General features: G+C 42.7%; 1 protein-coding gene across 1 annotated transcript; it reads right to left on the reverse strand.

Annotated features, from left to right (window-relative positions):
- Window positions 1-3266: 3266 nt before the first annotated feature.
- Window positions 3267-76092, reverse strand: LOC134501209 (receptor-type tyrosine-protein phosphatase O-like). The gene is made up of 5 exons (XM_063308824.1): window positions 76018-76092; window positions 15557-15830; window positions 9561-9719; window positions 5938-6090; window positions 3267-3760 (listed from the first exon to the last, which is right to left on the reverse strand). The coding sequence occupies exons 1-5, from the start codon at window positions 76090-76092 to the stop codon at window positions 3267-3269; spliced, it is 1155 nt and encodes a 384-aa protein (XP_063164894.1).
- Between the last annotated feature and the right edge of the window lie 27981 nt (window positions 76093-104073).

Raw genomic sequence — 104073 nt, forward strand, 5'->3', positions numbered from 1 at the left:
TATTTAGATTTTGCAGCTTCGCAAATCTTATATACGGTTTCAGATTCTCACTACATCCACTATGATGTACTCCTAGTGATGAAATGATGAAACATTTATGAAATACTGGGGTAAGCAGCTCACTGGGAGGCTTACTGGATTTCTTTACCAGTTTTAATTCTTCTTCTTTTAAAAATGAATCTGCCATTCCACCTAGATCAGGAGTGTGCAACCATATGGATCAGAAAAAGACAGAGAAACATGGTCTTTGAGTAAAGGATGTTGGGACCTGCATTCTAGAAGGCAAACAGGACCAGGAAGAAGAAGATGGGAGTAAATGCGAGAAAATAATTTAATTTAAATACATTTAGAATGAAATGATATTAGAGTTAATAGCTGCCCAGAGTCACTTGTTGAGATGGGCAGCTATAGAAATTAACTAACTAACTAACTAACTAACTAACTGACTGACTATTTCCTATACATTTCATATTTTTCTCCTTTTGTTACGTACTTATTTATTTATTAAATTCATATGGAACCCATCTATCAGCAGGAACTCTGGTAACATTTACAATTAATCTTCCATTTCGGAAGCAGCTCTGGGGATACACTCGAGTCTTTCGAGGGGGCAGACAGAGGTCTGTTTTCAGATTATTCCCCTTCAGTCAAATGGATCCCAGGGCTGTGTACAGTAATAAGAGGATAGTACAGTAGGTTGGATCCTGACAAGGTTATCTTTAGAGTAGAGACACTGAAATCCATGAAACAAGTTAACTGCAATTGATTTAAGCTGCTTTAAGTACAAAGAGCCCCTTCTGAGGCTGATGAAATCTGCATCCAGATCAACATCAGCAAGGTGGCAGAATGAATTGTCTGCCTCTTACCTCTGTGCAATAATGTTTCTCAAGCCTTTGGCTCTCCTTCTGCTTCTGGCATGTCAAGGAAACAATAGACACAATGGTATTGTTGCTCCCAGAGGTCTCCTGAGAAGTTGTCCAAGACAGAGAGGCTTTGGTGGAGCTCAGTATGGTCACCACAACATTCTGAGGCTTTTCTGTCAGCTCTTCTATCAATTCTCCTGTAGGACCTAAAGTATCAACAGAAGCAGGGGGTGGTGGTCACCATTAACAGGTGTCCTTCTATCTAATTGAAATGACATTAGTTGCTGCCAGACTTAGCATGCCAAGAATGGTTCCACAGAGGTGACCCAAGAAGATCTGGAGTGAGAGGAAGTGTTATGGCTTCTGTCCTGCACAACATTTGCCACTCACCCTTGGGTCAGCCAGCTAGCTACTCAATAAGACTTGCTCTGTGGAGTCCTCAAAGTAGAAACATTAGCTGTTATTTTCCCAGCACACTTAATCAATCAATTAAAATCTCCCTGCATTCAAAGAAGTTAAGCTTTGTTAGCTTTAACCTTGGTTTTGTTTGTTTGAAGATTTTGGCTTAAGGTGTTACATGAACCAAGCCCATTCGATTAACTTTTGGTTCAGTGTAAACCTAGAAAAGGGATAAATTCGGTAAAATTCAGTTTGTATTTTGCAGACATGCCCACAGGCAGATGCTGCAGCTCTTCCCAATGTGTTACCTTCTGTTCAGAGCAAGTTGTAGAGTAGTGTTTCTCAACCTTGGCACCTTGAAGATGTGTGGACTTCAACTCCCAGAATTCCCTGGCCAGCTTGAGAAACACTGTGGTAGACGGTGGCCAGCTAGTATGAGAAGCCACTCCAGAGAGTGGTGGTTGATTTGGGAGATGAACTGGGAGGGCAGCAGATGGCAGACAAGCTCCAGTTTGCCACCTCTCCTGCCTTGCCAGCTAAAGGAACTGCTTCATTCTGACGGGAGTTAGAAGATAGTCTCTCAGTTGCTTCTCTGTGGTTCCCTAATGAGATAACCATCAGAGTGAGAATCCTTTGGCTGAGCAGAGAGGACAAGTGTGTGTGTGTGTGTGTGTATGCATGTGTGGTAGGCAGAAAGAGCAGAGAGTTCTTTCAGAGGTGGATCTCAATGAAATAGTGCCTTCTGAGGGTTGCTCCGATGCTGCCTTGTATGAGTATTTTTTTTTTTTTTGCTTCTGCTGCTGCTTATTCTTTACAAGCAAAGAAAGCCAATATTATAAAGATGCAATACATCACCAGTGTTCTCTCATGCAAAGGAAGTTATATCAGCTAGTCCCCAGGACTATTCATAGCTCAGGTATATAGCAGGCGGAATGGAAATTAATGAGTACCCAACACAAGCAGATAAAATAGAAAGAAAGAATATTTATCACTGATGAACCAGAACATTAACTATTTATAGGTCATTTTTTATCAGTGATTTATAGTGTGTTACAGCATCATCCAACCATTGCTGTACCAATAAATCATACTGAAGAGAGACTTTATCTTGCCCCAAAGATGGCTGGATGAAGCTATAAGATGCTGTAAATCACTAGTGAGGAAATGGCTATAATTTTTTACAGCTATCCCTATATATCATACGAATATCTAAACTTACTAATATAAAAACGAAGGGTTTGGGCAGACTGGCTTTCCCGCACTTCACATGATCCAGAGGAGCTAAAAGTTGTAACAGATAATGTATATTTTCCTGGTTCTTTCAGATCGGTGACAAATTCATGGACGTCTTCTCCAACTGTCAGGAATTGCGTGAAGTTCTCTAAATCAAGATAGGAGATGATATATTCTGAATATATATAATTGAAATTGAAAAGTTTCTGGCTAAAAATCTGCTGTTCTAAATACTTAAGGGTGCTAACATGCTGTTCTTTACTTTCAGGAAATCTCTCCAACAGTTAGGAATGGCTGTAGCCAATAGAGAGGAGCAAATTCCCTTGAATTAGCCCTCAAGACATCCATTCAAACTAGTATAAAACTGAAAGCAAGAGAACATCTGGAGAAGGTATTTTCCAATTGTTTTCAAGGCAAAAGAAAAAAAAAGAGTGATTAGACTCCACTATATAAACAAATATATAATTTAAAAAATTGATATATTTATGTCTACAGAATCATCCAGTTTAAAATATATTTTAAAATGTTTATTTTTAATTATACTTTTGAGGAAAGCAATGAGTCTCTTGGGTAAGAACAAGAAATCAAACTAAGACAGCAGTCAAGTAACTTAGTTATGTATGAAAAGAAGCCAAACAAATTTCAGACCTGACTTAAGCTATCGTTACTGTAAAATCTAGTTATGTAGAAAGAAAGTCTCCACCTATGTATCTTTAACAAACATAGTTTGAAATGTGCAAACTAGAACTGTACTGTATATGGTGTTAACCTTCAAGGGCCAACATTCTGGACTATGTTGCTTGTAATGTTACCTTCTCTCTTAATACGAATATGGAAGCCATCAAATGCTGTGGGTGGCTTTGGAGGTAACCAGCTCAACACCATTTTCACTGGAAGGAATGATGGAGGTCTGGAAGTAGGCTTTTCAACCTCTACAGTTGGGATGAGGTTCTCATAATCCCTTGGAACTGCATTAACAAATTCATCCTCATTCTCTGGAGCATCAGATTCATTAGTCCACCAATCCGGCTGAGACGTGCTTTCATAATCACTGCTGTTAGAGTAATAATCAGGCCAAATATAGGAAGTGTTGACTGTTGGAAACTCAGACATCTCATCCAACACAGGAGTAACTTTTTCCTGCCCAATAGCATTCTGTGTCTCTAAGAAGGATTCTTCTAGGGAATTCCCACTGTGCTCTTCCCAGTTCTCATTGCTATTCGTGTGTACAATTTGTACAGACATGTTTCGGGGTGGATAGGGAACTGAAAAAGATGAGAAAGCATATTTAAAATATTCACTTACTGTCATAATAACCAGTTTGTGGAATCATGAGGGAGCACTGCAAAGTGGATGTGTAGTTTTAATCAGCTGATCAACTACCATCCAATTGAGCCCTTATGAATTGACTTGAATTTCTCCTCCACTGATTTTTTTCTACAGCACTATGTCAGTACAACCTCCCCTTTTCTGCACATGGAACGGAACCAAATGCAGCAATTTTCCCAGATATTTCCCAGAACTCTTAAAACCAGGGAGGTTTATTAGATTGTATAATCCAACTGCGTTGAAATAATAATAATAATAATAATAATGGAAATGCATCACCTATAAAAAAACAAAAAAGGACACAGCTTTGCATAAGAGTTGCATATGATTATATCTATGAACAGGTACAACTTCAGAAAGATTTCCTGTGATCCTTCCAAAAGTCTCCTGTAAAATTAGAATCTCAGGTTCCTTTCTAAGTGCCATTTTGTCAGCCCATTCCACAGTATAATTTACAGCAAGGATGGACAAAGTTTGGGTAACTCAAGGCTGTCCTTCACTTTTTGAGCTGAGTTGAGGGCTTCAGTAGGGAGCAAATTATGCAGAGGATGAGGACATGCCAAGTACAAGAGCAGGGCAGGGATTTCTCATTTTTCCTGGTTTTGGGTAGCTGAGACTGCGTTATACCTATCTCAGAAAAATTACATTACAATTTTTGTATGTTCCCTGCCTCATAATGGCAAGCAATCCGTTTTTGGTAACTTCCATCAGAAAAGGTTTCAGGGCCCACCCAAAAAAAGAGGGGGGGGGCATTCAGGAGTTGGATTTGGCCGCAAGGCCACCAGTTGCTGACCGCATCTAAAGGGAATGCCCATGCTGCTGCTGCATTCTGCCTAGACAGAATTTCAGAGAAATCAGAGTCTGCTCAGATGATACATACAAAGCAGCCTTTCCTCATTTCCTACTTTCTAGATTATAATCCCCAGAATTTCTAGAATGCTGGCTAAGAATTCTGGGAATTATACTGTAGGTGCCAGTCTGGGAAGGCTGTCCTAAAGCATTCAGAGACCTAAAGAATTCAGAGAAAAGCAAACAAATGCTTTACTGGCAGTATTAAGATGACCCAAGGAATGAATTGGTGGGAATTGTCCTACTTTTACCACAGCTGGATTTTTGTCACAGAAAGAACGTTGAGATGACGAGAAATTTCTAAAGAACATTCTTACCTAGCTTGAAATAAAAATTTTAATTTTGGAGTTTTATTTCATTTATGTCCTGAATAACCTTAAGACAAGGTTCCAGATTCTACTCAAATTCATTTTCATTCTCTGTAACATAGCTCTAGGGTTCAGCAACTTCTTGACTGTCACAGATTGTCCCCCCTGTGCTAAGGAGATGTCATCCAGGGATACATTTTGTTTGTAATGAAGAATGGAAAGAACTTAGAATGGTCAAGGGACTGAGTTGACAGAAGATGGGTCCCTAATACAGGTAGTCCTTGGGTTATGACAGCAACTGGAACCAGAATTCCATCACTAAGCAATGAAGTCATAAAGCATGACGTCACGTGACTGCATTGCTTAGCAACAGCAATCCGGCAGTCCCGGTTGCTGTCGTAACCCTGGGACTGTGTGGGTCATTAAGTGGGAAGAGGCGGGAGTCCTAGGCAAGTAGGCTGGTGGGTGAGAGCTGCAGGAGAGAGCTATGCGAGAGCAGGGGGTGCCACGGAGGGTTGGTGTGCTACAGAGCACAGGTGGGTGTGAAGGTCCTGTGGGCAGGTGTTACAGACCACAGGCGAGCAAAAAAGTGGCAGAAGTGACTTCCAACTTCCTGCTGGCTTCCCCATTGACTTTGCTTGTGGGAAGCTGGCAGGGAATGTCAGAAATCACAATCACATGACCGTGGCTCGTTGCAACATTGTAATCACGAGCTGCAATGGCCGCAACTTCACGGACTGGACGTAAGTCCCCCTCATTCAGTGCCACTGTAACTTTGAACGGTCACTGAACATGTGGTCGTAACCCAAGGACTGCAAAGGATCCATCCTGAGTTTGTTTTAAAGAGAAGAGAAAGCACAGGATTTTCTTGAAGTTCCTGATTAGCAGCTAATACCTGGTCTGCTCTAGGCTGGGGGAAATCATCTGGTAAGCATAGATACACAAACTCATGTTACCTGTCCGATGCTGCTTAGGTTCATGCTTAACCCCACTGTCTTCCACCAGCGTGGTTTTATTGAACGTTGCCTCAGACACCAGCTGAAATGTGATGTTGCTGTAACATATTCCAGGCAGCCAGTGATTGAAAACAGTTTTGCCTTTAAAGAAATCTGTGGAGCGGTAAATAAATGCTACATATTAAATTAGCTCACTCAAATTCACAGTCCTGAGGAGAACTGCTTGACACTGTTGTGAAGATTTAAATAAGAATGTAAACCATCAGTAACATTTGCGTTTCTTATGCTCTTATTCTCTCTGTCTCTCTCTTCCTGATTGTCATAAGTCCTTAGACGCTAAAGCCAAAGAAATAAACTTGAAACCTGGCACGGTTATTACAACTGGCAGCATGAACTAAGTGATAACAAATATTTCAAAGAAGAGATGATATAATCTTCCGATCCTTGACATGAGCTGCACAAAAGGGCTCCTTAAAACCATCTAGCCAAGGAACGTATTTCCCAGAATATAAATAAGCCAAACATGTAAAACTGATTGTTAAATTACTTCTGTCAGGAACAGATAAACCCCATGCTTCTGGAATCTACTTTCTTTTTTGTTTAAAACCCTGAAAACAAGCCAAATGCAAAACGTTTCAAATTATAGAACAGAAAATTCTAACAACTTGCCCAACCCGGAAATTCCGTTTTTCCACATAAACATTCATCCCTAGTTCGGTCCCCCAGGCCTCTGAACTGTTGTTACTGGGGATTAGGAAAGATTGGCTGACTTATTGCAGATCCCCCAGAAGCAGTATGGTGTAGTGGTGAAGATGCTGAACTTGGACTAAAAGACCCAGGTTCAAATCCACCCTTAGTAGGGTAATTTTGGGCCAGTAACTCTATCTTGATCCCACATAACTCACAGGGTTTAGCTGCAGCGAAGGAAACAGACGAGGATACTATGGATCTATGAAACTAATATATAAACAAATAGCAAATAGATGCTCCCTTCCCAGGCAGCCCCTTAGCAGAAGGGCAAAAGAAAAAAGGAATCATTTTTGCAAGCCATCCTGTCAGATATGGGGCAGAAAGAAGGAAAAAGGTGGTCCCATGAGCACAGCAGTCAGCAACAGGCACTGTCACAAGGTGCTGCACAATGTCAACACGTTGAGTGCCAAAAATTATATTAAAATGTTAAATGTTCAAATGTTCAAAATCAACATTTTAAAATGGCTGAAAGTCCATCAGAGTTCATGCAAGGAAAATAAGAACTTGCAAGATTAGTTTTTTAAATCTACCTAATGTACATATTAAGGAATTATTTTTAAACAAGCAATGCGCGGAAGTGGAAGAAGACAATAGAACAGGAAGGACAAGAGACCTCTTCCAGAAAATTAGAAACATCGGAGGTAAATTCCAGGCAAGAATGGGTATGATCAAAAACAAAGATGGCAAGGACCTAACAGAAGAAGAAGAGATCAAGAAAAGGTGGCAAGAATTTACAGAAGACCTGTATAGGAAGGATAACAATATCGGGGATAGCTTTGACGGTGTGGTCAGTGAGCTAGAGCCAGACATCCTGAAGAGTGAGGTTGAGTGGGCCTTAAGAAGCATTGCTAATAACAAGGCAGCAGGAGACGACGGCATCCCAGCTGAACTGTTCAAAATCTTGCAAGATGATGCTGTCAAGGTAATGTATGCTATATGCCAGCAAATTTGGAAAACACAAGAATGGCCATCCGATTGGAAAAAATCAACTTATATCCCCATACCAAAAAAGGGAAACACTAAAGAATGTTCAAACTATCGAACAGTGGCACTCATTTCACATGCCAGTAAGGTAATGCTCAAGTTCCTGCAAGGTAGACTTCAGCAGTTCATGGAGCGAGAATTGCCAGATGTACAAGCTGGGTTTAGAAAAGGCAGAGGAACTAGAGACCAAATTGCCAATATCTGCTGGATAATGGAAAAAGCCAGGGAGTTTCAGAAAAACATCTATTTCTGTTTTATTGACTATTCTAAAGCCTTTGACTGTGTGGACCATAACAAATTGTGGCAAGTTCTTAGTGGTATGGGGATACCAAGTCATCTTGTCTGCCTCCTGAGGAATCTGTATAACGACCAAGTAGCAACGGTAAGAACAGACCACGGAACAACAGACTGGTTTAAGATTGGGAAAGGGGTATGGCAGGGCTGTATACTCTCACCCTACCTATTCAACTTGTATGCAGAACACATCATGCAACATGCTGGGCTTGAGGAATCCAAGGCTGGAGTTAAAATTGCTGGAAGAAACATTAACAATCTCAGATATGCAGATGATACCACTTTGATGGCTGAAAGCGAAGAGGAACTGAGGAGCCTTATGATGAAGGTGAAAGAAGAAAGTGCAAAAGCTGGCTTGCAGCTAAACCTCAAAAAAACCAAGATTATGGCAGCCAGCTTGATTGATAACTGGCAAATAGAGGGAGAAAATGTAGAAGCAGTGAAAGACTTTGTATTCCTAGGTGCAAAGATTACTGCAGATGCTGACTGCAGTCAGGAAATCAGAAGACGCTTAATCCTTGGGAGAAGAGCAATGACCAATCTCGATAAAATAGTTAAGAGCAGAGACATCACACAGACAACAAAGGCCCGCATAGTTAAAGCAATGGTGTTCCCCGTAGTAACATATGGCTGCGAGAGCTGGACCATAAGGAAGGCTGAGCGAAGGAAGATCGATGCTTTTGAACTGTGGTGTTGGAGGAAAATTCTGAGAGTGCCTTGGACTGCCAGAAGATCCAACCAGTCCATCCTCCAGGAAATAAAGCCAGACTGCTCACTTGAGGGAATGATATTAAAGGCAAAAGTGAAATACTTTGGCCACATAATGGGAAGACAGGACACCCTGGAGAAGATGCTGATGCTAGGGAGAGTGGAGGGCAAAAGGAAGAGGGGCCGACCAAGGGCAAGGTGGATGGATGATATTCTAGAGGTGACGGACTCGTCCCTGGGGGAGCTGGGGGTGTTGACGACCAACAGGAAGCTGTGGCTGGGCTGGTCCATGAAGTCACGAAGAGTCGGAAGCGACTAAACGAATAAACAACAACAATGTACATATGTGTATACATACATGCATACACACAAATACATTGTCCTCTTTAAGTCCATTTTGAACCCTGATAGACACATCCACGAAGTTTTCTTGGGAAAGTACATAAGTGGTCTGCTGTTAACTTCTTCCAGATTTTTTCTTAAAACTCTCCAGTCTAGTCTGCAGCCTTGTGGAGGAAGCATTTCATTGCATTATTTCGTTTGCAGGGACAAAAATTGATGGTCTTAACATCATTGCTTTTGAAAGATAACATTCAAGAATGTTTTTATTTCAGTCCACCTTCTAGTAAATTGCTGTTACTGCAAAATTGTTATGGCTTATTTCTAAAAGTTTGATATGGGGTTTGAAGGTTTTATACCTTGTCAAAGAATTCCTTTTGGGTGGCTTTGTCAGGATATCATGCTCTCAAAGATGGTTTTAAAAGCCCCAGTAAATAAATATAAATGAAAGGTTACTTAAACATATACACACCAACACACAGTCAAGCCTTATGCTATGGCACAAAATTTGTTCTTGCATCTGATTTTAAGATTTACTTTCCACCCACCTTTATATAACATTGTTCGATACTCTTTTCCTTCCCAGTAACTTATATTCACCCGCGTGAAAACATTATACTTCTCTGGATATTGGATTTCAAACAATACTTCCGTTTCAGGTGATGGTTTATAATCGTAGATGGAAACGCTGGTTACAGGTAAAGGCTCTTTGAAAGAGAGATAGGACAAAAAGAAAAACAGTGCATTGAGACACCCAGAAAATTGTATTAAAAATGTTGAAATCTAGTGCCATTATTACAATATTTTGGGACTTACAGTATTCATGCAATGAATAACTAACAATGATTGGTTCCATTAATTAAGGAATGTCATCTTACATCTTTGGAACACCTTCCTCCCCCCCCCCCCACCCCAATCCTATTAGCCCTGAAGTTGCTGGCCTTTCAAAAGGCTTTGAAGACATGGATATGTTCCTAGGCTTACAAGTCAGGGAGTTAATAGAAGTTTATGTCATTATGGTTGAATTTATCGTAAAGTGAGTTTTATCTCAGCTGCCTTCATAAGTTTCTCTAACACTATTTTAATATGTATTTGGACTGTGTTTTTACATGGTATTAGCCACCTAGACTTGCTATGGAAAGATAAATCCAATGAATAAACTCTTTTTTATGTCCTTTTCTCCTCTTTAAAAATATTCTATGCACATAAAATAATGACACAACCAGAAGGATGGTGTTCATAAACGAACATGACAGCTTGATTTTCCTTTAAAATAAGAGCAACAACAAAAAGGGTGGCAAATTGAAACTTTCTCATTTCTCCATAAATTCTACTTCACAGTTATTTCTTCCAGATTTTCAGAGTGCTACCACCTTTTGCAGGCCTGGCAGGGAAGTTAGAGTGATGTATCGGAGAGGAAATCTCGCATTGGAGACTTGCTCCCTAGACAATAAAATCAGCTACAGAATCCTGGATAGATTTCTGTTTAGGGTACCTTTTAATGGATTAGGATTAGGATTAGGCCTAAGGATTAGGATACAACTAGACCCTATTCAACTCTTCAATTTGGTGCAGATTTGCATGTTTAAAGCAAACATGACTGAGTATGGTTCTCCAGCAGCTGTTTAATGACAGTCATATTATCCACATACAGTACTGTGTTTTTTTTCCAAAACACATCCATATAGTTTTGATGTACCTGCAGTGTTCAGGGAAGATGTATGTAGACTGTACTTAGCCATAATGTGATTTGAATTGTTTTGAACTAATCATTCCCTCTCAGCCCAGTATACCCCATAGGATGTCTTTCTTTATGTCTTTCCTATTTTTTCCCTTTGCACTTTTTACTCCTTCTTTCTATTTTTCTATCTTTCTTCTAGTTTGTGTTAGTTTTTACTATTGTAATTATAATATTTTAAAAAATCACTTGGAAAAAAAAAGAATAATCAAGGCAGGATATAAAAGTAATGTAATACAAAAGCAAAGTAAGATATAAGTCGTGATTTTTGGACAGGTTCTCCAGGTTTAGGTGGAAAAGAGACCCAATTTGGACTAGTGGTTAAGGCCCCAGGCTAGAAACCAGGAGATTGTGAGTTCTAGTCCTGCCTAAGGCATGAAAGCTGACTGGGTGACCTTGGGCCAGTCCCTCTCTCTCAGCCCAACTTAGCTCACAGGGTTGTTGTTATGGGGAAAATAGGAGGAGGAGGGAGTATTAGGTATGTTCCCTGCCTTTAGTTATTTATAAAAATAAAGGTGGGAGAAAAAATCTTTAAAAAAAAAGAGTTTCGGATAGGGTCTTTGCAAGGCAACTGTCTTGAGACTCCAAAGAGATCCAGCTTGCCGCATACTGCTAGCTGAGCAATCTTTCACTACTTTCTGCCTTGCACAGGTTTCCCAAGCTATAATAATCCTATCACAATTTTCTAATTATGGCAACTTTATAGACTAAGTGATTGCATTAGCCTGTTACTTCTTCCTAGAAGAAATTGAATAAGGAAGGGATGCTGTATTCATTTTTATTACAAATTTATTTCAGTCCTGATCTCTTGATCTGATTACCTGATAATTAGATTCAGTGAAAGGCCTTGTAAATTGTTTCCTTTCTGCCAGTTTCCTTCTAAGAGTCAGCAAATCAAGAGGAGCCAAAGGAAGAACAAGTAGACCAGGGTGGAAAACTTCTTCTCTGCTAAAGGCCACTTCCCCTTAGGAGCCACATGGGGATTGAGGCTGAAGCAAGGAGCCTGAAGCAAGCAGAGCCCCAACTGGTTAAGGGGACCATTTCCTCTCTGCCATTTTTCTCTTCCTACCATACTCTTGTCTTTCTCCAGGGAACAAATCTTATTATAGTCCTGAAGCCACTTCTCATATAGGAACTTGAAATTAAGCTGAAAGCCTGAAATCAAGGCAAGGACTGCCTGGGGCCCTGCCCCCATAAATTGCCTATTTTGGTTAGTCCATGGGTAGGTAATGGTTTATCCTTCAAGCTTACACACACACATTCACACAAAGAGATTCTGTGTAGCTAGGTGGGCAGAGGTTGTGATGGGGGAAGACCTGTCCTAAGTGAGTCTTCTGCAGGAAAGTCAGCTCATTTCCTTTCCAAACATACTCTGTAACAGTGTTTCTCAACCTTGGTGGCTTGAAGATGTGTGGACTTCAACTCTCAGAATTCTCCAGCCAGCATGCTGGCTGGGGAATTCTGGGAGTTGAAGTCCACACATCTTCAAGCCACCAAGGTTGAGAAACACTGCTCTATGCAAACCAAGTCTCCAGAAATAACTACCCTAGTCTACAGATGCTTCTGCCAAAGAGAGAGTTCAGTGTTTAAGTATAATAATTATAATGATGATAATAGTTTAATCTGAATAAACCAAATTGTTCAGCAACAAGTACATTAAATAAGTTGATTGTTCCAATGTGTTTATTACTGCTAATGGTTATTTTACAGGCTACAAAAGAAAGAGTGAGAAAATCATCCTTCCTTGTGTATTTGATGTTCTAGGGACAGCATTTGGAGGGGGCAAAACCTTGCAGGCACCCCTTCTTTAAGATGGAAGATAACCCTCAAATAATTAGTTGGAGGTCTATATTATCTCTTTTTAAAGTTTGCTTTTATTATTCTTTTTCAAATTATATAGCAAAATTCTCTAATCAAAGGCTGTTATGTGTAAGACTGGCTTGGATAAATGTTTGGAATCTCTTGTATTTAGAAATTGGAGGAAAATGTAGGTCTCATTTTCATTAAATTTTAGAGAAGGAAGAAAAGAGAAAATAGGAGAGAGAAATTGGCAGCTCCTTTATTTAAGCTGTCCACCCCAAACACTCCAAAACGAATTACGTTTTCCAGAATATGAAAAGTACTTTCTTAGTATATAAAATACTGTAACAATTTAATTTTTTTAATGAGCATCTCTGCCATCTTTCTAAACAGCTTTCTTGTAGAAATCATGAATAATAGCATTCAGGTTAAGAAAGTCCTAACTAAGTCCCATTGAAATTAATGGGATTTGAGCTGGACATAATGGCTAATTACCATACTGTTTTCAATGGTGCTTCTCTTGAGTAACTTAGTCTAAATTCTACCCCATCAAGAACAGCAGTTTTGAAATAAAAATGAAATCTCAGTAAAACCTCAAATGATTTAAACATATCTTAGATGAACTTAAGATGGTTTTTTGCTCTTTATATTTCCCAACACCAAAAAAGGAACAATCGGTCTTCTTTACTAATCTGAAAAAAAAAGTATGTTTTTATACCAAATAAAAAACAGAGACCAGAGAAATGGCTCTCACCAGTCTTTTCAAAGGCTTGTTCTTAGAATGGTCTTTTCTTTTCTTCTTCCCAGTCCTCAAGATAGTTTGCTCCTTGATATTAACCTTGGGTAATACTTAAATGCTGAGATCACAGCCTGCAGCATACAAGGAGGCCAGATGAGGTTGGCTAATGGGGGCATATGCAAGATAGAGGCCATAGTGAAGCTACACAGAACATGTTTTAAATGCTGTATGGGGGTAGTGGTGTCTATTATTTGGAAGTAAATAAGTACAATGTTGTGGTAGAAAAGAGTTACAAACATTTAAAACTTGCACCTGAAGTTGTGTACATGTCCAACCAGGTACTCCTTTGTCTAGCAATACTTGTTTTTAGAAAATGAGAAGATTGCTTAATGAGCAACATTGGGTTTGATTTAAACTGGGCCCAAATGGCCTTTCAAAATTCCTCACAACTTCTCCACCTTTTTTGAAGGGAGGGAGGGAGACTTTCTGCAAAAATTTCTCAAGGATACTTTTAAAAAGCCCCATGAGAGGAACAATTTCCAGATGTCTTCTCTGGGCTGAATATAAATGTGGGCAACCAGGGAGGCTATAGACTACTATGGAAAGGGTTGTACAATGAAAAACAGGACATTCACACACAATCCTTGCCCACATCATCACCAAGCATAAAAAGAACCCCACACTCCACCCATGAGAATTAAATAATCTGGAATGAAAATTTTCCTTCAGACTGAACCAGTTGATAAAAATGCAGAGATGGTATCAGATGGATTATATCAGACTAAAAGACAGATCACTAATCTGATTCAGAATTAGGCAGCTTCCTATGGAGGGAGAGATCTACCTACCTACCTGCCACTGATATTTAATACTTGGAGAAACAAAATGAGATCTATAAAACCAACAACTGAGGTTGGCAGAGATGATATCTGTTGGATGCTGTGAATGAGATCCCTAGCAGAAGACTTAGGTTTCAAGCCACCATTCTCTTATATAATTCTCAGCACACTTCCCACACACCCAAAAAAGTTAACACCGATATGTAGTCCTCTTGCAAACATCAATAGGCACTGGGGAACTGCTGTTAAATGGCAAAGGACTGCTTAGGGACCAATTGCTTTATGTCACTGCACATTGTCAAGCTTCATTGGTGGCTTTATTTGCTGCCTCCCATAGCAGCATCTAATGTTGGCTGGTGGATGGGGCTGGAAAGCAATGTCTGCCTGGAATGAAGTGATGTGCCAAGCATAAGGGTCCAGTTGCACCCCGGTTAGGCATGGACCTCATCAATATGTTCTCGTATGGACTCAATACAGTACACCTATGATCTTTAACAGACAGGGAGGCATATCGCACAGAGCAGGGAAAACAGCAGTTATTTTTCCCCAAATTGCTGTGCTGGTTGTCATGACAACAAAGTTAACTAAAAATTGCAATAGTTATGAAAACACAGCATTTAAGTGTTGAATGCTGGTGAACACTGGCAAGGGTATATCCTCCCCATTGATGCTTGTCCTCTATCTTTTCTTGCTTCCTTCTGCCTAGTCTCAGCTTTTGAGCCAAGCTGCATGACTAGGCCAATCTCAACATGCTGTTAGCAGAATAACTGGCTCTTGAATGCACGTTTTTATTTAACAAATAGCAGTTATTGGGTGACTCTGCATTTTGCAAATGTGGATGAAGCACTTGAGTCCTTATAGCATCACCATCCCAACAGCTGTTTGCACCATGGGCGAGATACTTAGGTCCATGGTGGGAGGGAATGTTTAAATGCTCTTGTTCTCTCTGTGACATGATTCTAATCTGGATTGGCACATAACAACATCCATCCTCTTTGAGCAAGGGACAGCTTGGAAGTCTCTCAGTTATATTCAACCAGATCTTTGCTCTCCAGGAAGAAACTTTGGGGAAAAAATTATAAAGCACTAAAGCTGAAGTTAGCCCCTTCCCATTCCCCCATACCCAGTTTGAAATTTAATATTTTTTTAAAGATTATCCCAGTGATGATTAAAAAGAAGTCAGAGTAACTAAGATGTATGTAAGGCAAGGCTGACAATTTAGAAAATGTTTGATTTGCTGGCATATATGTTTATTATTTAAGAACTATCACTAGCCACAGTGGGGAGGTCTGGTGGACTTACTAACTTCTTTCTCATCTGATGAATAGTTTAACCACTAGTCTACCACCATCACGAGTAAGCAGCAGAAAGAGATGGCGTCCAAGTTTCAAACAGATCAAATCAATAATGTTTTTAAAACATACTTACTAGTTAACACAGTGAGTGATCTAGATGGCTTGGAAATCATATTTGCATTCACCACCATCAGAGTCACTATGTAATAAAGACCATGGTAGGTGGCATTAAAAACCACAGGAGCAGGTAAAGTGCTGTTGAATTCATCAAACTGGAAAAAATAGTTCTTGGATTCACCAGTGATCTTCACAACATACACTGAGGATGAGCTCACCACGTCAGCGGCTTCCAGGGAAATGACTATGCAGTTGTCATCTCGCACAACCACTTGGAAAGGTGCGACATTCTGGGGGTCAAGAAGCAAAAGGAAATGGTGTTAATGTGGATCCTCAGCAGGCTGTCATGATGTCTACTACTAAGCATTTAGAGGCCTGGGTTGTGTTTCTGAAGGCTTTGAACTGATGAAGAACAGGGACGATTTTTTGAAAAAGCAAATAAGAATGTAAAAGAATATCACCATGAAATCTGCTGGGGGAGGATCTGAATTTGTCACAACAGGATAAACACTACAAGGAATGAAATCCAGCTAGTGTCATGAGTGCCGTTGAGCTAAAGTCATCAGCGCAATGGCACTCATGACAATGACAAGGAAATAGGTGAAGGGGTACAAGTTAAGTAGCCATCAACCCACAACGACTAACGGCTAACAAACAATAGCTAAACGGATCACGGAGCCACCCAAGCCATCAGCGGCAATACAACGGGGATCGCCCAGCTGAAAGCAATCAGCAGAAGAATGAAAACCTGAGGATGGGCGATCCTGGAAACCCTCAACCAATGGCAGGGCAACGCATGGGACAAAGGGGGGTGACGTGACCGAGAGCGAGGGGGCGCTGACCGGCGCGGGGTATTTAAACCCCGCACCGGCGCGCTCCTGTCACTCTCAGCTTTTTTTCTACCAACGTTGTACCTAACCTGAAATAAACCAGAACCTGCTTTGCAAACCAGCGTCTGAACGTTATTCAGAGGTAGGCAGCGCATGACATAAAGCTGAGAGTCATAAACTCAGCCTCGCCGAGCCCCACCGGACGACAACGAGCCGCGGGAGGAGTAGACGGCGAGAAGACCAGCAAGATGAGGCCGGAACGACGCGGGCAAGGAGGGCGAGCCGCGCGGCAAGAGACAGGGGAGGACCGACCGAGGCCAGAGGCACCGCGGACTCCCGGAGCCATGGACGCCCACCCCACCCGACCCGAGCCTCAGCTCCAACCCCAAGGGGAGATGGCGACGGAGGCAACCCGACCGCGGGAGGGAGCAGCACGACTTCCGAAACCAGCGGAGGACCCCGCGCCCCACATCGCACCCCAGCAACGGGCGTGGAGCGACAGCCCCACGATGCTCGACACGGAGGAGGACGACGGAGACACCCATCAGACGGAGGAGGAAGCGGACCCGCGGCGGAGGGACGATGAACCCCACCGGCAACCCACCCCCGAGGACGCGCCAACGGAACCGGCCCCAGCGGCGGCGCGGGCTGTGGACGAGGAGGCACGAGCTGAACTCGCGGCCATGCGGGCTCAGCTGACGGAACTCCGGACCATGCTCCAGGCGCTCATGCCCCCCGCGCCACCCAACGACGTCCCCGCACAAGCCCACACCCCGAGCGAAGCACCGAACCCACACGGGCCAGCGGAGAGCCAGCAGACGGCACAGGCGGCCGACACCACACCCCGGGAAGCGAGAGGCGGGGCCGCACAAAACGCCCGGGCCCCAAAGGACTTCCCCATCTTCTTCGATGGGACCCCCTCAAAACTCTCGTTTTTCATTACCAACGCTAGGGAGTTCATGGGGAGGCACGGACACTCCTATGACTCCGAGGCCGACAAGATCGCCGCCGTGGCGATCAAACTCCAAGACAGGGCGGCGGACTGGTACGTCCAACTGTACGAGTCCAGCTCCCCCGCCCTTGCCACCTTCCCTGCTTTCATCAAAGAGATGAAAGACTACTTCGAAGACCCCCTAGCTAAAGTACGGGCGAAAAGCGCACTCCAGAGACTTAAACAGGGCACACGCACGGTCCCTGACTACGCCCTGGAGTTCAAAGCCCTCGCGGGAAAGGTCTGCGACTGGTCGGAGACCACCCTGCTGGAAATCTTCAAAAGGGGGCTCAACCGCGACGTTCTCCAATGGGCCCTCTACCGCGACGACCCAGAAACGTTACACGGGTGGATCCACCTCGCAGGGAGAGCCGAACACGCGCACCGCACCTTCCTTATGACAACCACGGAAGACACAAACTATGTCGGGAAAAAGGTACCCGCACCACACGGGGGGATGGCCGGCCCCATATACCCAAAAAAGAGGTTCAACCGGGAGCCCTGCGGGAAGTGTGGCAAATTAGGGCACAAGACGGCGGATTGCTTCGCCAACCGACCGCCAACCAGCGCGCCCAAGCCCGCCCCGAAAATTAGCCCCAAACCACCCAACCCGGGGCCGCCCCCTCACCGCCGAATGACCGTGGCCACAGCGACACCGGAAGAGGGCTGGGACGCGTACTGGGGGGAAGAGGACAATACCGACCCCGACCAGCCGGCGGGAAATGCTCCCCGCCTGCTCTGAGACGCGTGGCGAGGCAGGCGGTGGGACAACAACGCGGACCACCTCAACGAAACGACAAAAGCTCCGTAATATTGGCAGCAATTCAACTCTCTGCCGGCAACGGAGCCACCACGGCCGCGGCACTAGTGGACTCGGGGTGCTCAAAAAACCTCATCCACCCCGACCTAGTCGCCAAACTCGACCTCCGCTGCTTCCCCCTCCCCACGCCGCTGGCATTCCACCAGCTGGACGGCTCTACAGCGGGAGGGAAACCAGCCACGCTACAAACCGAGCCGGTCACCCTGCAAATGGGCACTCACACCGAGCGCACAGCGTTCGTAGTCACGCCCATCGGACGGCCCATTGCAGTCCTGGGGATGCCATGGCTCGCGAAAAACAACCCGCGGATCAACTGGGCGACCCGCACCTTCACATTCGGCGACGGCGAGTATCGAGCACCAGTACCAGCTGGCAAAAGCAACCCCACGGTAGGACGAGCGGAGGCGACCACACAAGACAATGCCGCTACCACAGCAGACCTACCAGAACAATACGCCGACTTCTCCGAAGTCTTCGGAGAGGCAGAAGCTGACCAACTACCCCCCCACCGCAAGACGGATTGCCGGATTGACCTACTGCCCGACGTCCCCTTACCTAGACCAAAGATTTATTCGATGACCCCGAAGGAGATGGCAACCCTCCGGGAGTTCATCGATAAAAACTTAGACAGGGGATTCATAGAGCCAGCATGCTCACCGGTCGGAGCCCCCGTCTTATTCCGGGAGAAGAAAGACGGGACCCTACGGCTCTGCACCGACTACCGGGGCCTAAACGCGGCTTCCCTGTCCAACAAATACCCCTTACCCCTGGTGAAGGACATGCTCGCCCACCTGTCCACGGGCAAAGTCTTTTCCAAATTGGACCTTCGCGAGGCGTACTATCGCATCCGAATCAGGGAGGGGGACGAATGGAAGACGGCGTTTAACTGCCCCCTAGGCGCGTTCCAGTACAAGGTACTGCCCTTCGGACTCGCGGGGGCCCCTGGGGTGTTCATGCAGCTCATCAATGAGGTACTGCATGAACATCTGTTTAAAGGGGTCCTGGTCTACATCGACGACGTCCTCATTTACACAAAAACGCACGAGGAACACGTAACCTTAGTCAGGCAAGTCCTCGACAAGCTCAGAAGGGCGCAGCTCTATGCAAAGCCTACAAAGTGCGAGTTTCACAAAGAGCGCCTAGACTATTTGGGGTATCGAATCTCCGGGGACGGCATCGAAATGGACCCCGCAAAAGTCGAAGCGGTGCTAAACTGGGAGCGGCCCCGCAACAGACGGCAACTACAGAGCTTCCTGGGATTCGCGAATTTCTACAGGTCATTCGCCCGGGGGCTCGCTGAGATAGCCCTCCCCTTAACGGACCTCCTCAAAACCAAAGGGGTGGGGGACACCCGACGCGCCAAGAACCCAGGCACAGTGCTGAATTGGACTCCCGCGTGCCAGACCGCATTCGACAAGCTGAAAGCGCTGTTCACGACGGAGCCAATCCTCGCGCACCCGGACCCAGAACGGCCGTTCGTGGTCCAAGCCGACGCCTCAGACTTCTCCCTGGGAGCCATCCTGCTACAAAAAGACTCCACGGGGCTCCTGAAACCATGCGCCTACCTGTCAAGGAAGTTCTCCGAGACAGAGAGGCGATGGCACGTCTGGGAGAAAGAAGCCTTCGCGGTGAAATCGGCACTAGAGACGTGGCGACACCTACTCGAGGGAGCCACCCAACCATTCGAGGTCTGGACGGACCACCGGAACCTCGAGGCCCTACGAACGCCTAGACGCCTTAGCCCAAAACAGGTCCGATGGGCCCAATTCTTCAGCCGCTTTGATTTCCAACTGAAGTTCATGCCGGGCAAGAAGAACTTCCTGGCCGACGCCCTCTCCCGGCTGCCCCAAGACGAAGAGCCCGCCCCAGACACCATTGGGACGGTCCTATCCGCCTCGCAACTGGGGATGGCCGTGACCACCCGAAGCGGCGCACGGAGGCAGCTCGACGCTACGGCGCAGCCGACGGCGGGACAACCGGCGACGGAAAGAAGCCAACCGCAACTACCAGGGGGAATGCGCAAGGACCTCGCCGCCGCCCTCAAAACCGACCCCTGGTTCCTGGCAAACCCCGACAAGGTAACGATGGCGCAAGACCTAGCATGGGGGGAAGGCAGAATCTACGTCCCGGACTCGCAACGCCAGGCGATCTTGCATAGGTCACACGACGCCAAGCAAGCGGGACACTTTGGGTTCCTCAAGACCCTACACCTCACACGGCGCCAATTCTGGTGGCCCGCGCTCAGGCGGGACGTAAAAACCTACGTGGCGTCCTGCCCAACGTGCGCTAGGGCCAAACGGGCACCAGGCAAACCCGCGGGGCTACTGCAACGGGTGGCAGAACCCTCCCGCCCATGGGAGGAAATCTCTATGGATTTTATAGTGGACCTCCCACCCAGCCAGAAGAAAACGGCTATTTGGGTGGTGAAGGACTACTTCTCAAAGCAGGCCCACTTCATCCCCTGCACGTCGGTCCCATCCTCACAACAACTAGCCAAACTCTTCCTCATCCACGTGTACAGGCTACACGGATGTCCCGCACGTGTGGTGACCGACAGGGGCACACAGTTCACCTCCAAATTCTGGCGGGCCTTCCTGAAGCTGACGGGGACCCAACAGGCCCTATCTACGGCTTGGCATCCGCAGACGGACGGAGCCACTGAGGTTCTTAATGCCACCTTAGAGCAATTTATACGATCATATACGAACTACCACCAAGACGACTGGGTTGAACTGCTCCCGTTCGCCGAAGTCGCATACAATAACGCCGTCCACACGAGCACGGGGAAAACCCCGTTCGAAGTAGTCTCGGGGCGCGACTTCGTCCCCATCCCGGAGCTACCTCAACCCCCGGAACCCCAGGTGGACGCCAGCGACTGGGGACGGAAGATCGCGGAAGCATGGCCAGTAATCACGGCGGCGCTAAAGGAGGCACAGGCTGCTTACAAAGAGCAGGCCGACAAGCACCGGCGCCTACAACCGACGTTCCAGGCGGGGGATATGGCCTATCTCTCCACCAAGTTCCTAAAGTCAACCCAACCCTCGAAAAAACTGGGGCCTAAGTACATCGGGCCGTTCCGAGTCACGCAAATAGTGAACCCGGTAGCAATACGCCTGGACCTGCCACACAACCTCCGGAGGCTCCACCCGGTGTTCCACACCAGCCTCCTAAAACCGGCAACCACCTCCCGATGGCACCCAAGCACGCCACAGCCCGCACCGCTCATGATCGACGGGCAACACCACTTCGAGATAAGGGACATCCTCGACTCCCGCAAGCAACGAGGAACCCTACACTATCTGGTCAGGTGGAAACACTTCCCCCACCCGGAATGGGTGGCGGCGCACAACGTTAACGCGCCTGACCTGACCAGAGCATTTCACCGGGCATACCCCGACAAACCGCAACCAAGGTCAGCAAAACCAAACCCCCCCCCGCAGGCCTCACCCCGCCTCCCGTGCCCCAAGGGAAAGGGCCCCCCCCAAGCCCGCGACTTGGGTGGACCTTCCCCCCCCCGGGACTCACTCCCCCCGCCCCGGGCCCACGGGGTGGTGACAAACGATCGCCAGCACCCTTCCCCCGCCCCCCGGCCGCGGGGGAGTGGCAAGCAAGTCAACAGGGCAACCTGGGGGCAACGCCCAAGAGACACAACAAAGGCGACGCACTCTAAATAAGAAAAGAAGGGCCCTACCTGGAGCTGAGAAGCACCCGACCAGCCACGCCTCTCGCCTCGCCGAACTGAGCCAAACAAACAGGGTGTGGCTGGAGCATGCGCACGCCAGGTCAGAACCCGAGCGTGCGCACCATGGACACACCCTGGGAAGGCACGTGGTAGAGGGAGGAGCAAAGGGAGGGGCGACAACTACTCCGGCGGGAACTTTGAAAAAAAAAAAAAAAAAGGGGCCTTTTGACAGCTCTATGGGGAAAACCCAGAAACCCGGGGGAGAACACTATTCGGAAAGGGGGCAGTATGTCATGAGTGCCGTTGAGCTAAAGTCATCAGCGCAATGGCACTCATGACAATGACAAGGAAATAGGTGAAGGGGTACAAGTTAAGTAGCCATCAACCCACAACGACTAACGGCTAACAAACAATAGCTAAACGGATCACGGAGCCACCCAAGCCATCAGCGGCAATACAACGGGGATCGCCCAGCTGAAAGCAATCAGCAGAAGAATGAAAACCTGAGGATGGGCGATCCTGGAAACCCTCAACCAATGGCAGGGCAACGCATGGGACAAAGGGGGGTGACGTGACCGAGAGCGAGGGGGCGCTGACCGGCGCGGGGTATTTAAACCCCGCACCGGCGCGCTCCTGTCACTCTCAGCTTTTTTTCTACCAACGTTGTACCTAACCTGAAATAAACCAGAACCTGCTTTGCAAACCAGCGTCTGAACGTTATTCAGAGGTAGGCAGCGCATGACAGCTAGCATTTGTCTTTTCCTAGAAGAAAAATACCCAGCTCTCAAACTGTATGAAGTGGGCTGAACTCTTGAGTCTTTTTTCTTTATTTCTTTTCAACAACAACAGCAACAGCAACAATAATAATGCCACCCAACTCCCAGTGACTTGGAATATGATGCTTACACACCCAGTAGTGTAATTTTGGGGCATCCGTTGCTTGTCCTTTGCACCACTTCCTGTTATGAGCACATGGGCATTTTTCTTGTGAAAAGAAAAAATCTAATATCCCAGCTATCCAATACACTTCCAAAAGCAAGCACTATCTACCCCAAATGGATCAAAGAATTTATGATCCAATAGTACACAACAAAACTGGACAAAAGTCTGCTGGAGCAGAAATTTACCATGTAAAATGGACAGCAAATCACATTAGAATTATGCCACTCTGCAAAGCCCTCACATTTAATCTATGACTGAACAGATAGGCGGATTTCTGCTAGGTTGTTATTTCCCGGGTACTTCCAGATCTACCTGAAAAATGACAAAATGCACCCCAGAACTGACCTCTGCTTCCCACACCTTATACAATCATAAAATGTAGGTATATTACTAGGCATTTTGCTGCCTGAATTAAAGGGCATGATGGAATTCTCCCATTTATTCCAGTGGGAGATGACTTGGTTTTCAGCATAGGCTCTATTACACCTGAAGCAACATGAAGATGACATAGCACACACATAGTTTTGCCCCCAGCATTCTACCAGTGCAATCCATTCCATTAGTTCTGTTGCCTGTGGCAGGGTGCCTTCCTTATCTAATGGTAGCACTGGCCCTGCAAGTAGAAGGACTTGCTCTTGAACTGCAATAAGTAAAACATTACACATTCCTTGCTTATCAAATGCAGGTACACTGGCACCTTCTATCTTTAGTGCAGAGACTGAGGGTAACTAGTGGTTAAGGCAACAGACTAGAAACCAGGAGACTGAGAGTTCTAGTCCCGCCTTGGGCATGAAAGCCGGCTGGGTGACCTTGGGCCAGTCCCTCTCGCTCAACCCAACCCACCTCACAGGGTTGTTGTTGTGGGGAAAATAGGAGGAGGAAGGAGTATTAGGTAGGTTCGCCACCTTGAGTTATTTATAAAAAATAATAAAGGCAGGATAGAAAATGAATAAATAGAATAGAATAGAAATAGAACGGTAACATGAATCACAGAGCTATAGAGGTAAGCACTAAAGTCAGTCTCACACTGGTCTGGAATATCACCCCACTTCTTTTCAGGTGGAGAGAGTTCTCAGATTGTCCTAACTATTCCACTAACTATTCCTGCATGGAATTAAGTCCCGATTTACCCGCGTCTTCCAGGAAGAAAAAAGCAAATAATATCTAAGATTCAAAGTGCTCATTTAGTATATCTTTGAAACCTAATTTTCTGATTAGGGCTGTTATGCCATTTATAAAACCTCAGTAAAGTAATATGAGTTTTACTTGAATGATGAATTCTTTGATTTGATCTCCTTATATTTGCATTAGAAAAAAATATATTGTTTCAAAGGAAAATGTTTCAGATGACATGCTCTTACTGGAATAATCTTACCTTCTTATAATTTAAAAAAACACATATATAAAATTGCCATTTTTCACTCATTGAGTGACACTTCATGTCATCAAAAGGAAAATAATTAAGAATGAACTGTTTGTTATGATGGAAAAGAGCTGAGACCATTAGTACCTGGTGACAGTAGTAGATGCTCACTCTCTTCCCTCTAGCTATGTAAATCCAAGGGAGACAATTCAAGCCATGCTTGACACATGACTGTATGGATCTAAGCATGCAGTTTTCTTAGCAATAGCAAGGAAGTGGTTTGCTTTCTTCTGGGATTTTTTTTGACTTCCTAGCCCTGGGCTTCTCAAATGACCTGTCCAATGCCAACTCTGCTTGAGATTATACATTGACGGATTGATTGATTATTTGCCATCAACTCAGTATATATGACCAAACTAATGACAACGGGTACAATAACCAGCCTTAGAACTGACAGTGAAAATATTGAAGTGGTAGGTAGCTTCTGTGTTTTAGGATCAACCACCAACAGTAAAATAACAAGCAGTCAAGAAATACTCCGCAGACTAGCACTTGGTAGAGCAGCCATGAAGGCCCTGGAAAAAATATTCAGATGTTGTGAAGTATCTATACCTAGTACTCCCCGTGACACTCTATGGAAGTGAAACTTGAAAGAAGCAGGAGAGAAAGAGTATTGATACTTTTGAATTTTGGTGTTGGAGAAAACTCCTGAGAATACATGAACAGCCAAGAAAACAAACAAATGGATCATTGAACAAATCAACCCAGGATTCTCGCTCAAGGCACAAATGACCAAGCTCAAATTATGATACATTATGTGAAGACCTAGCCTTCTGAAGAAGGCTATAATGCTGGGAAAGGTGGAAGGAAAGAGAAGAAGAGGGTGACCAGCACCAGGGTGGATGGACTCAGTTACAGCAGCAATGGGTGCACTGTTGGAAGACCTGAAGGACCAGGTTAGGGACAGAACATCATGGAGAAAATCTATGTGGTTAGTAAGAGGTGGCACCGACTTGATCACCTGATAGATAAATAGATAGATAGATAGATAGACAGACAGACAGACAGACAGATCTAAATCCAAACAGGGCTGGCCAGACCATCTGCTAAGACTCTATACTTTATTTATTTATTATTCAAATGTAATTACCGCCCATCTCCCCCAAGAGAGGGACTCTGGGCAGTTTACAATAAAATCAAACTACAGTCGTAAATGTTAAAATCTCATAAAACGTATTTCCACTTTTTAAATGGCCACCCAATCCTTGACCCCATTTATAGGAAGTGGTGTTGTTTTTCTCCGTACCGCTGCTATAACTACACTGGAATTCAAGAGGCACAGAAAACGGGACAGAGGAACAGATGCAAGGAAGATCCACTACTCATTCCTGGATCCATGGAAACACAGATCCTTCCTGCACTTCTGTTTTATTTCACATGACCCTTCAGTTCTTTTCATTTTAGTTAACTCCATTGCTCAGGTGTCAGAAGAAAATATAAAAAGGTTAACCTTTCTTCACCACCACCACGCAGATCTGTCACATTTTACCTGAACTTACTTGGTTGCAACAGCAGGAAAATAGAATTACCTTTCTTCTAGTGAAACTGAAGTTTTGTCAGTAAAGACAACTACCATCTCTGCAGGAATTCCAGAATGTAGCTCTAATTAGATGAAAAATGGGACTACATTTAAGGTTGCAGCTTCTTCTTCTCCTCTTCCATTTAATTGGCTGTGTAGATGCTTAGATCTCCCTGTCTTGCTGCTCCGGAAGTCAGCACTAGCTGATATTTTCATCTCCATTGAACCTTGCCCTTTGATGGTCCATAGGAGGGAAACTTCAGACACCTCATTTCTTCACCTTCTGTAACAGAAGTAGTTTTTCTCTCTCAGTAGAGATAAAAAAGAGGTTCCTCCAGCCAACCAGCATTTTCTGAATCTCAGTGAGATGACTGTCCCCAATTTATAATTTATAATTCAGGGAAATAATTCAAGAAGTATTGTGAACTGACAACATTTGTCCATAATTTAATGCCCTATTATTTACATAGTATTTAAGAAACTTCACATGTGTGTGTATTAACAAATGACAGGCTAATACACACGCATATGCAGAGTTTCTTAAACATAACAAGTATCACGAATATAGATCTTTAATTGTTATCATGACATATTTCAGGAATGGGATTCATTTTTATCGCAGTTTATTTATGTAATATATGGAGAGAAAAGTGTTAGATGCCTTTTGCTCTCCACCCTGGAGACTAAACTGTGTTTCAACTAGTTCTAACTATAGCCAAATGTAAGACTTTCCTGCCTGATCAGCTAATTGGTTAAAGTTCTTCCTGAGCAGCTAGCCATTTAAAAACCAGGTTACTGATAGAAGAGAATATATGTAGCTCAGGGCTGAACTCTGGAGTCCTACTCCACAAAAACCAGATTATACAACACCTCTCACCACTGAATTTCTCTTTCAGATTCTATTGTACAGTACTCAGAATAGTAAGAACAAAACTGAGGCAGGTCAAATGCGAACTACCTAGTGTTCTCCCACAAAAAATTGTCCAGATTGCCCATTTGATTGTCCAGACTTTTCTGGAGATGACCTCTTTGGCAAATGAAAACCTGAATGTAGCTGGACAAAAATAATGATATGTGTATTTATCCTATTGATGCTCTCATGTCAAATAAATTATAACATCAAGAAGTGGGGCACATTTATCACTTTCAGGGGTGCTTAGATGCAGCTTCTCCCCTTATCACCTTCTTAAAAATGGAGAACACTAAAAGAAAATTCTCAGGCACTCAACAACACGTCATAGCAGCACAATGGGCCTGTTAGGATGATGATGGTGCCAAATTTCAATAAAGAGGGTGGGGTAAAGAACAGGGAGATAAAAAACAGAACTAGTAAGGCTGGATGTAGGATTCTTTCTCCTAAAATGACTTTTCCCAGCCATTTTTCTCCTAGTTGGGTTGCAAGACTGAAAATAACCAACTAACAGAAGAAAATAGCTGGGGGTGTTTTTCCCCCCCTCTTGAGTGGGTGCATACATAGCATCAGGGGACAGTTCTGCCTCCCACTCCCCCTAATATTAAATCATAAATTTGCTTTAGAGAAGGAGTATTCCCCTTCTCTTTCAGAGGTCTTTATTAGCCTCTTTCAACCTACTTTCTTGTAGAATACTTTAATCTTCAGTGCTATTCCATGATAAAATAAATACATATGAATATGGTTAGATTTCTATTGTTTATATGCTCAATCTCATAGGCCACTCTACTGTGAATTGACTCCAGTGGGGCTTATGTTCCCAATTATAGGAAAACGATTAAAACAGTAAACAAACATAAAATCATAACAATTCATATTAAATTATGTTTGTTACTGTAACATCTCAATTTGGAGTTAAGTTTTTAGAGGCTCTGAAGACAACCCAGGGCCCTAGGTTGTGTATCACTGATCTAATCCAATATTGTCATCTCAACCTTGGTTAGAAGAAGACCCCAGGCAGAGAAAGAAGTAATTCAATTCAACTGCTACCTGCTTTTGTCAACTACATATACCAGGAATTTAACCAGGAATGTTATGTGTCAGCCCTGTATGGTCTTCCACTCTAAAATCTCATCTTCACCAATTGACTTGGTGGCCTCACGCATACAGTTATTACTTCTCTCCCCCTCCCAACATACTCACACATATATTCACACTTATAATGGGAGAGATAATAATGTTTCCTGTTCACAAGGCCATTACCAAGATTACTTTGACAATACATCAGAAGGAAACTGGTAGCTCACAAAGCTTATGTTTTTTTAAAATAAAATGTATTGATCTAAAAAGGTGCTACCAGTCTCCTTCTGATTTTTGGCTACCATAGATTAGCTCTCCTTCTACAATGAGACAACGCAGGCAAGTATTTTGAATGGCTTATAAAAATGTGTTACACAAATGTGAAGCATTAATTCAAGCAATTAAGGAAAAAATATTAAACTGTAATGCCAGATCAGCCAAGGAATCTGTCTTGAATGGAAATAATCCATTTGGGCAGGATATCAGCTCCATAGGCATCCACCTACTCAGCTACTTATGAAGCACTGGCAATTAAAATGAAGCTGTTCTTCAGCACATATAAATACACAACTAAGTACAAGATGAATTTTACAATTCAGCTGAAATGCTCCTGCCCACACGGGTCTTATTGAAAGCCCAGGACGATACTAACAGATTACATCATCTAATGGATTGCCTTACTAGAACAAGAATAGTCCCCGTAGTACTGTTCTTGAGGGCTGTCATGAGTACGGATGGAGAGCAGGGGGCTCCCATCCAGGCTGTAAAGCGCATGCGTAGCACTGAGGAATTAGGTAGCCATTCCAAGAGGCACAGATCGGGCGCGCCTTAACCTTTGGGGTTTATATGGCTGGGTTTTCCCCACGCTTCTTCAGTTTGTTAGGATTTTCCTGTATGTAGCAGCAATAAAACACTAGAGACCTGTTCCTTGTCTCAGCGTGGTTCCTGGCTGTTAGGACAAGGGCTATCTGCTATCAGAACTGTATGTCAGGTTTATTCTTTGCCATAGAGTATCCAAGCAATACATGTTTGCACATATACTGGAGTATGTGTATCTATACCTATACTAATCCCACAAACATATGTAACTAGACTTGTAGATAAACCTAGGAAACCTACTCTTTCCCTGGTAATAACGAATACAAGTGATTCAGCAATATGGTAGTTTAATTCATGCACAAACAATGTTTTTGAGGCTTCAGAGAAATGGCTATAATACTGCTGCTTTCTTCCCTGGCCATCCCCAATAAATCCCAGGTGGGGGGTTATGGGAATGCATCAGCCCACAATGTCTCTGACTCTTTCAGCACCATGGACAGAGAGCAAGGGGTTTGCATTGGTTGAGAAATGTAGAAGAGTTTCAGCTGTAGTCACTTCCTAAGCTAAGCTCAGGTGGCCAGTGATTGTCCTTTTGGTGCCCCATCCATCTTTGCTTCATGGTGCATTTCTGCACCAGATTTTTTTTAAAAACAAAGCTATAAGGAATTATTTTTAAACAAACAATGCGTGGAAGTGGAAGAAGACAATAGAATAGGAAGGACAAGAGACCTCTTCCAGAAAATTAGAAACATTGGAGGTAAATTCCAGGCCAAAATGGGTATGATCAAAAACAAAGATGGCAAGGACCTAACAGAAGAAGAAGAGATCAAGAAAAGGTGGCAAGAATATACATAAGACCTGTATAGAAAGGATAACAATATCGGGGATAGCTTTGACGGTGTTGTCAGTGAGCTAGAGCCAGACATCCTGAAGAGTGAGGTTGAATGGGCCTTAAGAAGCATTGCTAATAACAAGGCAGCAGGAGATGACGGCATCCCAGCTGAACTGTTCAAAATCTTGCAAGATGATGCTGTCAAGGTAATGCATGCTATATGCCAGCAAATTTGGAAAACACAAGAATGGCCATCCGATTGGAAAAAATCAACTTATATCCCCATACAAAAAAGGGAAACACTAAAGAATGTTCAAACTATCGAACAGTGGCACTCATTTCACATGCCAGTAAGGTAATGCTCAAGATCCTGCAAGGTAGACTTCAGCAATTCATGGAGCGAGAATTGCCAGATGTACAAGCTGGGTTTAGAAAAGGCAGAGGAACTAGGGACCAAATTGCCAATATCTGATGGATAATGGAAAAGGCCAGGGAGTTTCAGAAAAACATCTATTTCTGTTTTATTGACTATTCTAAAGCCTTTGACTGTGTGGACCATAACAAATTGTGGCAAGTTCTTAGTGGTATGGGGATACCAAGTCATCTTGTCTGCCTCCTGAAGAATCTGTATAATGACCAAGCAGCAACAGTAAGAACAGACCACGGAACAACAGACTGGTTTAAGATTGGGAAAGGAGTACGGCAGGGCTGTATACTCTCACCCTACCTATTCAACTTGTATGCAGAACACATCATGCGACATGCTGGGCTTGAGGAATCCAAGGCTGGAGTTAAAATTGCTGGAAGAAACATTAACAATCTCAGATATGCAGATGATACCACTTTGATGGCTGAAAGCGAAGAGGAACTGAGGAGCCTTATGATGAAGGTGAAAGAAGAAAGTGCAAAAGCTGGCTTGCAGCTAAACCTCAAAAAAACCAAGATTATGGCAGCCAGCTTGATTGATAACTGGCAAATAGAGGGAGAAAATGTAGAAGCAGTGAAAGACTTTGTATTTCTAGGTGCGAAGATTACTGCAGATGCTGACTGCAGTCAGGAAATCAGAAGACACTTAATCCTTGGGAGAAGAGCAATGACCAATCTCGATAAAATAGTTAAGAGCAGAGACATCACACTGACAACAAAGGTCCGCATAGTTAAAGCAATGGTGTTCCCCGTAGTAACATATGGCTGCGAGAGCTGGACCATAAGGAAGGCTGAGCGAAGGAAGATCGATGCTTTTGAACTGTGGTGTTGGAGGAAAATTCTGAGAGTGCCTTGGACTGCCAGAAGATCAAACCAGTCCATCCTCCAGGAAATAAAGCCAGACTGCTCACTTGAGGGAATGATATTAAAGGCAAAACTGAAATACTTTGGCCACATAATGAGAAGACAGGACAGCCTGGAGAAGATGCTGATGCTAGGGAGAGTGGAAGGCAAAAGGAAGAGGGGCCGACCAAGGGCAAGGTGGATGGATGATATTCTAGAGGTGATGGATTCATCCCTGGGGGAGCTGGGGGTGTTGATGACCGACAGGAAGCTCTGGCGTGGGCTGGTCCATGAAGTCACGAAGAGTCGGAAGCGACTAAACGAATAAACAACAACAACAATTAGCTGCAAATCTGCTCTGAAGCCCAGTGCATGGACACTAGAGGGCTATGAGGCCCTAACAGTAGTAGGGAGATGGAAGAGCCAAGGACATGGGAAGTGAAGATTGACAGGAACTGTTGCCAATAACACCATAAGCTACCTCCAAATCTATGCAAGTCCAGTATTGCACATTGGAAAACAGAGGCTTTGCCACTGAGCTGCACCCCAGTTCAGCTAGAAGAAAATCCAACCCCCCCCCCACCCAATGTCGATGATGACATGGGATCAAAGATGGGTAGTATTGATCCAGGAGTGTTATTGAAGCCCCATGTGGATGTTCCCATTGTCTTATATCAGGGTGAAAGGAAATAGTTTTACACATGGAATTACAATTTGTTATAGAAATGCATTACCTTCCCAAGCTGTGCAAGAGCAACTGAATATTGAACTGAAGTGTAATTATTACATCATCTCTTGGATTCTTTGCCAGGATATAATTGGTCCCTATAGTGGGATTCTCCAGAGTTTCCTTTAGCTGAAATCTGCCCCCTTTCCAACCTGCTGTTCTGTTTTGTAAAACAATTCCTGACCAAATATTGCTGAGTGGTATTTTTGGTGGAAAAGATAAATTTAGTAAGTACATATATAATGCTCTGAACTTCAGATGAAGCCCTTGTTCTCAGTATGGCCAGCTCCATTTGCTCCAACATATACTTTTTGTTTTTATTTGTACAGCAATACACTAATGTGTGTAAGTCATCTTCCTGACTCTAGGAGATATTACCAAATGTAAGTCAGGTCATCTAAGCAATTTTGCTCAGTTTTTCAAGAAAAGAAACATTATTTAGAGTTTCATTGACTGAGGTGATTTATATATTCATTTAAAAAAAAAAAACAAACACAATGGGTATTTGTATTTATAACCACCATGGATACCTACTCAGTACTGGGCAACATCAGCCCAAAATAGTTCACTCTTCACTGCTTTATGCAAAAGTACAAGGACTGATACTGCTCTAAATTCTGAGGGAGAAACTATTCCTTAAGATATGGCCCACCACTCAGAAACGCTACCCCATGCTCCCACTGTTCTCATATGTCAGGGAGACTCAGCATCCCCAGTCATGGCTGAATCAGTGGATAGTGATTGGACCATGAAATGTATTAATAATCTCCAGATAGCTTCTTGGCCAGAGGATCTATGTGTTGCAGTCCAAATACTTTCTAGTGGCACCAGATGGGGATGCTTAGTGTAGGCTCACATTAAGGCTAGGAGTCACGACAAGAACATCAGTAATGGAAGAGTTATTCTGAGCAGGTGGCCTACAAATGTGATTAAGAAATGAAGCAATAAAAGAACATTTCCCTTGAGTAAGACTTGAGCCCTAGTAATTACACGGAGGCATCCATGTTGTTTTCTTGCCAACAATAAAGAAGCAGATTGTCATGAAGAAAAATCCGCTCCACTAAAATGAAAACCATTTTTTTTTATTAAGATACCTATACAGTGATCACTGGGCCCCAGCCAAAGTGAACTGGGAGCCCTGAGCTTAAATCAGAAACAGAGAGAAAATGTAATATGCACAGTGAATAATTGATCACATAGTATAGCCCCCAATCTTACATCACTAAATTAAGCAAATATTTGGACCTGAACCTTGAGGACACTTGGTTTTTGTATTTCCCTAACCTGCCTCACTCAGAGGAAAGCTGGGCATTCTGTTTGTTCCTGACCGAACAATCTGTTTATTGTGATAAGGTGGTCCCGCTTCATGCTTCCCCTTGCTTGGCAGATTCAGTTTCATATTTTCTTATTAACTTCTTGCCTGAGGGTCAACTATAGTGAGCATTCTGCATTCCTTTATTTATTTATTCATCATATTTATATGGCTGCCCATCTCACACAAAGTGACTCTGGGTGGCATACAACAATTAGATAAAACAGCAAGTAAATTAAAAAAAACAATCATTTTAAAAAATATTAAAATAATTATTAAAATAAAAATACTATCAAACATTTTAAAATATACAAATCCCACAGGGAGAACAAGAATATCAATCACAGTGGAGCCCTCTAAGAATGTCTCTGGTTCCCAAAGAGCCCCAGGCCTGATGACACAAACTGGTCTTGAAGGACTTCCTAAAAGATAGCAGGAAGGAGTGAGCCTAACTTCAGGGGGGAGAACATTCCACAGGAGGGACCCACAGCAGAGAAGGCCCACCTCCTGGGACCCACCAAATGCAAGTCCTTGGCTGATGGAACCCATAGTATGCCTTCCCTGCCAGATCTAATTATTTGCTTGTTACTTGTGTCACAAGGGTGAATATACTATATTAGTATCAAAATATAAAGGATCAATGTCTTGTTTTCTTTGCTGTACTAGCTTAGAATAAAATTCAACCTTCTAAACCACACAAGATGCCCACAAGAGAGAGTTTTCTATTCCCTTTTCCTTGGCTTTTCTGGTGGTCTCCCAACCAAGTACTAATCAGATTTCATTCTGCTTCGCCTTTTCAAGATCAGGCAGGTCCTATCACCTGCCTGTGTTGCCCATGGAAGCAATAACCAATAAATAGCTATTGATAGAAGAACAGCTTTTTCTCTTACTGTCTCTTCTCTTCCATGCTGTCTTCCTAGATCAGGACCTTGGATCCAGGATGTACAGGCAAGACATGAAAATAGCTCATTCTGTGGGCAATAATACCAATTTTGGAGAAAGTCTTCTTTGTTCTGCTTCATTAAATATGGGCTTGCCATTTCAGCAGAAACCTGACAATTGGAGAAGCCTCTCTAATTGATTCCTTCTGCAGTTCTATGACTCCTATTCTTGCCTCCCTCTACATGTGGCACATAGGAGATTAAGCAATGGAGCAGATAATTGGATTGAAGAAGGAATGGGAGAGAGGAACCATATCTTTTTTGTCTTCCATTTCACCAGGAGAATAACACCTGGAAACACTAATTAAATATCTGAGTATCCACAGGTTGCCTTTTAATTTTAGTCTATTGACTGCTCTAAAGGCATGGGGTAACACATGAAAAATATAGCATTGGACATGTCCAATTAAGTAAAAATCAACAGTACAGTAAAAGTCACTACAATCACCTTGTGGTTATAGCAAGAAAATAATAGACCAAGATCCCAGCTAGAGAGGCAGAATACATTACAATGTTCCTGGTATATGAAAAGGGTCTCACTTTGATTAGACATCCTATACTAATGGCCAGAATCCAATATAAAATAGAAATGAATGAACACAATGGAAGAGACAGAATTTCTTTGTATTGGCTTGCAACTGAAATGTTTCTGTGTCAGAAAGAAAAAAAAAAAGTACCATTTTCTCTCAGTTTTAAATGTGTGTGCCCAGTTCCACCAAGAAAATCATTTAAGTAATAGACTTGCCCTACATTCCTTGAACCAAAAAGGTCTTCTGTGAGATGCAAAGCAAAAAGAACAGGGAGAGGTCTAAAGAAATGGATTAATGGGATCCATTCTTCTCGCGACGTAATACAGCCAATCTCTTTCAATCATCTTCAGTATCGTCAATGAGAGATCCTTTCTTTGTTTTCTGTATGGGGAAATAAATCTATTGCTAAATAAAATAGGGAAAGGATAAACAGGGTTGCATAAAAAACTATCCTATTTATCCTTTCCCTATTTTGTTTAGCAATAACATATATTGCTAAATAAAATAATATATAATCTTTGATAGCACGGAAAACAGAATAGATTTTTGGCCCATGCTCTTGTTTAGCAGGGTGAGAGGGAGGGTGAGAATGGAAATTTCCCTAAGGCAAAATGACAAAAGCAGGCAAAGGCATGGGAATACTGTATATGCCAATGCTAAGCCTGTAGAACAGGGCTGGCAACCATTTCAAGCCAGAGATACCTGGACTCTCACCCTCATCCTCAAATTACATCCTCAGATTATAAGACCTGTGAGATCTCCAAATTTCATGAGATCTTGTGAGAACTTGTGTGAGAATACTGACCTTCTGCAAGATTGGGGGGCAGGGGTTGGAGGTGGGGTCTCCATAGTTTTTAAGGAATGTTAGGGTAGCTTCAGTCTCTCCATTCTGCCCCTTAAAACTCTGACAATCCATAAAAAAATGAAAATACATCTGAAATTTTCAGCCCTATCTATTGTGGGACAGGGATTCTTGGGGCCATGTGCAGCCTGAAAACTGTGGGTAGCCCACCACTGATTTCTTCCAACCTGACCAATCCAATAAAGACTGATTTATTTATTTATTATTTCAATTTATATGGGCACCCATCTCAAATTCATGACTCTGGGCAGCTAACCACAAAACAAACAGCATAAGAAACACCCATAATAAAAAAAAAATACCCATAATCAGCAGCCAAGTAAAAACCACCAACACAAATCAGCACAGCCACTGCACAGGCTCAGACACTCACCGAGATCCTCAGGCCTGGTGACAAAATTATGTCTTTAAGTTCTTGTGAAAGACCAACAGGATCAAGGCCAATCTAATCTCTGGGATAATAATGTTCCAAAGGGCAGACACAACAATAGAAAAGCCTGTCTTCCTGGGCCCTGCCAGATGGCACTGAGACCATGCCATCTGGGACCCAGACTATGCCCTTCCTGCCAGACCTAATGGGGCAGGTAAATGTAATTGGGGAAAAGTGGTCCCTCAAATAACCCGGCCCCATGCCACCAGCTCAGTTCTGTCTACTCCAGGTAGAAACAGGTTCTTGTTCATATGAAGACTGAGCATCACTACTAGAGCTAACAACTCTAACCAAGATCCTGATGTGCTGTGGAGCTATTTTCCCAGTCATGTGCAAGAAAGGGACTCAGAGTAGACTGAATCCCAAACCCATCTGGTTCAAACGTTCCATTTTCAGATGCCTTTAGGTGGCCAATGAAAAGAGAATGAGACCAACAGCCTTTCTGGATTCAAAGCACCATCTCTAATTCTCAGTTATTCTGCCTCCAAAGATTTCTTCCTTTCCTTTTTTAAGAGTATATTTTCCATTCTTCAAGTAACTGCCCACTAGATTGGCTAGATTGCAATAATGGTAATGAAATGCAAGCAAAACCTTCATTAAAATGGCATCAAGCTATAATGGATTAAATATTACACAACATCTTTGGAAGTTAAATATCTTTAACATTTGGAATGTTAAAGAATGCTAAAGGTGTTCCTACAAATCAGCTGTTGAGGATGAGAGAGGTTTGGGCCTTCACAAAATGGTAGCCATAACATCTATGACCAGCCACAAAACATACTTTCTCAAGTATTTTGGAAGACCCATGTTATGATGATGTACTTGGTGAGTTAGAACCTGCATTATAGGAATCCTAGAGATCAGGGGCATCTGAAGGGGGTAAATCAGGATGGCAGCCATGACTACATGATCAAAACCCCATCCCTTTAACATGCATTGTGTGTTAAAAAAAAAAAAAAGGAACAGAGCTTCAATCACATAGTCATGATACTATCTTGACTTTCTTGACACCCCTCCTGAGGACAACCTTGAGATGCTGGAGGCTGAAAAAAGTGCAGCCAGTGGAAAATTTTAACAAGAATCAAGGAGAACTCCTCTCAGCAGGTATCAGCTGGCGACCTCCATTTTATTTTCTCCTAGAAGTCACCTGAAGATGATGCTTTATGGCATCCTTCCCAAGGGATTTCTGGGGGAAAGTGGTAGCTTGGCTACTGCCAGTGTTGTGCCCTTCCCCCTCCACATCTTATCTTCATTTCATCAGCCACTCTCTGAAAAATGCTTAAATGCCTCCCATTTATCATGCAAGAATAGGGCAATGAAATGGAAGGACATTTAATCTGAAGTCTTTTCCTTGAACTGCTTCCAATAGTGCCCTGAGCCAGTAACATTTATTTTCTTCACATAGCCTTGCTTTTTCAGTGAATGCATTAAAAAAAGAAAAAGAAACCTGGTTGACTCACAGGAGAATTCTAAGAATTGTGTTTCTTTAAAAATCTTACAAGAAATATAGCCAGATTTAATGAAGTCCATGCTGAAAAATGATCGTCAACAAACAGGTTGGTTATGAGGACTGATGGCAAAGCATACTCAAGATGATCGCATAGGAAATGGCAGCTATGTATGGACTCTTGATAATTCAGACTTGATGGAGATTTGTTAAAAGGGAGTCCTCAACTTATAACCATTTGTTTAGTGACTGTTTGAATTTATGACAGCACTGAAAAGGTCACTGAAAAAAGTGACTTATGACCAGTCCTCACACTTATCACCGTTGCAGCGCCCCCGCAGTTGCGTGATCAAAATTTGGGCACTTGGTAACTGGTATGTATTTACGACAGTTGCAGCATCCTGGGGTCATGTGATCACCATTTGCAGCCTTCCCAGCCAGCTTCTGACAAGCAAAATCAATGGGGAACTGCATGATTCACTTAACAACCATGTGATTCACTTAATGACCATAGTGATTCACTTAACAACCACCACAAAAATGTTGTCACATTGGGTGCAGTCAGGAGTGTCTCACTTAATGACTGAACCACTTAATGACCAATTTTCCAGTCCCCCATTTTGGTCATTAGTCAAGGACTTCCTGTAGTATTCTTGAAAACAGGGCCTCCTAATTCTTTGGAAATGCAACTGACAGAATAGAAATTCTAAGAGTTGTCCTCCAAGATATCTGGAGGGGGTAGCTGGTTAGAAAATACAACAGCTTTTGAATTCCAGGGTATGAGACAATTCACCCCTTCTTAAGACTTATTACTGCCCCTGAACTTGGGAGTTTCCATAATTAATCGACAAGTATCTTTCCTGTAAAAACCATTCTTTCACATTGGCTCTTTATCTCTCAAATCCTAAAAAGGATTTACCTTGCATAAATTGGATAGTAGGAAGGACAAAGTTCAAGGCTTGCCTAGAATTTTCTGAATTGCACTTTTAGAAGTTCATTTTGATACTCTTAATCACAGATCCAAGAAGTCATTTTCTCCAGCTCTAAATATTCTTCCATTGCAAAGTCCAATGGAAAAAAGAAAAGAAAAGATTTAAAATCAATCTTTTAATCCAGTTATTCTCTGGGAGAAAAGTATTACAATCCAGTACAAGAATTGCAGTCTCCTCTTAACAGCACCATTGCCTTTGATTTTAAAGTATTAGCACCAGCGACTACCTTTATGTGTTGCTTAGTGGGAACAGCGGGGAGTGGGGGGGAGGGAAATTGCTTGGGAAACAATTGACCCACCTGGTCACATTTCCACACATTGATCCTGTTCTGGGACATGCTGAGCTGCATCAATGAGAAGGAGTTACAGTGTTGTAGGAACACTAAACAGGACTTAACTGACCTAGTCAGCTAATTCACAGGAAGATAAATTTTGCCTCAAACAGACTATATCGTGCACAAGGTGAACTAACTCCTCCCATCTAGATCTCCAAGACAAAAAGCTGGAGAGATCGAGTAGCTGAAAATGCAAACTTCTTCATTACACAATTCACTGCCAGGGTCTGGCACTACAGAACGCAGCTTCCAAACACTGATTGACTACAAGAGGCAAGTCATTCCTATTGCTGCTGATCAATGGGGAAGGGACTGATGCTGTGAGGCATCCTTGCCAGTTCTCTCTTGGCACAAGGATGCCTGGGATATTTGGGAGGATTCCAAAATGACAATTCTTGACCCATTTGGAATGACTGTGTTATGTCAGAACCACCACTATGGACATTTGAGAGTGTTGGTGACTCATTGGATTAAGTATGATATTGGAACAAGGCCCTACAGTAAATGCTTTTACATGCCAACTGTCAAAAGGACTAACATCAAATCCAAATATCAACATCTAATTGTGAAATCAATCTCATAAGTTATTATACTTTGCACAAAAACCATTCCAAAGGAACCTTCTATCACTCCGGGAATAAGGCAGTAAAACAAAAGGCTCTCTTAGAAGGGTCAGAAAATTTTTGAGAAATCGAAAAGCAGTTTTTGGCATAGCACTACCCTGAACATCTAAAGAAGGCTGAATACCATTGATATCTGAGATTTACAAGAGAGAATAATTGGAACCAAATTCTTCAAGTCTGCTTCACAGGATAACTGATTTGTTGGATTTATGACTCAGAGACGTACTTCTTACTGGCATTAGAACAGACAACAAAATACAATACTAGGGCTTACAGTGCAGTCCTATAGCAATTAACATTCAAATTATTCCCAAGAGGTAATATGTCCGTTGTGTCAACACTGCCCTTTAAATGGAAGCTTTTAACTATAGACACATTTTAAATTAGCAAATGCCCTGGAGGGTATCCATCATCCTTCAAAACGTATTACACTTCCAGATACAATTCATTACATAAATGAGGTTCAAACGGAAAGTAGCTGTTTACTTTCTCTAAGACATCAATTTAGAGAGTTGGTATTTCCTCATTACCCCAAATATAAGATAATTGTGTGTGTAATTCCTTCAGCAAGTTAATTGCATGCAGGCCTTCTTTTCCTTAGGAAATTTAGCTGTCAGCTTTGCATAATTTTTATATTACAGTGTCTAGGCTATGCTTAACAGCACTGGGCTGGATCCAATGTTCACTGCCAGTCCTTACAGAATAGAATCAATATCACAACATCCTAAAGTCATTAGCAATCTATTAACATATTTTAGGGTGAGCTCAGATTTGGCGAGAATGATGTACAATGGCATAAGTTACATACAGATCCCTAAAGTATTTAAGAATGGACTTGTATGCATGTTTTTAAGTATTTAAGAATAGACTTGCATATATGTTTGTTCACAAGAATATTTCACTGGATTCAGTATACTCAGTGAGTATACTGTACTCCATGTATTTTGCTGAGCTTTTTTCCAATACATAAGCATGGGACTGCAGCCTAAATTGGATCTGTGATGGAAATATGCTTTTACAATACTCCAGCTTGATACCAAAGATCAAATTTGTCTTCCTTGGTAAATGGGGGAAAGTAAGGCCATATTACTCAGCTGTTACATATGGCTGTGAAAGCTGGACCATCAGAAAGGCTGAATGAAGAAAAATGGATATCTTTGAATTATGGTGCTGGAGGAGATTATGAAGAATAACTTGGACTGCAAGAAGAACAAAGCATTTGATACTAGAGGAAGTAAAACCAGACTATTTGCTTGCTGGAAACACTAAAAATCAAAAGCCTGCAAAAGCAAATTGGAAAAGAGCCTTAGGGAAAAAAATCAAAGGCATTAGAAAGAGGCTGACAGAAGACAAGAGGACCAGATAGTATCACTGATGACACATCCATGAACTTGTTCCTGACAGACAATCGTGGTGAACTGTTGTCTCTTGGGTTAGCAACAGTCAGACATGATTGAGCAGCTGAGCGACAATAATGAAGTGATTCATGGCAACCTTGTTTGATTCATTATGTTCATTATGTTTCCAAAAAGGGATGCTTTTGATAACTTCAGCACTACAGTATTCATCCAACAGGAGAAAAGGCAACTTCCTCCAACACGTTGTCCCAAATGCAGCTATTTTGGAACAAAAGAGATCCCAAAGGAAGTTGCAATATATTGACTACTTGACTACTATTTACTAACAAGAAGCTTGATTCCATCATTGGTAAAATTATGATTTATCCTCTGCATGTATTAATTAATAGTCTAGTGTCAGGAATTCTCTATTATCAGCAGCAATGTTTGCAAATGGCATCATTTAGCATAATGACCACTGTCATTCATTCACTTCTAATCTCATTGTTTATGATTTTCCCCTTGCCAAACACTTAGGCACTGTTCCGTTTTATTTATTTATTCATATATTGATTTAATTTGATCTAATTAATTTATATTCTCATCAGGCCTCCAACAGAGACAGCAGGGCTTAATTCATGCACTGTCTACCTTCTCTCTCCCCATGCTTCCTTTCTTTTTAGCTCTTCCTCTATATTGCCAAAATGCTTGTGGTTCACACTTAATCAGCATTTAAACCAGAGTAAACAAGTCTTAAAAGCTGTCCTGTCCTGTTTTTTCTCTTTGCAAATAATCCAGGAGCTCCAGCCAGGATGGATGTAACTGCATTACTTTGACAACAGAGCTTTGTCATGCTCACCTGCTGGATGTGCTTGTATAATATGCTATGTCCAAAGAAATAAACCATATTACAGCTCACTATGATGCCTGATTCACGAAACATGCTAAAACAGCAGCTTGCTTTCCCACAACACATTCAGCTATGAACTAGTAGATCTGTGGAACACTCTGGAAATAATTTGGAAAAAATGCTTTAGAGCATGCAGGAGTGTGAATAAAGCATCTGTCTACAGCTCATTAAAACAGCCATGTTTTCCCCAGGATTCCACAACTCTCTCTGTACCTGCTATGTGAGCCTGGGAAAGGTATGGCTGTTTTAATGAGCTGTAGATGGATGCTATACTCAATGCACTCCAAAGCAACTTTTTTGAATTAAATCCAAAGCATCCCACAGCTCTACAACTCTACCTCAGCTAGGCTCAACAGGCCTAGCATGTTCTGCAAATCTGGCCATCTTCTTTCAGTTTGGTTCTGATTGTCAGTTTTACCGAAACAACCACAATGTTGTCCTAGCAGATGGTGGTGTGTATAATGTGTGGAGTTGTTGGGATGTTCCTCTGCCAAATTGTTGACCCAGACAGAAGCCCTGTCAGCCTTTCATTTTCCTGCTGATAAGCCCCTCTTACCATTGTTCAATATACAATGAACTGCCACTTAAGATTTCTAATTCAATTAGCAGAACTGAAACGGAACTTGGAGGATGATCTGGGACAGTTTTCTAGTCTAGGAATAGACAATTTTTCCTTATCTCTGGAATCTGTCAAGTTCAAATGCAGTTTATCATAAATTAAGTTTGTCCAGTTTCCACTCATTCTGTTCTTTTCAAAAACTTCATGAACTTCAATATTTTACAGAAAATTTTGTCATGCACTTTATATATACCTTTCTGTAATAGAAACATCTTTTATAAGATTTTTTCCCCCCCCAGTTTCAGGAATTGCTTTATATCTCAAGAATTGTGTGATCTAAATTATGGGCACTGTTCAAAGTAATTATAGGCAATATTTTGCTAATAGGCCAATAATTTGCCTCAGTATGATGCAGCTTCATGTCTGATTTACATTATTCAATGATTTATGGTGCATTCTGTCTTGAATATAGACTAGGTAGAAAATCATTCAAATAATAATTAATATTAGACTTCAATTTATTCACTTCGCCATCCCAAATGAAAATATCTTAGTTGGCACTAATGAAAGACCAGAAAAAGGTCTTTCCTTAGGGCAGATTACCAGCCCAGTTTTGAGCCTTTGTTTCATAAATACTTACACTCCAGTCCCAGTGAGGTATAACAGAAGGGAAGGGAAGAAGGGGAAGGAAATGCAGCATTTAGATCTTCAGTGACCTACTTGCAGCATAGAAGGCACAAGTGGGAATGGCATAAAGAACAATATCAGCTTAATGCAGGCTGACATGCATCTACATTTTAGACCACATGATAATCAATGAAACATGACTTCACCTCTTGTTGAAAAGAGGAATGACAAAAAGAGAGACCAAAGAAAGTGTAAAGGACAGTAACGTTGTCCCTTATTACTTTTTACAATACAATTTATTTCTTATTTCAGAGCCAGTCTTGGACCCATGGGTCACCTTTCTAAATCTTTTCATATATGGAACCCTTCCATCAATAATGTTAGGTCAGAAGAACCTGAGCACAACAGGCAAAAGGTACAGAATGACCCTCATGATTAGGTGAAGACTTGCATTTATAACAAATCTGGCAATTTAGCACTTTCACTCTGAATTTCACTCTGCAGTGAAGCACTGTAATAATTTTAGGGGCTGGATTTAATGATCTCCTTGGGCCCTGCATAACGGTACTGATTTTGCACAATTGCTCTGTTGCTCAAAATTTATACACACATGCACACGCGCACACAAGGGGGTGAAATATTATGAAATCAAAACTCATGAGAGTTCATGTTCTCATCCCTGAAATATCATGGAATGTCATAAAATACTTTTGAAATCTTATCGCATGTTAAGGTCTTGCGATTTTGTTGTCTTAAGAACGACCATTTTCTATTTCCTTGAGTGCCTTTTAGAGAAGACCTGAATATTGTGGCATCTGCCAGCAATTCATTTCCAAAGATTGTTTTAGATAATTGTGCATATACTGTAACTCCACATATTTCAGAATGTGCCACACTAATCTTTCTTTCTTTGGAAGTGATGTTGCTAATTCTGCTACCTGGAACCCTGGACATCTCTCCCCAGATCCTGCCTTATCACCTTCTTCTGAGAACAGCTAGTACTACACATCCTTGTACTCCACTTGGGTGAAATTGGCTTTGGACCTGGCCTACTATAGTTTAGAAACTTAGTGACTTCTTCATGCATGCAAATCCCTCTGGTGGGAGGAGACGGGCAGTGACAAGTTTGATAAATAAAGTGTCTGAGCTACCATAACTGACGTGGCATCCACCCCAGTGGAAGAACTGTCTGCCAGCCTCTCATCTCTTGCATCAGTACAATAATAGTGAGAGAGGAGAAACATGGAAGAGGACCAAGTTATGCACTAAGTCCCCTGGATAACTGGATGTCTGTTGAGGGGACAGCTCTATAAACAGCTTGTACCAGACAGCCTGAAAGCCCAGTGCTCAATCTAGTCACCCAAACCAGTAGTGAACTCAATGGCTGCATTCATACAACATGCTTAATCAGGTGAGTTACAGATCTAGCAGTCGCATTTGAACAGTGCATGGATCTTGGTTAGATTGTACTGTACAGTATATGCGTATATGTGTGTATGTCTGTGTTGTGAGAAGCCTTCCCATTTTCTAAGCTTCTGGTTCAATATATTATATGTATGCTGAATATAGATTAATTCAGAACCATGTTTGGTATGATAAGGAATGCAATCGCTGAGAACTTTGGGCCAGAAATCTAGGGATACACTGAGCAAAGTAAGGGAGGACACACCAACCACAGTAGAGCTGAATAACCAAAGTCTGAACTCAGTGGAGTAATATACACCATCGAAAAGCAATGGTGCACACAAACATATAAGTGAAGCACAGTGTAGCCGTTAAGATAACAGACTGGGATCAAGGAGACTGAGGTCCGTTCACATTCAGCAGTTGACCTCACTAGGTGTCTTTGAGCTACTCTTTTTCAGTCCTACTAACCGCACAGAATTATTGGGTATAAATTGAATGGAGTCTCCCCATTAGTGGTTAAAAGCACTAGGCTAGACACCAGGGGATCATGAGTTTGAGTCCTGCCTTAGGCTCAAAGACAGCTGGGTGACTTTGGGTCAGTCACTCTCTCTCAGCCCTAGGAAGAAGGCAATGCCAGCTAATTCCAAAAACGTTGCCAAGAAAACTGCAGAGACTTATCCAGACAGTTGCCAGGAATCAAAACTGACTTCAAGGCATAGAATTTATTTTATGTATTTAAAATTACTTAAGTAATAAGCTCTTACAGTCTTGCTTTCTCTGCCCCCCAGGGAAGTCAAATAACAAACAGCAGTCAAAAGGCCACAACCCTTTTCTCATTCATGGCTTTAATTATTTCTGCCATCCTTTGCAAGATTTTTTTTAAAAAAAATCTTTGCTTTCTCTGCAGTGTATTTGCTTTAGACCTCAGGAGGACATTGGCCAAGTTCTTTGAAATCTTCTGCATTATTTATTCCTATTTACCATAAGTCTGGTAGACATGCTGTTTTAGTAATTAAATGTCAGCTGTTCATAACACTGGTTAAACTGTGAAAGAGCTTAATCAATAATAATGTACTCCATAACATTTGTTATGTCCATCATGGACCTTGAAAGGCTTAACACCTTTCCATCATACTATCCAAAGACTAATCAATTACAATCACAAGCTAGAAGCAGGATCCCAGAAAGAATCTCCCCAAATGCTTTGATATGCCAGGTATTCTAGTACAAGAGGGACCGTCTTTTCCCAGTGGTCTCTACCCATCCAATCTCGTCCGGCAGAATGGGCATGCTCCGGATCCCGTCAGCAAGAAATGTTGGCTGGTGGAGACCAGGACACATGCCTTTTCTGCCATAGCACCTGCCCTCTGGAACATCCTCCCTCCTGAGATTAGGATGGCCCCGACCCTACTGGCTTTTCAGAAGGCCTTGAAGACCTGGCTATGTGCCCGGGCCTGGGGTCCCGAGTGTGTGAAGGCCCCATTTCCTGGTTGTGCTGACACTGATGGATTTTAATGTCTCTTGGCTGCTATTTGTATTTGATTTCTTTTGTACCGTTTTAACTGTTTGACTTTTTAGCCACCCAGAGTCACTGTTTTGAGATGGGTGGCTATATAAATTGAATAAATAAATTAAAAATAATTAAAAAAAGAAATGACTCCAGAGATCATCTACGCCACTTAATAAGATAAAGATAGATTTAGAAATTAGCACTGTGCAAAGCTGTGAAATGTTTTGACAATATTTTGAGTGAAAGGAACCCAGGGTGTCCTTTATTTGTGTGCATTGGGACGGTGCAATTATCTTGTTTAACTTCCAGGTGGAAGCTCAACCAACTGAGTTTGTTGCAGACATGGAGACTGGGCACTTCTAAGTTATTGGCCTTTCATCACTCACATTTTCTGGATTCATAGTTAAAACCAAGGAGGTTGACTAACCTGTTCTTCTGACTATAGGAACAGGCATGTCTACTTCTGTATGTCTTTACAGTCCTGACAGAAAAGCAACAATCAATCAGAACTGGTCCAGTCTTGTCAACAGCTGATCACAGAAGTGTCTTGGACAATCAGTGCTTGTCTGGCAGCAGCAAGGAGGGCCTTTGTTTCATACTGAACTATCAAACCATTTTCCACTGTAAAATACTTAAAACTGCACCTGTGATGGTGGCAAGCCATCAAGCTGTGTATTCTGTTATACTTTGGCCCCTTTACACAGTCCTGATGTTCAGCTGCCATGTCACAAAAGCAGGAGTTAGGAGATGGGGTGAGCCAGACTTTCCATCTGATCCATCTGGCACATCCAAAGAAAAAACCTTGCTGCTTTTGATAAATACTCCAAAATTGCAATAGGAAGAAGCTGGGTCCTATTGTAAATCTCTGAGGGGTCAACTCAGCCAAGGGTGGAATCTGCATCCTGTCTTGAAGTGGCCTTTGTTTGCAGAACATGCTAATTCATAATGGGATTTGGCTTAGCAAGCAATGACTCAACTTGTAATTAAGAAGAAATGCATTAACTGAAATCTGTAACAATGGCTTGGTTTGGCTAAATATTCTCTAAACACAGTTCACTATGTTATCCAAAGCTAAATGGTTAGTTTATGGTTAAGCAAAACATTCATCCTTTCGAAAATGACAGGAGGTAATCAGGCTGAAATCCCAATTATATTTATGAAGAAGTTAAACCCACTTGAATTGAACTGGACTCCTGGGGACCACGTGGATATGTCCATACAATTTTCTTGGCAACAATTATTTCCTATTGTCTTTTGGGAGGATGTTTTAACTTCCCAGATCTGTCTACCCTTCTGAGATTTTCTTGTGGTCTTCTGTCCAAGTACTAATATGGTCTGACTCTGCTCTACTTTTTGAGATTAGCTAGGAGAATGCAAAGTTACTTTTCTGTAAATATGCTTACTTTTTGTTAAATATGCTTAAGGATGTTTTATATAATGGGGATACTTATGTTTCAGATAGAGGAATGAGATATTTTGATCATCTATCTATTTTGACAGTTTTTTCTTCAGTCATCTCCTTTAATGACATCTTTCATAATCATCCTCCTGCCTCATTATTGCAGCAAATACAACTGTAGTAATAACAGTAATGAACTTTCATTTCTATACACAGCCTTTCATCTTGAGTGACACTTGGAAAGCTACAATGAGAATGCCCCAAATATTAAGGAAACATGCAAGTCTCCCAAAGTAGCAAAAACAGAGTTTTGATCTGAGCAATTACTGCATTTGAAGGCTCTATATGTGATGTATTTTATAAGCTCTGCTAATTTTCAATTGCTTTTTTTGTTTTGACTTTGGATTGAAATGAACAAACTGCTTTTGATAAAGAAAAAGAAGAAGATGTACCCTTGTGTACATGACTGCCACAATGAATTTCAGATGAGATTTGTCATTTGACAAATCGACAAGTTAATTCCCATATACCCCAGAGATGTCTTCAGCATCCTGCAAAAAAAGCCTTTTGGGGGTTTTGTTATATTTTTAATAGGGCTGTCTTACTCAAGCAGGTATTGGTGGTTCTAATGAACTCAAGTGGGCTTGTTCAGGAGTAGAGCTAGAGATGAGTGACAGCAGATCAACCTGCTTTACATTCAGACCATAGATACTTCAAATCAAGTTGCAACAATATCTTCCAGAAATCCTGATGCCAGTTAATGTGAACTAACCTTCCCAAACATGGGGCTCTCCAGAAGGATTGGCCTGTAATTAAAAAAGGAATCCACAGGATTTTGACAAGTTGGCTTTGGGACTCAAAATGCTTAATCAGACTGGTTAAAGACCCAGCAGATGCATTTGTACCACATGCTCAGCTTGGTGAGCAAGAATTTTAGGTTTGTCTGTGCCTTAGCATGTTGTGCCAACCCAGTCTGTTGCTCAATTTATAGTTCAATGCATAGGACAGACCAAGAAATGTGTTAATTCAGTGCCCAAGCTAACTACATCATGTAAATACAGCCTAAGAGTTGAAGTCCAGTCCACCTAATATGTATCAGGTTAGCTATCAATCCACAGCTGGGACATAGGTAATAACTTCTTTCTGCAACAGAACAAGTAATTATGAGACGTTTCAAAACTTGACATCAAATATGGTTCTCCTTTGCAGAACCGAGCAGCGCCAGCCCACTGGAACAAGGTTCTCTCTCCCCAAGATCCAGATGGCCCCCATTCTGCTGTTGTCTAGAAGAGCTGTGATGACCTGGCTCTTCAGCCAGGCCTTTGGTGTGGGAGAGGGAGACCCCTCACTTCATCGCGCTTGCCATCTTTTCTTTTCTTTTCTTTTTATGTTTTACTGTAATGTCTTTGATTGTTATGAGCCGCCCAGAGTCGTTGAGAGTCGGGTGGCCCGCAAGTTTAATAATTTATTTATTTAGTTAGTTAAAAACAACCAAGCATGCACAGATGATTCATTCATTTCACCAACATTTCCAGCACAAGTGTTGTCTGGGCACACACGTCCATAAGGAAACAACCTGCAAAGGCCTTTGAAGCCACTACAGGGAGCAGTCCAGGAGATCCAGCTGCCTCATCATCACTTCACAAACCAACACATTTTGCATAGCATCCTTTCAAAAGTTTTGCACAGTGCTACCATCTGGGGGTGCTGCTCTGGATGCCTTGGCAGCCCGAAGCCCCTAACTCCTGTCTTCTGTGCTAAGCCAAAACCTAACAAAGCCCATTATGGCTGAACCCGGTCAGACTGTTGCCATAGTTTTACTGAAGTCCAGTTCAGGCACTCAAATCAGGGGATTTCAACTCATGTAAGAGTTGGGGTTTAGGGCACGGTTAATGGCCAACCATCTTTTGCAATTGCTAAATAATTGGTGGCTTATATGAAATTTGAACCAAGGACTTCCTAAGTCATAGGCTCAGCTGTACCAGTTACTTGTTTGCGGCTGCTCTTTTCTAAAGTGTTTTCCTTGTGATCAATACATTACAGGGGGATTGAAAAGCAGAGGTCCCAGGAGTCTGATTACTTCACAGCAGCCCGGCCCTTTGTCAAAGATTGCAGCTTAATCAGTCCTTGCAAGATCTGTCAAACCAATATGCTTTACATTAGGAGGATGCTAACGGCCCTGTTGCAGAGCCGTAATTCAGCTGAACTGTCATATCTTAACAGAGATGATAACGTGTAATTGTCTGTTATCAGCACAAAGGCACCTGCAACTGAAAAGTCTGACAGCTGCAGCAAAGATAAGCATGACTGCACACTGGGCATCTGAGCTCAGGTTGAATCTTTAACTGAGGAGCGGGGCACCTCCTGCTGCAGAGTGAAGCTTGCTAAGTTAGCAGAGCTGCTTTTGACTAGGAAACAGCTGATACTGATGGCACATTCTTCTTTTATGTCCTCCTGTATCATTTAATTAAGAGCCAAAGTAGACTGGACTTTAAATACACCTTGGAACAGGAACGGCACATTTTTAAAGAAGGCAGGAAGGATCTGCCTTGTAGAAGGCAGAGATTGGGCTTAATCCTTTCCTCCCCTGATCTTCAATCTCTGAAGCACCAAAGGAAAAGTCCTTTTGGGGACAATTCCAGATTGTCTGCTTTGAAGCTTCCTCTGGGCTATAGAAAGAGAGGAAAAGGTTAAATGCACCCTGTTTGCTGCAGTCCTTAGAATTATAGTCCAAAGGGGGCATTTAGGCATTGAGTCCACCCCCTGCTCAGTGCAGAAATCCAAATTGAAGCATCCCAGACAGATTGGCTGTCTAGCTCACCTTGATCACATCCAGTGAAAAGAAGCCTGCCATTAGCTCAATCTCTGGGAGACTGATTCCGCTACCCAACTGTTCTTATTGTTAGGAATTCTTTCCTAACATATAATCATAATCTAATTTAAATCCATTCCATCATACCCTGCACTCTGGAATAAGAAATGTGTTGACGTTCTTGTGTGTGACATCCTTTGGGGTATTGTTATTACAGTATATCCCCCTCTGTAATCTTTTCTCAGTGCTAAACATACACTGGTCCTTCAATTTCTAGTTACCTGATCATCCTCACTGTCTTCTCTGAACCGGTTTTCACTTATTTTTGAAACATTTTTAAACTGCTGCCCAGAACTGGAATTTTGTTGACTTCCCTGAGAACCTAATATATTGATTCTTTACTTTTCATTTTATTTTGCACATATCTAAATAAGCCTTTTTGTTATTGTTTTCTTTCAGCCCTTCCCACTTTTTGGTCTTGCTCATGTTAACTCAGTTTTGATCCACATGCATGTGTATATGAGCCAGAAAAAAAAGCATTAAAGATTTCTTTAGACCTCTCCCTGCCCCATGAAAGTCCTGCCACGTTGCCTCATCATGGGTGGGTGGGGGGGTCCTGGGCAGGATGAGTGAAGAATGTCAGGAGTGTATCCTAAGAGTGTATAATCCTAGCAGAGTCACCCAAGGCACAAAGGATATCTCAGCTAAAGCTAGCAGGCACCTGTATCAGGCAGTGGTGATACCAGAAGATGCTGGAGGTAGACCACTTTAGTGATCAGTAATGATAGTAAACAGCATCATTTCATATTGTGCAAGAGAAAATAATGGTAAACCACTCCTATATTCTACCAAGAAAACCACATGGATTGAAAAGCTAAAGTAATTGATAATATAGTGTCAGATGATGGGTCCCTCAGGTCAGATGGCACTCAACATGCTCCTGAGGAAGAGCTGAGGATACTTTGGAGCACTGATGTTGTTTATGATGCAGCTAGACTAAAGCCTTCAGGATATCTAGATGCTGCTGTTGCCATGCAGGAAAAGAAAATCTGAAGCTGCAAAAACAGAATTACAGTGGGAACGTGGAACATAAGAAGTATGAACATAGGAAATCTCTACACAGTGAAAACTTGGGCATCAGTAAATTAAAGTGGACTCGAATTGGACACTTTCAGTCAGAAGATCATATTGTTTATTACTCAGGTCATGACAAACAAAGAACATTATCATTGTGGAGAAGATATATTATACGATCACTTTGAGTTGATGCAAACCTGATGGCACTTCATCAGTTAATCACTATAGACCTTCAGGGTAAGATAATAAGGCTAACACATGTATTAGGATGGAAAGATTATAAACTGAAGGCAGGGGAATCCCATGCTCCCTGTACCTGAGGCAGATTTTTGCTTAAATCAGGAAAGGAAGTGAAAAACACAGTTGGAAATCTAGTTGTTGAATGAATGGACACAAGAGGTGCCATAAAAAAAGGACTCTACAGGATGACTGGTGGGTGTGTTCTTAATTCAGGGAGATGAAAATATGAATATAGGTATATATGGGCATATTGGAGTATGTTCTCTGTAAGAAAGATGGGAGGGAGCCTCCATGTAGCATATTGACAGCTGGAGTCCTAATTGTTATTCCTCAATACATCAAACTAAGAGAAGAATGGAGGAGGACCAGCCAGGACGCCATTCTATCTATATGACACTATACTACAGTGTTTCTCAACCTTGGGAACTTTAAGATGTGTGGACTTCAACCCTGAGAATTCCCCAGACAGCCAGCTGGCTGGGGAATTCTGGGAGTTGAAGTCCACACATCTTAAAGTTCCCAAGGTTCAGAAACACCAGTATACTATAACAATGTAATTATTCAATTACACTTTTCAGCAAACTTCCATATAACTTCATAGTAAGGCTTCCAAGCCTGAGCTACAATAAACTGGACAGCTACTAAACAGAAGCAAAGAGTTTGCTTACTTTATCTTTGTTGCCATCTAATGGTTGCCCAGATTTCTGCAGCCCTGATTTGTTAACACTAAATATAGCTCATTCTCAATCTATATTGTGAAACTCAGAGCTGGTTAAGATCAAACAATCTGTGCCACTGAGGGAAAAAAAAATCTGCATTTGCATATGGTTCCTTATACCCCCAGACAGGTTCTAAAGTTATTGACATGTCATACTAAGCCATAACATTGCTTGATTGAGGCTTAGCATGTTATATGAACTCGGCCACTGTGGTTTGTAAACCATGGTGTATGGCTTATCAATGTTAAACAGTCTTAAACAATTGTGGTTTATTTAACAAAGCATGTTTATTTATTTGTTTACTTGCTTTATTTATTTATTTAAATTTAAATTTATTGGCTGCCCAACTCCAGGGCCATAACTTTGAATGTGTGAATGTGATGACTGCCACATATCACAAATCCCGAATAAGCTGCTAATGTATTCTTTAATATCCTGTAGCATTTTGCTTTGATTGCAAAAAAAGTCATTTCAGCATAACTAAATTAATTTGTTTTTCTTGGCATCTTCCCCTCTGCCATCTTCCTATTTTCAGTTTCAGATAATGAAGTCGAAACAGCCAGGGGAAGGGGAAGGGGAAGGGGAAGGGGAAGGGGAAGAGGAAGGAAGGAAGGAAGGAAGGAAGGAAGGAAGGAAGGAAGGAAGGAAGGAAGACCTACACCTTGGAGTAGAACATAATTATAGCACATACTGTAGCTCTGTGCTTTTGAGGCACCAAACTGTAATTACTTTTTCATCAGCTCTGATTCATTGACAGTTCAAGCTCATTGTGCTTACAACAGCTGAGCTTCTTAATTACCCACCATGATGGCAAAAAGTCTCCAATTTGTTTCTGAGAATCAAGGTTGTTAACCCAACTCATCTGATGCAAAACTGATGTGGGTGGCAATTCCATCACTGATGTGCATGGGAATTGAGGAGCAACAGATAGAATGGAAATGTTACATAGTCTAGATGAAAAATAGAAATGGAAAGGCGGTATTTCATTCTCCTAATTAAGAACAACAATCTTGAATGTTCTTGTGCTGGGAATGAGTTGAGCTGAAAGCAAAATGACACTGCCTAAGATTTCATGCATTCGGCTTCAGTTAATTAGAGGAAACTTAACTTTTACTAGACAGTCCAGGAAAAAATCCACTCTGCAGTCTCAAAACTAAGAAGTTGCTTAGGTTCAAGCTATGCTGTAGAAGGAAAAGCACAAAGAGTCATCTCATGAATCTCTTTCTGCAATGCTTCCTCATTCTGAAGGAGGATGAATACTAGAGATGGGGGTGAGCAGTTTCTCCTTGGGAATGGAAGGTTCTCTCCTAGAAGATTTTCTAACCCCACCATATATCAATAACATGGGAATTGACAGCCTGGGGAGGGAAGGAAGGGATGGATGAGTAGATTGGAGACACACTAAGATCTTACATTGCACATAATGCCCAGCATGCCACAGACAATTCTATCTATGCATAAGCACCATGATAAACAGGCAACAGAGCTCAATTAAATCTTATTGTCACGTTCAAACCATATGTGGAACTATGTCGGAGAAGGGAAACAGGATGATCTTTCTCTTCCTGTTATCATTAAATTTCAATGAAAGCCTACATATTATGGAGGAGTCCAATTTATTGCTAAATCTGCCAGCATTCCTTATGGTCCTATTTTTGCAATGTGACTCATATCTTCCCATAGATTTAATTCCTGCTGCAAACTTTGATCATATTCCCTTTATTATCTTTGCTTCTTCCTCAAAGCATATTCATTTCTTTTATTCCTTCATAGTTTTTGATGGATCATTTTCTTTCAGTCTAAAGTAACCACAGCCAAGATATTCTTTCCAAAATCCTCTCAAATCTTTATGTCAAGGGCTGCAGTTTTAATCACACATTGTTAAAGAGTAAGCTCCAGTAAATGCATAGAGATTTTCTTTCAAATATAATACGGAGGAGAAATGTTTAATTTCATATATGATCTTTTACATCTAGATTATAAACTGCCTTGAAAAGTTATTTCAGGTTTATCTCTAATCAACTAAATTATCCATGATTTTAATAAAAATACCAATATTTCCTCTACAGCATGCCATTAAGAATAACTGAACAACTTTTTTTTTTTTAAAGCTGGGGCAATACTTTTCATATTGCTATTTTTACCTTTCAAAGTCTCACATGGGACAATGACAAGAAGGAAAAGTTAGGGCAATATTTATTACATGGAGGGTCTCAGAGGGATTTTCACAAAATAAATGTTAAGCCTTCCTGAGTTTGAAAGCATCTATTTTAGAGTTTAATTTGTCAAAAAGAAAAAGAGCAAAAGCTTGCCCCACCCAAAATCAGGATTTTGCTTCCAATTTTATTTATTATTAATTTATTATTACTATTGATTTCCAATTTTACTTATTATTAATTATCCCCCTTTCAGCTCATAGATCATTCAAAGTGTTTATAGCCAATAAAAATCTAAACTACAAAATATACGAATAAGAACAATGCACTTAAAATCAGTATCCTTAAAATCCAGGTGGACTTGGGGTTTGTGCAAAAAAACTGGTTTGATAGCAATTCCTTCCTCTGCCCCCCCCCCCACTTTTTTTTTCCTTTTACAATCCATGGAATTACCAGAATCTGCTAATAACTCTTTGTGATGGAAAGGTGGCTCCATATTGACCACCTAAATGATCAGTATTTCGAGAATGAAACTTGCTATCAGGATATAGCTGGGGCATGGTGAACTGTAGATGTCAACCTAATTTCAAAGTCTTCTATATTTAATCTAATCCAAACCTTATCAAGAATGCTTTCTCCCTTCCCCAGCAATCTTCTTGGGGTAGGGGAGAAGAAACTGGGGAGTATAGGGGATCTCAGAAAGTATACCAACCTCTGGCCCCACTAATTTTTGCTTCTGGCTCTGTTCCCCATAAATGTGTCATCTTCAACTTACAAAGGAATGCAGCTCTGGGTGGGTGGAGACAGCAAGACAGAGATAAAAGTTCCCTACCTTTATACAGAGAATAGTCAACAGAACCCTTATGCTCATAGGCAGGATACTTCTGAATACTGAAAGTTGAGCATCCCTGTTATGGTTTGTTCGTAAGCTTCTCAAGAACATCTAGCAGGATGACTGGAAACAGAATGGAGGATGAGATAGACTCATTGTTCAATCCAACCAGGGAGTTTTCATTCTGTTTTGCTATTTAGAAACCTTGGTTTCTTAGGCTACTTCAAACAGAGACCAAGGAACTGCACAATGTCTGTGACTGAGCCAATACTTGACCTCCATTCTCTGAGAGACCCAGTACAATGCCTCAAACCATCAGAGGCAGCCATCCATCTACTTTACAAGGAAGAGTGGGACAACCTAGTCGATGGCAAACCAATTACTGGTGTACAGAAAGCTTTCAAACAAAGGAGAGAAAATTGCAGCTTGGTTTATATTAAGCAGAGCTCCTCCTCTTGCCTGGATTCTTCTTCTTTTACAACTGTGTTAAATGGTCTTTTGCTGTTCTCTTTGTCCAGAGCAATGGGGAAGAAAGGGGGTAAAGGAGTATAAAGGAGAAAGAAGCAAGAATTAGGTACACGTCAAAAGCAGGCACAGCTGTCTTGTGGACAAATTAGACAGAGGCAGGAGGGGGAGAAAGCTGAAATGAAATGATGGAGGAGCTGTTGAAAGCTGTCCCTCTCTCCCTCTCCTCGGACTGCTTCCACTCCATCTCTGCTAAGGACCCAATCCTGCACAATGCTGAGCCTGCCAAAGGGACTGCTGACCAGGCTGATGATATTCCATTATCTCCTTGAATTTTTGCCTACCGCTTTCAACTGAGATTGCCATTCTGTTGACAGAGCAGCTGCTGCATGTAAAATACTTGTGTGATTAAACAGTGGGTAGGGAAGTTAATTGCTTCTTATTGTTGGGTCACTGGAGGAGGAGACCTTTAATCTTTCTAAAAGGCAGAAATGGCAAAATTCGCTCAAGCAAGCTATGTTTGAGGTGGAATTCAAGCCCTCATAATGAATGTCAGCTCCACTTAATAGGCAGGGCAATTGTTTCCTCTAGCCAGATTAGTTGTTTTGCTCCATATATTGCTGCCATTTGCTTAGCTACTGATGCCACCTTATTTGCTTTAGTCCCGCAAGAGATTTCCTGTTCTAGTAGGCTGCAGGATCAAGTCCATGTACTTGGGGATTTTTTTCTCTCACAGACATTGAAGTCACCATATTCTTTCACTGGACCCCATCATGCAGCATTTATACCTGTATGAGCCCGTAATCCAGCTCAGTTTCTTAGCATCAGAAAACAAACCGTTATGTCCATGCTAAACAAGTTTAGCAATGACATAAATGAACGTGGAAAAAGATACGAGTTACCATGAACCAGACTGCAATTTCTTTATTATTTAGGTTCATACCCCACTTTTTGCCACTATAAGGCAATACGGGCACTACAAGAGTAAAATACAAACAGCTGAAACCCAACTGAAGTAATCCAAGTTTATTGCCACAACTGAAAAGGTGTTTCTGAAGACAAAGGTCTTTCATCCTACCAGAAAAGGAAGGTGCCAAATGTAACACCCAGGAGAGTGCATTCCACAATTTGAGAGATTCATAAAAGGATGTTTCTTGATGGCTGTAACAGCTGTATTCATGCAACATATCAAGCCAGGTCAATTAAAGGCCTAGCATGTCATCTGAACCCTGTAGCCCAATCATTATAGTACGGAGATCAAGGTCAAAAAATCTCCTGGGTACCCAAGTTTAATCACTGGGTAATTCTTCTAACCAATGCCTTCTGGTCTTATCGGAGTCTAGAAGAGAAGATTAATTTCCCTTCCAGCTTCTGGATGCAGAGGGAGACCCAAACAAGAGGGTCAAGTGGCCCTGGAAAATGGGGAGCTCTCTCTTTTTGTTTTTTAGACATATGCATAGTAATTACACAGGGGTGGTAAGGCTGTGGTTGCTCTGATCCCTGACTGAACCATTACAATCTCCTTATTCTCATTCCTTGTTTTTCCTTCTACACTGGAAAAACCAAACCAGGAGCTGTCAGCTGCAAAGAAAAGCATTACATTTATTTATTTATTATTCAAATTTCTACCACAGCCCATCTTCCCCTGAAAAGGGGGACTCTAGGCAGCTTACGGTAAAATTAGCCATTTAAAACCATCCATATATAAATTACCAAACAAACAACTAAGTAATAAAATAATAAATATAAATATGAAATCCAAGTGGCAGAGATTACATTCGATAGGGAGAACTCCATGACACCAGCCACCCCCAGGAAGAGCTGTTGCCTTTCCCGTCCCAGGCGAGGTGGCAGAACCAGGTTTTCAAGTTCTTCTGGAAGGTGAGGAGCGAAGGGGCCTGCCTCACCTCTGGGGACAGAATGTTGCAGAGGGCAGGCGCCACTGCAGAGAAGGCTCGCCTCCTGGACCCTGCCAAGCTGAACTCCCTTGCCGACAGGATCTGTAGCATGCTAATACAGTATGTATCTCTAGCATACATACTGTATTAGCAGCACAACAAAAATAATTCTGTAGCATCCTGAAGTCTGACAACACTATGGACTAAGGTTTTGAAGGCCACAATGCATATTAGCTCCAAAGAATGATGTTGTCTAGAATTGCTTCTCCATCTCCCTATGCAATTTTTGCTACAACGGCTGCAATCACAAAGCTGATGGAGTGACACAGGAGAGAATGAGAAACAGCCCTTCTTCCTAAGTTGAATTGGAGGGCTCCAATAAGACCTAAATTGTTCCCTGGCAAGCAAAAAGAGAATAACCTTATACTGGCCTAACAACACCAGGAATGTGAAACAAATGCTAGAAAGCAGAAGATCCTAAAAATCTACAGCACTCCTACAAACTGACCTATAGCCCAGTCCCTAGCACACCCATTTTATTTATTTATTTATTTTCTATCCCGCCTTTATCATTTTTATAAATAACTCAAGGTGGCGAACATACCTAATACTCCTTCCTCCTCCTATTTCCCCCACAACAACCATGTGAGGTGAGTTGGGCTGGCCCAAGGTCACCCAGCCAGCTTTCATGCCTAAGGGAGACTGGAACTCTCATACCACGCCTGATTGTCTCTTTGGCTGAGAGAGGGGGACTGGCCCAAGGTCACCCAGCCAGCTTTCATGCCTAAGGCAGGACTAGAACTCACAGTCTCCTGATTTCTAGCCCGTTGCCTTAACCACTAAAGAAAATCCAACATTAGATTCCCCCTACAAGATCAAGTCCCTGTTTTTGGTATGAAAAGGATATCCTGGGAATTCTAAAGCCTTGAGCAACAACGTGGCTGTGTTCAAATGATATAGCTGATACAATCAATAGCTGTCCAAAAAAATATGCACCCCTGTGCTGTGGTGGAGCATGATCAGGGATGCCCTGGTCAAACTGGCAATAATTATCTTTCACAGACCCTGCAGCCACTACAAATGTGGCTGGAAAGTTGTCGCTTGTTGCCCCTTTTTAGAAATACCTTTATTAATAGAAGTCTATGGTGACCCACAGGGACAGATAACATCATGGACAGAAGAAGGACAACTTTATTTACTTTTTAAAAATACTCATGCCACATTTGTGTGGCTGCAGGGGGAATGAAAGATAAATTGAGCAGCAAGAGGGAATTCCTAGAAGCAACACCATTTTTATAGAGCTGCTCTAGGACTTTGTGCTAGTCAGTGGAAGACCATCTATTAATCCTTCCTTCCATGCATGACATTACTGACCAGGGAAAACTGGTTTAGCTCTAAACTCTCTCAGGACTGTTTCAGCCTAAAACTTCCACCTCCAATAATTATTGGATTATGGTGTATAAATAATTACACTCCCCCAGGACCCAGAAAATGGTGTCAAAAGGATATAGTTAGTGAGCTAGTTTTATGCATAATTATATTCCATTAATGTATGTCACGTTCATCATTCCAATGGTTTGAATACATCGTAACATTCCACATGTCACTTTCCTGTTCCGTGTCTGTCATTTGCGGGGAGGGGAATTTCAGCCGTGCCAGGCTGTAATCTCCTTGCTGTTCTGCAGGAATGTATGTTTGGGTTATGACATGTATTCAAGGTTGCTTTCCCAGGCCGATGTGTGACGGTTGCCAACACCTGGGAGGGGGTGGTTACTATGGTGGGGTGAGGGGCGGGATTGGGTTTGAAGCGAGGGTGTTTAGTTTGTATTTCGCGCGCTTTGGCTCATTCTCAGCTTTCTCTGTATTTGCATACTATTCCTTTAATAAATCAGTTATCTTTAAGCCCGAGCTTGTGAGACTGAGTATTTGGGATTAGGCAACCATTACAATGTATGATTTCCAAAGCATGTTGATTCTGATTAATTACTAGTTTGGGGTGGGGCAGGGAGCAAATATGTACTGTATGAGATACTCATTTCAGCAATAATGAATAAAATTTCTGCCTGTAAAAATACATGAAAAAAATAGGAAATCAATGCTGCCTTAGCCTCCCACCCACTAAAATAATTTTGTTTTGGTCAGTTTTTAATCTGTACTTTCTTCCTTTCAATCCCCTTGTTTGTTTTATTCAGCTTTTGCACTGCAGCAGAATCTCACTGTCTGGTCAAAGAAAGCTTAACCCAATGGCTGAAGTCTGCCTTGCATAAATATTTGATCAGCAGACAGTACTTTCTTAACAAGATTTCCACCCCATTTTGGAAGAGAGAGAGAGAGATTAAAAGCTATCTATACAGTCCCCTCTTCCACCCTACTTTGGGCAACTACAGCAAGTCCCCAGTTTAAGAATGAGTTCCGTTCCTAAGTCTCCCCTTAAGTTGAATTTGTATGTAAGTCAGAACAGTTATTTAACATCAGTTAGTCAAATGTTTTAGTATACATTTTACCTTTCTCTGCATATGAAACACTTCAAACACTTCCAAAAACACTAAAACATCTTAAACATAATAATATACAAACTAGTATTGTGTATTTAACCCAAAACATTGTAGTTAACTCGAATGTTTAATATAATAGTCTTTATGGCAGTCTGCTCTTAACTAGGAGTCATCAGTAAACCAGATGTGAGGATATACATATATGTATGCATGCCTCTTGTGTGTGTATGTGTGTGAGATACAGATATTCAATTTAGGTATCCCTTGACTCCAGACTGATTCTGGGTGGCTTATAATATAATAAAGCATAAAAACACAGTACAGAACAAAACAAAATAGGGTTTGGCTACTCTATATAGAAACTTAGACAAAGACACATCCTATAGGGGGCACCATCCATCTTAACCCAAGGCCTGGGAAAACAACCAGGTCTTCAAGGCCTTATGGAATGCCAATGGGGTGAGAGCCACATGAATTTCAGATGGCACTCTTTGATTGAAAGAACCCAGAGTGCAACTCTGCCAGCATGTTTTGACCAGGAGAAACCATAGGAGATAGGCAGGCTCTTAAATAACCTGGCCCTATGCCATGTGGAGCTTTGTAGGTGATGACCAGCATCTTGAACCACACCTAGAAGCATACTGGCAACCAGCACAGCTTGTGAAGCAGGGGTGTTACGTGGACATACCAAGGCATGCCATCACTGCCCACACCATTGCATTCTGGACCAGTTTAAGCTTAGAAATGGTTTTCAAGGGCAGTCCCATGTAGAGTACATTACAGAAGTGGAGCCTTGAGGTAAGGCATGAGTGACTGTCAGAAAGGCCTCCCAATCCATAAAGGGGTGCAACTGGTACCACCAGATGGAGCTGTGTAAAGGCCCCCTTGGCCTCAGCTGCCACCTTCTCTTTGAGCAGGAGCTATGAGTTCTATAATTTCCTTGAGTTCTAGTAAGCAATTCAAAGAAACCAATCTGCTTGATTTCCAGCTAGTTCCAGATGTTTTTGTATGTTTTTCAGTTGAATGGAACTAGTGGGAAATGAAGCAAACCAACCTATAAACTTTTCTTTTCTGAAAAGCCACAATTTACTCTTCTGGGCATTCTTTATCCACTACTAAAGTAATTTCACATCAGAACCCAGTGAGTTATAGGTTCTCCTGAGATAGACCTTTTGTATTATCACATAACTGAGAGAGATAATTAATTGCAAAGTCTTTGGTTTACTCTCTATCTCAGAAGTGCATTAAGTGAGAAAGAAGCCTTTTCTTTCAACCTGTCAATTTATAGTGCATCTCCAAGTTAATAAGAACATTAAAAGTAACCCTGCTGGCTTGGACCATCTTAGACCAACGTTTTATATCTCACAGTAGTCAAGCAGATGTCTCTGGGGTGCTCATAAAATAAGAGATGGAGGCATATTCCTTTGTCAGCGCTATCCTTCTGCAGTATTTAGAGGCAAGTTTTCCCCAGTCTAAAAGTAATACTGATTTTTCAAGACTATTGGCCCTCAGCCCTGTCCATCATTATTTATCCAGTCCCTTTAAAAAGCCATCTCCTAGCATATGTCCTCATCTGGCTAGTCTGAGGGCTTTCAGGTTAAAGAGTAAACTTGGAACAAGAGTTATGGGATAATGATGGCAGGTCAGGTGGCCTACAATCAGGACAAAAGCCTAGAAAGGCCCCTCAACATAGTCTATATGACTGTTTTGTTTCAACAGCTCTTCACACAGCACAAATCAGCACAAACTGATAGAGGTGTGTAAGACTCTGATCAACCTATCCACAGTGGTTCCCCCTCAACTGCATCACTGCAGATTTTTTTTAAAAAAAATTCCACTGTAACTTGGAAAAAAAGGATAGTCACTCAGCTTTCTTTGCAGCACATGATCCCTACATGATTCATAAGTTTAGGAGGGTAGAGATGAGGAATGATGCAAAGGCTGGAAAGGATTTAAAATAATAAGGAAAAAGAGTATTTGAGCAATTTGCCACCCAGACTCATTTCCCGTGACATGGGCAGCTATATAAACTTGATTAATAAATGAATGGATTACTCTCCCCCACCCCCCGAAATAATATCTACCACACAAAACTTCTAGCTTTAACCTCTTTAGAACTTTCCTTCTGGAGAGATCATAATTCTCCAAAGAGGTGGAGGAGAAGACAGGGGTAGGCAAAAGACAGATGGTTTCCCTAGGTCAGTTTTGGGTAAGCCATGTTGCGACTTTGTGCACACAACATAGTTAACGTAATCAGCCATTAACCTAGTCAAATCTCCATATCCAAGGTTCTGGAACCCCACGATTATGCTAACTGGGTCAAGAGCAGTCACAATTTCTTTGTCTTGCTGGAGCAAGCCAAACAGTGCTATTATCAAAATTTAATTCCGTTCAAGCTAAGTCCCTAGATAGCTTTTCGCAAGTCTCTATTACCTACATCTCTGTCTGTGGTTGCTATCAACAGTTCTTTGCTTACATAGGAGGACTTTGTAAGATATTTGTTGTATAAAACTGAAATGCCCCAAGCTTTCATCTCTATGCAGGCCTTGTGCCTCATTTTCATTCCTTCAAGTAGTTCATCTAGTTTTTTGCTCTCTTCAGCTACTGAAGCAGGGGTAGCTGAAATAGTCTCAGAAGCTCCCTAGACTAAGTGTCCTTTGGATTTCCCCTCCTTCCTTTCTGTCATAATTAGGTTGGTTAATTGTTCTCTAAAGGTAGGTATTTTTCCAGACTCTCTGAAACACACCTGCCTTTGCCCTGATTCATTGGGTGCTTCAGTTTGTACTACTTTTTGTCCAGTTTCTTCTATTTTATTTTTGTCCAAGATTATTGAGGAAGCGTTTCTCTCTCAATTCCTTCTCTACTTTTCTGAAAATAGTCCCACTTCCCCATTTCAATCAGGGTTTCATGGAAGTGATTCTACTGAGTTGCCCAATAAATAAAATCTCACCCATCAGTAGTGGTGTTGCTGGATTTATCCACAATGTTTGATCATCAATGTTTACTACCATCTTTGAGATGGTTTGGAGTCAATGATACTATCTTTCAGTGATTTCAGTCCTGTATTTCCCATTGCACTTTTGGGGTCATGTGGAAGGGCCTTTCCTCTCCTTTCATCTATGAGCATTCTTCAAGAAATCTGGACTTGGGCTCAGCACTCATCTTCCGTTTTCCACTGTCTTACTAGGATTTTCCACTAGATGCTTTTCCACCATCTTAAATTAAATCTGGACAAGACCAAGCTTATTGTGTTTCATCCTGATCATCCTTCTTTCCTTCCTTCTTCCATTTCATTTCTTCTTGGATACAAAACTTGTTAGTGTCACTAGTGGTACCAGATTTGGTACTTTAAAGCCTTTCATTGATAAACCACAAGAATTCTGGAACCTCCAGAGATTCTGGCCATTTCATACTATTGAAATGCCCAGGGAGATAATTCAAGACTTGGTGTACCTTGTTTGTACCTTTGTAGTAGTCTGTTGGCAGGCCTTCCTAACTCTGCTCTGCATCCTTTGGTTCAGGTACAGAATAGTGCAGAATCAGCATGGTCCTGGATCTTCATCCTACTTCTTCCTTCCATCAATCCCTACATAGGTTGGTCTTTGGGAGCATTTTGGGAGCATTATCTATTCAGACTGGTGCTGACCTTCAAGGCCACGCATATAAGGAACACCGGTTATTTGAATTTTTTTCTATGATCTTGTGAGGTTTTAAAAAGCCTTAGAACACTTCATTTTTCAGTTTCTTTATGAAGCTGGAAAAATTATTGTTTTCAGGTCCAGTGCCCAGTACTGATTTAAACTATGAACTTGCCCAGTACTGATTTAAACTATGAACTTGCCCAGTACTGATTTAAACTATGAACTAAAAATAAAAAAAAGACATGGAAAATATTGGAATCACATGGGAAGAAGCAGAAACCATTGCAGATGACCGAAATCGTTGCAGAAAACCAACACAGTACAGCACAGGAGGACCTAAGTCTAGCTAAGTATAAAGTAACATTTTTTAGTTTGTTAAATTTATTATATCACACACACACACAAATAGATGTATTTGTTTCTACTATGATGCAGTGTTATTGATATTTGCTTGTACTGAGCTGATATATAAGCACATACCAAATAAAAATACTACAAAATGTCATGACCCCTTGCATCAGAAAAATACCGGCAAAACTCATTTGCCCCTTCCTCACTGGCCAGACAAGCAGCAACAGGCATGACTTTAGGACTGCTGCGAATCACTGTTTGTGAGGCAAGTTCTGTGCTACAGGATCTAGTCTTGCAAAGAATTCTGTAATAGAGAGGCTTCTTTTTTTAGCTATTCTTTCTTCCCAGCTCTTTCTTCTGGAGGACTAGGAAGGCAAAATGGGGCAACTGACTAAGCACTAATATTCCATAATGCAGCTCATTAAATGGAGTTGGTTTGAACTTAAGCAAGACAATCTGTTTAGGACTAAATCTAACCCCCTCGGGATTAATGATTAAGTCAATTACCCCATTATGGGTTTTCTGTGTCACACTAAACCTCACCCACCCATGCCCCAACTCAGTTAAGTATTTCATGGGAAAAGGGCTAGCATTTTCTGGACTCTATTAACCCTGATCTCAGAGACTGAATTCACAGAACATATTCAATCAGGTCTGTTAAAACCTAGTAGCTGCTTTTAGACAACCTGTTAAACTTAGTTAATGTTTAGCTTGTCTAGATGTTTTGTGGTTTAGCAGGTTGGGCAAAAGCAGCCTTTTTGCTTCATCTATGATTCAATGGCATGTGGTCAGCCCATTAATCAGGTTAGGTGTGTTGTATGAACCAAGTCATCCAATATAATACTTTTCACATTCTTCAACAAGAGTATATTTTACTATTTTATGTCCTTACAGTTAATTTATTCTTGTTTTCTACATTTAAAAATAATTAGTGACCCATAGGAGATTCTAATAAATAACAACTGTGCAAAATTTTTTAAAAACCTTGTTGAGGATATAGATCAAAGCAGTGTCTTCAACTGAAATTTCATTCTCCCACCCCGCACCCACCCCAAACATGATTGTATTGGATGCTAAGTACTTGATAATTATTAGCAGTAATGGTGGGTGGAAATGATTTTGAGTAACCCTGTGAATCAACCAACCTGAAGAACACTGAACAGACAATCATACTATATTCTAAATATGAGATAATAATCTTCTGATATACAGGTTGTGCAGCTCTTCTGTTGTTAAGCAGTCATTATTAGGAAATTATATACCTTTAGATATCCTGTGAAATAGTCATGTTTTCTGCAAGCAAGCAATTAAGGGGTTCAGCATAGAAGGGAGCATCAGAAATAAGTGACAGGAAGCCTTTTGTTTTTCCACAAATGAGCACGCTCAGAAGATCTGATTGGAAACAATGAACTGCAATTGTTATTCCAAGCAGTGAGACCAGATTCAGCTCAGGCTGCACAACAGTGTCAGATTTATTTGTGTGGTTATTTGAAAGTAAATGGGTCTATCTGCCAGGAGGTGCCATGTCTACAATCTAAGAACTGCAGCTCTTTGCACAGTTGCCTTCCTGTTGGCAATCTCCCAGAATGATGGCTTAAAGTAGACTTCCCCAACCTAGTGCCCTCCAGTTGTGTTGGAATGATGGAGTGTAATTTGTCGCAAGACTCTCTGGATCAGGGTTTCTCAACCAGGGTTCCTTGGATCCCTAGGGATCTGCGAGAGTCACTAGGGGTTCCCTGGGAGAGGGAATTCGGGCAATTTCACATTAAAGAGGTAAGTTTCATTCTTTATTTTTAGTTTAAGAACACTGTTAGTGCATATATACAGGCCTACCCATGAAACAAATATAATAATTTTGTAACTTCTGGCCTATATTTGAGCCTGAATGTGCAGTGGTTCCCCAAGGCAGGGAAAATATTTCAAGGGTTCCTCCAGGGTCTAAAGGTTGAGAAACGCTGTTTTGGATAGTGGGCAGTCTAACAACAACAACATAATTCCACAGTAGCATGTATGATTTTCCCACTCATTTTATTCTCAGACCACAGTTAAAGCAGATTAGGATATTGGACTAGCCATATTAGAATTACATACTTCAAGTGAGATTAACTGGATGGCCTCAGCCCTGTTTGTTATTTGTTTCCACAATCCTCCACACAGTAGATTCCAAATGAATGAGGTGGAGAGCCAGCTAATTATTCCCAGAACAATTTAAAAACCTGAGAAAATTCAAGGTCCTAAATCACATAGAAAATCCTTCACTAGTAGAAATTTTTCTGGAAAATGGTCCCCAAAATGTGGAGGACCACAAAGCTAGGAAGAGTGATGGGACAGAGGAGCAAATTTATACATTTGTATAAATATACACCAGAGATGGGCAACCCACAACATTTTGAGCTACGTATACCCAAGTATCCGATTTCTGCCCCCTCTGGCACCCCAAGGTCACCTCACAGAATTTTGACAGCAACATGGCCATTTTTCACCCAAAACTCTTTTTTCAGGTTTTCAGGAGGCTTTAAAGATATAAATGGAAGTGGCTTGTCTGCCAGAGACCTCTTAACCTCATCCCCATCTTTAGAGCCACCTGTGAGAAAGCTAGAAACACACCAAAACTATTCAGCCTTGCCTGTTCCAGTGACACCACCTCATCACTGGATTATCTTTTATGGTCCTTCAGAAGGTGGGAAGGCTGAGTTGCACCCCCACCACTTTAAATGTTGCCTATTATTTTTTTATTTTGGTTTTTTTTTACAAGTTTAAGTACACAGTAATTCAATTCAAATGTTCTCCAAATCCACCCATCTGCAACTCATTCCTTTCCACCTCTATCTTTCATTACTATATGTCATTTTCACTTAGCATAAATAATTATTATCATTTTAAAATTGGATTTTTATAGGAGAAGAAGGAAAAAAAGAAAAAGAAAAGAGGTAAAATAAGTGGGGAGGATTTATCCTAGTTTTAAACAAATGCTTACACACTTCTCACATAATTTAGGCTACTTGTAAAAGTCAGAATTAAGAATAAATTGATGCAGTTTTATTATTATTTAATTAAGGCCCAAACCTTGGAAATAGATCACTTTTCTTTACCCCCTCCTTAAATGGTCTCCAATAATTCACAGTCTGTCATAAACAGCTTGGTGGTAGCAGGAACTCAGTTACCATTTTCTCTCCAGCTGGGCCCCCTAAATCAGATCTTCTTTTGATCCTTCTTAATCTACTCTGACCATGTGGATTATGCAATATGATTTAAGCACAGATGCATAATGGGCCCAGACCGTGAGCATGGGCAAATATATTAATCTCTTTCCATTTCCCATTCTTTTCAAAATCCATATGGATTAAGCAATGCACGTTCACGAATCTGGAGAAGGTAGGCCAGCCAGCAATTTACTGAACTATCCAAGCAAAGAAGGATTATTTTGTCTAATTAAGACAAAGCACAGTATTTAAATCAGGACATTAGTATTAAATGGGCCATTCTGAATTCTAAATACTGTTGCTCCTGAAATTATGCATTTTAATCTTCTCCCTGCATGACAACATTCCAGGGACACATACTATAAATCACTTCCTTTTGTATAAGAAGACACAGAGGTTTTTCATTAAAGAATGCCAAGCTGTAACAATGAGTGAAGTGGGGGAGGTGTAGCTCTCCAAGAATGCAAGGAAACCTGCACAGGAGTGTGTGTGGGTGGGGGGGAGTTGGTTGAAATCATTTTTCCCTCCCTCAAAATCACTGCTGGGCTGAGTGTTCAGCAGACACAGCCAATTCCATTACCCTGAGGATGTTCTATGACTGCCTTAGTGATAATTTAATGTCCAACATTCAACACCCAGATACAGACTATTCCAACAAAGAACCCTGAATAAATGAGATTTGAAGAACAAGTTCTAGTAACAAAGGGGAGAGACCTTTTTCTGAGGTGGCGCTTCATTTATGGAATTCTTTCCCCAGAGAGACTCAATAGGCACCTGCACTGGCATAATTTCAGTGCCAGATGAAGACCTTTCCTCTTTCCTAGGCTTTGGAACTGACTTTAACTGTTTTTTAATTTACATTGTTTTTGTATTTGAATGACTGCCTTGCAGTTGCCCAGCTGATATATTGTTTTTATTTTGGATTTCGCTGTATATGGCTTTTATTCAGACTATATTGTTCAGTGTGTTTTATTGTAAACCACCAAGAAAGCTTTGGCTACTGGACAGCTTTCAGCATTTTTATTAATAAATAAATAAACAATATCAATGCCTCATCAAGAAACTTGGAAAAGTTTTTTTTCCCCCTGATTATTTTGGGGGGTGTTTTCTTAAACAGCAATTTAAAAAAAAGGAGTAATGATAATGTCAATGGGATAAAAAATATATTTCTATAGAAAATGTAAAATGAGGAAAAGGGAGCCTGGAAATTTATATAATGGCCAAAACGACTCCAGAAAATTTGACCAGATTAGGTGAACTGTGACAAGCTCATCCATGGAGATGGAGCATCCTTGCAGAGCATAAATCTGAATTCCTCCAGTATCAACCATATAGATGTAAGTTAGGTCCAAAAAATGATCTCTAGCTAACAGCTGATAAGACATGGGACATACCAATTTCATTCTAGCAAAACTATTATTACTATACCCAGCATAAGTCAGTAACTCTTACAGAGATGGTACTGAATGCTACAAATCCCAGAGTGTTTCTGCAAAAGCTGCTGTTGATTATAAGGCCAGTATCCATTTCAACCTTGACGTAAAATGGTATCATCAGAATGATAATGCTGGAAAAATCTATTTTATGGGCTGTCAGCTAGTCCTGGTGTACAGGACATCTAATTTGCCTAGTTCCAGAAAGATTAGGAGAGGCAGGATATGATTGATAGAATGAATATAGAAAGACTTCTGACTCTCATGAAAAAGCTTAGTCAAATCTCTTGTAAAGGCTCTCTCAATCTCCTGAAGAAATAAGTCAAAAGGAAAACAAAAGCTCTTTAGGAAAGCCTTGAGATAGAATGAAAAAAAGCAAAAAATAGAAAAGATCTTAGAGGGAAGGGGGCAACAGGAGGTGAAAACATGTGGCTAATTTCTGATCATCACTGTGAAACTGTTACTGTGCAGTAATAAAGGACAATAGCCTTAGGTTTATAGAGGAGAATGCAATCTATTTCCCCCTGGGTTATCAAGCTCCTGGCTTAACAACAACCACCTGAAATCTTCTTGTTACTTAGACCAATGAGTAAGCTGAATGTGTTGGCTTGTATAGAGTTCAGGGAACATGACCTTGCTTGCTCTGGCTTATTTTAGGGGACAGCAATTTTTTCAGGCCCTGGGCACCACTGCACAATTTCACATGTTGCCTTGGGTGTCCTCCCAAAATTAAATAATATAAAATGGGGGGCTCGGGAAGCTGTATGTGTGGGGACTGGGGTTCACAAAAGCCTCTTGGGCTACAGGTTGACCACCAATGATTTGCCAGCTGCATTGGCTGGGATCACACACTGGACTAAGCCAAAACTAAACAAACCACATAGTCATCACGGCATGGGAATGCACATCCTCTTCTGCATGGCCATTCATGAGCAAAGGAATAACTAATGCCAATTTCAGTGTGAAACAGCAGCGATTTAGTTCCATTTCCCATGGATTTATAACAAAGAGTTCTTAATATAATGCATGAGGAGACGCCAGGAGCAATGCTGGTGGAAAACAAAAAGTGAAGATGAGCGGCCTACACCACAGCAGCAAGAGCAGCAAAGTGTCAATACTTCTCTAGACTTCCAGCGTTGGCAGAAAGCCATCCAGAAGCCTTATTCAATGAGACCCACTCCTTCTTGGGAAATGCTGGGCTGGGAGACAGTCCTGTAGGCCATTGTGACAAGCTTGCTGGGTATTCTGCAGAGAAAATAACTTATATCCACTTCGAATTGGACTCTAGATGGGCAGGGACTCATGAGATGGCAGAGGTAATATCTGGTGAGTTCATCTGGCATTCTTTTCAACCTGTTATGCCTGAGGAAATGGATAAGGAAGAAGATAAGAAACATATGACCAGAGAAAGTGTGATTGGTGCAGGTGATGATGGATGCATCCTTGAGAGAGAGTATGGTCTCTCCTCAAGAAACCATTGCTCTCCCCAGCTGAGTTAGTTATCTTTCCTTTTCAGGGAAGGTTGCAGAGAAGGTAGTACAGCAACTACAGAAGTGATGAAGTGGTGACTGGACCTCCTTGGACTCTTAGATTATCTCTCTGTTGAAGCAACTTCAAATTCTGAGTTGCTTTTGGAGCAATGCAGGCCCAAACTACTCACAGGATTGCCTACTCTCATTTATCCATCTTGACCTCCTAGGTTAATAATGGGACAATTTTTGTGGATTCCATCTTGGATACACTTGACATCAACAACCAGTTCATCTTTGTCCCTGGTGAGGCCCACATTACTCAGTAAACTGCCACTAGATTTGAAGTAAGCCTCTTCCTACTACAGTTTAGAGGAAACACAAAACATTTATTTTCCAAGGTAAGGATTGCTTTTAGTTCATGAGAACGGAGGTTATCAACAAGATGCATGTAGTTGCCCAACTCATTCAAAGTAGCAGAGAGTAGCTGAAAGGACTGGATTGGATGGATCCAGGAGGGGTGAATGCATCTTCATATAAGAGAATGGTGATGATAGCCTTACAGAGGGCAGTGGTCTGTTTGCTCCTGAAGAAATTCTCTTTGGTTCCAGTAGATTTTGCCAACTACAGATAGTCCTCGTTTAGTGGCCACAATTGGGACTGGCAACTCAGTCATTAAGCAAAGTGTTTGCCAAGTGAAACTGTGACTGTGCTTACGATCTTACTTCAGCTTTCCTTTGCCTTATAGACCTGCAAAGGTCATACTGTAACTGTGAGGATTGGTCACAAAGTTACTTTTTCATCACTGTCTTAACTGCAAATGGTTGCTATATGAGGCAGTCACTAAAGGAGGACTACCTGTACTGCTTAAATACCCCCTTTTGGGACAAGGCACTTGAGAGGGTGGTGGTTGTGCAGTTGTATACATTACAAAATCACAGATTTTAAAGGAGCATTAGAAGCCATCTAGTCCAACCCCTGCTCAGTGCAGTATGCAATAGAACATTTCTGAAAGATGACTGACTGTCAGAACAACATCAATAATACTGTATGCAACTTATGAAATGGATGGGCGTCCACAAAAAACCTAATTCCATACTACATTTCTTGATCTGTTTCTGAAAGCAGCAAGAGCCAGTGGTTCCTAATGGCAATGTATATCTCCTGTGTGTCTCTGTATGTGTGTGTGTGTGTAACTGCTCAAATGTACTGATCTGCAGCAATCTGATTCCCCTAACCTTTCTTCTTCCTCTACAGCTGGGTGCATTTACAACACATAGGCAACATTTGGGGAAATGGACTATTGCAAAGCACAGCTTCGTTATAAATAAATGAGGCCACACATTTGGCTGCATTTCAAAGACAAAGCCATTTCCCAGCATGGAAGATTAGCTCCACGCCATGCTTTTGTTACTGCATTTCTGGCTTTCTTTGTTTCACATCCAAAAGAAACCTGGAAAATATTGTGTAGATTTTATTTTGACCATGCTGCTGTTAGTAGTACAAACATCCTAATATATAAGGTTTCTCTCTCTCTCTCTCTCTCACACTCTCTTTGATTGACCAATTTGGCTGCTCTTTTCTCTTTCTGCACACAGATGATATGGAGCAACACATGCAAAACATTTCTCTGAATTTTCAGTCTGCTTGATAGGCATATCTGATGAGCATCAGGACCCGGACAAATGAAAAGAAAACACTATAAATCTCACAAACTGCATGCTGGAGTGTGGCTTCTACTTTCAAGATGTCCTGACTGTGCATTCCAGCAGAAAGAAAGTGGCTGATTCATTTAGGAGTTTGATGTAACTTCCAATTCTCCAACTGTTCTCTTCTCCATGAAAAAAAGGATTTGTTTTTCTACTTTATTCATGGGGGAGGATGCACACGTTATCATTTTGACAGTGACGGCTTGGATATTGGACTCACAGCTTTGTGCTAACTTCAGCATGTAACCAGCCATCCTGGCCATTGTTTTACATTTCAAGGCACACAATGTGCTATTCAGAGCAAGGATATGGCTCTTTGGTCCACAGTTTCACATAACAAGAGCAATGAAATCTCAGAGAATTGTCTTCTGCCGAATGAATAGAAAATCTGAGAGCTGTGAGTGAACCAAAGGTAGAAGGAGCTAAAGATTTGGGGGGGCGGGGGGGATACACTATATAGAGTGCTCTCAGCAATGGATAATATTTTAGCCACACCAGTCAGCTGCAGGATAGTGACATTTGGTCTGTTGATACTGCCCCCTCCAGCCAAATCAGCAATAAAAGTTACTTCCAAATAAACACCCCTTAACAAGGTTATATTTACAAACCTATTTATCCATCCACAGAAAGACACATTTTTCATTCTGTATTTAATCTGGGAGAACTATGGATGCCTTTTGGAGATGCTGGGGATTCCCAGGCACCCAGACCTTTTAGGAGGGCAGAATCTACCACTCCACTTCACTCCACTCCACTTCCCAACATCTCCAATGAGTAAAGTTTACTCCTATGAACATTTTATGAGTAAGGCTTACCCCTATGAAAATCATAACCAAAACTCTCTCTGAAGATAGGAACTGCAACTTTGGTGCAAAAACTTGAACTGGTGCTTCCTTTCTTGCTTGCACAAGTGCCCGTGATATTATCCTTTGAGCACAATATTCACTGGAATCAATGGTTCAAAGCTTGGGTGGATGTCAGCTTTGTATTTAACGGTGTTTCATGAAGCATAAGAAATGCACCCTGAAAAAAAAGGGAGCGGAAAAGAGAAGGACCAACAGGCTTACTGACTAAAATGTCATGTTCAACCAAGCTTGCAGTGTTAAGAAGAACTGAATACATCAAGAATATCCTCTGATCCTGTAATACTCCACTCTGCAATAACTGGAAGTAGCTGACCAGAATGGCAAAGGTAACATAGATACTGTGGGCTCAAGATCTTTCAAGGTCAAGGATTATTTTCACTGGTGCATTCATAAGGTTGGGTTAAGCCTTTGGTGGTATGATACTCAGGCACTCAGCTCATTTGATTTGAGCAAAACTATTTTAGGGCCAATTCCCAAAGACAACAGAAATGATTAATCAAATAAGAAAGCATTATTAGGGTCCCCCCCCCATGTGGGGGAGATGGGTGGTGATAAAAATATGATAAATAAATAAATAATCATCTCAATTAGATATATCCAAATATTTCCAGGCAGATGGCTAAACTGGCTCCAGGATGAAGAACTGGGCAGGGCTAGAACAAAAACTGAATCCACTTAAGGTAATTTTAATTGAAGTAAATAAATTCAGTGCAATCAATGATTACTCGGGATGTATTTAATAATTTTTTCTACTATCACATTCAAAAATATAATTTTCTAACCATTTGGGGGGTGGATTCCTGGAACTGCACACAAGGCTTCAAAGAGTTGAATGTGGTTTTAATGTGGTTTTGAGGCTTTGAGTTTAGATTTAATTTGGATAATCTAAACTATGGAAATTCTTTAATGCGTGATTCTTTAATGCATAAATCAGCCACAGTGACCTAAACATGTTTTAATATATTTTATTTTACACACAGAGAAAAGGAATGTCAAAGCCATTGACTAAAAGTATAAGTATTATTAATTTGATCCAGGAGAAGCATGGCTACATATCTGCCTCTGTATCCTTGACATCTGTGCATATAGTCTGGTTGAAAAACTACACCTAAGCCACTATTTATTTACAGGAGCCTGTGTAAATATGTGCTGCAAATATAGTCAAGGGATCTATACATAAGTAGCTGATGGTGTGGAAAATCCTTTTGCATATTCATAGAATCAAGCAGGCAGGATCAGAAGCAACTCTATTGTCAAAAGTAGAGCCTCAACACAGACCATTTCTCCATCATTATGTACAGCCATATACAAGAACAGAGCTCCTGTTACCTGTAAATATGCAAAGTTTAGAAGCTTGAATTTATGGTTGCTCTATCTTGTTTAAGCAAACCAGAATTCTACAGTTCCTAACATTCCACACACTCCACATATTATCTGTATCTTTCATAATGCCAAGCATTATCTATTTTTTGAAAGATAACAATAACCTCACCCAAAAAATCAGTTCAGAAACTGGGCATGCAAAGAACTTGAATGGGAAATGGAAGGCACTTAATACTGGTACTGATGTCCCTGGAGAGACCATCCCATAAAATAAGTGGCATAGAGAAAAAGCACTCTAGAATATCAGAGAGAATCAAAAGACAGGTGACTCAGAAGCAAACATTCCTTCTGCTTGATGGCCATAGATTACAAGGGCTGTAATGGCCTTACCCTCAAACTGAACAGTTCCTGGAATCTAATAAGAAACTGCTATATCATGAAGAAGATGCTGATATATGAAGAATTTGCATGAGCTCTCAAGGAGCTTCAAAGCAACCTGAGATAAATCTCCATTTGTTTGTTCTGCCTCCTTCAGATTAAGAAAACTCACTCAAACCTTAGCTCCAAAGACTCTTCATACAGTTCTGTAGCATCACAACAGCTCTACCATACAAATCCTAATATTTCCTAAATAGAATTTCACCTCCATAGTTGACAATTCCCTCTTCCCTGACATAGCTGCTTATTTCTCAAGAAGCAAATGAGACTTTAACCAATCTTAAGTAAACAAGTATGTCCAAGTAGCCACATACCAGATGTCCAAATGTCTAGGTGTCTAGAAACATCACTTTTAACACTTAAATTCACTGACAGCGTTAGGTGATTACACTTCAAAAATGCAATGCTTTTCTGATATACTGTACATGACTTCCATTTGTACTCATTGCTATCTCATTCATCTGGAATAATCAAAGGCAGATGGAGCCCTATCTCAGAGGACCTGCTTTGCATTCAGAAAGCATCAGGTTCAATCTTTACCATCTCTTGGTAAGGCTAGGAAAGATCCCACCTGAAACTCCAAAAAGCTGTAACAGTTCTGTGTTAGATGGACTGTATAGAGGCAGTGTCACAGTCTAATTCTAAACACAGTGTGTGGAAGTAATTTCTACGGAATCTAATTGAATTAATTTGCAAAGAATAAATGCATATCTGAGAACGTAAACCCTTTAGATTTGATGAATTGCTTCGTTGTGCCTCGGTCAGCAGGACCAACCAAGATCAGGGAGCTATCCGTTCAGCACCCCAGACTTGCCGTACGTCGCTGGCTTAAAACAACAGCAACAAAAGAAATCCCTCAATTCCTGAAGCGAATCGACTTTAATTATAAAGAAATTGCCTCTCAGTCATTATATCTAATGAAATGTATTGACAGCTCGCTTGGCATATTTGCCGATCCTGGAGAGATTAGGAAACAACTTTGGATCTTACAAATGTATAATTGAGCAAAGAGAGAGCAAGCGAGCAAGCGGTAGGAGTTGCATATTTTGTTTGCATGGCATGGGTGGACATTTGCACCAATCTCTTTACTTACAGGGTCACCTAATACAAACTGAAGCTGAGTCTTAAAGTAACCCCAGATACTTTTGTTTGCCTTATTGATAATCTATACTCCAACTCAAAATTCTGGAATCTGGACAGATGAGAGATAGCAAAATAGAAATCACTTATTCGAAAGCACATTTCTTTTGTTAGCTATCAAGTAGCCTCCAAGAATTTTCTGCTCAAAAATATTGGGGGTAGGGCTAGCGGGGGGAAAATGCACATAAATAGCTGGCCAGTTTTAATGGGGGTAGGGTCGGGAGAGAGAGCTATTGGCAAAATTCCTGTAACAATTTAGCCTGGAGATGATGGGAGGTGTACTTCAACAGATCTAGAAGACATCCTAGTTGGAGGTGGCCAGATTTAGATGCCCTCCCCTTTTTTCCAGGACTCCAGCAAAAACTAAGCAAAGTCAAACAAGGCAACAGTGCCATGGTTATTGTACTGTGATTCTTTTAATCCTGCTTTTGCTTGAGTTCTAGAATTTTAATTTTATTTTTAATTCTAGAGTTGTTAACCTTTGGTTGATGGTTGTGTTAGCTGCCCACAGTTCGTAAATAAGGTGGGCGGCTGTATAAACAAACAAATAAAATTGTTGGAAGGGAGGCTACCAGAAACCCCACGATTGTAGGCTTGACTGGGTAGAATGCATCGGCAAACTCCTATAACGCTGTCGAGAAAACTGAAGGGGATGGTATTCATGAAGTTTCCAGGGGTCGAATTCGATTCCAGGGAGACTTTACTTTTTCTCACTTCTGCTTGCAGAGCATGGCGTCTACTGATGAACTGTGGTCTTTCTCTCTCTCTCTTTCTCTCCCCCCCCCCACCCTTTCTTTCAACCACGGATCTCAGCCCAAGAAGATGCTGAGCGACGCTTCCCCGCTAGAACGGACGGGCCGAAAGCCAGGTTCCAAACTTTGATTCGCCCCGCTAGAGAGCCAACGCTGACCTTCCCTGACCCAGGATATACGGTTTCGCCATCCCACCCACTTACTACAGGCCAGGAAGAGGCGAAACATTTCCGGAAAAAATCCCAAGATTCCCCCCCCCCCCCGCAATGTTCTCGGCTCCCCACCGCCCACCCCAGCTCCTTGTCTCGGTCTGAAACAGCAGCAGTCTTCCCGCCGGGCTCATTTTTCGGGCAGCTCTTCCTCCCCCTCCCCCCTCTTCCCCCCCCCCCCGCACCCCGACCGGGTCGCCATCGGCCTGTTTGCCTGAGCCAGACGCCGAGACGAGGTCTGGGGCTGAGAGCGACCTCATTTCGCCCTGGGAAGCCGATCCCCATCAAAGACCCTCCGGGCCAGCTTCGATTAGCCACGCTTCAAAAAAAAAGTGGGGGGGAGGAGAGGGGAGGAGAAGCGGAGGGGCCCCACCGGGGCATAATCGCAGTGGCCCCCAAGGAGGAGAAGTGGCGGGTCTGGGTTGCGTGGCCCCGAAGCCGGACCGTCCCGGAGGCAGACCGAGGACAGCCCCGGCCGGCTTCTCTCCGCTCAGGTGGCCGACCGTCGGCGGCGGGACCGCTCGGCCTCCAGGGCAGGCGCTCACTCTTACCTCAAGCAGTAAAACAAAGAGCCAGAGCCGGGAGAAGCCGCGCATCAGGGCGCCGCACCTTCCTCCCGGGGCGAGGTCGGCGGGCATTGAAGCAGGAGGCGGCGCGGGGCCGTCACGCCGCCGCCCGCCTCGCCAGCAGCCCGCCTGCCCGCCCGCCGGGAGAGGCGCGGAGAGAGAGGTCCGCAGCGCGCGCGGGAGCCTCAGCCGGGGAGCCAGCGCGGGGTCCGGCAGGCGGCGGCGGCGGCGCGCGTGTCCGTGCGCGCGCGCGCCCTCGCCTTTCCAGAGCGGGGGTAACAATGGCGAGCCCTCGCTGGTGCTGCAGCCTCAGGCCCGCCGTGCAGCGTGGCTCTCGCGCCGGAGCCCCATGGCGCCGCCTCCTCTTCCTCTTCCTCCTCCTCTCTGGCGGAGCCCGCCGGGGCTCTGTTCCGCGCCGCTCCCCTCGTGCGGTCGCAGCCCCGCTGGCTCAGCTCCAGAGGGGTCTCCCACCGAGCGGAGCTGGCCGGCCCCCGCCGGCGGTCCGCCTTCTGCTCCTAACTCGTCCCCCTCCGCCCTCCGCTCGGCTGGGCGCAAGGCGCGGGAAGCCGCCCGCCGCTCGGGCTCGCTCGCTCGCTCTCCCGGAATGGAGGGGGCGACTTCATGCCCAGCTCCTGCGGCCGGACTGGACGAGGCGCCACCTTCCACCTCGCTTGGCTCTTCTCCACCCATGGCTACGCTCCACCCCTTCGGGTCCCCAGCCGCCCCCGGCCCTACGTCCAGCTGATTCTCCCAACACCCCCACCGAGGCAAGGCTACCTCCTCGAAGTCTTCCAGGCAGTTACTAAACCCTTCCCGTTCTTCTTCCTCTCCTTGCCTTTGAAGCCCAGACCTCTCGGAAGCCCTGGGTCCATCACCCTGAAAAGTGGGCAGTGTAGCCAATCTCCCTGGTAGGGTCGCTGTGATAAGTAGCAGCAGTCCTCTGCCTGCCTATGCAGCCTCCCAAATCGGCACAGAAGTGCAGCCTAAATGAGAGATGTTGCTGATGCATGGTTGGACTGATACCCTGAGCTTTCTCCAAGTCGGCTTCCATCTTAGGCCCCTGTTAGTGGATGGGGCATTTCACAGGGTGACATTAAGCAGAGAGGCAAGTCCACACCCCAAAGAACTTAATCATCTTGATAGAGACAGTACAGATAAAAGGGAGGGGAGGGGGAGGAAGGAAAGAGGAGGGGAGAAGGAGAAGGAGAAAGAGGAGAAGATTATTATTCCCTAACAGGACAAATCCCTGGGCAGTGGGACTAATGATCCAGAGAGGTGACAGCCTCTGCTTCACTGGATGTGTTTAAGCAGAGGCTAGACAGTCATCTGTCAGGGATGCTTTAGTTTGGATTCTTGCGCTGGGCAGGAGGTTGGACTCAGTGGCCTAAATTATCCTTTCCAGCTCTAGGCTTCGTACAGTCTGGCAACAGAAACAGTCTTTGTTCAGTCTGGAGATGAAAATTTAAAACAGGTTATTCATGAGCAGGGATTTAAACCCCCTCCCCTCAAAGATGGTATCATATAGCTCAGCCTTCTACACTTTGGGGTTCTGATTGTTGGGACTACAATTTTCAGGGAATTTTGCCAGTTCTAATCATAACAAGGTGACGACTGGGGAAGGCAATGGCAAACCACCCCTCTATAGTCTGCCAAGGAAACGTCGTGAAAGCAGTGTCCCCCCAAAGGGCCAGACATGACTCAGTGCTTGCACAGGGGACCTTTCACCTTTTTTTCCCCGATCATAACACATTGAGAGAACATCAGGCTGGGGAAGATGGTTTTCAAGGAGAAAATTTCAAAGACGACATGGATGGAGATTATTTTTGTGAATAGGAGACCCAGTGGCTGAAGATGGGTGGCTGGTTTCACACAATGCACAAAGCCATAATATGGCTGGCTTGACTGTTGTTTAGCATCTTGTGGCAACCCAGCTTTGTAAATCATGGTTTATGGCATACCCTGATGTGTACAACTCAGCCAATTATGGCTTACTCAAAATATTGTTGGCAAATAATTGCTTAATGTGAACCCAGCCTGTGAATGAATAACAAATTCATAAGGATCTCTTTGTGAAATGACTCTGCATCTATGGCAATAAGGCCCAGAGATAGAGCATTGTCTATCTGATGAGGCTACATGATGTGAAATTTCTTATTCCCCACTCCTCTGCCTCTTTTACCATGATTTTTAAACCTTAGGTTCTACTTCTGAATAAAGTGACCTTGGGTATTTGCAAGATTATCTGATTTATTTAACCGTTGGGTTGAAAAAAAATAGCTATATAAAACAACCCATTTTATTGTTAAGTGGTAAGGCTTTGAAACTACTCTCATCACTTGAAAACAGCTCCTAAAATCTGAACACAAGGGCAAAGGAATAATAAAATTAAGGTGATAAAGAGCTTTGTAGCAAAGGCAAAAAGTTTATGCAGGATCTGGGAGTGAATAAGAGGACAGTACAGGGAGTCTTCAACTTACAACCATTAATTTAGCGACTGTTCAAAGTTATGATGGCACTGGAAAAAGTGACTTGCAACCAGTCCTCACACTTATGACCATTGCAGCATCCCCTCAGTCATGTGATTGCCATCTGAGCACTTGGCAACCAGCTCACATTTACAATGGTTTCAGCATCCCAGGGTTATGTGATCACTATTTGCAACCTTCTCAGCCAGCTTCCAACAAGCAAAGTCAATGGGGAAGCCAGCAGGGAAGCTTGCAAATCATGATCACGTGATGTCTTGCTTAACAACCATGGCAAAAAAGGTCATAAAATTGGTGCAGTCACATGATGCCTCACTTAATGACCATACTGCTTAGCAACAAATGTTATGATCCCAAATGTGGTTGTAAATCGAAGACTACCTGTATAGGTACTGAAGAAGGAACCTTCGGAGATCTGCAACCTTCTCCAAGCTGTCTCTTCCAGCTGTGTTGGAGTAGTACCTCCATCATCCCCAGAGGCACAGCCAGGGATTGGGAATTATGAGACCCAGGAGAAGTGTGTGACTGGTGAAAGGAAAGAGTGATTTTTGACTGCAGAGTTCTGGATTGAGAGGTAAAAAGATTGGCAATAGAGAACAGAAGAGAAAAGAGAAAGCCAACATTTCCAAAATGGAAGATGACCAGAAGAGGAGCTTCAAGAAACTGGTTGCTCTTTAAGAGCAGATTGTGAAAGCAACTAAACTGACTGTCTCAGAGTGGTGACTGGTGAAAGGGATGAGGAAGTATAACACTAGTACTTTCCACATTTTAAGTTATTTTTATCCTTGCAAAGAGGAGCAGCAGATAAAAGCATCTTCTGAGTCAGATATGTGATTTTAAGGCTGATCAACTTTCCTTGGATCTGGTTATTCCTCTTGAAATCTTTTATCTTTTTGAGAAGCAAATTACACAGGCACAGAATTACAATGGCTGCAGTTCTGCTCCATTGTAGAAATGTGGGCTTTGACTGTTTTCTGGTGGGTGGAACCTGGCAAATGGAAAGGAAAATGAAGACTTGCTTTCAGGTACAATAGTTGCACTCTGATTTGTGAAACCTGAACTTCAACTTGTCTAGTTGACTTCTAAGAAACTTATCTTCCTCTTTTGAATGTGTTGTTCCTGCTGTATAATTACAATCTTGGCTGGATTGATCCATATTTGCTTTACAGTATGTGTGCATTTGGGATCAAGTAAGACCTTTAGAAACCTTCTGGATTTGGGGGCATATCTCTGGGTATTTCCTACCTTACACATAACATGCCTTAGCTGTAGACTAAAAATATCAAAAACTGTGTCTCACTAGTTGTGTGTATTTTCAGTGTCTATACCTACAAAGATCAGAATCCTGCTAGCAATGGTTTTCCTTAATGGCACATAAGCAAATGCACAAGTTAGTACAGATGGGAGATCACTGGGAAAACCAAGGCTGCAGTCTAGGCTGGAAAGCTAAAAGCAATCCAAGAAAAAGATACTAGCAAAACTATGTCCATAATACTGTCAAGAGAATTATACAGTATGGTTATGTCAGTGAAGTGACCAGAGGTTGAGCTTGACTGAAAGAGACTTTACAGGTAGTAACTCACTTAATAACCATTTGTTTAGTGACAGTTCAGACTTACGACGGTGCTGAAAAAACTGACTTACAACTGGTCCTCACATTTACAACCATTGCAGCATCTCCCCAGTCACTTGATCACAATTTGGGCACTTGGCAACCAGTTTGCATATGACTGTTGCAGCATCCCAAGGTCGCATTATCACCATTTTCGACCTTTCTGGCCAGCTTCTGGCAAGCAAAATCAATGGGGAACCATGTAAATCACTTAACGGTCACATGGTTCACTTAATGCCTGTGGTGATTCACTTAATGACCACCACAAAAATGGTTTTAAAATCAGGTCAGATTCACTTTGCTTAGCAACTGAAATTCTGGTCCCAATTGTGGTCATTAAGCGAGGACTGCCTATACCTTTAATTCAGATTTGTTATGTTATAAATGAATGAACTTCCTGTTAACAGCTTGAATTAGATTGGAAACATCAATCTCAGTTTATCCATTTACTCTTTAAAAAGATGTTCAGTCCCTGCCCTCCATTTCGTTTTATGCTTCAGTAATATTTGAATTTTTCATCATGTGGCTTGTTTTCATAAAACTTAAACAACTTAACAGGTAGCTAGCCCTACCATTCTTGGTTTTGAACCCATGTTGGCATCTGTACATATCCAGATGTGTTCAACACAGTCCGGGAGATGGTGGGCAGCAGGACACAGTGTCTGTACTTTTGAAGGAGTTGGAGAAAGTAAAGGAAGAAAGATGGAAAATAGCAGAGTGCTTATCTTCAAAAGGACATTCCCTTCTTAGAAGAAAATGCTTCGGCAAAGATCCACATGGTTTGGTTAAAGTTCAGATCCTGGCCAAGCTGCAGCTTTGTCTGTGAACCTTTGATCCAGGATAAACCTGATATATTATGTTTCATTATTGTTCTTACTCAAAATGTGCAGTTTTCATCATGTATGTATAGATTGTCATGTTAAAGTTACTGATTTTTTTTATTCTGCCTTTATTATTTTTATAAAAAACTCAAGGTGGGGAACATACCTAATAGTCCTTCCTCCTCTTATTTGCCTCATAACAACAACCCTGTGATGTGAGTTGGGCTGAGAGGGAGGGACTGGCCCAAGGTCACCCAGCCAGCTTTCATGCCTAAGGCAGGACTAGAACTCTCAGTCTCCTGGTTTCTAGCCCATTGCCTTAACCACTAGACCAAACTGGCTGTCCCAGGCAACTGATAGTTTGAACTGATAATTCAAGTACTAAGTACTAAGCCAGGCCAGATTGCCTTCTCAACCTGGGAAAATGTGTGGACTTCATCTCCTAGAATTCCCCATCCAGCACAGCCATTGCTGATGGTATGTTAGTTGACTTTCACACATCCGCAGAGTGCCCTGGTTGAGAAAGTCTGCCTGATCATTATATGTAGCCAGTACTTCTTGCAATGTTTCCAGTAAATTGTCTTCCTCTCTTAGCTGGTCAGACGGGTGCCATCAAGCTGAACTCATTCCTGATGGCTCTATGCTCAAATGCTTATCTTCTCAGCCTGTCATTAGTAATAACTTCTAGGTCTTCCAATGACAGCCTTGTAATCCCTTTGATCCTGTCTACCTTATCTGTGTCTTCCCTTTCTTCTACTTCCCTCAAGCTTGCCAAGCACAGCTGTTACTGTTTTTTTTTCTCTTACAACTAACGATGTAGATATGTTCCAGCATAAGTACCGGTTCCCAGACCTTATAATCAATTTCCTTATTGATGAGACATTTTTCTTGGCTTCTATTTATAACTGATTGCAATTCCAGCAATAAATTAGCCAATTACCATTTCCCAATCTTCTTGAGATATCTCATTCTATACATACACAGATAATATCCTACCATCCCAACGCTATTTTCTCTCATCATTCTGCCAATTATCTTTAACAGTGGGGCAATGCCATTTGCCCAATGCAATCTGTCTTCTATTTCTTTATCCTCCATTACAAAATAATGCATGCAAGAAATCGGAAAATCGTTTGGGGACTGCACATTAAATGACTCTGTAAAATAGGTTACATCTTGTAGGGTGAATAGGGAACTTTAATCGAACTCTCTTGCTCCTTGAATTGATCACAGGCCAATGACAAAAGAATTTTTCTGCTCTGTATTCTGTTCTCCCACCAGCCAGAGATGCACACTCAAACACACACACACACACACACACAAACGTACACTTAAGAATCAAAATGTTCAGGATCTTTCATTTGTGCACAGGGCTCATGATAGTCATCATTTTGAAGTCCTAAGTATTTCTATGTTTTTAGTTACCATGTATTTGATGAAAATTCAGAGTTCAGTCCTTTACAGATCTTATCAGATAGATGTTATTCATCCCTGTCTTAAAGGACAGACAATAGAAAGATTTGTACCATCTAGGTAACCTGACCTCTGACACAGGGACTAGCTTTGCACACTGGAGTATGCCATGCTTTGTTTAATTGCAGTTCATTGAATGCACAATTAATTGGGTTTATATAACACATCAAGCCAAATCAAATAAACAATTTAAAGCTTAAAGCCATGCGTGAACCAGGTCACTGACCTCATCTTATGGTTTGGTATAATTTCTGAATCCAGAGAGTTTGTACTTAGTAATCACAACAAATAAGAACAGACCACGGAACAACGGACTGGTTTAAGATTGGGAAAGGAATACAGCAGGGCTGTATACTCTCACCCTACCTATTCAACTTGTACGCAGAACACATCATGCGACATGCTAGGCTTGAGGAATCCAAGGCTGGAGTTAAAATCGCTGGAAGAAACATATGCAGATGATACCACTTTGATGGCTGAAAGCGAAGAGGAACTGAGGAGCCTTATGATGAAGGTGAAAGAAGAAAGTGCAAAAGCTGGCTTGCAGCTAAACCTCAAAAAAACCAAGATTATGGCAACCAGCTTGATTGATAACTGGCAAATAGAGGGAGAAAATGTAGAAGCAGTGAAAAACTTTGTATTCCTAGGTGCAAAGATTACTGCAGATGCTGACTGCAGTCAGGAAATCAGAAGACACTTAATCCTTGGGAGAAGAGCAATGACCAATCTCGATAAAATAGTTAAGAGCAGAGACATCACACTGACAACAAAGGTCCGCATAGTTAAAGCAATGGTGTTCCCCGTAGTAACATATGGCTGCGAGAGCTGGACCATAAGGAAGGCTGAGCGAAGGAAGATAGATGCTTTTGAACTGTGGTGTTGGAGGAAAATTCTGAGAGTGCCTTGGACTGCAAGAAGATCCAACCAGTCCATCCTCCAGGAAATTAAGCCAGACTGCTCACTTGAGGGAATGATATTAAAGGCAAAACTGAAATACTTTGGCCACATAATGGGAAGACAGGACACCCTGGAGAAGATGCTGATGCTAGGGAGAGTGGAAGGCAAAAGGAAGAGGGGCCGACCAGGGGCAAGGTGGATGGATGATATTCTAGAGGTGACGGACTCGTCCCTGGGGGAGCTGGGGGTGTTGACGACCAACAGGAAGCTCTGGCGTGGGCTGGTCCATGAAGTCACGAAGAGTCAGAAGTGACTAAACGAATAAACAACAACAACAATCACAACAAATAGTAGTAGGATACATACTTGCAACTTCCTGTAAACTTTCAAATTCCCCAAGCATATGCTGATCCATATAAATCCAAAGACTCCTTTGACAGTGATATCCTGAGCCCATTGGCTAATTTTTTTCAGCAACAATACAGAACTGATTTGCCATTCCTGCCTTCTGAGATTTCTTTTTTTTAGCTTCCCAATCAAATCTACTGTCTGATGGGATTTTATGATGGTATCCCATCCAAGTAGGGTCAGGCCTGAAAATAAGCTTTGCAAATTTCTTTTGGGGGGATGTGGGAAAATGAGGGTTTTGTTTTGTTTCTTCCTTCAGTCTCTGAACAGGTGACTCATCAGTCCTATGTAAGCACAGATCTTTCTATGGGGTTGAAAGCAATTGAACTCATGGGTCATTGCACTTTAGTTGAGTATATGCAGTGCATTAGCTTTAGGAGCTATCCAGACTCTGATGCTCAGTAGTGAGCAATAGGTGTGTGTGTGTGTAAAAGAAAAATTCCTTCTCACCTCTATGGGTAGTATGTCTTCTTTAGCCTCAGGTCCTCTACCAGAGGCCTGGGAGTTTGAGGGCTCCGCGCAGTCTCCTAACTGTTCCTAGCTCTGCACTCTTCTAGACAGAGAGTTCTGATGTTGTTCCTGGGATCTGTTGGAGCCACTCTCCCAGCTTAGGAGTCACAGCCCCAAGTGCCCCGACCACCACTGGGACCACTTTGGCCTTCACTTTCTACATCCTCTCTAGTTCCTCCTTCAGGCCCTGGTACTTCTCCAGCTTCTCATACTCCTTCTTCCTGAGGTTGCTGTCACTCGGCACCACTACATCTATCACCACCGCTGTCTTCTTTATTTCCTAAGGATCCTGAAGGAGTCAGGCGGCAAGGAAGCAGAGGGACACTTTGCAGAATAGGATGTCAGGCCCAGCCCAAGAACAATGAAGAATCAATCCAGTCAAACTTCAGTTCTTTATTTGCTCACATTGTACAGACAGAATCTTGCCTGACTAAAGCTACTCTACCTAACCTAAAGGGAAATAACCTGGGAAGGCTCTAGGGCGGGGCTTCTCTGAACCTCTTAGTCTTCCCACGTTCCAACTCTGGACTGTATTTTCTCTTACCTTGCTCTCCTCCTTGGAATGTGCTCCCTCCTTCCTAGAACCAGCAGCATTACTGAAAACCACCACATTGGGCCACTCAAGAAGGAAATGGAAGGGGAGAAGAAATTTACCCACATTTAGAAACCAGACCTGTGTACTATTTACTATTGGTAGAAGAAGCTGTAGAGAGCCGAGATGGAACTCATGCATCAATTCCAGATAGCTCAGCACATTCGTAATTGCTGATTCTTGGTTAGCAACAGTTTTATTCAGAAAACGTCTGTTAATTATTTCAGGATATCATCAGCAATGTTTTTTTAAAAAAACACACACATACACACACAATGAAGAAGATCAATGTTAATGCACTGCATTAAATTAGAACAGCCCTGGATTACTCAAAACATTCTATTTTATACAGTATCTGGCACATTTAATTTGTGACAAACTCTTCTGAATAAATTAGCACCCTTGCAGTAGAATTAATTAAATCAGTATTAAAAATACATCGAGTGCTTAGTATTCTATTGTTGGATAGCATGGGGGACAGAACTGTTTGCCAAACGTATCTTACCCACAGGAATAAGACTGTCATTAAGAACTAGCAGGAATTTTAAAAAGCACTGCTTAATGCATTGACAATTTATTGACATTTACTGTAAAACTGTTAAGTGTTTCAGGTTGCTTTTTTAATTTATTATTTATTGTTAAAGAGGTAGTGTCACCTCATCCAAAATAACCACTGGAACAGACAGAGAGCAAGATGGTCTTTAGACAAACACAGCCTGTTTGTTTGGATCCAGTCTCAGCTTGTTTTGTCCCATCTTGTAATGGGCTGTGAGAACAACCTTGAGGAAGAAAAGGAAGAGCTACAACAGAAGCAAGATAAGAGATATCTCAGCCCACAACAGGGATGTAGTTTGAGTAGGCATCACAGACTTGAACCTCCCTAGTTTTCTTTAGACAACAGCAGGGAAAGGGGAGGCATATCCAGAGTTGCAAGATTCTTTTACTATAGCCCTATAATAAAAGTTGTTTTGAATATTCATGACTTTGGTGTTCAAGTCTGGCCTGCCTTGTATGGCTTACACATCTAGACCATTACAGCTTTCAGACATCCACCGAAGATCTTGACAGCATCTCCACCATGGCCCAGGGTAGTGATGTACAGCTTGGTATCATCAGTGCACTGGTGATGCCTCACCCCAGACTAATGGATGACCTCACCCAACAGCTTCATATAGATGTTGAATGACAGGGGTGAGAGAATCCATCTCTGCAGAATCCCACAAGTGTCATACTCAGTTGCAAATGATCTTTCTATAGGGTGCTGCATATGGAAAGTTCACTTGAAAAATGTTGTGGCTTTCTCTGAAGCATCAAGCAGTCTATGGAAGCTTACATAAATCAATTTGTGCACTGTTTAATGCAAACAATATGTGTAACTTAGACAGACTGCATGTGCTATAGAGTTTGTGTTCAAACTAATCCACTTTAGAGATTTCTTTGCAAAACAGATGCCATCAGTGAAGCATTAAGATGTGCTTAGCTACCTTTTCTCATTTTCTGAAAATGTAATCAGCTTGTCTAGATGGAGAGTTGTAGAGGGGTCCCTATTGATGATTGTAAAGGGGTCCCTATTGCCTTGCCAGCAGCAGAGTCCTCTAAAGACGGGTTGAAATGCAATTTCAATCAGCTGTTCATCAGGAGGACATCCAGTTGGGAAAGACTGCTATAGGCCACAGGTCAGAAATATTTTCAGTCAAAGACTGTTTTTCAAAATACTACAAAGTCATGAAACTTCGAATGATTTAACCTTGATTATTTCATCCTGAGGTCTTGCATGAACTCACTAAAATATCTGCAAAGTTTAGCTATCTCATGAAAATTTGGCCTTTATGAAAATTATTTCAATGTAAATTTAATTTGGCAGCATCAGAGCACTGTTTGAGGAATGATGGTTATCCTGGTACCATCTGTTTTGGCAAACCCTTCTCTTGGGGCTGCTACTACAAAACAGCTGCTATTCAGCAACTGATTCTCAAAACTTACTTTGAGTTGTGGAGGACTAAACGTGGATGTGTATAAGTCATAATCAGCATTCTTGACCCAAAGAAGTTGGTACTGAGGACTGAGCCCACTTGTTTTCATGGAAGATTCACTTTGCATAGAAGAGGAATTTGTGTTCTGCTGTTCCCCCCTTAATAGTGGTGTGAAAAGAAGCTGTTGGATGGTTTGGAAGCAACTGGATGAACCAAGAGGGCTTGGTCTTATATAAGATCTCCCAAAAGTTTAGCTCTCTCCTCTTATTGTTCTCTGAGGCAGTAGTAGATGAGAGGCAGGCAAGTTTTGTTATTTTCATCTGTAACTGCCTCAGCCCTGCTATCCTCCAGAACGTCCAGACCATAACTCCCATCAGAAAATATAGACATTATTGTCTGAAGTAGTTGGAAGCTGCCTACACCTGCTCTAGTTCAGAAGAAATCATTCTTATTGCTTGCAGGGCAAGAAAAGATATATCAGGATTTAACCTGGAATCTTCTGCTTGAGAAACATGTGCTCAATCAGTAGCCTGAGGTAGTGACTCAGTGGAGCAACAGTTTCCACACCATTATGTTATGACCTGCTGGGCTTGGATTCCTTTTCCATCTTTCCTATTTTCAAATAGGAAATAAAGGCTTCTTGTCTTCATACCTTTTGCTTAAAGAATGCACTCATTTTTTTCTAAAAGGACTTTATCAAGTCCTGGCCACCATTGTCTGCCAGTATCCAGGCAAGAGAATCAGTAACTATTTTCATCTGTTTTCTTTTTGTTCATTCAGAAAATGTCCAGTCAGTAATTTAAGTGTTGAGCTATTTGTTTTGATCCCACCCTCATAAAGATATGAATGGATACAGCAGAATGAATCCACAGATCCGAGTGTAGTGGAGATATAGACCAGTTTTCATTAGATCAGTCACTTCACAATGATTAGTCAATTGAAAGCAAACCAGAAAAAGTTAGGTTGGTAGTCTTGAATTAATTCATATATCTGTCTGGGTAGAGGATAAAATTGTATGGTTGGAAGCTGTAATTCACCAGGAAGACTGTGGGATCCCCATTGTTTCATTAGAAAATCAGGAATTGGCCATATGTGTATATATCACTTGTTATGCTATCAATCAACCATGTTGGAAATAACATTTGGTAGGATAAATAACTTTAGATTGAGTTTTAATCAGAGGATGGGTGAAATACATCTAGTTTTCCTATTCCTCCTTCCAGGTTGCATTCCACACCACACAATCAACCACAAACTAAGCAATCTCATTTTAGCCCAGTGTGTGTCTGAATCCAGCCCGTATGGTTAATTCATGGCTCAGTGTGTTATGCTTACCAGGGGGTAAACCATGGTTAATTTAATAATGAGCAGGCCTGAGCACAATCAGTGAGATAGATGAGGAAACTTTACTGAATCTTACAAGAATTTCTCTATCCAAGGATGCTATCTGTATACCAAGAACTATTGTTCCCATTTGTCATCACAAACAAGAATTATAGAAATACATTTTACAGTCTCGTCATTAATGCAAGACTAGATAGGCACTTCACTGCCTGCGTGGTGTCCATCCTTTTAGAGTCGCAATGAGTTTTGTTGACTTGAGCAAAAACAACTGAAAATAATGCAACACTGATGGCTTCCAGAGCAATATTAGAATAACTTGAGAATAAATGTGGCCTGTAGGTGGTGCAAGCAAGCTAGGTTCTCACATTAATGATATTGCTGAAAGAGCTCATCTAACATCATTCTATTTTCACTCTGCACCTTTGCAATTTTTACATTCCATTTGAGTGAATTTATGTTGAATGCCACAGTAAATATCAGTGCAGTTACTGTATGCATGCATCATCTGCTCACTTTGCTAAGGGGCAGTCTTTTAGAAATGTGGATTGTTGCTTGTTTTCTTTGAAAAATGGACATTCTTTTGATAGCGTCCATTACAGACTCTTGAATGAGAAAGCAATCAAATCAGGCACAGAAAATTCTCTTGTGATGCAAAGCTACAGTATGTTATTGTTCAACTATAGATTTATTCTCTGGCAACTTTGCAACGTTAAAGAAAGGGCTGAAGTATTTCTAACCTTGCCAAATCAGTGAAAGATGTTTAACCAGTAAGAGTTCCATGAATGTTCCTATAAATTAAATTTAATTCTCTATACATTTCTAGAGAGGCAGAGCAGATCTGGACAACTTTATTTGGTGGGTGGGGCTATGCTTTACAGCTATTTATTTGGCCTACGCACCAAGTAAAGTGTGGTGATGTCACCGAAGAGGCAAAGAAGGGGTGAAGTTGGGGAGCTGAGTTTCTTTTTTTCTAACTCAAAATAATTAAGGTGACCTAAATAAAAATCATGCTGCCCCAAATCACCATTTTGTCTTGTTGAAATACGGTGGCAGCCTTGAGATTTTGACATTTCAGCCATGAAATCTTGGGAGTTCTGGGAGGACAAACATGAGATTGGAAATGCACGTGGTTCTTAGATTAGGGTAGTATGACTAATTTAGAAAGAGGAGTATCTGCTCTATAACAAGTTAATTTTTTTATTGTCTAGGACATATTGTCTGTACCTATATCCTGGTCACCAGGAGGGTCTGGTCTAATGGAAAACACAACACCTGGATACACGTTCAGGGCAATAGTATGCAATCTGTGTCAAGCTGAGAGCTGCACATGACCTTTGAATTGTATTCTGGGGATTGCATTTATAAAAATGGATGCCCCAGGACAAGGAATTGGCAGGGGCTGGGATAAAAATGGAATTTAATGAATCAACTTGATGGGATTACAAATGAAAGTGAAACAAATTAAGTTTCTTTCTGACTGAATATTAAAAACCACGGGCCTTTGGGACCTGATTTATGCTTCATTTGCTGATGAACATGGCCAGGGATATGCAACACTTCAGATCCAAAGCTGGAAAGGTGCTTTGGAGCAGGTGTGGGCACTCATGCTGCATCATTGGCTGGAGGTTGAACATCCAATGGTACTGATTCTTCAGCATCTCATAACCTATCACCACAAGGGGGCAGATAGATTTAAGAGTTAATTCTATCATTCTACCTGCTGTTTGTAAACAGATTGCTAATTTGCCTAAGAGATTCCTAATTCCACCTTTCTCCCCAGGCACATACACACAGAGAACACATATTCCTGGATTCTCTTCCCGGTAGGATGTAGTTAGCTTGTGCTAGACTTTGCCTCTTCCTGCAAAGGTTAGTGAAGGAACGGGCTCAGGAACGCTCACCTGCAGACACAAAATGCTTCAGCCTCCAATGCTGCATCTCTGTAAAGAAGCTGCATCTTTTCCTAAGCTTGCATAGTAGCTGTGTGATCCCAGGAATATATGCACCCCATATTCTCACGGATAAGCCCATCCGCAGATAAGCCAACCCTCAAAATTTTCGTTAAAATTTTCATCTTCACAATTGGCTTATCTGCGGGGAGAGGGGGGAGCAGTTTTCATGGTATTTTAGCTAAAAATTCAAGGGTTGGCTTATCTGCGGATGGGCTTATCCGTGAGTATATACAGGAATTTTTTTTTTAATCCTTTCAATTGTGTCTGATGCTCGGAGACTGCCTGGACAAATCCCTGCAGTTTTCTTGGCAAGATTTCAGAAGTGATTTGCCCTTGCCTCTTTCCTTGGGCTGAGAGAGAGGGACTGGCCCAAGGTCACCCAGCTGGCTTTGTGCCCAAGGTGGGACTAGAACTCCGGGTTTCTAGCCTGATGCCTTAACCACGACACCAAACTGGCCTCATACAGAAAATGCAGGTACTTTAAAAAAGTATTACCATATATCACAGATACATAAGCCCATCTGCAGATAAGGCAAACCTGATTTTGGGGGTATATTTTTATGGTATATTTGGCACCTAAAATTCTTGTTTATCTGTAAATATATAAAGTATGTGTCCAGGAAAAGGCATGGCAGGTACACACCAATGCCTGCTTGAAAGCATGTTTTCAGCTGCAAATCCAAGGTACCACTGCACATCCTTAAGCGAGGATATATCCATTTCCTTCTTTTGATTTTGGCCTCTTATTATGAAAGAGTACCTACCTAATTTTGATGATCTTGATGCATCTTTATGATTCAGCTTTGCATTTGACTTCTATTTCCAGCCTGATGCTATTTTTGTTAGGTTATGTTTGGGGCCCATCTTTAACATTCTTCCCTATCTCCTTCCAGTCCTCATCTATTCATGATGATGATGATGAGTCATCAAGTTGTTGCTGACTTTTAGCAGCCACACATATTTTTCTCCATGATTTTTTTTTTAATCATATGGCATAGCAGTTCGGTGTTCATGCTGCTTTTTCTTGCTGGGAAATCCTTGTGAGGTCCAGCAGCCAGATGTGTAGACTATTTAGCCGTGACAAGTCACGTTGCCCAGGGTGCACCACGAGGAGGCTAGTCTACATTGCACCAAGTTGGGCTGAGAGAAGGTGACTGGCCCAAGGTTACCCAGCCAGCTTTCATGCCTAAAGTGGGACTAGAACTCACAGACTCCTGGTTTCTAGCCCAGAACCTTAACCACTAGACCTAACCTGCACTCAGGTTTTAATTTTATAAGTTCTTATCAATCATGAAACAAGATGAAATCAAATCATGACAACCCCAACTGTATTGGCCTTTTGGAAGGCCATGAAGATCTGACTCTTTCCCCAGGCATTGTGGCTAAGATGCTAGTTACTGAAGCTCTGGCATGGGTATTTTGGTAAGTTGTCTATATGCTACCTATATGCTACCTATGTTAACTATCCAGAACGTTAGATAGTTGGGGCCATGTATTTATCTTTCCAGCACTGAATAATAAGTCTTTTAATTATAAAAAAGGCACCGAGAATCCGCTATCTTTATCCAGATGTCAGTTTCCATGTCACTGCACTATACTTCCAAAGAATATGAACATCTGAGAATATTAAATCTTGTCTCAAGTTGAGTTAATGCATGTCAGGAAGACACAGCTTCTTTAAGAAATTGCCAACAGGTGTGATATGTCTGTTCTGAATCAGGCTGAATCAGGCTGCACAGGCATTTAAAAGAGGTCAACTGCCACCGACCTACATTCCCTTTTCTTCTTCTTTATATGGTAGCTTTCTACACGAAGGAGGTGCTGACCTGCTGGACTTGATAGTGGCCAGAAGAGGTATTTTATGAGGGTCTGGAATGTGCTCATGGTTAGCTGCGTCATGTGTAATTCTGGAAAGCTTTGCTTCCTTTTCTGTCCAAACTCTCTTGGCTACCCAGCCTAAGCAGTGTGCCTGCTGTCCCTTGAGGCTGGCATTTGTGGTGACTACTTGAGGGTATATCTCACTTTCAGTGGGGTCATCAAGCACAGGTGCTTCACCCAGGTCTTTGGTGAGGGGCAGTGAAGGCCCTTTGCTCATTCCTGGTTGATTTGTTGCTCTTAGTATCTTTTGTTTTTATTAGTTATTACTGTATTTCTCTTGTTTCAGGCCACCCAGACTTGCTAGGAGTCAATCAGCATATACATCTGATCAATAAAATAAATAAATAGATCTGAAATCCTTGGGCTGTTGGGTTCTGGAAAGGCAGCAGCATTCACTGGAGTGGGTTTGAGTGGTACTGAGTTTGTGCAGGCCATTATCTGGTCCTGAAGACTGGCAAAATTAATGAGAAGCTGGCAGCTTGTCCAAGAACAGATCTATATATTTTCTAGATGGTCTCCTTTCACCCCATTGGCATCCAGATGGTATATGCTGGTTGAAGGATGTTTTTCTCTTACTTGAACAGGAAACCCAGAATATCTAGGACAGTGTTTCTCAACACTGATGTGTGGACTTCAACTCCAAGAATTCCCCAGCCAACAAAGAATTCAAACCTCAGGAAGTTCCTGTGTAATGTGTGGATTGGACTGTGAAAACAGACACATGTTGTTGTATATCTAGTGAGGCCTAGGTAGGTAGATAGATATTTTGTTGGATATACATTGTGGTATCTCATGGTTTCCATCCTGAACTTGAGAGGTATGATGTAGTGGTTCACCCATTTCAGAACAAGGAATATGTTATGGGAACTTTAAAGACTATGGTATATTAATTTGAGACTTTTTCACATAATGAGACTTGTTCAATCATATGTATTCTCAGAAGGTGATTCATGGGCTTTAGGACCTGTCATGTGCGCCGTTTCAATGTATTTGATGCATCGTAACGTTTCGCATGTCATTAATTGGATGCGTGTTTCATTTGTCTAGGGAGGATGGGAACGATTATATTTTGGCTTTGCTTTGGAATGTGTTTGTGTTATCTACTGCGCTCAAGGTTACTTTCCCAGGCTAGCAACTCTGACGATTGCTAGCACCTGTGCCGGGCGGGGCTGTTACGAGGGAGGCGGGATACGTTTGAAGCAAGGGTTTAAGTTTGTATTTGGCGCGCTTTTGCTCATTCTCAGCTTTCTCTGTATTTGCTTTTAGTACTCTAATAAATCAGATTTCATTTAGCATCCTCTTGTGAGTCTGAGTATTTGGGGCTAGGGCAATCATTACATAAAGCTGAGAATCTCAGTTCCTAACTCCGCTGGCCCCTGTCCAAGGAAGACAAGCGTCTAACTTGTGAGGGAGAGAGCCCGCGATGACCGAACCCGAAATCGTGATGATGGAGGAAGGGGAACCGGACTCGACCGTGAGGCCGTCCGGCCGACCGTCCCAAGGAGGGGAGCTGTCCGCCATCAGAGAGGAGGCGAGCTCCGGGTCGGAGAGCGAAGCCGGGGGGCTGAAAACGGCCCCGGAGACCACCGTGAATTCTCCGGGCGAGCTGCTCACCTGGGATGAGACCCGAGGAGATGCCACAGCAGCGGGGGGCCCATCCTGGAGGCAGAGATACCCCTTATCCCCCAACGTGGTGCAGGTGCAGCCAACGGAGGGCTCACCCACTCCGGATCGAATCAGAGTGCTGGAGTCGAAAATGGATTCGTTGGAGGCTATTCTGAAACAGCTGAGCTTGGATGTAACCTCGATGCGAGAGCTCCGGGAAGAATCCAGCCAGAGGCATTCAACCCCTTCCTCCCAGGGGCTGACCCCGGAACGGCGACGGGTGGTGCGGAGGCGCGAAGGGGACCAGTCGGTCCAGATGGAAATCGCAGCATCGCCCGGGCGATCGCCCCGGGGCCCCGTGCCGCCCCGAGTCAGGGAAGCACCAGCCGCAGCAGCACCGGTGGTGGGGCGCAGCCCGGCGGGAGGCGGCATGCGAGACTTCCCTGTCAAGTTTGATGGGGACCCGACCAAACTCTCGTTCTTCCTGACGAATGCGAAAGCTTATATGGAGGAATGGGGGGCGGTTTTCCAATCGGAAAAGGCAAGAATCATCACCATTGCCACCAAACTGAAGGGGAGGGCGGCAGACTGGTATGTCCAGATGTGCCAGTCGGAAGCGCCTGAACTGGAAAATCTCGAGGAGTTCCTCTGGGCATTGAAGCAACACTTCGAGGACCCCTTAGCAAAGGAGAGAGCAAAGCGAACCCTGAAGGAACTCAAACAGGGGTCCCGATCAGTGGCCGATTATGCTTTGGAGTTTAAAGCGCTAGCTGGGAAGGTGGATGACTGGTCCCAAGCAACCATTATCGAGCTCTTCAAAGATGGCTTGAATACCGAGGTGCTGCGCTGGTCCCTGGGGAGGGACGACCCATACACGCTGTATGAGTGGATCCTGCTAGCAGGAAGGGCTGAACATGCCCAAGAGGTCTTTGCCCAGCGGAAGACCGCCAAGTCGGGGCGGGAGATGAAGCCCAGCCGCACATCGACCACCGGGGGAAAACCGGGACAACGACCCTGGGACGAGGAGCGTGAGAAGCGGTACGCCAAAGGATTGTGCCTGAGATGTGGTAAGGAGGGGCATCGAGTGGCAGCATGCCCGAAGGCAAAGGTGGAGGAACGGCCCGGAAAACCGCCGGCGAAGTCCCCTGCGTTGCCGAGGAAACAGAAAGCTGCGGTGGCTGAGACCGAGGGAGACGATGTGATGTTCTACGAAATTGAAGGGGAGACCGAAATCCCGCAACCGGCGGGAAACGCCAGCCACCTGCTCTAAAGGGCGCCGCTGGGCAGGTGGTAGAGGACGGGCGCGAGCCTCCAGCGGTGAGTGGCACTTACCGCATACTCATGGTGAAATTGAAATTGGGTTCCCAAGTCAAGACGGTGGAAGTATGGGCCATGATTGATTCGGGGTGTTCCCGGTGTCTGATGCACCCCGACGTGGTGGCGGCTTTGGAGCTCCCTACTTTTCCCCTACAAAGACCCATCGCATTTACTCAATTGGATGGGTCCATGGCAGGGGGCAAACCGGTCACCCATTTTACAGGGCGGGTAGCCTTGCAACTGGGCAGTCACCAGGAAGGGTTGTCTTTTGTCGTGGCTCCCGTCGGGGGCCCATTGGTGGTGTTGGGGGTACCATGGTTGGTGCAGCAAAACCCCCAAATAAACTGGGTCTACCGGACCATCACATTTAGGGATGGGTTTTATCAAGCGGCAGAGGGGAAGGGTGCCCCAGAGGAGATGGTGGGGGTTGCGGCAGCTGCGACTCCGCCTTACCCGGCCTCTCCTCTGGAGGGCTTGCCGGCCGAGTACAGGATGTTTGCTGATGTATTCGGTGAAAAGGAAGCTGACCAGTTGCCCCCCCATCGAAAGACGGACTGTGCCATAGAACTGCTGCCCAACACTCAATTGCCTAAACCAAAAATTTATTCCATGACGCAAAAGGAACTGACTCTGTTGAGGGAATTTGTGGACAAAAATTTGGCGCGCGGATTCATTGAGCCGGCGAATTCACCCGTGGGGGCGCCGGTTCTTTTCCGCCCAAAAAAGGATGGGACATTGAGACTTTGTACGGATTTCCGCGGATTAAATGCCGTCTCAATTTCCAACAAATATCCCTTGCCATTGATAAAGGACATGTTGTCACATCTGGCCAAAGGCAAGATCTTCTCTAAACTGGATTTAAGAGAAGCCTACTATCGTGTACGAATCAAGGAGGGTGATGAGTGGAAAACTGCATTCAATTGCCCGTTGGGAGCCTTCCAGTATAAGGTGTTGCCGTTTGGGTTGGCTGGGGCCCCTGGGGTATTTATGCAATTAATCAATGAAGTTTTGCATGAACATCTGTTTAAAGGTGTACTGGTGTATTTGGATGATGTATTAATTTATACGGAAACCATGAAAGAGCATGTAGCTCTGGTAAAGAAAGTCTTGTGTAAACTCAGATCTGCTGAATTGTATGCAAAGCTATCCAAATGTGCCTTTCATCAGACCCAAATTGACTACTTGGGGTATAGGATTTCTGATAAAGGTATAGAAATGGACCCTGCCAAGGTGCAGGCTATCATGGACTGGGAGAGTCCCCGTACCCGCAGGCAACTTCAAAGTTTCTTGGGGTTCAGCAACTACTACAGATTATTCATAAGGGGGTTCGCTGAGATTGCCTTGCCCCTAACGGACCTGCTTCGAACAAAAGGGGTGGGAGATACTAGGAGAGTCAAGAATCCCGGAGCGTTGTTGAGGTGGACGCCTGCTTGTCAAACGGCGTTTGAGCGGCTGAAAGCAGCTTTCGTCAAAGAGCCCATTTTACAACACCCTGATCCCTCAAAGCCTTTTGTTGTACAGGCAGATGCCTCCGATTATTCTATTGGCGCATTGTTGATGCAAAAAGACGAGGCAGGATGCCTCAAGCCCTGTGCTTATCTATCCCGCAAGTTCTCTGAAACTGAGAGGCGTTGGCATGTTTGGGAAAAGGAGGCATTTGCAGTGAAAGCTGCATTAGAAGCTTGGCGGCATCTGTTGGAAGGGGCTAATCACCCCTTTGAGGTATGGACTGATCATAAAAACTTGGAGGCACTTAGTACCCCTCGAAAACTGAGCCCTAAACAGGTTCGTTGGGCTCAATTTTTCAATCGATTCAATTTTCAGTTCAAATTTATTCCAGGGAAAAAGAACTTCTTGGCTGATGCCTTGTCAAGGCAACCTCAAGACTCTAGGGCGGCGCCAGATGTGGTAAGCACCCTATGGTCGGCGCCCCAATTGGGCATGCAAGCTGTGACGCGAAGCCAAACGCGCGCGCAACAACCGCCCACCACAAGCGCTGCTCAGCCAAGCCCTTTGTCAATTCCCTCCCAATTGCAACAAAAGTTTTTAAAAGAATTGAAAACGGATACTTGGTTGCTTGCGAATAAAGACAATGTTACTTTTGACAGAGGCTTCGCTTGGAAGTCCGACCGCCTCTACGTTCCTGAAAGCCTCCGAAAAGATGTGTTAACACGTTCACACGATGACAAACTCGCAGGTCACTTCGGGTTTGTAAAAACCTTGCACCTCGTTCGGAGGCAATTCTGGTGGCCCACATTACGTAAAGATGTCAAAGACTACATTGCTTCCTGCACTGTTTGTGCAATGTCCAAGCGCAAGGTGGGCAAGCCCCAAGGGCTGCTGCAGCCGGTAGCAGCCCCATCTTCCCCTTGGGAAGAAATCTCCATGGATTTTATTGTAGAGCTACCACCCAGCCAACGCAAAACGGTCATTTGGGTGGTCAAAGATTATTTCTCCAAACAAGCCCACTTTATCCCCTGCGTGTCCATTCCGTCAGCGCGTCAGTTAGCCCGCCTATTCCTTGTACACGTGTACAGGTTACACGGATGTCCCTCCCGCTTGATTTCGGACAGAGGTACACAATTTACCTCGCAGTTTTGGCGGGCGTTTCTCAAGCTGTTAGGCACGAAACAAGCCCTCTCCACGGCTTGGCATCCTCAGACGGATGGGGCCACTGAGGCGGTTAACTCTACTCTAGAGCAGTACCTGCGCGCTTTTGTGAATTATCAGCAGGACAATTGGGTAGACCTTCTACCATTTGCTGAAGTGGCTTACAACAATGCAGTGCATCAAAGCACTGGGCGGACCCCGTTTCGGGTAGCTCAGGGTAAAGACTTTGTACCTATCACTGATCTCCCACAACCTCCTGCAGGTGCAGTCACTACAGATGATTGGTCAACACAACTGGCTGACTCTTGGCCAATGATTCAAAATGCATTGGCTGATGCTCAAGCGGATTATAAATTGTATGCTGATCGGAAGCGGGCCCCCCAACCTGCATTCCAAGTTGGGGACTCAGTGTACCTGTCTACCAAGTTTATCAAGTCATCACAACCTTCAAAGAAACTTGCGCCTAAGTTTGTGGGTCCTTTCCCAATTATCGCTCGGATTAACCCTGTGACTTTTAAACTTGATTTGCCTCATAACCTTAAACGCTTACACCCTGTTTTTCATTGCAGCTTACTCAAACCGACTATTCCTTCTGATCGCTGGCATCGGCAACCTCCACCTCCCACCCCCATCATGATTGATGGTCAGCAACACTTTGAAGTTAAAGAAATTTTGGACTCTAGACGCCTTCGCAATACTTTGCAATATTTAGTTCGTTGGAAGCATTTCCCTCATCCTGAGTGGGTCGCTGCACCAGATGTAGCTTCCCCGATTCTGGTGGCCCGTTTCCACTCCGCTTATCCCTCGAAACCAGGTCCCTAGGGGTATTTTAGGAGGGCGGTATGTCATGTGCGCCGTTTCAATGTATTTGATGCATCGTAACGTTTCGCATGTCATTAATTGGATGCGTGTTTCATTTGTCTAGGGAGGATGGGAACGATTATATTTTGGCTTTGCTTTGGAATGTGTTTGTGTTATCTACTGCGCTCAAGGTTACTTTCCCAGGCTAGCAACTCTGACGATTGCTAGCACCTGTGCCGGGCGGGGCTGTTACGAGGGAGGCGGGATACGTTTGAAGCAAGGGTTTAAGTTTGTATTTGGCGCGCTTTTGCTCATTCTCAGCTTTCTCTGTATTTGCTTTTAGTACTCTAATAAATCAGATTTCATTTAGCATCCTCTTGTGAGTCTGAGTATTTGGGGCTAGGGCAATCATTACAGGACCACTATTCAGCTGATCTGCATTACTGGAAGATGAAGTGGTCAGGGAAGAGTTTGCTGAAGTCTGTGGAGTAGCCCTGAGAGACCATCTTTGGAAAACAGGAATCGATTGTCACATGGGTTGATAGATGGGAGAGTTAGATTTATGCCCACAGCAGTGGCCCTCCAGAACTTGTGAGAATCATGCAACTCTTAATGTTGATGGAGGATGTCTGGGAGAAGGGAGGTAGAGACACAAGAGGGACTAGACACTAAAACACTTTTAGTGGCTAGTCCTTTATCTGGCCCAAGATTCCACCATGTTCATGGATGGTAAATTGCTATCTGTGAGCTTACTGGCTGTGTATCTCAGCCCCACCAGGGAGATCACACCAAGAAATCAACTTCACAGGAAGGTTAAAACTGCTTTTACTGAGATTGGCTATAATAACAGAATCCTGCAAGTCTGATTATGCTGTCCCTCCTCCTGCTGTTTATAGTTCAATTAATTAGGGAGGTGTCTGTCTGAGCCGCTTCTGAATATTACCTTGTTATTCAGGACTTAAAAATGTTTCAGCCCCTTTGGCTAGATGACATTCTTGCATCTTCCTTCTTCTTCCTTGCATCGTCCTAATATTTAAGGAAAACTATATAAATAAAGGCAAGAAGATAAAGAAAAGATGAAAAGGAAGATCCTGTTAGATTGAGGGAATCCTTGGGGGAACCAACATTAGTATGTGCTCTCTGGAGTAAGGCTAGGCTGGGACTGGGGAAAGAGTTATGCCATCCCACTGGAAGTGATGTCTGAACTTTCTAACTTTTCAAACCAAGTAGAGGGAGATACCGAGGTTCACATTCTAAAATGTGTGTTTCATTTTGGCACCAGTTGCCTGTTAAACACATTGACAGGATTCACACCTTTCTAATGTAGTTTGGTTTTTGCTTAGCAGGTACTCAGCCATCTATGGGTTACAGGTGGGTATGTTAAAAGCCCAACCAAGAATCCCGATTAAGGAAACAATGACTTAGCGCAATGGGTAAACTCAGTCATTAGAAACCACTTTCTCACAGAGGTATTTGGAATTACGTTCCAAATGTATTTGAACAAGCAGCTCAGCTTCACCAACCTGCTGTTCAGTAGAAGAGAAATACAATGCATAAGAACAAAAACAGAATCAAACACAAAAGTTATGACTATATATTTCCCAAAGCCTTTTTTTTTTTGGCTTGCAAAACTGTGGTTTCTATCAAAAGTCTGAATAAAGGACCATTATGATAACAAATGAAACAGCTCAGCTTTGGCTCCAGAGACTGGCAAAGAAGCTTTCCCTGGAGGTGGCTCAGATAGCATTTCCCTGTTATCGTTTCCTTTGCAAAGTGGCAACACGTTACTGGGAGAGAAATTCGGATCAGCTAATTTAGGTTAACTGTTTAACCGTGTGTGCCATAGTTCTGAAGCTATGGGCCACAGTTGAGACAACGGCCTTCCTCCTTCATTTCGCTGACTGCTGGTTTGCTAAACTAGGCCTCTCAATAATAATAATAATAATAATAATAATAATAATAATAATAATAATAATAATAATAATGCTGTAGAATCACAGCATCTTCATAGTGGAAGGCATCACTGGGGGCATCTAGTTCATCCAATTAAAAAGAAAAGAAAAACAAAGCTGAATTTTTCAGCTCGTCTAACAATGTTCTCGAGTCACTCCCATGCCCTCTGAGGCCCTTGAGACTGAAACAAATAAAATAAGTACAATAACTTCTTGCTAATGCAATGCAAGGAATTTTCCTGCATTTTTCCCCCTCTCTGTATTCAGTCTGATGGAAGAGGACTGTCTTCAGTTATTTATTTAATGTGTATCCCACCTCTCATTCATACTGCCCCCTTCACCCATTTTTCCCCACTATAAGAACCCTGTGAGGTTGGTGGGTTGAGAGAGGAGGATGGGTCCAAAACCACCCAGTGAGCTTCTGTGGCTGAGGCTGGATGACAAGCTAGGTCTCCCTGCTGCTAACCTAGTAGCTTATCCACTAATTTACACCCTCAAATTCTCTCAAATTCCAAGGAGGACAGAATTCTGGCAGACTTCTCATGAGTAACGTCCTTGCACTTGCTTAGCGAATGACTTGTCTTTCATTGAACAACCTTCTCTCCAGTGGTCCCCAGCCACCCTGGCTTCCAGTAAAGCCTGTTACTTTCATTCTTAAGGGGGAGCTGGCTGGAGAATTTCTCCTTTCCCTGGATGAATCTGAAGGAACCCTCCACCTGATTTCTCTGCCCCAAAATGGGGTAGAGAATTATGAAATGCTCTTTGCACCCATCTAGAGTTCTAGCAGCAAAAAGATAACTCTGAGGTAGAACATCAACACCTGACAAGATGACCTTCCAGTATCAATATCAGGCTTCCCAAGAAAACCTTGGCAGAAATTCCCAGATCCTCAGCTTAGCAGGCTCATCTAGATTGCTCAGCATGAGGACTAGAGCCACTGATTTGACACTTCATGGCTAGCTAAGAATCTTTACTGGGTACTAAAATTAAGCCTTATGGCCAGTTGATTGGTAGCATGAGGGTGCAATTTCCTCTTATCCCCACTATAGGTATGCAGTGCAAGCCACAATGGCATCACATGCATCATGATGTCATTGACAATTACATCATTATGTAATTTACAATGCAAATGTCATAATTTTATTCATTTGCAGGCTGATGATGTGGTGCCCCAGGTATCCCCAAGAACCAGTGTTTTCATCAGAATGATGGAAGCAGCACCAGGCCATCATGGCACAAGCTCCATGAATTTCGCACATGGGTGTGATGCCAAAAATGCATATCCAGAAGGGGCTGAGCATGTTACACAACTACACAATATCAGCTTTGTCATTTGCTCTCCACGACTCCCCCTAAGGATGTGGAAGCCAATCAGTTCTTTCTTTCAGCCATCCAATAGGAGCGTACAAAGAACAGCATTCATTCTGTATCTTGCCTCATTGTCCATTCACTTAGTTCAGTGTTTTTCAAACTTGGCAACTTTAAGATGCTGGCTGGGGAATTCTGGGAGTTGAAGTCCACACGTCTTAAAGTTGCCAAGTTTGAAAACTGCTGATTTTGTTCATCTTGTGTGCATTTCCTGGTGCTTAAAAAAAAAGGGGGGGTTGCAATTTTATTATTTGTTTGCAGTACTTATAAACCTGTCCCAGTCCGAAAGGGCTCTGGATAGTGCACAATATCAAACAAAAAGAAAACAGATTCTGTATTCAAGAACTTTCAAGCCTCCTTTCTATGGGGTAGGGAGACACAAAGGCACCATAGCAGCTTCTCCCTACTGCATTAGAAACACTCTTGCAATAATGCCCTGGTGGTCAAACCTTGGGAAGAGAGGCTAGTTTGTAGCTCAGAGAGTTGGAGTGTGCCAAATTCCCTTCAGTGGGAAAACAGCCTTCTCATCAGCTCTGCAGAGCTTCAGTTTCACAAACAGAAATCCCACCTTTTATACTGTGCCAGATAGTCCACGTCTGAGCCAAAGAGAAACCAATTCAGCAACTGAAAACACAGATTAGGGTGTGAGACCATAGAGGTTCAGAACTGATTTTGGAGTGGGACAAAGGTCCCAGGGGAGGTGCCTCCAGTCCTTCCTACTAGGAGAAGCCCACCCAGATATTTAACAGTAGGCCAGGAGAAGAACAGAAAGCTGAAGACATCAAGCAGGTGCACATCTGTGAACACTAACAGAGAAAGACTCCAAGTATCTCCTTCAGGCTACAGGTGAGCACAAGATGGAAACCCATTAATATACGTAGATCCTGCTTAAAGGTAAAGGTAAAGGTTTCCCTTGACGTAAAGTCCAGTCGAATCCGACTCTAGGGGACGGTGCTCATCTCTGTTTCTAAGCCTTAGAGCCGGCGTTGTCCGTAGACACTTCCGGGTCATGTGGCCAGCATGACGACTCGGAACGCTGTTACCTTCCCGCCGAAGCGGTACCTATTGATCTACTCACATTTGCATGTTTTCGAACTGCTAGGTGAGCAGGAGCTGGGACTAGCAACGGGAGCTCACCCTGCCGCGAGGTTTCGAACCGCCGACCTTCTGATCGGCAGCTCAGCGGTTTAACCCGCAGCGCCACACTTTCTATAGGCGTAAGCACAGATCTGCAGACAAGGAATGAACCCACCACTAGGATGAATTCTAAATTCTCTTTCCACTCCCCACCATCCCATACCTAAATCTGTTCATAAAGTATAGGGCAGTGTTTCTCACCCTTGGCAACTTGAAGATGTGTGGATTCAATTCCCAAAATTCCCCAGTCGTCATGGCTGGCTGGGGAATTCTGGGAATTGAACACACATCTTCAAGTTGCCAAGGTTGAGAAACACTGGGTTAGGGGAACCCTAGGACAGATCTGAGCACAAGGTCTGTTGCACACATGGAAGTGTCCTTGTTAAATGTTGGATGTAGTCCAAGTGTATAGTTAAGAAACGGATGCTTGAAAAAAGAAACTGCACACTTGTTGGAGAGCAGAAACTGGTTACAACTCTGGTCTGAGTGGAGATTGTTCCATTCCTGGCCAGTTTTTCATCAGAAGGGCTCTAGTTTCCCCCTCTAGTTTTATCTTCACAACAACCCTGTAAGGTAGGTTAGATTGAGAGAATATGCTGGGCTCCAAGTCATTCAGGGACCCCCATGGCTGATGGGAGATACGAACCTAGCTTTCCTTATTCCAATTCAACCCTTAAGCAGGGCACAATTTGTCTTTATGGCAAAGGTGGCCTTGCCAGCGTCTACTGAGGAAAGCTTCCCACGTATTAAGAGGATTAAAGGACGGGTGAAAGAAAGACAATACAATGTGCTTTTTGTATGTCCAAGTGCTAAGGAAACGACAGTTTTTCATTCGCAGGGTCAGATGGACACTGCAATAAAAGTTAAGCAACAAGCACTATCTTCAAAGAAACGTTAACCACATAAGGAGAGAGGAAATCTGTAAACCTGGCCCGCTACAGA

Source organism: Candoia aspera, chromosome 7 (assembly GCF_035149785.1).
Source record: "Candoia aspera isolate rCanAsp1 chromosome 7, rCanAsp1.hap2, whole genome shotgun sequence".
NCBI lineage: Eukaryota > Metazoa > Chordata > Lepidosauria > Squamata > Boidae > Candoia > Candoia aspera.

Coding starts and splice junctions, on each gene's coding strand:
- LOC134501209 (XM_063308824.1), bottom strand. CDS start 76,092: ATGAGGTCGCTCTCAGCCCCAGACCTCGTCTCGGCGTCTGGCTCAGGC. Junction 9,720..15,556: donor ATCACTCACTGTGTTAACTA/GTAAGTATGTTT, acceptor TCTCTTTCAAAG/AGCCTTTACCTGTAACCAGC. Junction 6,091..9,560: donor TCGAACAATGTTATATAAAG/GTGGGTGGAAAG, acceptor ACCGCTCCACAG/ATTTCTTTAAAGGCAAAACT.